At 41.5% G+C, this 130,254-nt stretch overlaps 1 protein-coding gene and 1 pseudogene across 3 annotated transcripts; one reads left to right on the top strand and one right to left on the bottom strand.

Moving 5' to 3' along the window:
- Window positions 1-9,062: 9,062 nt before the first annotated feature.
- On the bottom strand, window positions 9,063-97,393 carry Frmd6 (FERM domain containing 6). 3 transcript variants are annotated; one of them, XM_045154356.1, is made up of 15 exons: window positions 97,279-97,386; window positions 80,587-80,672; window positions 52,039-52,282; window positions 42,807-42,897; window positions 36,467-36,570; window positions 35,438-35,514; window positions 32,282-32,468; window positions 29,197-29,352; window positions 25,475-25,540; window positions 24,563-24,631; window positions 22,550-22,724; window positions 18,826-19,161; window positions 17,837-17,968; window positions 13,750-13,841; window positions 9,063-11,947 (listed from the first exon to the last, which is right to left on the bottom strand). In XM_045154356.1, the coding sequence occupies exons 3-15, from the start codon at window positions 52,135-52,137 to the stop codon at window positions 11,663-11,665; spliced, it is 1,869 nt and encodes a 622-aa protein (XP_045010291.1). In that variant the 5' UTR covers window positions 52,138-52,282; window positions 80,587-80,672; window positions 97,279-97,386; the 3' UTR covers window positions 9,063-11,662. The 3 variants fall into 3 exon arrangements, with proteins under 3 accessions (XP_045010291.1, XP_004649237.1, XP_004649236.1); XM_004649180.2 differs by having other exon boundaries at window positions 36,491-36,570; window positions 97,279-97,337; XM_004649179.2 differs by lacking the exon at window positions 80,587-80,672 and having other exon boundaries at window positions 97,279-97,393.
- Window positions 41,560-42,304, top strand: LOC101595375 (annotated as a pseudogene).
- Window positions 97,394-130,254: the final 32,861 nt, after the last annotated feature.

Raw genomic sequence — 130,254 nt, 5'->3', positions numbered from 1 at the left:
CTCTCCAGATCCAACATTAGCCAGACACACAAAGGTGAGGCAAACACAAGGTCACACATGCCCACTAGGTGGCACATGCATCTCAAGTTTGATTGCAGGGCTGAGGCCCTGATGTGCCAATTCTCTTTCTCTAAAAAAAAAATACTTTTAAAAAATGAATACCCTTAGGATGCCTACTCCCTCTACTTGTCTTCAATACGGTGATTGAAGTCCTAGCTAGAGCAGTACAGCAAGAAGACATTAAGGAGATAAAGATAAGAAAGAAAGAAGTCAAACTATCTCTATTTAAAGATGACATGATTCTGTGCTTAAAAGATCCTGTAGACTTTTGTTTTTGTTTTTCCAGGTAGGGTCTCACTCTAGCTCAGGATGACCTGGAACTCACTATGGAGACTCAGAATGGCCTTGAACTCATGGTTATCCTCCTACCTCTGCCTCCCTAGTGCTAGGATTAGAAGCCTGTGCCACCATGCCCAGCTGATCCTATAGAATTTAATAAACTCTTTCAGAAAGTTTCAGGATATAAAATCAACATACAAAAATCAGTAGCTTTCAGATACACCAATAATGAACTTTCAGCAAAAGAAAAGAGGAAAAATATCCTATTCACAATAGCACCAAAAAATACACAAAGGATCTAGGTATACCCCTAATTGTGGTGGTTTGATTCAGGTGTCCCTAATAAACCTAAGTGTTCTGAATGCTAGGTCCCCAGCTAATGGCACTTTGGGAATGGGAGCCTCCTGGAAGCAATGTATTGTTAGGGGTGGGCTTATGGATGTGATAGCCAGTTTCCCCTTGCCAGAGTTTGGGCATACTTTCTTGCTGCTGTTGTTCACCTGATGGTCAGAAGGTGATGTTCACCCTCTGCCCTCTGCTCATGCCATTTTTCCCTACCATCATGAAGCTTCCCTTGAGTCAGTAAGCCAAAATAAACCCTTTCCTCTCACAAGCTGTTCTTGGTCAGATTTTTTTTTTTTTTTTTTTTTTTGTCAGCAACACAAAGCTAACTGCAACAGTAAAATTGGTACCAGAAGTCGGGCCATTGCTACTAAAAAACTGACTGTGTGGCTTTGGTCTTTTGGAATTGACTTGAAAGTGAAATGTGAAAGGATTTGAAACCTTGGCCTAAGAGGTGCCTTGCAGTGCAAAAGTACAGCTTGATGGACCATTCTGGTCAGAGTTGAAAGACCTGAATGCAGTAAGAACTAATGAGGTATGAGGTATGAGGGTGAGAAAGAGCTTTGTAGGGACTGGGCTAGAAGCAGTTTGCATGAGAAGCTTGCTGTGTTCTGCCTGCCTCTGTGCTGAGAACTTGTGCAGGGTTGCATTACATAGAAATGGACTGATGTGACCAGAAGGATATGTCTCCCCCCCACCCCCTGCAAAAAGGAAAGAAATCTTTGGGCTGAAAATGCTGCCCACTTAGCTGCAATTGTTTGAGCGATTACAACCATTGAGATTGGGCCAGCTGGCCTGCATTGGGACAGCAGGAAAATAGTGTGGACTCTTTTGAAGTAAGGGCCTCAATGCTGAAGGAATGTCTTACTCTTAAAGTTGAATTTATTCCCCCCCCCGCCAGATTAACAAATTGGTAGCCCACCTGGTGCTATGGAGTATAATAAATGCATGAAAGAAAGGGTCATTGAATTTGCAACATGGTTTTGTATTTTGGAAATGACCATGGGGTAGTATAAAGCAGGATTGTTTGGTTACTTGAATGGAGACCTGATGGAGCTGTGAGGATGAACTGTGTATTGCAGTGGCAACCCAATGGAGATGCCAGGAGTATGGGATGGCTGCCAAGGAGAGCTGCTGGCAGCAAATGAAGTTTCCCCAGACTGTGAGTAGCCTAGCTAGAGGGGTGGAATTGGAATGCCTGAGACTTATCACTGGTTAGAATAACCAATCTTGGAGACTTGTCACTGGTTAGAGTTGTCAGCCTTGGAGCTATAGAGTTTGGTGCTTGCCCTGTTTGTTTTAAATCTTGTATTGGTTCAATTTTTCCTTGTTATATCCAATGCCATTTTTTGTAGTGTGAATGTTTATTCTGTGGCATTATTTATTTATTTATTTTTGGTATTACAGCTCAGACCTTGGACTGGGGATGTTTGAACATCATTGGGATTGATAAAAACTATGGGGACTTTTAAAGTTGGACTAAATGCATTACATTTTACCTAATGTATTGTTATAAGTTTATGGGGACCAGGGGTGGAATGTGGTAGTTTGATTCAGGTGTTCCCCATATATGGATGTGTTCTGAATGCTAGGTTCCCAGCTGGTGGCAATTTGGGAATTGGATCCTCCTGGAAATGATGCATTGTTGGGGGTGGGCTTATGGGTATTATAGCCAGTTTCTTCTTGCCAGTGTTTGACATACTGTTTTGCTGCTGTTGTTCACCTGATGTTGGCTGGGAGGTGATTCCACCCTCTGCTCATGCCATTATGGTCCCCTGTCATCATGGAGCTTCCTTAAGTATGTAAGCCAAAATAAACCCTTTCCTCCCACAAGGTGCTCTTGGTTGGGTGTTTTCTGTCAGCAACATGAAACTGACTGCAACACTAACTAAGAAGTAAAAGACCTTGACAATGAAAATTCTAAAACAGTGAAAAAAAGAAAGCAAAGAAGATACTAAATAGTGCAAAGATCTTCCATTTTCTTGGACTGGCAGAATTAATATCATGACTATGGCTATATTACCAAAAGGAAGCTACAGATTCATTGCAATTCTCAACAAAATCTTAATGATGTGGCTTATAGAACTAGAATAATCAGTCCAAGAATTCATAGGAAAACACAAAAGACCCTAAAAAGAAAGAACATAGCTGGTGGTATCACAATAACTGGCCTAAAAAAAATAATTCAGAGGGGTCTCTACCCTCTCCTGACTTCTCATGGGCAAGAGCTTTTGGAACTTTCTCCTTTTCTTTCTCTTAACCTAACAAAGTCTCTTGAAGTCTTAATACAAAACAAAATAAAGTATTACAGAGCTACGGTGACAAAGAGAGCCTAGTGCTGGTCAAAAGCAGACGCACAGACCAATGGAGCAGAATATGGGGCCGACAAATAAGCCCACACAGCTTTGGACACCTAAGGCACTTAATTTCTTTTCTTTCTTTTTTTTACAGTTTTTTTTCTCAATTTTATTAAACATTTTCCATGATTATAAAAAATATCCCATGGTAATACCCCCCTCCTCCCTTTTCCCCTTTGAATTTCCATTCTCCATCACATCCACTCTCCATCTCAATCAGTCTCTCCTCTATTTGGATGCCATGATCTTTCCCTCCTCTTATGATGGTCTTGTGTAGGTAGTGTCAGGCACTATGAGGTCATGGATATTGAGGCCAATTTTTTTTGTCTGGAGGGAGCACGTTGTAAGGAGTCCAACCCTTCCTTTGGCTCTTACATTCTTTCCGCCACCTCTTCCTCATTAGACCCTGAGCCTTGGAAGGTGTGATCAAGATGTTATTTGGTACTCTAGTGACTCCTTTCCAGCACCATGATACCTTCTGAGTTGTCCCAAGGTCACTGCCATCTGAAAAGAGAAGAATCTCTATCCAAAGTGAGAGTAGCATTAATATAAGGGCATGAATATTAAGAGAAGTGCTTACTGGGCAGTTTGATAAGCATAGTATATACACTTATCCAGACATCAGCAGATGTTACAACCCTAGGGCTCATGGACTACCCCTGTTTTAAGTTTTCAGTATCAGGGATGTATGCCCTCCCTTGGAGCAAGCCTCCAGTCCAATTGGAGGCCAGTTGGTTTCCACCATAACAGACGTGCCACTATAGCATCCATTGGCTCATTTGGTCTGGCTGTCCAATTATAAGGCTTGCAGTGTCCACTGTTGAGTATCTTCACTGGTGGTATCTCTTTCTCCCATTGAACTGCATGTAGAATGGCTTCTTCCAGCTTTCTGTCAGCTGGTCTACATGGAGGAGGTTATCAGCTCAGTTCCAGCAGGATTCTTCAGTGGCCTTGCAGCCCAAGTATGTGGAGTCTTCAGCAATAGGGCCTTACCTTCGATTCCTGGTGGGAAACCAAGGGCCTTGGCAATGGCCTATATTGTTTTGGGGGCATCAGGGACCTCCCTGGCCAACATTTCACTGGAAGGTATCCCATCCCTGGCAATGATCTACGGCTCCTGAGTGTTCCATTGTCCAAACTGAAGGATTCCATTTGATTTATTTACATCCTCTCAGATTTTGATTAGCCCTCCCTCCACCTTTCCTTTACTCAACTGTGATCTTCCTACCTCTGCCTCCTGAGTTGCTGGGATTAAAGGTGTACGCCACCACACCTGGCACTGCCATTTCTTACAATACATATGTAGGGGTAAGTGAGAGCTGAGAGAGGCTAAGAGATCACACTTTTTATTTTTTTTATTTTTGTTTTTTGAGGTAGGGTCTCACTCTAGCCCAGGCTGACCTGGAACTCACTATGTAATCTCAGGGTGGCCTCGAACTCACTGTGATCCTCCTACCTCTGCCTCCCAAGTGGTGGGATTAAAGGAGTGTGCCACCATGCCCAGCTCACACTTTTATTTTTTAAATATTCCCAAGTCTTTTTAAAATCTATTTCTTCACTTTTCAATACTCTACTTTTCTCAAAGATTTTTTTCTAGAAGCCCTTAAATTCTGGTAGGATGCAGCTTTCCCTCATCACCTGAGTGAGGACTAACCATTTCAAACCTTTTCCAGCTTTGGCCTTCATACTACTGTGCACTGTGTTTAAACAATGTGATATAGTGATGTTTTTTAGACCTTTTTTGAGATCCTCTGGTAGACCTTATGGTCTTACCCATTGCATGAGCTCTTTTTCCCGTTGCTGTGACAGAGTATGTGACATGAGCAACTTAAGGAAGGAGAGATTTATTTTGGCTCAGGTCTGCTGGCACAGTGGAAGGCTGCTTGCTCTCATTTTGGAGGGTAGGAAAACAGAGAAAGGGGAAACCAATTGGCTTTCTTCCCCCCCGCCTCCTTTTATGCAGTCTGAGAACCCAGCCCATGGGGATGGTGCCACCTATATCCAGGGTGGGTCTTCCCCCTTTAGTTAATCCACTCTGGAGACATCCTTATAGACATACCCAAAGGAACACTTCACTAATGTCCAACTTGTCTATGAATACAGCTAAGCCAGCAATCAAAATTAACCAGTACACTCTTTTTTTGTTGTTGTTGTTCATTTTTTATTTATTTATTTGAGAGCAACAGACACAGGGGGAAAGACAGATAGAGGGAGATAGAGAGAATGGGCGCGCCAGGGCTTCCAGCCTCTGCAAACGAACTCCAGACACGTGCACCCCCTTGTGCATCTGGCTAACGTGGGACCTGGGGAACCGAGCCTTGAACCGGGGTCCTTAGGCTTCACAGGCAAGCGCTTAACCGCTAAGCCATCTCTCCAGCCCTAACCAGTACACTCTTGATATTGACATTGCATTTAAAGGCTTTTAGTACAAGGTCCTAAACATCACTGTGAAACATGGCGCCCTTCTCCTCAACAGCAGTGCGAGGACAGGATCTTCAGAAGACTGGTGGCTCTGCTTCTTGAAGCAGCTCCTAGGTCACCTCTGTGGGTCACAGAGCCTGTGCCATGGTGTCAGAACAGCCTCTGGACTCAGGGCGGGGCTGGGGAGGAGATGAGGAAACAGTCAACAGTCTACACAAAGGTCAAGGATGAGACGCTGGCCTGCTGAGTGCCCCTGTGGACCTCTCTCATAGCCGAGCATGGAAGAAGTATGAGAAGTGAAACCCAGGCACTCTTGGTGCTCAGGCTCTGGCTATCATCTTGTTGCCTGGCCCTGGAGTCACTCTGCCATCCTTGTGTATGGAACTCTCGGACAAAGGCTTACTGACGACCTGGAGAAGTAATCTCTAATAACACCTCCGGGTGAAGCTGGCATTTGTATGGCTGCTTGGGGGAAGTTAGGGATCTGCATTCTCAATGTCAACAAGTTTCGAAGCAATCTTGAAATGTAACTCCTTCCCAACTTGAGAGCTGTCTGTCCTAAGGAAATCCATCTTTTGTAGCAATGACAGAAATAAATATAGAATACCTAACTGGTGAGAATGAACACAAAATGAATAAACTCCCACCCTAAGTAATGAGTTGGTTAATTATAGCTATGCCGTATTTATACACTTAGATTAATCTCTTGAGAATATGTAACTTTGTCGCCTACAATGACTCAGAGCATGTGTACAAGTTTTTTTTTTTTTTTTTTCTTCAGAAGTCTCAATCCTCCATAAACTCAAAATGCATGACTTAAGCATCAAAGGGCTGGATGGATTAGCTGATTTCATTAAACCTCAGTGTGGGGACCAACTTAAATAAAACATCTGAGAAATGATGAGGCAAATAAAACAGTGACAATGACTTAAGATATCTGACTGTACTCTCAACCCCTACCTCATATATAGCCAGAGTCGTCTGCATTTAACACCCTCACCTGTAGACAGTGTCTCCAGATGTTTGTAGTGAGTTTAATGCCTCGCTTGAATTTTGGTCCACACATTCTGACAGCCGCAGTAACAGAAGAAAATATTGCCATTCACACACAGCTGGACACCCTGAAGGCTGATGGCAGTTCCAGAGCAGCAGACTGGCTGGGCCACATTGCTCAGGCTCAGCTATGGGTCAAACAGGCTCAACCCTGAGCAGAGAGCATCATCTGCTGAATTGCCTCAGATGAAACTAAGCAGATGCTCTGGGCTAGGCCCCAGGCTTGCTGTATGCTGTGTTCTTTGAGTCATTACAACGTAATAAGCAGCCAATGTGAGAACCACAATTGCAGACTGGGGAAGTGGCTTTTCAAGGTAGAGTCTCACTATAGCCCAGGCTGACCTGGAATTCACTATGTAGTCTCAGGGTGGCCTTGAACTCACAGCGATCCTCCTACTTCTGCCTCCTAAATGCTGGGATTAAAGGTGTGTGCCACCATGCTGTGCTTGTTTTTTTTGTTGTTTTTTACTTTTAAATATTTGAGAATGACAGAGAGAGAAAGAGACAGAGAGAGACAGAGACAGAGAGAGAGAGAGAGAGAGAGAGAGAGAGAGAGAGAGAGAGAGAGAGGAAGGGAGGGAGAGAGAGGGAGAGAATGGGCGCTCCAGGGCCTCCAGCTACTGCAAACAAACTCCAGACGTGTGTACCCCTTGTGCATCTGTCGAATGTGGTCCTGGGGAATCAAGCCTAGAACCGGGGTCCTTAGCCTTCACAGGCAAGCACTTAACCGGTAAGCCATCTCTCCACCCCTGTGCTTTTTTTTAACATTGAAAATATACATGCAGTTAGATTTCAGCTGATAACCTAGGATGGCTGCTAACTCCTATCTTCCCAGACTGCCAAGCAGAGGAGTATGTATGCCACAAGCTTGTGTGGGGCAGACCTTTGGTTCTGCTTCCTTGGTGCCTTCCGCAGTTCAGACCCTCACCAACTCTTTCGTTTTTTCTTGCTATTCATTCCCAATTTTCTGCACCATTCCCCTTCTTTCTCTCAGCCCCCCTCCCACATGTCTCCTTTCTTTAGTAATTCCTTGTGGTGACAACACTTATCTAGAAAAAAAGTTATCAAAACCCTCATGTGTGTGTGCAAGGACATTCTTGACCACGATAGAATGCTTACTCCAGCCGAGGTCTCCCTCTGGAGGTCCCCGAATGGCCATTGTTATCGCTTTTTTTTTTTTTTTTTTGGACAACTGTTTCCTCATTGTGAAGTTAACAGTGACAACCTTGGATGGTCGTGAGAAGCAAGCATATCAGAGACATGAGTAACCAGAGATTTTCTTCCATTTACCAGACACTGCAACATTCATGAGTAGCAGCACCCTACAACTTTGTTGTTTTTAGTGGAGTCTACCAGCACAGGGCTGCACTCCTGGCTATTCAGTAGGCAGAGACCGGAGTTCAAGATCCGCTAGGACTGCAGAGTGAGTTCAAGGCTAGACTGTCTCGCAAAGTAAAAGGAGGGCTCTGGATATACAGCAGTAGTAGAGTGCTTGCCTAACACGTAGAAGGTCCTAAATTCAAAGTGTGGTTTGCAGAAACAAAGAGAAGGAAAAAAAGGAAGAGGAGGGACAGGGGGGGAAAGCAGCTCTGCTTCCAAATGGCCACGTTCCATTGAAGCTGTGTTTGGGAGCAGCTTTGAAAACCCTCCTCTCTCACCCTACATATCAGACCTAATATATCTATTACCTTAATTTTTTGCAACAGTCCTTTGAATTGCAAGCCCCATTTTATAGCCAAGAGAAGTGGGGCAAAGAGAGGTATGGACCCAAGTTTTGAAAAAATGACCTGGGTTTTGTAGTCTTCTCTCTTCACACGGTTCCTGAGCTCTTTCCTTTCTAACCCTGTGGCCTTCACATTTCCCCCTCGTGAGTGCAACCACTTAAAAGCAACATTCCAATGATGACAGTTCTAAATTGAAGTTATTTTCATTAAAAATATTTTGAGAAGCAGTTCTCTGCTTCACACTAGGAATGCACAGTGGCCGCCACAATCTCATGGACTTTAAGATGCTTAGAACCTTTGTTTTTTCATTTCTAACTTGACAGTAACAATATTTTCTGCCTTATAGGAATATGAAGATTAAAATGAGGGTCAGCACATGAAGTTCTAATACAAGACACACAATGCCTAGCATGCCGAGTATGTATGTGATTGTCACTGTCACCATGAGGGCTCTTTTGCTTGGAATTTTACCAAATGGCATCTTCAGATTGCTTTTAATATATTCCCTTTTGGGACAGAAACACAAAACAAACATATGACACTTTTTAAAAAAAATTTTATTTTTAGTTATTTATTTGACAGCAACAGACAGAGCAAGAGAGAGAGGGAGAGAATGGGTGTGCCAGGGCCTCCAGCCACTGCAAACGAACTCCAGACACATGCACCCCCTTGTGCATCTGGCTAACATAGGTCCTGGAGAATCGAGCCTTGAACCGGGGTCCTTAGGCTTCACAGGCAAGCGCTTAACCGCTAAGCCATCTCTCCAGCCCCCATATGACACTTTTTATATGCTTCCTGCTTGCTTGAAAAGTCCAATAAAAGACACTTTAAAGGCAGAAACAGTTAACTTTATTGACTGCTAATCTTATCATGAAACACCTATAAGAAATAATTACAAAACAATGTAGTTCTTTTTTTTACATACTTTTGGTATCACCCCAATATGACGATCCTTTCACAGAAAGGATTATTTACAGCTTATGCAGATATAAAGCTCTTTGTTGCAAATACAAATGTAGATGGCATGTAGAGGCAGAATACCAAATTGGTATACTTACCAGCCATGGGTATGTAACAAGTGCAGAATACATGAAAGCTTTATACCTTTCTTTTCCTTTATTTTTAAAAACAACTTCCAAATACAAAATGTAGATTATTCAAAGTGGATTTTCATATACATATTTATATATACATATATATACTATTCAGCTGTGAACAGTGGGTCAGAAAGCAAAAATGTTCCTAGCAGGTTTCATGTTTGAAAATCCTCAAGACTGTTTACCAATCCAACTAGAAAGAGGGTGTGCAAAACCACCAGCAATGCTGGCAAAACCCTGAAGAGCAGATTTTTGCTAAAGGCGAGAGAAAATAAACCACAAAGTGTTAACTGTTCAATTCAATAACCTTTGCTTTACCTTTTCAAGAAATGCTAAGGGTTATGGAAACACACTGTGCATTGTGACCTGGATTCCTTGGAGTATGAACTTCACCAGGATTTGCCTCTGAGCATCTATAGGGAATGGAGGATTATTTAATCATTCAGAATAAGAGTCATTAAGTGATCCCTTTGTACTTTTATCCTTTTATACAGATACTTTTATACATTCTGACACCTGAAACTTTGGTTCTTTTAAAAGCATCTGACAAAAGAAAAATAATTTCATGACCATATAACTGCAAAGAACTTATTTTTCCTTCTAAAGTGTCATTTGTAAGTAACTGGACAAGGTCTGTCCATGCTGTGCACAGGAGGGAAGCATGGGGTGGGGCATGCTTGTGGTCACCGTTTGTTTTATAATACTGACTCCCATCCACAGGGAACACTGCTTATGTTCTGCTGTACTCTAAATCTATTTCTTTGTTACTTGAAAACATAATTTTGTACAAAAATATGAGCTTCTTTAGAAAACAATAGTCTTTTAATAAAACCTGGCAGATAGCAAAAATGGTATATCAAAATATGGTAAACAAATGTTGTAAAATACTAAATCATTAAAAACATCTCATAGAAAGACATTGTGCTATGAAGTTCTCTCCTGAAGTGCGAGCAACGTTTTCCCTGTACATCAAAAGGCTGGTAATTCTCCTGATTTGCTTCCATTTCACACCCTAACAGCAGCATGGCAGTCACGGTCTGAACAGTGGCTCTTTCTCATGCACTGACTACTCCCTCTGTCTACTCCAGAATCAACAAAAAGACTTCTCCTGGGCCAGTGTGTGTCAGCCCTGTTGCACTTCAGCATCTTCTGGAAACTTTAAAAGAAAAGGCAGTTTTACCTGGGTCCCACCCATGACAGACTGAATTCATTGGCCTGGGTTGGGACTCAGACTATTCTATTATGCAATCAGGGCTGAGAATCATGGCCAAAGGCACGCGAGGAAAGTCACTCTTAACTCTACATCATCTTTGATTGTCTCTCGGTATTATTCATTCAGTGAAGCACCCTCTACATTAGAGAAATTCTATGTAAGGAAGATAGTCATGGAAGTCAACATGAAGACTCACTAACCTTTAAACATATGTAAGCACAGTCCCAGGTACTTATATATGTAGAACATATACATACAGTTAGGGTATATTGGGCAGACATAAGATAGCATTACCACTACTTGTTCTTCATAATTAAAAAACAACAAAGAAAAATACCACCAAACACAAATACTTTCTAAGACATTACCATTGTTTTAACAAACACCAGTTTTGTAAACTCCACAAAACGTGCTATGTCCAAGCACAAGCGAATCCCAGAACTTGCTGGGAGTGTGATGCAGTGGACATGACGCGGTGGGCATGAAACTTACACAGGCATCCCTGCACAGTCTTCCGGTTATTGCTTCGTTCACTTCTTCTGGATTCAGATGGGCACATCTTTGGCTTGCTAGAACCACATGACTTCAACCACAATGTCAGTGTTCACTTTGGGACAACCTCTGTGAGGCAGTAATGGCTATGTAATAAGCAATGGTATCTCCACTAAAAGAAGAGAGAACCTTCCCTCTCTCCTCCCTCAAACCATGAGCATCTCATGAGGGAGTGGTCAATAGAAAAAAATAAAAAAAAACATTTACAGGCAAACAAGTAAGCTCATCGTATTTTTGTGATTAAAAAAAATGCACCTGAACTAGAAAACAACAAATGAACACACACACCACAGTCCAATACTCTGAAAAAAGCACATTTCCTTCCAAAGGGTCAATAAACATTTGGGCACTTGTCTTCCCGTACATTCTCTGTAGTCCTCTTACTTCTCTGCATAATACTTAAAGTGCAATTGTCCCAAGGCTTTTGTTTCCATCACAAATATTATAAAGAAAGAGCTAAGTCTGAGGTGAAGAAAATATGGCACAAGTTCTATGTGAAGAGCCTAGGACTTCCACGGCCTCCAGCAAGCAGCAGCTGCCCGCAGGGCTGCATGCAGGTGGACTTTATACAACGAACTCGGGGACTTCGTCATGAGTGAGATCCAGAGAAAAGTATTTGCTGGTTCTTTTAACTGGAAAAGCATCTTGGATATTGACACACTGCTGAGCCAAACAGCTGTTGCAGTAGAGGCCTTCTTCGTCCAGTTCATGGCCACACCCAAAGGTGTAACTCTGAGCAGTGTCCTGACACAGACCCGCGATGCGCAGGAAGTCTTTCTGGTACAGTCTGATGTCATCAAGGCTCAGGCTGTGGCGATCAGTGGAAGTCTTTGGTTTTCGACATATGGTCTGCAAAATAAGGGAAGGCTGAGAACACTTCAAAAATATAGACTAAGTGAAAAGGTAACATATATACCCAGAAAAGAGAGATGCTACAAAATGTTAAGTAATCCTTACCCATGGGAAAGTGGCTTTCAGTCAATGCCCTCGGAGCAGTGAACATTCACTGAACATTTCCTATGTGCTGGGGCTGATCTACGTATTCACGTAGACACCATCTAGCCTTCATTCCTAACAGCCCCACTGATACACAAATCCCACAGGAATCCAACTATGCCTAACATTTCAGAAGTCAAGCAACTGCCGTAAGGGAAGGTTATGAAGGTTAAAATACTGGTTTTTCTCACTAGGATATGGCAATTCAATTTGGCAAACTCTTGTGCTAAGCACTGTTAATATTTTAATAAGAAGCAGAAAAACAAACCAATTATTACTCAAGAAACACAGTTTGAAGTAGGCTATTTCAAATAGCCCTAATTCCTAGGTAGAATATAATGTGTTCTTGGTGCTAGAAAGGTCTGGAAGGAAGTACTCTTGATGCTTCTGAACACTCACAAACTCCATACAGAGGTGGTGGTAGATTTCTGCAATTCACTTATTGTCCCAAGTGGTATGGAGAAAATGTCAAGAGGTTAAGAAATGGTTCAGGTAATAGCATGAATATTTAGTGGGTTATTTAAGGAAACATAATAGGCATTCTATCTCTAATTCTGCTGCTTAGCACCACAAAGGACACTTTGAAAAAGAGATCACACTTCAGCTAGACATAGGAGTACTAGCAGAGCAGTTTGCCAGGGTGCTGTGAAACATCTGAGTGACACCCACTGCACAGGGCGCTCCCTTACTCTGACCCAATCGTCCCAGGCCCCAGCAGAATTTCACACATGGAGTCACTTGGGCATTGCCACAAACCCGCAAGTATCCCCCACGCGGTAGTGTGGCATCTGTGGCTCACGAGCCCTGGGATCATCTCTGTTCAGTGATAACACTGGGTGCAGAGCGGGCGTGCTACAGCCAAGCAGACTGACTCTGGAGCTTGGGCTCCCATCAGTCACACCAGACATTCTGCTTTAAGAATTACTTGGGATTTTCAGAAAAATATTAAATAAATGTCACTTTCAAATTATGGCTACTTCAGTGGCAGGCGGGCAGGCAGGCAGACAGGAAGATCAAGTAAAAAAAGGAAGATACAGGTAAGAACTAAGGGGCAAAATGAGCCACATGCTAGAAAAAGAAATAGAAAAAGAAAGGAAGGGAAGGTACACTACACAGAGAGGGCTCAAGAGTGACAAGGGAACGTGTGCTCAGGAAACAGCAGGTGGGATGAGCTGCAAATGAATCTAGATGTTGATGGCATTTTGCAGGATTTTTCTTTATATTTTTTGACATGTTAATAGCTTAACCAGTAATCCACAGGTTGTCAAATGCTCCATTATCCCAACAAGAATCAAGGCCCAACAAAAATCTTATTCTTCCTTGTTGCTTAGGTCAGACAACCATCACTGACTGATACACACGTGCACACACGTGTACCACATTCTCATATCAAAGTTAAAAATCTGAAAAAAAAATCTGAAGACCATGGGCTTCCACCTACGTAGAGTGTACAACAGAGTACACAATTCATCCAAATAAAAAGCAACTCAAATTTAAGTGGAACTAGCAAACAAAATGAAAATAAATTCAGAATAAAATGAGGGGGTATGCATATAGGAAGAATGATCTCCTTGGACTCTTTTTTTTTTCTTTTTGCTCCAGTTATGCTCTAGCATACTCCAGTTTCTTATATTAAAGTTTCAATTCCTCATTACCTGTGGAAGGGAATCAGTACTCTGTCCACGAAGTTTGACAACTGTTTCTGAAGAGCTGGAGGTGGAAGAACCAATTTCTTTTACAATCAACCCTGAAGTAAACAGAGAAAATAGGCAATGACTACTCAAATTATTCATGCCTCCTGCCACATATCTTGATATACATCACTATCAGGAATGACAGTGACTATGAAGGAGAGTCTCGTGGTGACTCCCAGGTGGCTGACAACCAACAGAATGGCATGATCCTCTTGTAGGACAGAGGTTAGTGAGAAAAGGCGAGGCTGGAGTGGAGCAGGAGTTTAGGAGTGAGTTAGACAAAGAGCACAGGTCCCTTTATGGTACCTCAAAGTCTCTCTTCCCTGCCTCACATACCACTGTTTGCCTGTGGAATACTGACTGATATAGCCTTGCAGCTCTGGTTCTATGCGGACGTACATGTGAGGTATGGGGACCCTGGGCCTCTACAGTCAACCAGGCTGGGGCTGGAATCCACCTAAGTCGTTTACTAGCTGCGTTCCTGGCCCAATTACTTAGCCTGCCTGAAACTCACTCTCCTCTTCTTATACGATGGTGCTGATAATCACTAGTGCTTTGATGGTGATGAAACAGCAGAAGCACCTGTCACAGCAGATCCTAATGGGAAGTCAGCAAGATGGAGGCTGCAGGGAGAACTGGACTGGGTCTCTGGGCTCAGCTCAGCACAGCCTCTAATCACCTCAAGGGCCCTGGGATATCCTAATCAATTTTCAGAACCAGAAAACCAGAGCTGATACATTTCCCTGCCAGACTGCAACTTGTGAGTGAAATACTTCTTCAAGAAATGTTTCAGAAGCTAATTTTACCAACAGGAGCTGAATGTGAGAGTGACCTCTGCAAATATTCCTGTCAATAGATGAAGCCAGTGAGTAGGGCAAGCCTTACATGTACAAGGTGTAATGATCATACAGAGGAACCTGGAGTAAGGTAATTTTTATTCTGATACTACAGGTGGCCTGCAGAAATGACTTAATTTTTTTTTTAATATTTGTTTTTATTTACTTGAAGAGTGGGAGGGGAAGAACTGGCACGCTAGGATCTCTAGCCATTGGAAATAAACTCCAGATGCATGTACCACCTTGTGCATCTGGCTTCTGTGGGTCCTGGGGAATTGAGCCTGGGTGCTTTCGTTATCTCCCCAGCCCCAGATATGGTTTCTTATGTTCTACTGTTTAATTCTGTTAATACTGTTAATGTGCTTTGTTCATATGGAGGATTCCATAGTCTGTTCAAGTGAAACATAAAATGTAAGGCCATTCCTGGCTTATGTGTAGGTAGTAGAAGAATAGGAGCTACTCATGCTTGGGGGTGGCCCCACCTGAGAGAGACAGACCTGAGTCTTCTGAACAGCCTTAAACCCCAAAACTCCCATGGGTTGTGCACTGGCTGGCATGTGGTGTGACTGATTCCTCGTGGTTCTGTGGCAAGTGTGCTCTTGGTCCTCATGCCTGTGAACACGCTTCCCAAAGCCCACATCCACCACTGACAAAGCCAGCTCTGAAATTCCTCCCATCACACTCTAGAAAGACAGACAGAGTGGCAGTCCTCACTTGTACTCAGCCTGAGCTCAAGGTTTAAAAAACAATGTTTACTTGATAGAGAAGCTAGAAGACTAGGATGATGCAAGGAAGAAAACAGAAGCGTTCATAAGCCTATTGCACTCAAAGAAATTTTATAAACATTTTTAAATTAAATAATTTTTATATAATTTGTGCTCCCTTCCTTACCTATCTTTCTTATATTATTAAGTACTCTTAATAATCTAACGTAAAGGCTGCTGTGTAACATTCCATTGTATGATTAGAATATAATCTAACCACTGTTCTTTTTTGGCTTTTGCTATTATATATATGTTTTATTAAGCATTAATTTTTACACAAGTACCCTATTTAAAATTATAAAATCCACAGCCTTAAAAAACTGAATACAAACACACAATAAAGAATCGAGCTATCCCTTTCCATGGCATTTGGCATATACAATGTTAGACTACTTTATACAAACTAACACATAGAACTTCCCATGTGTTAATCATGTGCATATCTTTGTGAATTTCTATTTAATACATACTGAAGTTTTTCTATATAGTCTCAGGGTGGCCTCAAACTCACAGTGATCCTCCTACCTCTGCCTCCTGAGTGCTGGGATTAAAGGCCTGCACCACCATGCCCAGCCAAACTCAAGTATTTTTGTAAAGAGCAAATTCAATATGATAAAGCAAATGGGCATGAACAGGCAAGGTGTGGCCTAGGAACACAAAGTAGGTCTAATATCATGAGTCAGTGTAGTTGAGGGAGAAGATTCTCCACAACACAAGTGGGTTGGCTATGTTCTGGGCTGTGCTGGCTGGCTGAGCAAGTAGAATTCTGCAATGAAAGATGCTTCATGCTTCTGCACTAACAGTCAGGATGACAAAGAGTGTTGCTTATATCTGATACATGGTGCCTGACACTCACGAGAGGCACATGATCTTGCTGGGACAAAGACAGGCTACCCTAGCAACAATGAGGCCCGTGGTGATTTGAATGTGGAATGTCCTCTGTGGTCTCATGTGTTTGTGATTTAGGGTCACACTTAAACAGCAGCTGGAGGAGCCTTTGGGAAGTGGAACCTTGCTGGAGGAGGTGTGTCACTGGGCCAGGCTTTGGGGTTTTGCAGCGCAGGCCTGCTCGCCAGTGCTGGCTGGCTTCTACTTTCTGCTTCCTCTGCTGTGTGGAGATGTGAGTCCTGACTGGCTGCCCTTGCCATGCTCTCCCGCCACGATGAAACTCCTCAAAATCCGAGTCAGAGTTCAGCCCTTTCCTTCCATAAGCTGCTCCTGCTCAGGTGTTCTGTCCCAGTGATGAGAAGGGACCTGTCATATGGCAGTACTGGAACAAAGCTGGATGAGAAGCACAAAGCACTTGCACATTATGGGCTCCCTGACGCATATTTTCCTAAAGAACAGAGACTATTTCATGACATGTGACAAAAGCACACAGAGGTGACTAATATTTATTGTTTTTTGTTTTTGGTTTTTTGAGGTAGGGTCTCACTTTGGTCCTGGCTGACCTGGAATTCACTATGTAGTCTCAGGGTGGCCTTGAACTCACAGTGATCCTCCTACCTCTGCCTCCTGAGTGCTGGGATTAAAGGCGTGTGTCACCATGCCCGGCTAGAAGTGACTAACATTTAAAACAAACTTACACTGCTTACTTTCACACTGTAGAAACATGCGTTATAGACTATCACATAAACTTTGAATGGTGTTACCATGATTGTAAATTTTCTGGAAGAATTCATGCAAGTGTGGAGTTTAAGAGTGTCTAAGTCAGCTGGGTGTGGTGGCGCATGCTTTTAGTACTAGCACTCGAGAGGCAGAGGTAGGAGGATCACTGTGAGTTCAAGGCCACCCTGAGACTACATAGTGAATTCCAGGTCAGCCTGGACCAAAGCGAGACTCTACCTTGGAAAGCCAAAAGCACAACACAACACAACACAACACAAAAAACCCAAAAAACACAAACCAAAAACACAGAGTTTCTAAGTCATCCCTGTTTGATATTTCTGCTTGCAGATTCTCTAGTATAATACAGTGGGGAACACAGGCCAAACCTGACTTCTCTTTCTAGCTATGGCGCACTTCTTTAATCCACTGGTTTTTCTCTTGGGTAAAAAGAAAAGGACCATACCAAAGAAAACCGTCTCCAAGGCCCATTCCAGATGTGTTATATAATTATCCAAGTCCATGGTTTAAAATTGTAAGGGAGGAGGTAACGAGACAGGAGGGAGAAAGGGAGGGAGGGAGGAAAGGAAGAAAAACCAACCAGCCAACCCATGACACAGAACCTGTTGTCCATGGCCTGGGCTACATATGGCAATGCCCATTCTGGTGCCCTCCCTCTCTTCATGGAAGACTCTTGGCCCTGTGACCAAGTGTCCTGAAAGGGCTCTTCTTCCAGCCCTGCATCTGGTCTAGAGCCCTCCACCCTCCTATTTTTTGAGGCACCTGCTTGTGGGCCCTGGACAACCAGCTACCTGAGGGGAAGAGCTTACGGTAGGAGCTCACCAGAGTGCCCGTTCAGCTTCCTCGACAGAAGCATGTCCTCTGTGATGTAGATGCACATGTCGGGGCTGACTTCCAGCGACTCTTCGTTCATTGGCTCCAGGTCCCTGGGATCATCCACCAGCATCTCTATTTCTGACAGAGAAAGAAGACATTTAAGAAATAAACTCCTGGGGCAATTCTCAATCCGGTATGACTTGCTCTCTTTTTATGTAGGATTGCTGTGTTACTTACACAGCCTCTCGTGCTATGAACTGATCATCACTTACTTTCTATTCTTTAAGAAAGATGTTCTATGGTTATGCTATGAGGACTGGGGCAAAGCAAGGGCTGCTGACACAGGCCCGGGGAGCAGGGCCTGATGATCCCAGCTTCCCGCAGCAGCTGCCCCAGGGCTGGAGGAATCCTACGGGAGCCAAACATGTTCTGCAATTTTTTTTCTTAACAGAGTCAATGTTTTGCTCTCTAAGCCTGAATGTGATAGCTTTTATGAGAGACAGAAACAAACACAAAGAATGCACACACATGTCCAGTTTAGCTGGCATGGCAGAGATCTACTGCTTTCTTTCAACAGAGCAACTTCCATGCTGCCAGGTGCTTTCTTTCTTTCAGACTCCCTATAGTTCTGGTTGTGTGGGAGTTACTGAAGAAACACTTCATGAATTAACTGAATGTTCCAGATATGAATCATTTTAGGGGAGGAGGGAGAAGTTTGAGATGCCTGTCGCCATAACTTGCCCTCTGCTCTGTGGTCCTAATCACAGCCTCATTTTCTCTGGGAATGGGAAATGCAGACACAAGGGCCGTGACACTAACATCCACTCCATAGCATCAGCCAACGCTGTGGCTGCAAAGGACCTCTCACAGCTGGACACAAGCTGCTGAACCAGGTCACATCTCAAGTCATCCTCCAGACATCTAGTCTTCAGGACCAATATGTGAAAAGCTACAGGGAAAATGGTAGCCAGCCACCCACGGGGCAGAGCTGTTACCGTCATCCTGAGAGTCTTCTTCCAGGCGGTCTTTGCCGCCACTCTCCACGCCGGACGTGTGGGAGCTGCCGTGGCTCGTCATGGAGCTGCAGGTCTTCAGCTTGCGGTGCAGGGCGCTGCCTGAGCAGCTGTCCTCTGGTCCCGGGTCCCGGGGTTTGGTGTCTGCCTCGATGCCCGAGGTGTGGGAGCTGCTGTGGCTCGTGGTAGAATGCCGAGACAGACGCTTATGCTTCACACTGCCCGCACTGCTCCCGCTGGCTCGTGACCGCTTTTCCAGCTGGTCCATGTCAAGGTCCAGGTTGTCGCTAATGTACGATTCCCGGTACTGCTTCTTCTCTGTGCAGGAGAATACGGGTCATCAGCCCACTCACCCCAGAGGGTAGAGAGGCCTGGCTGGCTTAGGGAAACCATCAGGCTGAGATCAAGCGCAGCCTCACATTCTGAATATGGTGACTGGGAAGTGGTGATAACTCAATGGAGCTTGACTTGGGAGAGTAAAAAATGAGCAAGCACCAGCCCAGCAGCCTTGTGGGGGGAGGCGATGATTTAAACTGTCAGACATTAGAGAAGCAGGCTTGCTCAGTGATGTGGCGTGCCACTTTCTGTCTGCACACTGCGAGTGTTCCACAGTAAAAGGAGGTCACTGACGGAACATTTAACAAGTTCTGAAGCACCGTGACAGTACCATGACAGCCACTAATGTTATTTTGGTATTTTGCAAAGCTGTCAGATCACAGAATATCAGATATTCAAAGAATTCAAAAAAAAGTATCTCCACAGATAGGAAACAGTGTTATGGAGGGCTATTTAATAAATACAATTGTGCTCATCACCATTAATTTTATTTGTCCATTTGTTAAATTTGGTTCACTGCTGCTAAACGAAGATTTTCTTTCAGAGATTCTAAAATTTACCTTTTCATTAAGCTAAGGCTGTGAGGCACTGTAACCTGGACACGAGCCATCACTACTGGTTTAATGCTATACTCAGGAGGCCTCTGATTGGTAACAATTTCTCTGGCTTACATCACTGATGTTCTTTAATGCAATAGGTAAGACACTGGAAAGACAGGCATTAGCAAGTCCCTTGCATCAAATACTAAACTAATCGTTACCTAAAGACAGAGAGTTACAACTGAGCTGCAGATGTACTATTTTTGTGTTTTTAGGGAGAAAATTTAAAAGAAATGGTGTAGTTTTCTTGCCTTTTTAAGACCGATGAGAAGGAAATGCCAAAGACTAAGTTAAAAACAGACAGTGCATTTGAGGACTGTTAAGCTAATGTTATTTTAGGCAAGTAACTAATTAGGGTCCCAGGGGCCTGTTAATGGGCATAATTGTCTTGTTTCTTGGCTAAGTGAAAACACTCGCAGCCCTTCTGCTTCTGTCAAGCAGAACCCTGCAGTGCAACCCTAGACAACCCAGATGAAATGGGTGGTGGGAGAGATGCCTCAGCATGCACAAGGCCTCCCCCTCCACCCCCTCACAGATGCCAGTCACCATCGGTGTGCCTATGTTTTTATTCTTTCTGCTTGTAAAAGCCTTGAGACAAGAGTTTTTTATTATTTTGGAAAATACTGCAGTGAATGTGCCCTTCTGCCCTGGGACCCAAGAACATAGTCTAGCTACTGTACAGGGAGTTTCTAATATACAAGGTATGTTTTCCTTCTCTTCTCTACCCTATGAAAGAGTTCTTGTGACCAGCTTTTATTATATTATGTCCAAATTGTACCTTAAACAAGGTGAGTGTGAATGAAATTTAAGACAAACATTCCTCCTTTTCATAAAGCTACTGTCAAGAAAATAGCTTTTCTGGTTAAAGTGACAAAGCCTTTACATGTGGGTGAAAGGATTCATTCCAAAGCTGACTGAGAGAAAGTTGCTTTGAAGCCTTCAGACCTGAAGACATCTCTAAGTAGAAAAAACTCTAAGCATATTTATTTTCTTTGTAAGAAAATAAGAACCCTCCCCAAATCTATCTATACTCTTCCAAACAAAAGATCCAACATATCTCTTTATCATTCCTTCATTCCCTTATTTGCTGTGGTTTGAATGTTTGTTCCCTCCTAAAGTCTTGCTGAAATTTAACTACTGCTGTAACAGTCTTAATCTTTGGGACCTTTAGGAGGTATCGAGGCCATGAGGGTTCTGCCCTTATTCCTGGACTAATGATTATGGGAGTGGGTCTGTTATAATAGGAGGGTGGTCGTTTGGACATAAAATGCTCCCCCATAGGCTCATGTGTCCAAAAACGTGATACTCAGCTTGTGTGCTGTTTGGGAAGGTAGTGGAACTTTTAAGAAGTACAGCCTTGTGTTGCTCAGGGCATGCCTTAAGTGTTATAGCCTGGCTCCCCATCCTGCTGTTTCCTGACTGTGCTAAGGTATGACACAGGCTTCCTGCTCTGTCCTGTCATGATGAAACTGATGTCCTTTCATAAGCTGCTTGTGGTTGGGCATTGTGTGTCAACAATGAGAAGTAACGGACACAAAGAATCTGGCCCCTGTGACCCTCTCTCTCACCTTCTCTTTGTCTTTCTGGATGGTGCCCTGCAGGTCTCTCATCTTGGACTTCACAACATTCTTGACGTATCCCCCAGCCTGTGGTATTTTGTGCTGCACCACAGCAAACCAGACACCTACTCACTTCTGCCCTTAATGTAGTGAGTGTGGCAGTGGATAAAGCTCCGTTAACATGCTCTGTGGTTTTATGTTCAAACTGCAAGGCAGACTCACTAATTATTTTAGGCTCTCCAAGGGAATTTGCAGCCATCCAAATTACTAACATGCGATAGGCTGAAAGTTGATGGGATACATAAAGTTCTCCAAGTGCCATTATGGAATGAATGGGTGAATCTGGCAAATTATGGGCTCTATGCCTAACTAAGGTATAGTTTCTCACAGGCTCCCTTGGTGTTTCTGTCCCAAAGTAAATTCCTCTTAATGTTCATGTCAGCCTAGGGGTGATGTATTTGTTAGACAGTGAGTCATGGTGGGGCAGAAGCTACGGTTCTGTGGCAGTGGAAGCCAGTACACCTGACAGATCCACCCGTTTTTCCCTAGCCAGATGCACAGAGGTAGACAGCAGGGACTGACTGATGTTCTGCTCCTTGAGGAGTTATTGGAGAATCTCCACAAAAGGCCTCCTCTGGATGAGGAGAAGTCAGTCACAAACATCTTTAAGGTTATTTGGTTAGGAGGGGGGGGGTGGGTACATATTCTTTTTCTGCAGGAGAAAGGAGGTCTCAGTTAATACCTATTTAATATACAGATATAGGGCATAAACCTAAATCCTGAGCACCATGTATATACTCCAAGTAGAATCTAAATGGGTTACTTTAAGATTGACTACAGTAGAACTTGGCAAAAGAGTTATGTGACACAGCATTTCGGGGAACTAGAAGTTGTGGTACGTCAAATCCAAGAACTCTAGGTACCACAGTGGAAGACCAAGGGCTAACCATGCGATGGAGACCCTCAGGTTGAAATGTGAGCCCTTTTGCAAAGCCTCTCAATCCAGGGCTGGGGAAACTCTGAGAAGGTGGAGCCAAGTGACTGGTATAACACAGAGACTTAGAGCTGCCGTGGAGGTTGATGGACCTCTGTGCTGCCGTGCCAGTGGAACCGAACTTGGAGTTTGTTCTACAGGGGCTTAAGATCTCTGCTCCGGGCAGCCGCACTCCCCCCGCCCCCACGGGGATCTGCACTGCCCGCCGGCCAGCTCACCTTCGTTCTCCTCCAGCTTGCGGAGGTGGCGCAGGACAGGCTGCAGGTTCATGTAAAGGCGGTGGCTGTTACTCAGAAGCTGCAGGAGGTGGCGGGAACGTGTGGGGCACCCTGTGTAGTACACAAGCTTCCTGGCCGAGGGCAGGCCATCTGGCAAAATCTCAAACTTCTTGCCCTGTGTAGGGAAATCATGAATCCAAATTAAAGAAGAAAATTCAGATATAGCAGTGTCCCCTTCATTTTATTGATTAAGGAAAACTACAGCTTCCAAAATAGACATATAAAGCTCCACTTAGAATTCCCCAAGGGATTAACTATTGCTTTCCTCTTCAGAACTGTCACAGGATAGAGGATCACCAAACATAGGGCAGCATCTATGTAGCCAAGGTGCCCAGGAAGCGGTAACTGTGTGATACAACCAGGATACGCTTGTCTTCTCTGGCTGCTTGGGTGACTGGGTAGGGCCAGCATGACAGGCCCCTCGGATGCAAACCCCACACCCTAACTCGGCAAACAGACAATACATTCTACAAGAGATTGACACACACTTAAATGTTTATTAAACATTTGCTTTACGTGTGGCACAAAAGGGGCTGTGTGCTAGAAAAGAAGCAGTGAACAAAATGAACGAGGACCCTATCCTCATGAGCTATATCCCAGTGGAAAAGTTTGCAAATAAACAAAATAATCACAGTTCATGACAAGTCCTGAGAAAGAAATAAACAAGAGTAATGATAATGAAGAACACAGGACACCTATTACAGAAAACTCTAGCTGGACAAAGGAGGGAGCTGGGAGTGGGAAGGAGAAGGAATGACTAACAGTGGACATAGCAGATCTTCAGGTCTACAGTGAGGGGTATAAACTCCTAAGCTGAACACGAGGTCAGGAAAGGTGCCTCGCGGTGATGTGATGTTATGGATTCTTCCATTTTATGGATGAGTTGAACAGAGTTAGAAAGGCTATCGTAGATAAGAATACCTCAGAGTTGCTACAAAGCAGTGGATGCTTGGGTAGTCCAGATAGGGATGGAATTCACACTGCAGTCTCAGAATAGCCTCAAACTCAAGGTGATCCTTCTACCTCTGCCACACTCCAGCAAGGTGGCTCAGCCCCTATCTACACAGGCCTTCCATCCTGATGAGAGGAAGGAGGGGCTGCACAACCTTAGTTTTAATTTTTGTCTAATTATTTTTGAACAGAACAGAATTACGATATTAGTGACCACCAGATAGATACAATGTCAACTACAAAACAGAGCCTACCACAGTGGACACGGCTGGCAGAGTGGAGATGCGCGAGGAGTCAGGAACTCTCTCATCCTCAAGTCTAAAAGTGAAAGTACTTTTTCTGTTCCCTTCTGTGAACTCCTCCTTATAATGATTAGCCCGGCTTACTAGGAACATCTTTTTACATCACTCTTTTAAAAAATAATTTTATTTATTTTGAGAGAGAAAATCAGAAAGAGGCAGACACAGAATGGGCAGGCCAAGGCCTCCAGCCACTGAAAATGTACTACCGACACATGTACCCCCTTGTGCATTTGGCTTATGTGGGTCCTGGGGAGTTGAATCTGGGCCCTTAGGCTTTGCAGGCAAATGCCTTAACTGCTAAGTCATCTCTCCAGCCCTACATCATTATTCTTCACTCAGGCCAGCCTCCATGGTAAGAGTAACTTACCCTGAGATCATGGCTTCTGTTTTCCTATTCCACTGCTATAGCTCATTTTTCCCAATTTTGAACTCATCTTGTACTTTTCCCACAATAACTTATGGCAATGTGGTAAACAACAAGTTACAATGTAAGATTATTTGATCTTAAGTTCACCATGAGAGAGTAATGACCCAGATAATGAGAATATAAGAAAATAAAGTGTCAACAGCTCCAATTCTTTTTTAGAAAGTGACTTTTGCACCTGACAAAATATTTTAAAAATAAAAACAAAATCCCAAAAGCTCTCAAAAAGGAACAACTCATTATGAGATTACTTTCTTCTAGTTAGTTTAAACTTACCACAAACACCAATTTCCCAACATTTGTCCAAGGGAAATCATAAAGTAACTGTTTCTCCTCTTCAAGGTTCTGTGGAAAGAGTGACAGTGCAAACAGAGTTAACAGGAAATGTGACAGACTCTCAAAATGGCTCTGGTTTCTCTCTTAGAAAACTAAAGCTCAGTAATTAAAATCTGAACACGGTCTCCAGCTCTCTTTGGAGAAGGGCAGACAGTAATTAAAAGATTGGTGATAGGATCCTGCGGCTTCCAGTTCCTGTGTGACTGCATCCACTGACCCTCTGAAGACAATCTTTTTCCCTCTGGCCTATCCCTAAATTTAAATAAAAAGTCCAAAAGACTCAGGCATTCTAGAGATGTGGGAAGGGACTGAGATTTCATAATTGGATACTTTGCCTACATCACAGGTGAGACAATCCACTATATTCCATGCAGAACTATTCTCCCTTCCTGGTAGGTAGCTATGTGATTATCACCATCTCACTTGCAAAAAGGATGAGTTACTACTTATTCATGGGACAAGTTTTCTCTGAAAACTGCACTGGAAATTAAAGCATTTGGCTAAGAGCCATATTAAAATGTCCTTTTTCTTTCCACAGTTCTTAGATACACCAGAGGATGAAACAGAACACTGAAAATCAATGACATGAAATGTTTAGATAGGAACATTCTGTTGTGAGGGGTGGACCAGATCGGATCTTGGGGATCAATGTTTTCTATTCTAGGGGATTCACTATATTGTCAAGGAGCAGGCAGAGTCCCTCAGTCTGTCATCCTACGTCATTCACCTCTGTGCTGACAAACAGGAAGTGAGGACTGAAAAGATCCCTGAGCCAGTGAAGGCACCACACAGGCGGACAACTCAATTAAGACCTGGTTAATAGCAGCTGACACTCTTTTCTCATTCACCAACCTGGAAAATCTGTATTCCCCGCATGGTCAATCCCAGGGTCAGTGAAGCTTCAATTTCCCTTTTATCCTGTAGGAGTAAAAGTTTACAAAAAATCATTTTCTTCTACATCAAACAACTGAGCACCAAAGAAACATTTCAGAATTGGAAAGATTGTAAAATCATTTTGCCAAATCTTTCCATATGAAAACTTTGAGCACATATTAAAACAAGAATGATATAGTCTCTCAAAGTTTTAGTGCTTCATTATGTTATGCATTCTCACTTCTGATATTATCTAAATACTTGTGTTGTTGAAAACTCCAACAGATGAGAGTAATTTTCTTGCCCTTCCATCATTTGCTTCCCCCCTTCCATATTTTGCTTACCCCTTGCTTAGAGATTAGAATCCTGAACTAAATGTCCTTGCCTGAGACACATTAGACTTTAAATGTTTACATTTATGTAAATTTTCCAGTTCCTTAACCCTAACAGCAAAAGCCGAGACAAGTGACCATTTAAGAGACAAGTGACAGTTAAGGCTCTCTCTGATAAAGTCAGAGAAAAGTTACAAAAGCTTTTATGTTCAGTTAGTTTGGAAATACTGATTAAAACAGAAAACATTTATTTATTTGCAAGCACAGAGGACAGAGAGGGAATGGGCACACCAGGGTCTCTAGCCACTGCAATCGAACTCAAGATACATGTGCCACTTTGTACATCTGGCATTATGTGGATACAGAGAAACTGAACCCAGGTCATTAGGCTTTGCAGGCAAGTGCCTTAACTGCTCAGTCATCTCTCTAGCCTGAACACACTGATTTTTAGTTCACTTAATCATTACTTGCCTATATGATACACATTCTACTAGTTACTATAAGCTCTAAAATTTAAACTGCTGTAAGCACAAGGAAGATTTGGGCACATCTTTTAAGGAGTCATGTAATAAGCATACATAAGGCATAATGTTTTAAAATTACTAAGTAACAAATATTTTCATTCCAAAAAAAATCACAAAACAATAGGTGCATATATTCAGAGCCTCGTTAAGTTTAAGGACAGTTTCTCAGAAACACAGAAAGAAAAACTTGTAGAATTTTCTCTCTTGTCTGGCATAAAGAGAAGACATAGCCTATTTCTAACATTTCAATTATTTCTTCCAACTAATCTATTTTTGTCAAGAAAGGCACATGTACTATAAGATTCAGCAGGAGAATCTGATCCACTGCTACACGCATGAGGCTAATCTCCCTTCAAGACTGTCATGATGGCTTTCTGAATCAAGATGATGTCCATAAAGGTGCTAGCACTTCACATAACAGACGTGTTATGGGGTAGGTGCGGGGTAGAAGGGAACAAGACAATTTCTTCCATAATGTTCCCTGTTCTGGCTACCTTTTATCCATTTTATAAGCAGCCCCTAAAATAAGCATTTAATGGTTGCCACATGAATTCTCCAAAGAGTAAAAAAGGACCCATCAGGTAACTATACACCCACTCTAGTTATATTTCTAGAAAATGGCAACAAGCCATTTTCAATGCAATGTAGAAAAATTACACACTAAGCAAATTTAAAAACTTTTTTTGAACAAAGGCAGCAAGTTGAGCGTATCTATTTCACTAAAACATAGTGATTTCTTAATAGGATTCTATAACGTAGCCAGCTTGCCCAGCAAGTAAGGCCAGGAGCAATGATTATTTACTGAGCACTTGCTAATGCTGCAGGTACCCTGCCTCGTTATCCCAGGTTCATCCGGCCTTCATGGCACAACAGATGGCAGAAACATAGTGACAGCTGCCCAGGATCCCCAGGGCATCTGACTGCTATTTCATCCCCAAAGCCAGATTCTGTCCAACTTACCATTTATACTCCTAATACTCTTCAAAACGCAAACTTGACTGTCAAGCTTGTCCCTCATTGGCATTTTCCCACATACAGTGAGGTGTCACAAATGAAATCTCTCTCTTAAAAAAACAATGAGAGTCAGTCCTTTAGGAATTTAATCCAAGAGATCTTTTAAGACCTTCATTATGCCTTTCAAGATGGAGTAGCACAGGCAGTGAGAGAGCCACAGCAGGTACATGTTAGTCCATTACTGAGTTTTTGAACCAGATGGGAAGATTATACCCAGCAATACAATTACACAATTACAACCCCTTCTTCAATGGTTGAGTTATAATCCCACCACAAAGCGTGTGGTAGAGGAAAGTGAAGACGATAACGGTTCACAAACTGAACCTCATGCTTAACATGTAACAAGCACTGTTTTAACCATCCATCGATTCCTTAGTTTGCAGTCTAAAAGGCTGCAGAGTTAAGTAATTTGCCCAAGGTCACACAGTAAGCTGTTGTGGTTGGTTTGAATCTATGGCCCATAGATTTAGGCTTTTTATTTATTTTGGTTTTTCAAGGTAGGGTCTCACTGTAGTCCAGGCTGACCTGGAATTCACTGCGTAGTGTTAGAGTGGCCTTGAACTCATGGAGATCCTCCTACCTCTGCCTCCAGAGTGCTGGGATTAAAGGTGTGTGCCACCATGCCTGGAGATTTAGGCATTTTTGATTAAAATTAAACTTCTACTGAAGTCCCCAGCAGGCAAATCCCTGCTGCAGGTGGTGTGTCACTGGGGGTGGATCTTCAGTCCTAGTCGGTGTGGACAGAGCCAGTTTGAGCTCTGGCTGGTGTCTCTGTGCTTTGGATGCATGCTGGAGTTAGCCAGCTTCTTTTGCCATGATGAACTTCCTCTGGGTTTTTTAAACCTGAAACAAACCCTTTCCTCTCTTAAGCTGCCTCTGGTCAGATGTTTGTTCTAGCAATGCGAGACAACAAAGCCAGGCTGGGACTCAATCCCAGTTAGTAACAACTTCATCTCGCTGGGTTTTCAATCATGTCTTGAATACATAAGTGAGAATTCTATGTTTCTGTCAAGGAAACGGCACTTGTGGGAAGGGGTGAAGAGGAGGAGGTGGGGCTAGTGAGGACAAGAAGATGCTACAGTAGCATGAATGAACACGGCCTCCAATGCTGTTGGATGCCTGACCTCCACCCCAGGATGGAGAGGTGAGCTGGGTGCAGAGGTTAAAGAGGAGAGTGAGTACCTCTGAGCATGGGGAGTGTGCGCATCTGAAGCACACAGATTTTCTCACTGAGGAGCCTGGGGTGAACCCAGGCTCCACCACTTCGTTTTACAGCCTTAATGAGTTATTCAACCCTAAATCTCAAATTCCCTAGCCTATAAAATGAGTATTACAGTTTCTTTCTCATAGAGTAGTGGGGATGGGATTAGGATCAAAATACCTATGTACAAACATCAAACTGTTAATTAAAAAGTTGTAAAATGTGTGCCCAGTAAACACGGCACTCCATCAACATTAGCTGCTGAGTGATGGAGATAATGCTGGTGTGGCTGCACTGCTGAGAGTATTAAATAATATTCACCAAACAAGTCACAAATGTTACTCTCCAAAGTAGAGAACCACACTGAGGGAGGAGAAAAATAACTATTCCACAGATGTTGCAAAATCAGATTTCCCAATTTGTAGCCATCTGTGATCTATTAGAACCATTAACAATAATACTCCATCCTGCTTCTAGGCCAGAGTACCATCTCCTCCCAGATAGACCGGTGATAAGGGCAGTGCGCAAGCAAAGGAGCACATTTCAAACGTGTTATGGAGGAAGGCAGTGCCCAGAGTCCGGGTGGGGAAGGCGCACTTCCCTGCGGTGCCGTCCTCGTGGCTTCCCTACCTTGTACAGCCTGTAGTGATGCACAGCGACATCGTCCAGCCGGACGGCCTCTTTGATGTACTTCAGATGCGCCTCAGAGGCTGTCAGCGCGAACTGGTCTTTGTGCATGTTTGGAATGTGCTTCAGGATGTAATCCTTCCCCCTCTTGGAAACAACCTGTTAGGACACGAAGAGTATGCCATTCAACATTTGCTGAGGATGTCAGACCTCCTGCCGCCCCCAAAACGATGAAAGGGCGAGGAGCTAAAATAAGCCATTGTAAACTGGCAAATTTCCATTAGTAAATACTACTTTTAATCTGTTTTCACTATCTGTTATGTTTCTAGGTAGTAGCAGCCTAGTATTATAAGCTACAACATCCACTTAGCAGAAGCAAAATTTCAAGAAATATGGGGAAAAGTAGGTTCTCTTGGTTTTAGTTATAAGGGAAAAATCCCAAACTTGCATACAATTTCATATACTTCATAGTGTTTACTTGCAAAATGATGGGGACCATGAAACACATGTATGCCAGCCCATCTCTGGCTCTGGTTTCCACCTGACTTCTACAATTACAGCCACAGAGTGGGGGACTCTAAAGGCCCACTGGGGGAAGGCGGGAAATGGACTGGGAGGATGTCTCACACTGCCGGTTCCTGCATGAGAGGCTATTTGAATACTTATGAGGGAACACTTTTACCCCAGCATTTACAGTCATCTGCTGTGGCTTAGACCTTCATCAGACAGAAGTCAGAGCTTTCAGATGTGAAGAGTATATAGTATGCAACAGCTGCAGGCTAGGAGAAAGGTGAAGTAAGCCTTGGCTGACTTTAAGGGTTATAAAATGCAGGCAGAATGATGTAATGTAAGCAAAATAATGATTACAATTATGGGAATTTAAAAATTAGTGAACTTTTCATTTCAAACTGACTATGCCAATCTTTTCAGGTAACAAACACTATTCATAAGGACACCTAAGTGGGCGATTCTGGTGATGCCGAGGATTGAAAATCTTGCACCCTGGGTGCCATGGCACAGTATTTGGAAGCTCTTGAAATGACCAAGAATCAGTATCTATGAGAATGCTATACTGCCATGCAAGCTACACATCCCATGCTTCCTTGTCAACAGCTGAAACAGTAAGTCAATCAAAAACCTAAGGGGCTGTAGAAATGGCTTAGTGTTTATTTAAGACACTTGCCTACAAAGAACCCAACTTTGATTCCCCGGGACCCACATTAGCCAGATGCACAAGGGGGCGCACGCATCTGGAGTTCATTTGCAGCAGCTGGAGGCTCTGGCATGGCCTACTCACTCTCTCAAGTAAAGAAAGAAAAATATTAAAGAAAACAAAAAACTTGAAGCAGATAGACTAGAAATGGCCACAGTCAGGCCTGTTCCTTAGAGCACGTGGAGAAACGCTGTATTTACTATAGCCAAGGAATAAACATCTTAAGACAGAAGAACAGCACTCAGGGCCAGAGCCTTCTTGAGCAACAGAGGCCAAGCACCTAGTGGAGGGATCCCCACGTGGGCAGGCACCCAGTGAAGGGACCTCCACAGGGGCTGATCCCCAGAGTTCAGCAGTGAGCGAGCTGAAAGAGGGGGTGAGGCTTCACATGCTCAAGAACTGTAAGGAGCCTCAGCAGGTGAAACCACACAGCAAGTGTGCAGGCAGATCACTAGCTGGAGGCTGGCAGAGCACAAAGGTCAAGGTGCAGGACAAGCACAGAAGAAGCGGCGGTGTGGGGCGGCTGGGGCCTTATTTTAGACATCTTCTAGGTTGTGCTTGGGAGCCTGGACTTCACACTACAGGTGATAGGGGAGACCCTGAAGGTTTAAATCAGGGGCAGAGTCATCACAGCTAACAACTATGAGTAGCAAGGAGCTATTCCAAACAGTGCTGCTGGGAGCCGGGATCCAGGAAATGGCAGAAACTGATGAAGGGGGGAATGTAGTGAACACTGGGAAAAGCTAACAACAAAATCCAAGATCAAACAGGGTGATAGGCAACAAAGTGGTCACATCAGAGGATGCTACTATGGTTGAATGGGACAGGGAGAAGGCATGGTGACAAAAAGAGCTCATGTGACTCGGGTTTCTGGACAACTGGGCAAATGGCTCTGGTGCTGAGACTAGGAATACAGGGGTAGATTTTGCAGAGGCTAAGGGGAAGGAGGAAGTCTGACTTGGGGCATTCTGAGTTTGAGGCACGTAAGGATGAGCAACTATATCACTGACAGAGGGCAACAAAATAGGCAGCAGGAGGTTGTGAATGCATTGATTCGGATGAAATGTCCCCTTATGTTAATAGCTAAATGTCTAGTGCAACTACAACAAAAAAATCAGGGTAAGTAGAGAAAACTATTAGTAGACTCAGCAGTATAAAGGTCACTGGTGACCTCAGAGGTGGTGCTGTGCACAGACTGAGGGAAAGAGAGCAGATGGAAGAGGCCCGAGGAATCCCTAGAAAGGAAGAAGCAAGGAAAAACAAATACTTCCATCTGCCTTAACTTTCTTCAGCTTTTCTAAGAGAGGCAAGTGAGGTGCTGCTTTGTCAGGGACACGGAGATACCGTGTTCTGAGTGTATGACTGCAGGGGATGAGCCTGAGCAGGGGCCGGGGCCACAACAGAGAGGAGATTCAGTCTGCTTGGAAAGGATGGAAACCCAGCAGTCTAAGGTGTAGGAGGCGAGACCAATGGTACTGGAATGAACTACAACTTCCTTTTGAAGAACAAGGCAGCTCCTCGCCTGGCAGGAAAGGACACCAACGTCAGAGCCACACGTTGATTTAGATCTGTTCTCTTAGCCCAGGAAAGCTGCAAATGCTCTCATCTCTTAAGGAGTAAAAAGTGCAGCATGAGAGACAGTGATGGCCGTGTGCACGGACAGAGGTCTGGCAGGCTAAGCTCCCCTCCCGCACGCAGCAGGGCTGGCCAGGGTGCCTCTTCAGCTGTGAGTAGACAATGCACAAGGTGTCCTGTGTGCCGTGTGTCTTCCCTGTGACACGTGTATTTGGGCATCACGCGCCATTTCACTGGCCCCAGGCCACGTGGGTTCCCATGTCATCGCAGCGCGGATGAGAACCCGGAGAAGATGCGTACCCACGCGGGGAAGTAAGCCTCGGGCTCGAAGTACTTTCCGCAGTGCTTGTTCCTTTTGAAGTTCCCAAGATCAGCCTGCAGGGCAAAGGCCGCCAGCAGGAAGTAGGCCTCTTCGCGGAGCACACACTCCGAGTGCAGGACTTGTTTCCTCAGGTGCCAGTAATAATAGTATCTTGCTGCTCGGTCACTGGGAGAATAAAGGAAAACAGCGTCACATTTTGGTGACACAGGCAGTGGCCTGTAAACAGAACCCCTCTCCTGCTCTGCACCTGGTGGCAGGGGCCTCTGCTTCTGCTCCCTTGCCCTCCTCACTGGGACCTGATCAGGAGGTGGCCACGGTCAGAACTCAACATAGGAATGCCTGGATGGTTAAAATAGCATGGCTTCAACAAGGCTCACAGCATCTGATTCATTCAGAGGAGGGGGGAGTTCTGAAATGCTGCTCTTCAACATGGCGGCCATGTCCAGAGTGAGAATAATCACATTTGAAGCTAGCACAAAGTGTCTGCTCCCAAAGTATTTTGTTGTTGTTGTTGTGTATCATTGTTGCACGCACAGCACAGATGAGACCAGAGCTGCACAATCCTGGCTTTAATGTGCTGATGTTCTTTTTTATTTTTTTTTTTTCTTAGTGGAACACATTAAAATACTCTAAGGCCTTTAAAAAATGTATCTGTTTATATGGCCTTCTGGATGCGGGGGAGGAAGCAACCAATACTGTAGTGCTTTGTTGTATTGTGTTTCTTGATGAATGAACTGAGGCTTTCCTTAACCTGATTTTTGTTTTCTATGAAGTTATTTTATGGAAGGAACGGTTCTCATAGGCACATGTCATGACAATCATAATACTCCCCACAAAAGGAAATGCTCACAGCACACTCAATGCAATCCGCTGAGATCAAAAATAGACAGAGTGGACTGAAGAGATGGCTTATCAGTTAAGATTGCCTGCAAAGCCTGAGGACCCAGGTTTGACTCCCCCCCAGTACCTATTTAAGACAGATGCACAAGGTGTTGTATGCATCTGGAGTTTGTGGTGGCTAGAGACCCCATTCTCTCTCTCTCAAATAAATGAATAAAAATGTTTTGTTTTGTTTTTTTAAATAGATACAGTCTCCATTCCATACAGTAAGAAACAAGTGATGACAACAAAAAACTTGGTCAACATATACATACCCTCCCCCACCAAAACTGAAAATAAGAAATGGTCACAAGCAAAGGGCTGTGTTTATGATCAAGAAAAAAATGCACGAAGAAAACTGTGAAGGTAAATGTGTTTTAGGAGCTTACTGGCTTCATCATGTCAGGTGGAGTGTCACCTGAGGGCCACAGCTCATCAGGGGATGTAATACAAACATATGGTCTACTTTAACCAAGGCCAGGGTTAAAAAATACTTAAAAGTACAGCACTTGGGGCTAGAGATAGGGCTCAGCTATTAAGGCAATTGCCTTCCCTACCTAATGACGAGGGTTCAATTCCCCAGTACCCACATAAAGCTGGATGCGCAAAGTAGTACATGCATTTGGGGTTTGTTTGTAGTGGTTACAGGCCCTGGTGCACCTTTCTCTCTCCCTCCTTGCAAATAACATATTTTTTAAAAAAACAGGACATTTATGTCACCCTCCTTGGGACAGAGTACTTTTCTGGGTGCTTCTTTTTATAATGCTGACCACATGCTGCTCAGGTGGTTTATTATCCCTAGGGGGAAAAGGCAGAAGGAAGGGGTGAATTACCATTCATTTGCCCCAAGGGGTTAATTAGTGCACAAGTAATATATTTTTCTTCTTCCCCAGGCAGGGCATTTTACCACAGCCAGGTAAATTGGATGAAAATTTCATATAAGCTGAGACTAATTAGTGAAGGTTTTTAGCCTTTAAAAACATTTTTTATGGACCAATACTTGTTACTCTTTGGTTTGCATCTGGCAATGATACAGAGAATCTAGAGCTAATTTTCCAAATATTTCTTTTCTCTTTCATATGGAGTTTCCCAAAGTTTAAAAGTACAAGGGAAATGGTTTGTGTTTCATGTATCTGCCAAGAAAGTCACCTCTGAATGTTTCCTAGCACTGAGTCCTATACCAAGGAAGAACTAAGGCTTAAAAAGAGTGAATTCTGAATTGACATCATGAGCACAGCAATGTTCAGGCACCCATTTCTGGAAAAAGAGTCAATGGCCCCCTTATCAAGACACATGCTAGACTACCACAGACTAGCTCCACCGGGCTTGTTCTTAATTTTAAAGCTATTAGTAAGAGCAGAAGCCAGACCCCAAATGTAAAAGGAACAGCAGGCTAGCACAAAGACCATGGACTTTGTAAAAGTGTCTCTGCTTGTATCCCAAGTTTGGAAGAGGATAGAATCCTTTCATTACTCTCTCCTGTGTACGACAGACCCCCACTTGGGGACTAATTGTTAGTGAAAATGTGGAGTAAACAAAATGTGGCTAGGCATAGTGGCACAAGCCTTGAATCCCAGCACTCTGGAGGCAGAGGCAGAAGGATCATGGAGAGTTCAAGACCACCCTAAAACTATGTAGTGAACCCCAAGTCAGCCTACAGTGAGAGCCTTCCTCAAAAAGAGAGAGAGAGAGAGAGAGAGAGAGAGAGAGAGAGAGGGAGGGAGAGAGAGAGATGGAGAGATAGCTTAGTAGTTAAAGCACTTGCCTGTGAAGCCTAAAGACCCAGGTTTGATTCCCCAGGGCTCACGTAAGCCGGATGCACTGTTGTGCATGCACCTGGAATCCATTTGCAGTGGCCAGAGGCCCTGGCACACCTATTCTCACTGTCTGTCTCTCTCAAATAAATACAAATAAAATATTTTTCTAATTAGAAAAAACACCTCCCCACCCCCCCAAAAAAAAAACTGGAAATGTGAGCCAGTGATGTTAACATTTTTAATCACAGTCTACCACTCTCATTTATTTACTCAACAAATATTTATTGAGTACCAAATGTGCTTGCTTTCGGTGCAAAGGATATGTGCATGTACAAAAATGATTAAAGAGGGAGAAAGCCTGCTGCTCTTTTGGAGTTTATATTCTAACAGATGGAAGCAAGCAATCAACACAAGGGACTTAATTGGTAAATATGAGAAAACACGTTACTGGGGCAAGGGGGTGGGGAGCAAAGGTTTAGCATCGTTTTGCCGTCATACCTTATAAGTCTACCGTTCTCCACATAGTACTGCACACGGAAGTGGATAATCATGGGAGGCCCAAACTGGTCGATACCCTAAGACAAAGACACACCAACAAGCTGTTTTGAGTTACTTCAAAAGTGGGTTTCAAAACAACCACATTACCATCATTTGCAAGGCATGCTTAAAACGGAGCGGGGCTTGCTTGTAGTAGATAATTATCCCATGCAGATACCATGCTCGTGTGAAATCAACATGTTACAAATCTAAACAGCAACATCACTCTCCAGATTCTTATTCACAGTAATGCCAATGACAACATAAGGGAAGATAAAAATAAATATCATGGAAACTTCTAGCTGAGATTGGGCTCCTGGCCGAAGCTCTGTCCCCTGTGGTGACCATTTGCTCCTTATTACAAATGTTCTCTTGTTCCCCAGACATTCCACATACCAAATCCTAATATGCTGTTTGTTTACTTAGACATACAGGTCCCTTATTCTACAGCTGGCTTAGGAGCAGCTTTCTAATGTACCCCAAAAGTCTTCAGGACAAACTGTAGGCTCTGGGATGAGACTGGTAATTTCTTTCCTTCCTTACTGCATAAACTCCCCGTAACTAGTTTCCCACACAAATGAACTGATGTTTACTAAATCAAAACAGCAGTCCAACAAAACAACAAAGGACCAAGTGCAAGCACAGTAAAAACAGATCAAAATTACTAGAAACTTCTAAAACAAGTTTTGACAACACAGCCATAGGAGAAAAGCAAATCATCTTTTTTTCATGCTTTTCACTTCAAAGCATTACCCCAAGATTACTAAAACGTTATTACTCAATATTACTTTACAGACATCTGGAATCTATCATGTTATGCTGTAAGCCATTCACACTTGATTAATAGGACATGTCTGAACTTATATTTCATTTCCTTTTTTCATCATCTACTGGGTAAATTATTGCTTAAGATTTTTTCTTATGTGTGACATCTAAAATAAACACTTGTTAAAAGAATGAAAATAATTTTGCGCATAAATGTAATCTCACCCAAGTGACTTCGTATTGTCGTACCTTGCTGGCCTCTTTTTTCCATTCTTTTGGACAATACTTATAAAGCTTTTGCGACAGCTCCATATATACATGCTCATTATCTGTGAATCAAAAAAAAAAAAAAAAAGGAGATAGGAGGCTAAAGAAGAGTTATTTTTAACAAAAATAAATACTCAAAGAAAAAATTTCAAAAAACAAAGCCTCAAGATTTATGAATGTTACCTTAGTTTACATACCACCTAAAAAACTCAACAAAACACTAAAAAATCCCAGGTTCTGTGGGTGGGATGGTAAGGAGATCCTGAATTATTCTATTTCTCTGACACAGGACTCAAGACAACTGAAACATATTAAAGGCAATGTTATTTTCTAACTCTTACTTCTTGGTTTCTAGGATTCTTATAAGGTAGTCTAACTTCCAACCCTGTGGGTGTCCATCTTAGAAAAGTTGTTTTTTTGTTGTTTAGCTCATAGAAGACTGTTCTCAAAGGTGCAAAATACTGATGTGGCAGAAGTGCCATCATAAATTCACTGTCAGAAATTAGAAAACATTTTAGGGCTGGAGAGATGGCTTAATGGTTAAGGCATTTGCCTACAAAGCCAAAGGCCCAGGTTCGATTCCCCAGGACCCACAGAAGCCAGATACATAAGGTAGTACAAGTGTCTAGAGTTCATTTGCAGTGGCTGGAGACCATGGCATGTCCATTCTCTCTATCTGCCTCTCTCTGTCTCCCTCTCAAATAAAAATTTTAAAAAATGAAAGAAAAGAAATTAGAAAACACTGATCATAGATAATTTGCAAATGAGGCATCTGACACTCCACCATTCTTCACAAAGTACAGCTTGCCCACATTCTAAGCCATTATTAGTACTGCCACTGGGACCTATCTTGTGGGAAGAGAAGAATCTTATGAAAACAAGCATTACTACCAAAATGTTCCTTCAAAAGCTGGGCATGGTGGCATATGCCTTTAATCCCAGTGCTCAGGAGGCAGAGGTAGGAGGATTGCTATGAGTTCAAGGCCACCCTGAGACTACATAGTGAATTCTAGGTTGGTCTGGGGTAGTGCAAGATCCTACCTTGAAAAACCAAAATAAATAAAATTAAATTAAAAAGTTCCTTCAAGGGATGGATGGTATGCTCACAACTGTGCAGGAATAGGACCACTAAAACTTATGTAAACAATGATTTGATCATATGAAAACAGGCCAGTAAAAACACAACACTTTTTCCTAATAAGACTTTTTATAAATATTTTTTATGTGAGTGTAAGAGAGAGAGGGGGGGGTGGGAGAAAGAGACTTGGAGCACCAGGGCCTCCAGCCACGGCAATCCTAACTCCAGATGCATGTGCCATCTTATGTATATATGAGACCTGGCAAGCTTGCATCACTTTGTGTGTCTGGTTTACGTGGGATCTGGAGAGTCAAACATAGGTCCGTAGGCTTTGCAGGCAAGGGCTTTAATTGGTAAGCCACCTCTCTAGCCAGAGAACCTTTTAAAAGACATAAACTTCACAATAGAAGACTTTAGCATTCCTATCTTATACAAAAAGTATAAACAGACCCCGCCCCAACAACTCGTTTTTTCCTATCATCACTAAAGTACATCTTTTAGACATGCTACATAAAACTTTCAGATGTGGGGAGGGCACCTTGATCATCCCAGGAAGAAGCAAGTTGGCTGTATGTCAACTCTTGGGCTCAATTGGGAAAATGCCACGATCTATAAGAATAAAGCTACTTGGGTCATTTAGTCCTCAAGTTTCAATGAAAGGGATATTTAAAAAAAAAAAGTGGGGGCTGGATAGATGGCTTAGCAGTTAAGCGCTTGCCTGTGAAGCCTAAGGACCCCGGTTCGAGGCTCGGTTCCCCAGGTCCCACGTTAGCCAGATGCACAAGGGGGCGCACGCGTCTGGAGTTCGTTTGCAGAGGCTGGAGGCCCTGGCGCGCCCATTCTCTCTCTCCCTCTATCTGTCTTTCTCTCTGTGTCTATCGCTCTCAAATAAATAAATAAATAAAAATAAAAAAAAATAAAAAAAAAGGTCTCAAAGACAAAAAAGAGGATGCTACTTAAGTCCAGTTGTCAGGTCAGCAAACAATGTCTCTTCTCTCTTATTTTTACTGATTAAACATGAAATGAACAAGACTAGTCAAGCTTCCTGACAAATCTGATGTTTGGTTTGAGTCCCTGTCTGAACCAGCAACCTAATGACCAGAAGTGACACTGCTCACCAGAGCAGCACAAGCTTTATACCATTCCCACCACCTGGCAGTGTAACCAGAGCTTTCTGGTCTAAAATTTCTGGAGCTTCTGGAGAGCTGATCCCATGGAAGTTCCTGGAGGCCCAAGAGGACATGAATGGTCTGTACCCCTTCTCTCTACCTCACCCTAGGGCCTCTTCCTCTGTATCCCCTATGATATCCTTCACAGACTCAAACATGATGGAACAAATAAGCCAGGTTTTTCACTGTTGGAGAAAGAAGTTGTAAGTAACAGAAAGAGGAAGGGCTAGATAGAATGAAACTGTGAAATTGGATTAGACTTGAAAGTGTTAATATGGGCTCATGAATATTATGAAAAATATGTGGAGAAACATGTGACCAAAGTTAACATCACCAGTAAAAAGATCAAAAGCTATCATGTGTCTCCTGATACTGTATACAGAGAAGGGCACCACATCATTTATCTGATAATCCTGCCCACAACATGCATAACCTATATTAATCACGAGGAGACATCAAACAAACACAAATTAAAGGCCATTTCACAGAGTAACTTGGCTGTACTCTTTAAAAATATCAAGGTTAGCCAGACATGGTGGTGCACACTTTTAATCCCAGCACTTTGGAGGCAGAGGTAGGAGGATTGCCATAAATTTGAGGCCACCCTGAGACTACATAGTGAGTTCCAGGTCAGCCTGAGCTAGAGTGACATCCTACCTCGAAAAAACATATATATAAATACAAGATCATAAAAGAACAATCAAGACTGAAGAATGGTTATATAATAAAGATGAACCAAATACAACTAAATGCAACATTGTCTTAGGCTTTCTTTGCCTATAATGAGTATAAGACCCAGTGCCAAAACTAAAGGCCACTTAGCATCACAGCAGTGTTAATTTTTTTTTTTTTACTTCTAGTATTCACACCACCGGTATATATAAGAAGGTCCTCATTTCTAGGAAATCTACTCTGAAGTTTATAGAGCTGGAGAGTCCGATCATGAATGGGAGGAGCAAATGCAGCTCAATGTGAATATCTGAGGAATCTAAGTGAAGAGCATATGGAGATTCTTTTAGTATTCTTACAATATCCCTGTAGGCTTGAAATTACTTCAAAAAATTTTAGAATTGTGATGACATAAGATTCTTAGTATTTAAAGAGTATTAGAGAAGAGTATTGAATAGCTACATTTTAAAATATATTTCCAGTAGTCCAGAATTTATATCCTTTGCAATTATCCTACTTAAAATGAGAATCCTAGACACCAACCTAACAATGTGTGAGACATTGCAGGGAAGTAGAACTATTCTGCACACTGCAATGGGGCAGGCATGCTGCACATTTGTTCAAAGGCACAGGATATAGAGTAAACATCAGGAGTGACCCCAATGCAAACTATGGGATCTGCGAGATAATAACGTGTCAGGATAGATTCATCAATTATAACACTATGTGGCTGGAGCTGGGTGCTGACAGTGGAGGAAGTTGTGCATGTGTGTGTCAGGTGGGTGGGGGGAATGACACGGCAACTCTACACTTCCTATTCAACTGTGCTGGGAATTCAAAACCACTCTCATACAACAAAACTTACATTAAACTTCTCAAGCACACACATACCTGTAAAGCTGGTGGAGTAGTAGTTTCTATTTGATACATTGAAAAAAAAAAAAACAAAAAAAAAACCTGGCAAGGAGAGACGTCAGGCGGCATGTCCAAAAGCATGCAGCTTGTTAGTGGTAGAACCAGAATTAGAACCAGGTTGTCCAAGTCTTGTTCCAATGTTCTTTCACCACACAATGATTTCTTCTTTAAACAGGGTATCCTACAAACTCTTATTTTGAAATCTAAGGAAGCTATAAACTGGTTTTCTTTGACTAACTTGTTGAACCACAGAGATCAAGAGTCCGGCTGTAGTAAGTAAGAAGGGTAGCTTCAGTGTAGCATACTGGGACTCACTTAGAATCGGCAAGGCATCTTATTACTCCTAGACCCTCCCTTGAAAGATGACTGAGGTCTGAACAAACACAAGCATGGAGCTTAGCCTTTGTGTTTTTATTGCTTTGACTGCCACAGGAAGAAACTGACAGCAAATGGATGATTCATAGGCCCTGCTGTGTCCCTGTTCCATGCTCTGCTCCCCTGCCCCCAGCCAGGCAACTGAACACAGTTCACATTTTGGAAGAGACTTGGTTTATCTACTGATCACAATATACTGTTTAACTTAGCAGACGTAAATGTTTTATAGTACTGACCATATCCTTAAGATATCTTAAGCTTTTAAATTGAAGCCAAATCTAGTAATAGAGAGTTATGTACGATCAAATTTGAAGTATATCAAGTAAGTTATTTTGAAAAGATAAGCCAAGAAATGAAAAGTTCTGAGGACATAAAAAAACTAAATGAGATATATTTCTAATTTCCATATACAATTTGAAAAACAGACAGCTTATACCAATTGGTTGCAGACAAGTCTAGCTCCAATGGGAGAAGAAAGCTTATATGGAATTCTGTACTTGCAAGTTTCTCCCTCCACATAAAGAACAGAAGGAGAAATGACTCTATATTCCCAAGTCACTTAGTCTGACTGGAAAAGGGCAAAGAAGGAAAAATGGAACATAAGATTCAATTAACAGATCACTGTTACAATGTTAATAGCAAGAGAACTTGAATAGAGGAAAGTCAGTTTTACTATATTCAAAATTCTTGTAATGCTGAAAATAATTGTAATTGATAGCAATGTAAATTTTAATAATAAATTACAAAAATATCTAGGATACTTTACTTTTGACTACAGCTGATCCCTAAATGCAAGGGAACCAAAAAAATAAAATCAAGCTTGTTCCTCTTTTCCGGTTGGAACCATGGAGGGTGCCAAAGAGAAGAAAAAGAAGGTCCCTGCTGTGGCAGAAACTCTTAAGAAAAAGCAAAGGAATTTTGCAGAGTTGAAGGTGAAACGCCTGAGGAAGTTGTTTTCCCATCGAAGGGCAAGGAGGAAGCTTATCTATGAAAAGGCTAAGCACTACCACGAGGACTACAGGCAGATGTACAGAACCGAGATCCGCATGGCCAGGACGGCCAGGAAAGCTGGAAACTTCTATGTACCTGCAGGACCCAAACTAGTCGTCAGAATCAGAGGTATCAATGGCATGAGCCCAAAGGTCCGCAAAGTGCTGCAGCTTCTTTGCCTTCGCCAGATTTTCAACGGCACCTTTGTAAAGCTCAAAAGCTTCCATTAACATGCTGGGGATTGTGGAGCCATATATTGCATGGGGCTACCCAAACCTGAAGTCAGTAAATGAGCTAATCTACAAGGGTGGCTATGGCAAAATCGGTAAGAAGCGAATTGCTTTGACAGATAACGCTCTGCTCGATCTCTTGGTAAATACGCATCATCTGCATGGAAGATCTGATTCATGAGATCTATACTGTGGGGAAACACTTCAAGGAAGCAAATAACTTCCTGTGGCCCTTAAAGCTGTTCTCTCCACGAGGTGGAGTGAAGAAAAAGACAACCCACTTTGTGGAAGGTGGAGATGCTGGCAACAGAGAAGACCAGATCAATAGGCTTATTAGAAGAATGAACTAAGGTATCTACCACAGTATTTTTGTACTCTGGTCAGTTAGTAAACATTGGCTGCTGTCAAATTGAAAAAAAAAAAAGAAAAAACAAGCTTGGTTTATTAAAACAAAAAAGAACAAACACATAAAATCTAGATCCCTAAGAAGGAATAACTTTAACTTTGAACGACAACAAATACAGTATCTCACATCCTAAACCTTATAAAAACCACATAGTAACTGATATTAAATGAATGCTAGAGGGCTGGAGAGATGAATTAGCTTGTATAGCCTAAGGACCCAGGTTTAATTTCCCCATACCCACATAAGCCAGATACACAAGGTGGTGTACATGTCTGGGGTTCATTTGCAGTGGCTAGAGGCTCTGGCACACCCATACTCTGCTTCCTTTTCTCTCCCAAATATTAGAATAAAAATTTGGTTATCTTATGGGTGTTTTGGCAATCACAGTTTAACAACATGCCTAATTTAAGCTTTAAAATAGAATTCCTTTGGGGCTAAATGCAGCAGAGATGGGGCTAAGACTTACTTTGTATAACACTGAGTCCAAAAAGGTGACAATCCTTTAACCTGAGCAGGTCACACACCTGGACCAGCAACTGGTGACACAGAATTTTAACCTATACAGAAAAAAAAAAAGACAACTTGAAATAATAATAGTAGTAAGGCATCTTAATGCTGTAAACATGCACTAGACAGGACACACTGACACGCTGGCTTATGGAAATCACTGGAACCTGTGGCTGTGTTTCAACAATGATTATCACAGTATCAATTTTTACAATATGATAATAAAGTACCAATACAGGCTTGTACTCATAAGTCTTATGGCACATGAAACAAGTTCTTAAGTCCTGGTGTATGAAAAATGAGTATTTTAGAAAGTGACTTGGAACAGTCTACTCAGGCTACCAAAAATATTTAGTTATTAAGTATGTTTTCCTTCCTTTTAAAATTTCCTATTTGGTAAAATTTTATATATAGTGTTTCATCATGATTAAATTTTTTTAAATTTTAAATTAGCATTTACAACATTAGGTTTCTATGTGGAATTTTCAGTTTTTGTTGTTGATCCTCTTATCTTCAACCCTACCCTCCTGACCCAGCCTGCACCCTTACCCTCCAAGCCTCCTTTACACTTTAATGTCACACGTGTTCTATTGCCCCTCTTTATTAACACCTTGTTTCCCATTCTAGTGGTCTCTCTTAGTTTCACAGTCTACATCTACACTCATCCCTACTTATATACATATGACATATGTATGAACATTGAAAGATTTGATCCACATATGAAAGAAAGCATGTGATCTTTAATTTTTGAGCCTGGGTCACCTCGCTTAATAAATATTCTAATTCTATTAATTTTCCTGAAAATTTCATCATCTCATTTTTCTTTGCAGCTGAATAATGTTCCATTGTGTATATACACCATGTTTTCATTATGCATCTTTTGATAGACATCTAGGCTGGTTTTATTTTCTTGCTATTATGGATAAAAAGCAACATGATGTGCAAGAATGTCTGTAATAGCCTATGGAGTCCTTAGGTATATGCCAAGGACTGGTATAGCTGGTTTGCATGATGGATCTATGTTTACTTTCTGGAGAAACTTCCATACTGATTTCCACAAGGGCTTTGCACTCCACTAGCGGTGGATGAGGATTCCTCTTTCCTCACCAACATTTGTTGTCACTTGTACTCTTGATAATAGCCATGCTGACTGGGGTGAGATGGAACCTTGGATTAGTTTTAAATTACATTTCCCAGATCAATATGATGTTTTCATAATATACACATTATAGACTGGATTTGCCAACTTAATTAAAAATATATTATCTCATATACATACCATTTTTAATTCATGGTGAGAACACGTAAAATCTACTCTCAGCAAATTTCAAGTATACAATGTCATTTTGTATAACCAATTTCTTGAACTTATCCCTCCTGGGTAGCTGAAACTTTTCTTTCTTTGGCAACACCTCTCCAGTCTATGCCCATCTCAGGCTCTGACATACCTCCCACTCTCTGCTTCTATGAGGTAGACTTTAAGACTCCATATAAATGAGATCATGAAGTATTTGTATTTCTATGTCTAGCTTATATTCTTTAATACAGTACCCTCCAGATTTATCCACATTGTTGCAAATGACAAGATTTCTGTCTTTATGTGGAGGAATAGTATTCCACTGTCACACTTTCTTTACCCATTAGGCACTAATGGACACAGGTGTTTATTTGACTGTAATGCACAATGCCACAAGGAACATGGAATAGCAGGTGTTCCTTCAACACAAGGACATTATTTTCTGTGGATATGCACCCAGGAGAGGAGGAGCTAGACTACAAGGTAATTTTGTGTGTAATTTTTTGAGGAACTTCATACCACTTTCTACAATGCTCACACTAATTTACGTTCCAACAAAAGACTACAGAGTTCCTTTTCTCTACGTCCTCAGCAACCTAGTTAGCAGTTTTCTTTTTGATGACAGTTTTTCTAACAGGTGTGAGGAGTATGTCACTGTGGTTTTAATTTACATTTTCTTGGTTCTTACTGAGGCTAAGCACTTTTTTGTATGCCTGTTGGTCATTTGTCATACGTTTCATTGTGGATCTATTTAGGGTACCTTTTCAAGAAGTCTTATTTATTTTATTTGTAAAAATTATTTATATTCACATGTATGTGGGGGGGGTGGGACATGCATGCAAGGGCCTCTTGCCACTGCAAATGATCCCCCCCCCCCATGCTTTCATTACCTTTTGTATCTAGTTTACATGGCTGGCTTGGGAACTGAACCCCACCAGCAGGCTTTTTGTATTGAGGTGCTGTTAACTTCTGAGTCATCTTCACCCCACCATGACCCCCTTTTCTATTTTTTGAGGGAGAGTATTACTGTACCCTAGGTTGACTTGGAATTCACTTTGTAGGCCAGGTTTGCTTTCAGCTCATGGTGATCCTCCGGCCTCAGTCTCCTGCGTGAGTGCTAGGATTAAAGGTTTGAGTCACCATGACCAGCTGGAAGGTTTCTTCAGAATGATGTTAACAATATACTCATACATGGCAGAAGATGGTCTGCCTAGCTTTTTATTTTCTTTAATCAGTCACTGCTACTGCTTAACATCCTTTTCCTTTTCTAAGTCCTACTATAATTCACTATTTGGAACTCTGGGGATTAGTTATCCTGAGATAGAAAGTTAGATTTGGTGTGTTATGAATGAAGTCAGGCTCCCCAAGTGCAGAGGTTCTACTGAGCCTACCTCACCTTATTTAGAACCACTCACGTGGGTCAGAGAAGGGACTGACTTTCAGAGACCACCCAGCTTAATTCTTTTATTTCATAGAAATAGAAAACTGCTTAGACTCATGAAGCTACTAATAGCAAAGGCAACACCTCACAACTCCTTGTGAGTTATAGTCTACCATGAAATATGTTAAACTTTGCACATGTTTGCATTTTCAGCTGCACATATTACATGCAGCATTTCCCCTTTAATAGAGACTGTCTTTCATCATTTCTAGATATTGTCTTTTGTATCCTTTCTACAATGATGATAGCAATTACAATTTTAATTACTATAAATTCTAAATTAGTTACCTCTGAGGTAATGATTTTATATAACATCTTAATATGGAACTAAGATTAAGAAAATGTCAAAATCCTTCATGAACTGGAGATAATTCTAGCTATTGGATGATGGACAGCTTTAATGTTCTTTCCATACTCATTATTAACTAGCAGACAACCGAAGCAACTCACCCACTAGAAAGAGCATGAAAGGTCTCATTTGTGCACACCTCCTCTCTGTTCCACTAGAGCTTCCAACCCCTTTCCAGAGCACTCCAATTTATAAATGTGTCCCCCAGCAACCTGGGAACCATGTATCAAGGCAAGCCCACCAGCATTGGGAGGCCACATTTGCTGGTGGGAAATCATTATCACACAGTATGAGCTGGATCTGGGATCTCTGATTTGGGTCCTACTGGACTCATAGTTCACTGGCTCTAACACTGGACTTGAACTCTATATTGCCATAAGTGTGCTGTACAAGTAAGTTTGAACAGACAGAGCAAGAGGGAAGAGGAGAAAGCATCCAATTTATACACAGCTCCTAAGTTGAACTAAACACTACAAATTTGAAACTTAAAATGGCACAATGTTCTACTGCACTTTTAACCCTGATCATGATGGTGTTTAATCCTCAGTTTGAGATGGATATATAGCAATCAGGATAAAATGTAACAAATACTTAAAATTCCAAATCATAAGCTAAAGACATATAAAATAGATTATGTTGTGACTTGTGTGATTCTTGATCAAATAATGCAGTACATTTCTTCCAGAGAGCTTATATAATTATTGTTGTCCCACTAGTTTAAATCAAGTATCTGGGGTCTACTGAAAAGCTCCTTTAACAATCACCAAGTATATATGGTGCTCTTCTTTAAAAACTGTAATTAAATAAGAATGTGCCTCTAAAGTGCTGCCTGCTATGAAAACAGCCTTGAGTTTTCTGGGTCTAGTATGAGTCTTTACAGCTACCTTTCAGCAGATTGTGAATACATTCAACTTCTTTTTTTTTTTTTTTAAATTTATTTATTTCAGAGCAACAGACACAGAGAGAAAGACAGATAGAGGGAGAGAGAGAGAATGGGCGCGCCAGGGCTTCCAGCCTCTGCAAACAAACTCCAGACGCGTGCGCCCTCTTGTGCATCTGGCTAACGTGGGACCTGGGGAACCGAGCCTTGAACCGGGGTCCTTAGGCTTCACAGGCAAGCGCTTAACCACTAAGCCATCTCTCCAGCCCTACATTCAACTTCTTTAATCTTCAGCAGCAATGGGAACTCTAAAAAGAGCTATATAGTATGAGGTGTTAAGAATGAGTCAAAGCTTTATTTTTAGATGGAACTTTTCAATTAAAATATCATTTGATCCTAAGTGTGTCAATGATTTGTTACTGGGCTATGTTTAAGAAATTTTCTGGAAAGAAAGAACCTGAGCAAAGATGTAAAGGTGTTATAAGCTCTGGGCCATGAGTTCTCTCACATTTACTATGATCTATTTTCCAAGGTCCCATATTTTATATTTGCCTGATGCTTAAGAGTATTTAGACTAGCACCTATCATACAATTCCTGGAGAACCGGAAATGACAAAAATATTCACTCCACATGGAGAAAGGCAACATGCTACCAGTTATACCTCTGAGGATACAAACTTCCTTTAAAAAAAGGGGGGGGGGCTGCTAGAGAAATGGCTTAGCAGTTAAGGTACTTGCCTGCTAAGCCAAGGGACCTAGGTTTGTTTCCCCAGTACCCATGTAATCCATATGCACAAGGGGGTACACATGTTTGGATGTGCAGCGGCCAAAGCCCCACTATGCCCATTCTCTCTCTCTCTACCTGCCTATCATCCCTCACTCTGTCTATCACTCAAATAAAAATAAAAAATATTTTAAAAAGAAAGAGTAGGGGGGTATGTGGGAAAAAAAAAAAAGAGATTCCTGCTGAAATAGTTTTTCTACAATTAATTTGCTATACCCAAACTCAGCAAACATCCACCACCACTTTCTGTTCTGGAGAAAAGGGTCCCTGGCAACCTGACATCGTTTTTCTAATGTGGGCAGGCTTCCATGCTACATAACCCTGACCTTCTTGGAGTTACAGGGCTTGCAGGAGAGGGGTATGGGCTCGGTAAAAGAGTCTCCAGGCCCTGCAGTAGGAAAGTGTATAGGCTTTCATGGTGCCAAGACTTACTGTCTTGGTTTTGGTGACAGAGCATGTTGATGAAGTGAACAGTTTCACTAGGAAACAGACAGCGCTGAGCTAGTACCGGAAGGACTCACTGAGCACTCTGCGGAGCAGACAGGGCACAAAGTGCTTTGTGCACATGGGAGCTCTGAAACCTCCAATGTTCCTGTGGGAGCCGTTAAGAAGAGCCATCTTCACATATGGGAAACCAAACCAAAAACCAGCAGCAACAATCCAACATGCCCCAAAGTGCAAAATAAGTGGTGGACTGGGGACTTCAGGCCAGGTCCCTGTGGCTGTAAAACCATCCTTAGTTGTTCAGTAGTCCATGATTGTATTCCCAACCGCCTCAGAGAGACTATGGTATGTACTCATTTTATAAAAAAGGGGGAATTGGGACTGGAGTGATGGTTCAAAGGTTGAGGGGCTTGTCTGCAAAGCCTGATGAACTGGGTTCGACTCCTCAGCACGCACATAAAGCCAGATGCACAAAGTGGCACATGTGTCTGGAGTTTGTTTGCAGCCTCTAGAAGTCCTGACATGCCCTTCTCCCTCTCTCCCCCCTTGAAATAAAGAAATTTTAAAAGGGGGAATTACAGAAGTATGTGCTTTATTTATGCCTAGTGATTAAAATACAGGTAGAATAACCCTTACCTGAAATACTTGGAATCACAAGTGTTTTGTATTTCTTTCCTCCTTCCTTCCTTCCTTTTTATTTATTTTGGTATTTTGAGGTATGGTTTCCCTCTGCCCAGGCTGACCTGGAATTCACTATGTGGTCTCAGGCTGGCCTCAAACTCAACTCATAGTGATCCTCCTAACACTGCCTTCTGAGTGCTGGGATTAAAGGTGTGTGCCACCACACCCAGGCCTTTTTTCTTTTTTTAATATTGGCACAGATTTCACTAGTTACACATGTCTAAGTGAAACTTTCAAAAATGCAAATTTTTAGGGCATCTTAGACCATGTTCCTTTGGATGAGGGATACTTAACCTGTCACAGCAGCAGTAGCTATCTCTGTATTGGAAATTATACTGTATGTTAATCCTGAATCCTCATAATCACTCCGCAACAGAAAGACCATTCCCATTTCATAGATAAGGTTAGGACTGAGGGAGGCTTCAACATTCTAAAAGGCATTCCCAAATGGGATTTTAATTCAGGTCCATTTTAAGTCCATCCATATCTTTTCACTACCATACTGCTCCTCAACTATTCTTGGTGAAGAAAAGCACTATCAGTTGAATATCTATCATGTATCAGGTCATTGAGCAAGTTGCTTTTACAAGAGGAAAAAGTGCACTTAAACAACTCAGCCAAAGTTCATAAGCTTAGCAAACTGTAGAGCTAAAATATGTATAGTCTTAACATTCCTTCACAGTGGAGTTGATAATCCTGTCACCATCACTAGTAACAACAGTTACTTCACGAGTATGTGTCAGGTGCTGTCACAGGCCTTAGCCTCTGCACCATCCCCTAAAATGCAACTCTAGAGCACTGAAGAAACTAGGTGGTGCTGGGCCACAAATCTGCAGCCTCTGCTCAGGAACCTTCTTGACAAAGACACCTGTGTCTCCAAGTGTGATGCCCAGTGAGCTGAGTATTTACCAAGCCTTGCCCCAAAAATTCTAGTGCAACTGTCACATTTTAAAGACCCAAATCCGCATAGTAGCACAAACATGTAGTTTCTTTTTTAAAAATGAGTAATTCAAAGCATAGCATTAAGGTATTTTTTTTCTTAATTCCATAACAGTACAATTAAATGCAATAAAAAGCATGAAAGTTGATAGTAGGAAGAACATCTGAAAATGCTAGGCATGATACTGATGACCAGGAAACTGCTTGGCCACCTTTCTCAGTCTGTTCTCCAAAATTAACTCCCTCAGCTGAAACTCTAGTGCCCGTTCTTTTTTTTGCAAATTGCGGTCACTTCTTTGTACTCCTAAGTCCTATTAGTATGATTTGCACACACATGAACACACATACATACTTCACTGGAAAAAAGGGAATACCTTTTATATATATCTACAAGAGACTTCAAACAGCATATTTAAATAGTGGAATTATATTCTCATTTCAATTTATTTTTCGGCAGCCTACTCTGAAGTGTTTCCAATTTTCATTAGATTTTAAAAATCAAGCGCTGAGAAAATAATGGTCTATCACTTTGCACATCCAAAAACAATTTCAAGTACCCTAAGCTGAGATGTTGCTCATTATTAGAAACTGTGCCCAGGAGATGATACAATCCATCTGACAGGCAGGTTTGATGCTCACCCAAGCCTAATGAACAAGAACAAGGTTACACAAGTACATTGAGAAGCTATTGACAATTAGAACCTTTCCCAATCTGAACTTTTAATGAATCTATTTAAATGCCATATGTATTCAGCACAATACTTAGAACTATCCCTTTATATAGTGATTGCATTCAAAATATAGTAGCACACAGGGGATGAGGTGAGGGACTGATTCAAGACTTTGCAATTGAGGCTATATTTCCTTAATTCCATTTAGATGCAATAAAATAAAAGAAAGCATACAAAAATCAATAGTAGAGAAAGAGTTTGAAAAATGCCAAGTATGATACTGACTACCATAAAACTGCTTGACAACTTCTAGCAAAGGTACTCATTGCTACACCCCGTGCTTCACATTCCACTTGCGTATACACATAGCAAAGTAGCTGTGTGTATAGGGGCATGCATCAAAAATGTTCATAGTAGCCGGGCGTGGTGGTGCATGCCTTTAATCCCAGCACTTGGAAGGCAGAGGTAGGGGGATTGCTGTGGCTTGAGGACACCCTGGACTACATAGTGAATTCCAGGTCAGCCTGGGCTAGAGTGAGACCCTACCTTGAAAAAGCAAAAAAAAAAAAAAAAAAAAAAGATGTTCATAGCAGTTGTAGTCGTAAAAGTCCAAAAGCTTAAAATGACTCAACAGCCATCAATAATGGTAAAGCATGTCATAGTTCTGGGATATTACCCAATGATGAAAAAGCAATGATTACCATCACAGGTAGTGGCACAGGTGAATTATACAAGCCAAATGTTGAGTAAAATAAGTTAGAACAAGAGAACATTATCATTTTAGCAGCAGGCAGGTGAGAAACGAGAAAAGTCTTCTCTGGACAAAATAGCCATCACTCTTCAGTTGATGACCAGGAAGAGTCACCACTGGGGTAGAGGAAACCTCTCTGCAGCTGGGTTGTAGCAATAAGGATGGACACAGCAACAAACACTCACTGAGCTGTTCATTCACTATTTCTATCCTGTGCACTATGTGAACTGACTTTACTTTTTCAAAGTTAAAAAAAAAAAACAAACAAACAGTATTATGTTCCTCTGTGTCCAGGTTAATTAAGCAAGCTGGCTCTGTACCCATGCACTGTAAGCAACAGCTCAGTGCCCAAATGCACACACCCAGTCCTTGAAATGGTTAAATTCAAGCTACTAATAAAACAACTTTGAGGGCTGGAGAGATGGCTTAAAGTTAAGGTGCTTGCTGGCAAAGCCACAGGATCCAGGTTCGATTCCCCTGTACCCATGTAAACCAGATGCACAAGGTGGCACGTGTGTCTGGAGCTTGTTTGCAGTGCTAGAAGCCACGGTGCATCCATTCTCTCTTCTATGCCTCTCTTAAATAAATAAATAAATAAAATATTTTAAAAAGCAACTTTGATATGCATGAGAAATCTAACAACTCATTTTATTCATTTGAATGACAGCTCTGAATACTTCAAATCTAAACTGATACACTCTAATAAAAACTGTATTTAATAAAAAGTTTAAAAATACAATCAAGCTACCAAAATTCTATTTTTACCCTGAGCAAAGAAGAGCCTGTTGAAACCATAAGGCAAGTCTGTGATTATGTAGTCTATGTCACACCCTATTTCTTATTAGCATTGGTTTTGTTCTGTAACACTTTCATCCTGAATCAAGGCATAATCTGGACATGATCCCTGGGGAGGGCAACATGGCATTTCCACATTTCTAAAGTGAATCTACTCACATTTATGATGATGTTCAGAGACTCATCGTTGGGAAGGAAAATACACACACTCCGTCGGTCTTGCATGACTCTGTTGTTATGGAAGTTCAGTTTGTTCATCGTGTTGTGGGCTCTCCAGTGGTCAGGCTGGGCTCTGATTCCTCAGCAACTGCTCAGGTTCCCAGCACTCCAAAGCCAAACTCTCCTCCTCATCATATACCCAGAGGGAGGGGCACTGTGGTATTCCACTATGTAGGTTTCATAGCTGAAAAAGAAGTCCAAAGGGGCACCCGTGAATAAAGGGGTGAGGTTGGTGAGGACAGAGACGGGTAGGTGAGCAGTGTACAACTGCTTGTGTGGAAACAAGGACCATGCATGTCAAGCCAGGGCTGCCAACCTTAGGACATGAGGATGCACTGAAATGCATTTGGCCCACCAACAGTCATCTGACAGTCATTAATAATAAAGCCAATGAGAATCACCTACATTCAAGGAAGGACCATGTACTATGAGCCCATGGAGACAGGATCCCACATTAGAGGAGTTTCCAGCTTCACATGGGAAATGACTTAGGAAAGACTAGAGCCCTTTCTTCCATTACTATCAAAATCTTAGAGCACATTCTTCCTATAATCACTGTGGTCTTCCACTCCACCTGCTGGCTCTACCAAAGGAAGCCAGGGTGGTTTGAATATCAGAACATCCACAGGATACACAGTCATCAATTTCTCTTGGCAGTTGCCATGGTTCCCAAGCCCTCCTTACTTGTAGCTAGTTTTTTAAGTACTACTTTCTCCTGAGTCTCTAGCCTGCTGATGCACATTTAATTCTATTAAGTATTTCTCCAACCACTTAATACACAGAAATATGACTATTACCAAACCAGGTTTGTATATAAAAGAACTGTGAATGGGCATCTCTCATATCTAGTCAGTTTACTAAAGAGTTTTTCTTTTTTTTTAAACATCTGGGTTTGTTTTTTTTTTAAATTTATTTATTTATTTATTTGAGAGCGACAGACACAGAAAGACAGATAGAGGGAGAGAGAGAGAATGGGCGCGCCAGGGCTTCCAGCCTCTGCAAACGAACTCCAGACGCGTGCGCCCCCTTGTGCATCTGGCTAACGTGGGACCTGGGGAACCGAGCCTCAAACCGGGGTCCTTAGACTTCACAGGCAAGCACTTAACCGCTAAGCCATCTCTCCAGCCCCATCTGGTGTTTTTTTTTTTTTTTTAAAGATACTAGACACAAAGAGAGTAAAAGAAAGAATGAGAATGGGCAAGCCAGGGCCTTCAGCCACTGCAAACCAACTCCAGACACATGTGCCACCATGTGCATCTGGCTTATATGGGACCTGGAGGATTGAACTTGGGTCCTTAGGCGTTGCAAACAGGCACCTTAACCGCTAAACCATCTCTCTAGCCCACATCTCAGGTTTTGACGTATATACTATTTGGCCTGCAAGTAATGAAAATGTTATCGCTAGCTTCAACACTCACACCTGTCATTTCTGTTTCATGTCTCCTTGCACTGGTGAGACTGCACAGGGTAATTCTGAAGCAGGGGTGTCCTACTCTGAAGGAACGCTTCATACACTATTGCTAGCAGGACATTATTCAGTCATTGTGTTAAGGCTGGCTGTCTCTCATATCATCAATATTTACATTATTCCTTTACAGCTATATTTGTAGGATGTAAGAGTTTCTAAGAATAGGAAATTGTTTCACCAGGCAAAGACTATATAGTTTCCCCAGAAACAGTATAAATCAATGCATAAATGAGATCAGATCTTGGCCTAAATGTTAGTTTCAGCAGGACAGGAGAGAATGTATTCTTATACGAGGAGGGAATACAATCTAGTATTTCCTTTTAATTTATAAAGAAAATACCATCTTTAAGAGTGTCACTGAAAACTAAAAACAGATGGTAATCGTACACATGGCATTTCCATCTTGGAAGGTGATCTAGGGCCCACTTGGACATTCTACCTTACTTAAAGGAGAATTGCTTCCGGTTGGAACCAGAGCAATCACCCTCCCCAGAGTACATAGTCAACCCATGTGCTTTGGAACCACACACTAACTCTACCCTAAACCCAACCACTCCTTTACAAAGTGAAATCCTAGCACTTGGAAGGCAGAAGCTAGACTGCTACAAGTTTAAGGCCAGAATGAATTACATTAGTTAGTTCCAGGCCAGTCAATGATACACAGCAAAATGCTTTCTTTTAAATAAAGAATAATAAATAAGTAATAAAATCTGTAAAACAGGTCCAATTTGTGTACTACGAGCGTTTTCCTAGATGATGGTACACTAGGAGTAAAAAAGTTTGCAAAGCCGTGTTTCTTATTTATGCCCTCTCTTAATTCAGGAAGGATCAAAAATTCTGAGAAGTCTTGCAAGCAGTTTCCTTAAATCTAATTCAGGTTTCTCTTACTTTTACCTGAGCATAGAATACTTTTTTCTCCCAGCACTTGGGAGGCAGAGGTAGGTGGATCTCCTTGAGTTCGAGGCCACCCTAAGATTACAAAGTGAATTCCAGGTCAGCCTGGGCTGGAATGAGACCCTACCTCAAAAAACAACAACAACAACAAAACCCACAAAACAAAAAGAAATACAGTATTTTTGTTTTTCGAAAATAGGGTCTTATTCTAGCTCAGGCTAACCTGGAATTCACAATGTAGTCTCAGGGTGGCCCCAAACTCATGGCATTCCTCCTACCTCTGCCTCCCAAGTGCTGGAATTAAAGGTATGCGCCACCACGCCTGGCAGAAATGCAGTTTTAAAATAACTCCTTGTCATACTACAATCCATTGCCAAAGTTTTCCCTATGTGCTGGTATACTTTACCACTTAGCCCTCCTCTTGATCATATAAATGATAAGTTGTGAGTAAATGTGTCTTAAATGAAACCCATAAATGATATTAATCTAATTTTTTACTTAAATCTACACTTCAACCTGAGCCCTATGATTTTCCACATACTTAATTAAAGCAGGGTATTTCTACTGACCTGTTTTCTTGAATTTAAAAGATCAACTAGGAAAAAAAAAATCTTCTGAGGTTTGGGATGTTTCAAGAGCTTCATTAAAATAACAGTTTCTATTTTGTTGTCAAATATGTCCCATAACAGAAGTCTGGAAGAGGATTACTGCAGCAAATCTACCAAAAGCCGAGTCTGGAAGAACCAGTGCTGTCCCGCCGCTGAGCTTTCCACTTTGAGGGTGGCAAACCCAAAGCGTTACACTGACAGAGGATTAATTCTTCACTTTATCCAAGACAGCATTAAAGCTGATCAAAAGCTTTCACTAAAACAAGGGGAGGGAAACCATTGTTCATACATACCAGCATAAAATTTAACCTTAAGTTGGGCAGTCTTGGGGGAAACAACTGGACTAAATTTGTTATCAGTATCAACTGGAAATCAGCGCTTAGCCACTGGCTACTTGTTCTGTGCTGAGCTGGGTCCCAACTCAGCCCAAGGAAGACACATTTTCTACTCCAGTGTAACACTCTTCTGTCTAACAGTTTTAGGATACATAAGCTATGGACAAACCAAGGTGCAATAAAGCAATGACAAAAACAGTATGTTAATAGTGATCAAACCCCACACTGCCACTTTTATTAATTCTTATGCATACATATATATGTGTGTATGTATGTGTGTGTATGCGTGTATGTGTGTGTGTATATATATGCATGTATGTATGTATGTGTGTGTATACACACACACACACACATATGGTGTATATATAACATAAATTGAATTTTCACACACACAATACAGTTTGTTTCAGTGGAGGCCAAAAGGATTCTTTCTTTGGTTCGAGGTAATCTCACTCTAGCCCAGGCTGACCTGGCACTCACTCTACAGTTACAGGCTGGCTTCAAATGCATGGCCATGGTCTAGTTTTCTGTACAGTTGGAGCTCTGTTATATATTCCAGCCCTGGAACTGCTCAACATACCTTGCTACCTGGACGGTCTGTGCTCCTTAAACCATGAGCCAGAACCCTCCCCTCCCTTTAGTTGCTCTGTCAGGTACTTTTTCACAGTGCTGAGAAAAGAAACTGATCCTATACTATTGCTATCTGAGGCCAATAGTCTTTATAGGGGGAGGGGAGTCCTGTGCATGGGGCATGTGCAGCAATGGTCCTGGCCTTGACTCACTGAATGCCAGGAACCCTTCCTGCCACCATGACAACCCACAGGCTCTATATACACTGCCAACCTTTGCCTCAGGAGCAAAATTACCTAGAGTTAAGAACCAATGTTCTACATGTTTCCACAGAGAATCATCACTTTTTGCCATTTAGCTATATTTAAAAAAAATATTTTATATATGTATGCATGTATGTATTTTTTACAGAGAGAGAAAATGGGTGCATCAGGGCCTCTAGTCATTGCAAATGAACTCCAGATGCAAAAGCCACCTGGTGGATGTGGCTTTATGGGGGCACTTGGGTATAGAACCTGGGGTCCTCAGGCTTCAGAGGCAAGTGCCTTAACTGCTAAGCCATCTCTCCAGTACTCAGCTATTTCATTTTAGAGGTTTTTTTTAAAATTTTATTTATTTATTTATTTGAGAGTGACAGACACAGAGAAAGACAGATAGAGAGAGAGAATGGGCGTGCCAGGGCTTCCAGCCTCTGCAAACGAACTCCAGATGCATGCGCCCCCTTGTGCATCTGGCTAACGTGGGACCTGGGGAACCGAGCCTCGAACCAGGGTCCTTAGGCTTCACAGGCAAGCGCTTAACCGCTAAGCCATCTCTCCAGCCCCATTTTAGAGTTTTTTAAAAAATTATTTATTTGCAAGTAGAGAGAGATGAGAGAGAGAGAGAAAGAGAGAGAAAGAGTGAGACTGAGAGAGAATGGACACACCAGGGCCTCCAGCCACCACAACCTAACTCCAGAAATGCGCCACTTTGTACATCAGGCTTCATGTAGGTACTGGGAAATTGAACCTGGATTGTGAGGCTGTGCAGGCAAGTGCCTTAACTGCTGAGCCATCCAGCCCCACCTAGGCATTTAAAATTTTATTTATTTATTTATTTATTTGAGGGGCGGGGGAGAGAGAGAGAAGCAGATAGAGAGAATGGGCATGCCAGGGCCTCTAGCCACTGCAAACGAACTCCAGATACATGCACCACTGGCTTATGTGGGTACTGGGGAAGTGAACCTGGGGTCCTTAGGCTTTGCAGGCTAGTGCCTTAACCCCTGAGCCATTTCTCCAGCCTCCATCCAGCTATTTTTTAAGTAATAACATAAATCTAACTAAATATTTATTTTTAAAATAAAAGTTAGTGATTGAACTCTGGCCTGAATCGTAAGTCAAATGTATGAACTTCTATAAGTGTGTAGCTGTGGTTCTGGAAGAGCTTCAAGCTCAACCTTCTTACAAGGTGCTTTAGTGTGGGACACCGCCAAGCATACACATGTCTATTACTATGCTCCTGAGGAGTCCCGTATTTTGATACCAGTACCTGAAACTATGAAAAGTTATTTGGACACAAATCATACCCCACCTTCAGTGTACCAGTATGTTCTATCTCAGAAGGTCACTTGCTTCTAAGAGGCATTTGGTAACCACAGAATTAGTGTTGTTCATTTGGGGAATAAGTAATTTGAATGCTTTCTGCTTTGTGGCCAGTTTTTTTTCAGTGACTGTTTCATCAAAGAAAGTGGCAGCCATTATTAAGCATTGTAAGTCAAATGCTCAGTAAAGAACACCAGCTCTTTGTGGCAGCCTTAAAGCACTGGGGAAAGGTCAAGAGCATCTTCCCTGGGGTAGGTCTTCCAGAGCCTGGAGGAACATGGATTAGCACAGATTTAGCCTCCCTAGTCAGACAAACCTAGATCCCATTGTAGATTCCACAATACCAGCTGTGTGATTGTGAACAAGTTACCTAGCTCTGAGACTGATTCTTACTCTGTACAATCCATAATCTTGGCCTCCTAAGATTATTGGGAAAATTCAATGAGATAATGAGTGCAAACTATTGGGTATCAAGCTGTTTGGGTGAGAAGGTTTTTCCCTGGATAACAGCCATGAGTTTCCAGGAATTGAGAAGCAGCACCTATGCTGGAGCCCCACAGTAATTCATAGCCACTGAGTTGTAGATCTTACAGCCAGATAGAGCACTGGGCTAAATTTTGGGAGCTTACTTTGGGAGGGGGAAAGTAAGTGAATTACTGGCTATAAATTGGACACTGACATTGTTTTTGGTCATTACGCTTGGAAATTTTCTGTATGGAAAAAGGGAATGTGTGTATGGGTATGCAAGATCAAATGTGTGATGGTAGACCAAGGAATAGAAGGTGGAGAATGTCTTCTTTCTTGTGCTTGGCACCATCTTCCCTCTCCCATTCCAGATGTTTCTCATATGATATTCTCTATCCTAAATGAGTGGAGAAGTGATGTAGGCTGAGGATGTGACTCAGTGCTGGGCAAACCCCATTTTTCAACATATAAGCTAAGCAGAGCCATAATTCCTCTATGAAGTCTGTTATACAAATATTGGGATGGACTGTTTGTGAGAATAGCATGAGACTAGAGCTTTTGGCCACCATCTCTGATGCCACGTGGTAAGGGTTTTTCCTGAGAAGGGACACCAAGAAAGAATGCTGAGTGTATCTGCTGCTTCTAGTTGTACCAGAAGCCAGAAACCACACACAGGAATTCCCACATGGTGAGCCAGCAAAATCTCTCCTAATCTATTTCTACCTCTTAAAACTGAGAATGTCATCTCTAATACAGTCCACCCAACAAACTGAAAGATTATCTGGTTCATTCATTCACCAGATGTTTACTATCTCTGGCTGTATAGCAACACGCATATTTGTTTTACTCAATGGCATTGTTTAGAGCAGGTATGGTGGTACATGCCTTTAATGCCAGCACTTGGGAGGCAGAGATAAGAGGATCACCTTGAATTTCAGGCTACTCTGAGACTACATAGTGAATTCCAGGTCAGTCTGGGCTAGAGCCAGACCTTATCTAGAAAAAAACAGAAAAAAATAAAATAAAATAAAATAAAAAACAAGACAACAAAAACAACAACAACAAAAGGAACATTGTTCTGCTTTATATTTTCTACCCTAACACAAAGGGAATAGTCTTCAGGCTTCTTAAAGAATATTCATGGAGAAAACCTAGGGGGTGAGGAGTGGGGTCCTGAGTAGCTAAACGCTTGAATGCGTCAGGTGGTTCAGACACTACCATTTTTAAGAACACGAAATACAAATAATTTAGAAAATGATGCATAAATTCACTTAAGGTAAACAAAGAATACTGGGAAATTAATTATAAGAGTAATTTCACAAAGAAATAGTTCATTTGAGTATTAAATGTGTGGGTGACTTCAACCATGTATTATTAAAGACTAGTATGTTTTTTCAGAATCATGCTGAATGTGTTTTTATTCTATTGTCTGTTGGTAATAAATTACAGTAGCTGTTTAAAAAAATATATCCTTTCTCGGGCTGGAGAGCTGGCTTAGCTGTTAAGGCGGTTGCCTGCAAAGCCAAAGGACCCTAGTTCAATTCCCCAGGACCCACATTAGATAGATGCACAAGGGGGCGCATGTGGCTGGAGGCCCCCCCATTCTCTTTCCCTTTCTCTGTCAAATAATAAATAAATAAATAAATAAATAAAAGTAGTTTTTAAAATCCTTTCTCTGCAAACAAAGTAAATGAAAAGCATAGTTGATACAAAATTTGGAGATTGAGCAGTTAACAGTATAAGCATAGCAATTTTGGTAAAAACAACATTCATTTGGGACCTATTTTATAACATCTATGATCGGAAAGCCATTATAGTAGATTAAGTGCAACCTCATAGAGGATATGATTGCAACATTATTGCACTGCAAGTGACTTCCCATGTCTCTTAAAATGCAGGCTAGTTGTAGAATTGGGAGGTAAAATCTGGAGAGAGGGAACTGAGCTATAAATGGAACAATGTGGCCATTGCTTGGACACTTATACCTGTCTCTGGGCAAGTTCCTATTTCTTCGTACCTGTTCCTAACACCTTTAACAAGAGATTGTGGAGAAGATTATTAAATGGGTTACTTATCATGTGAAGCACTTAGTACACAGTATGTACTATATATTACCAAGGAACATAACTGGCTTCATATCATGACAGGCATCACTTTATGGTAATAAATAGTAGTAGCCTTATCTATTTTGTCAGTTATCCTATCCTGAGATCTGAAAGAATTTTTCCCTATTGGGAGCTCACAGATTAGCTCTTTCATATTTTGTTTCATTTTATTTATTTATTTATTTTGAGACAGGGTCTCACTGCATAGCCTAGGCTAGCCTTGAACCTGTGATCCTCCTTACTCAGCATCCCAAGTGCTGGAATTACAGATATGTGCTACCATGCCTAATGATTATTTCACTTTTTTATTTAACCAGTAATATTTGCTATAACTTAGGGTTAGTAATGGAAATTACAATGAACGTGGATTTTAAAATTTATTTATTTATTTATTTGAGAGCAACAGACACAGAGAAAAAGACAGATAGAGGAAGAGAGAGAGAATGGGCGTGCCAGGGCTTCCAGCCTCTGCAAACGAACTCCAGACGCGTGTGCCCCCTTGTGCATCTGGCTAACGTGGGACCTGGGGAACTGAGCCTCGAACTGGGGTCCTTAGGCTTCACAGGCAAGCACTTAACCACTAAGCCATCTCTCCAGCCCTAACGTGGGTTTTAAATGGTTCCAGAAAACAATTAAGTGGCAAATCCTTGACTATAGAAACCAGAGAGAATACAAAAAAGAAGCAGAGAGTTTTCTACTGCAGTAGGAGAAAGACCAGTGAAATCAACATACTGTCTGTGAATCACTACAGCCATATGGCTTTGTCTGCAGAAAGAGTCATGAAGATGTTCAAATCTTTTGGCTCAACAATCCCACCTCTGGGGAAATAATTTGATCAAAGAACACTACACTTCTGTGTGGCATCCATCAAAATGAAGACTCAAAGGGAAAAATCAACAACAACAACAAAAAAAAATAGTCTAACAATAACAATGTATTAGGAAGTTATGGTGTACCAGAAATACTGTCATAAAAACATTTGTTACACACACTCCCTTCAAACCACAAATGTCCATGACAGCCAAAATGTACCTTTACTTTTACTGCCTTTTTTAAAACATAGAACTAGCAAGAATAAACCAAACACCTGAATCAATGAGTGATCAAAAGCACCTCAGTTACTTGCTGGAGGATTACTAGATGAATATTCCGTATGTGAAATTCTTAAGACTTTACGACTTGAATACGCCTAAACTGAAAGTTCAAAATCTGAAACTTCAAAATCTGAAATTTTGAGTGCCATGTTGGGGTTGACCCCAGAGCATTTTCAATGACTGATTTTCATACTGGGAATGTTGTTCAACCTGGGTGTTTTTCTCTCAAGCCACTTCTAATTTCTGGCCCTTATAAAGTACATAATTTCTCTGAAGAGTCAAAATTAGCACAGGGTAACAACAGAAAATAATACAATTATGTCCTAGTTAAATGCAAAGCGAGGTGGTGAAACAAAGACTGTGGGATTTGAGAGGAGGATGAGGAAAGGGAGAAAGGCCTTTTGGGAAAGCCTTCCCTCGGGATGCAACTTTATGATGTGACTCTGAGAAGAATTGCCAGGAGCAAGCGAGTGAGCGTGGGAAGTCACACAGATGAAGGTATGGTGGAGGCTTAGGCCCTGCAGAGGGCCCCATGTTTTATTGTCCTGTGATTTAGGATATTTTCTTCCCCACCTAGTGAGGGAGGCTCCTGAGGAGGAGACTCTCAGTATTGATCACTTCAAATTCATTCTGCCCTAACTTTACCAACCTCCCTCTCTAGCTTTGACAAAGGTTTTGAGACCTATGAAAGCTATGTTGACTCCTACTCCCAAGTTTTGCCCTTGTCCCCTCACTTTCTGTTAGGATCACACTCACTTTATTTACTTGAGAACAAACAACGCTAACGATAATCTTGGTACTTGGGGAAATGATAGCACTTTTCTGACACTAACTATTGAAAACATTCACCTCTAGAGCAGCATTGTTCTCAAGGGTCATGAGCATAATTCTCTTATTCCACTGTATTAGAAGGGCTTCATTCCTGAAATCCATAAAAGAAGTTGGAGGATCTTTCAACACTTCTTGAAGTCTGACAGAAATAGTGTGTTTGTGCTTGATCATATCCCCAGGAAAAAAAAAAAAATTAAAATATCACTCACTTAAATAGCACTCATTCCATTTTTACTACTTATCTTGAAAACACTCTTAATTTTCCCTGCCAAAGTAAAAAATGAAAACAAATGACCTAATTTGTTTTGATAGCAATCTTTCCAAGCACGAAGACTGAGGTAGGTGGGGGAACAAAGGATAACAAAAGTCACCAATATTTGAAAGGCTGAGAAAGATTTACTTGCTAAACATTTAAAGATTGTAATTAGGGGCTGGAGCGATGGCTTAGCAGTTAAGGCATTTGTCTGCAAAGTCAAAGGACCTTGGTTCAATTCCCTAGGACCCACATAAGCAAGACGCACAAGGTGGCGCATGTGTCTGGAGTTCGTTTGCAGTGGCTGGAGGCCCTGGCGTGCCCACTTTCTCTCTTTCAAATAAAATAAATAGGGCTAGAGAGATGGCTTAGCAGTTAAAATGCATGCCTGTGAAGCCTAAAGACCCAGGTTCGATTCTCCAGGTCCCACATAAGCCAGATGCACATGGTGACGTATGCACCTGGAGTTCGTTTGCAAGTGGCTAGAGGCACGGCGTGCCCATTCTCACACTCACTGTTTCTCTCCCTCTCTCTGTCTTGAATAAATAAATAAAAATAAAATCTTAAAAAAATAAATACAAGAAATAAAAATTGTAATTAAAACACACTCTCTTCTGTGTAGACCATACTTTTAATGACTTTCTCTTCCATTATGTATCCCTGACATGCCCTCTGGCACTATCTCCCTTCATCCTTTTGAAAGATGAGTCATCCATCAGCATGGCAACACCAGAAGTGGAGCCACCCAGTGGGGAAAATTTTTGGTGGGCCTGGGCTTTCCCTGTCTGGGCCGTCAAGCGGCCTAATTGGTCCTGGGGCTCTTCACTGCATTTGTAGGCATCCACCAACCAGAGGGGCTGTTTGTGACAGCCCCTCAGATTCCAGCTTGGGAACCAGAAGCAAACTGCTTGTGTTCTGATGCGGGACCTGTTGCTGCCTCCGAGACCCACTGGAGCCACGCTCGGTGTCCACACTTGCTCCAGCCTCAGAGGAAGTCCGCAGCCCCTGCTCTAGCTCTGAAGGGACTTGGGTTCCTGGCCCCTACTTCTACCACCTAGTCTTGCTTGGTAGCTTCGAGCTGGAACGCTTCATGGCAGACCCTTTGTTACCCCACCACCACAGGGTTCAGAGCCCCCACTTTTCCTTTCCCAGCGTGTTCCTGTGTGTGTTCACCCCTGGCTGCTGCTTCACTCTTCTGTGTGCTTCATTCCATTTGGGTAGACCAGACTAGGGACCCGGGATAATGCCGGCATCATCTTCCATGTGTCGGTTTCCAACTCCTGTTTTTAGTTACTTCATTTCCTTGTGGTTTCCACATCATGCCCTCATACTTCTCATGCTTATGGATCATGATCTTTCTTTTGCCTGGAATATCCTTCCTTGCATACTGTCCCATCCCACCCACCGCAAAGAGAATAAAAAATCTTCTGGATCCCTGGAAGACACAGTCTGCAAAGTCCAGCTCCACAGCCCAAAGCAGATGGGAGCTGTTCCTTCTCCCTGTGGAATTTTTAAAAAAAATATTTATTTATTTATTTGAGAAAGAAAGAGGCAGGGAAAGGGAGAAGGGGCGTGCCAGGGCCTCCGGCCACTGCAAACAAACTCCAGATGCATGTGCCAACCTTGTACATCTGCCTTATGCAGGTCCCAGAGAGTGGACCTGGGATCCTTTCTTTGGCTTTGCAGGCAAACGCCTTAACTGCTTGGCCATCTCTCCAGCTCCTCTCCATGGAATCTTTAATCTTCTCCAGGACAAGTTTTCCCACACCTTCACCACACTAACTCCTGAAGTAGTACTGGCTCCAAATTAACACTTATTTTCCAGAAAAGAACATAAATTCCTTAGTAATTAAGATTATGTTTCTTAAGACATCTTTTCAAGCCAGGTGTGGTAGCTGATGTCTGTTATCCCAATACTGGAGAGGGAGAGGCAAGAGGATGGTTGAGTGTTTGAGGCCAGCCTGGGCTATATAGTGAGTTTCAGACCTGCCTGGCCAAGACTAGAGTTAAAAACGAAAGAAAAACAGGTAAACAAGCAAACTTTTTCTCTCCCCATTGGAAGTAAGTATTGGTCATAGCTGTTGAGCATCCCCAACACTATTGACAAAATGTCTGGAAAAGTCTCCATGTGCCAACTTAAGCCAAGTATGAGAAGATAAACATATAAAAAGACATACTAGTTGGGATACCCTCGGTCACAGGTGCAAAAAAAATATTCACTTGAAACTTGGCCTCTTGAGCTGATGAGGTACCATTGTATGATTCTGCCAGAATGTACTAAATAACCAACCGTTTTTTACTTGCTGGATGAACATGGACAAGACCCATCACTTCTCTCTCATGTCTGTAAACTGAACATAATTATGGTAGATACTTTTGGAGTAGTGTAAGCTATAAGGTAAACACCACATACATGTACGTGACAGGATTTATAAAGCTAAAGCAAGCCTAGTAGTGTGCTAAGTGGTCTCCCGTGTGGTTTGATGAGGGGGGACCACACAATGCCAGCCAGGATCTAGCTTCTTCCTGACACCTTAATTAACTCCACCCAAAGGCTGGCATCTCTCAGAGGGACTAAATCAACCAGAATGAGGCAGTACGCAAAATGCTAACACTCACCTGATTCAATGTCTTAGGTGCCACAGTCCCATCAGTGAGCAGGAATGAGCCTACCTCTAGATATGGAGGTGGAATCAACTCCCTGAAGTAAAAAACTCCAAAACCAGGTACCATGTGAAGCTGAAGGATTAGGGTGAGGCTAGACAGACGTCAACAAGAACAAAAGCAATAGGAAAATTCAAGAATTTTAAACCAGAGAAACTTTTATTTTCAAAGCCATCTGTGTTCAAAAGTCGTATCAGGTTTAGCAATGAGGCACAAAAATTCCTTTCAACCAAGATGAATTTCTAGCATGACATCGCCAACAAAAAGTGCTGTTCTCAGGGAAAATCCTAGACTCAGAAGCATCTGCTTCTAATTTCCACAAAGAAATCTTTGGTTCCTTCATTCAGGGGACTACAGCCAATTCCCTCTGACACAGGAATTAGTTTTCTAGATAAGAATTTGCTGTAGAATTTACGTTATCTAGTAGCAGAACTATATGAATTTTTAACATTAACTATACTCATTTTTCTCCGAAGATACTCTTACATGGAGAGAAGTAATGCCCTTAAGAAAGACTGAATGACACATCTGAGAAGTTGCTAGCTCTCTAGGGACACTGCATAAAAATTTTCCATATCATTAGACAGCTCCTAACTACCACCACCACAAAATACAAACTGGAAACATGTAAGTCCTCTGACAACAGAATAAATAAAATACAGTATATTAAAACTGTTCAGCAGTGGAGGTTAATGACTACAGCTACAAATGAGCAAATACAAATCCCAAATGATGCTGAACAAATACCAAGTAGCAGAAGATACATATATTCTAGTTCAATGAGTAGCAGGTTGAAAACAAAAAAGCTCAGAGCGGGAGGGAGACAAGACGACAAAGAACAGCAGAGATGACTGATTTCAATACTGTAGTATTGGCACTGGCTGAAGGCCTGGTGTAGTGGTAGTATTCAGAAACAGGCAAGGAGCTCCCAGGGTTCCAAAGAAATATTCTTCCTAAGTAATTAATTGGTAATCAATATAATGATGTCTTTTAAATGCATATAAACATTTTAAACACTTTTCTATGAGTACATTTCACAATTTGAGAAAGTAAAATAAATCAGAGGTATTGATGTTAAAAATGCTATGAAGACCCACACACTGGTGTTTAAAAATTTGAAAGATAATACAACGTAGGTCAAGTTTACCATTCTGCTGTAACTGCTGGCCATATTTCCCAAGGTGATCCATTGAGGGCTTTATGGAAAGTTTAACAGTCACATTCTAAAATGTTATATTATTTCAGGGCTGGAGAGATGGCTTAGTGGTTAAGGTGCTTGTCTGTAAAGCCTAAGGACCCAGGTTTGATTCCCCAGTACCCACATAAAGCCAAGATGCAAAAGGTGGTGCATGCGTCTGGAGTTTGTGTGCAATGGATAGAGGGCCAATTCTCTCTCACTATCTGGGAGCGCCCCCCTCTCTCAACTAAGTAAAATATTCAAAACATAAAATATTATTCATACACTACACAACTGTTTCCATGCTTTGAAACAGGTTTAAAAAAAAACCTGACACCCAAGAAGAAACACCTGAACAATAAATATGACCCCAGCTGCTTTGGGGCCTTACCTGTGCCTTTTCCTTGTAGGATTTTTCTTCTCTAATTTCTGTTTAAAAGCTCTAATGGATATGAAATAACTTCATCTCTTTTCAGAAACTGCATGATTTATATATCTAAATAGGAAGTTTAAAAATATTTGAAAGTGATTAAATTATATCAAACATACCCAAATGTTAATAAGGCATGCATTTTAACCTGATATAGTTACAGAGTTATATGGGAACTTTTATGATGCCAGGAAAAAAAAGCAGACTCTGAGATAGAGATCCACCTTTATCCTTACACACATAAATTATGGAGCTGACATCACACTGCTACCCAGACACACCTAAGTAAGTAGCACTTGCCACAGCCTCTGTGCACACATGTAACATACATGGCACACACACACACACACAGTCTATACACATGCAGAGTGGCACAAAGTACTGCTCATGGGGCCACACACCCTTACAATAAAAGATCAAAAGCACAAAATACAGCCTTCAAAGTAAAATGTTCCTCTGAACATTAACAAAGCTTTCTATTGCTATGAAAAGTCCTATTTTACACCCCCTTGGGCGTTTTCCTTTGAATATGTAAGTAGGAGGCAAAATTGTCACATATGGAGACAGAACTCTGATTTAGGGCTTGAAAAGCACGTAAGAGGAATGATAAAAGTGTTTGTTTATATCTCTGACTTCTATCGTACAGTCTCACAAAATACTATTGTCACTGTATTGCCGGGACGCCCTACCCAATACATTAAAAGATGCTTCTACCCTGGAACACTGTAGATAACTGGTGGCCTACCACCCCTGATTCCCTAAAGTGAAATCTTACCACTATCCAGTCTGTTCTGAGAAAACTTGGGGGCTTGTGCCACTCTGAGACAGTTAGGGAGCTGTAGGGAAAAATCACAGGAAGTCAGGGCTGGACCCTTGTGCTTTTCCCAGTAGAGTTTTCACCCTGAGTTTCCTCCCTTACCCATCACCCAGTGCTTATTCCACTTACTTCTGGAAGGTCACTACCACAAATCTGCTGGTCACCAGTGTGAAATGTCATTTTCAAGTGGTACTTACCTATGGATTAACAGGCTATTTTCCTCATGCCAATTCATGGGCCTTATTTCTAGAACTCTCTCCTCAAGCATGGTTTTGAAATAAGATACAGACCAAGGGAAACCATTGCTAACCATTTCTTCTAAAGGGAACCGAAATAAAAGCTACACAGTGACCCTCTGGGCCCTCTAGTATAGTAAGTTGACAAAGCCCAATGATGAGTCACAAACAGCCCAGTCAAGTCACCTCCATCTGACCCAGAGCTGTTCATTGGATTTTCTGGTTATGTGATGTGCGTCCCCTCCACACTGCCAAGAGGGAGCATTCTTTGTTATAGTAATCACTCACGAATGCTGTAAGAGACTTAAAAGTCTGGCTCTTAAAGGGTGTGGAGGAAGGAAATAAAAATTACACCTTACTCTACACACCAACCCAGTTAATCTTCCATGAAAAAGGAACCATACCTCAACCTTGAAGGTTATAGTTTAAAAAAAAAAAAAAAGTCCTAAGTGTAACAAAAACCAGAAACCATCCTACCTCTGCCCAGTACTTTTCTTTCCCAGGCCATAATCATACTGGAAAGGTAACTGAGATGACCCAGGGACTCATCCTGGAAAAACCAGATGGACAGCCTGTCGAAGGTCAGCTGTCACTAATGGCAGACCACTGCTTACCATACCAGTGGTGCAGGGTTAGCCCTATTACTGCCTCAATAATACCCAGGACAAGCCTGTCTACTGCCAGCAACTGCCTTGGAACGGGGTGATCCCCCAGCTACAGGCAAATCCATTCAAGTGTTTTACAAAAGAGTACTCATTAAGGATGAGATACAGCTCTGGTGTAGCTTATGGGTTCCACACACAGCACTGGTACACTGTAACAGGAGTCTATTTGGCTTCATGACCTTCATATAAAGAAAAAGGAATGAATACTGTATTCACCTTAATAATGAACTTTCTACAACAGAAAGATGAATGAGAATTCTCCTTTCTCACATAAAAGATTTGAAAAGTGTATGTTATTTGGTGGCTTTTCACCTTCAACACAGGTATCAACAATCAGACGATGAAATCCTGAAACCTCCCCTGAGGAATCTTTCAAAAGACTCTCCCACTTAAATGATATCTATGCAGTATTTGGCAATTTCTTCCTCTGAGTGTAAGAGATGGGATCGTTTCCCAGGCTGTCATGCACAGTAAATGGGAGAGATGTCTGAGCTCTGTGATATACAGGTGAATGAATAAAACCATTAGGAGCAGATTCTGATAGTATAAAATCACTCATTTCAGTAACTTGTCAACTGTACAGTATGGTCTAGGTAAGCCAAAAACAAACTTAGCAAGTGGAACCAGATATCAAAACCAATGTAAGCACCATGTTCTACATAAAATCATGCAAAAACAAACATACAAGTCCAGCAACAACAATAAAACCAAAATCCTCAGCTTTTTTTCTCTCTACATCTTCCCAAATATTTCTTCCTGTTTCAAGGGTTAAAAAATAATAACAGCAGTATGTGGTGGTGCACACCTTTAATCCCAGTATTCAGGAGGTAGAGGTAGAAGGAAAACCGTGAGTTCGAGGCCACCCTGAGACTCCATAATGAATTTTAGGTCAGCCTGGGCTAGAGTGAGACCCTACCTTGAAAAAACAAATAATAATAATAACAACAACCACACCCTGCCATATCCAGGAATTTCTAGTTACCGCCAATTTTTCAGAGTCAGAGATGAGAAGGCCAAGGTTAGAGTTGGAGAAGCAGAGGGAGATAAGACAGCACTGACCACCAAAGTGGAAGGAGCAGTAGAATGAGATTCCAGGATCTACAGAGAGGGGCCCACAAATCTCTGGCAACTACTGCTTTGAGTCTATATGCAAACTTCCCCAGAGCTGGAACTCCAGAGAGCAGCAGGCCGGATCGCTCCCAGAGCCTGGGACCTTACTCTGAAAGACATCACTCTGATACAGTAGGTAAAAGAGCCCTGGTCTGAAGGATACACCTGGAATACTAATAAAGCTTAAAAGCAAATCTTGACATAATCAAATTGTAGATTACCTACATGTGAGTAGTCCAAACTCAAAATCCAGCAACCAGTAATAGGAATACTATTTAAAAAAAATTTTTTTTTTGCTTATTTTTATTTATTGAGAGCGAGAGAGAAAGAGGCAAGGGGGGAGGAGGGGAAGAAAGGGCACGCCAGAGTCTCCAGTCACTACAAATGAACTCCAGATATGTGAGGCCCCTTGTGCATCTGGCTAACATGGGTCCTGGGGAATCAAGCTTCAAACCAGGGTCCTTAACCACTAAGCCATCTCTCCAGCTCAGTAATATTATTTAAAGTTGATAAATTCAGTAACAGAGATGAAATGGTCAGATCTTTTGAGAGATGCAAATTACCAGAGCTCATTCAAGAAATAGATTATCTGAGTATCCCTCTATCTATTAAGTGATTAAATTTTTAGAAAAATCTGACAAAAACATTCCAGGCCCAGATATCTTCACTTTAGTTCTATCAATGTTTAAAGGGGGGGGGGGGGACATAATTCTACATAAAATTTTCCAGAAAATTAAAGAGAATTATTTCCCAATTATTTTTATGGGGCCAGCATTTCCCCAAAGCAGGGGTCATTATAAGAAAACAAACAAGCAAGCAAGCAACCAGGGCTAAGGAGATGGCTCAACAGTTAAAAGTACTTGATTATAAAGTCTGGCAGCCAGAGTTCAATTCCCCAGTACTCACCTGAAGTCAGGTGCACAAACCTGTCTTAAGTTTGCAGTGGCAAGAGGCCCTGGCACCCATTCTCTCCCACTCCCTTCTGTCTTCTCTCCCCCTTTTTATCTACCTCTGTTTGTGAATATAAACAAAAACTTAAATGAAAACAGAAGACCAGTATCTCTCACAAACACCCTTACCAAGATAGCAAATCCTGGCATGTTGAATTAAACAATACATAAAGGATAAAGCTGATGAGTAATTTGAGCTTATCCCAAAAATGCAGTTACTTTTTTGCATGTGTGAAGGCCAGGACAAGTTGATTCGAAATTAATTAAGACAATTTTAAAAAGTTCAAGGACTTAGTACCAATTTATATAATTCTTATGAAGGGTAGAATGATCAACACCATGTAACGCTGTCCTCAGAATAGACACATAAGTCAGTGTATCAGGATAAAGACCAGAAATATCCAATAGAATAAGGAGTTCATAGCCTATACATAAAAATTATGAATATGGATCTAATTTAAAAGCTAAACTTTTATAATGTACAGAAAACATCTAGGAGTTTTTGTCACTTTAGTTTTCTTTGGACACCACAAAAAGATGGCAGGAAGGGAGACAGGGAAAAGAAAGTAAAGGACAGGACTGCCTCTTGAAAGTCAGTTTAAAGGAATACACATCTGTAAAATAGTGGCACACAGCCCGTGTGGGTAACCAATTGTTCTATGATTGCACATGAGCTCTGCTCAGAGGGGAGAACTGGAAAGAAGTCATATCCCATGGACAGGAAGCTTAAGAGACTCCAGAGAAAAGCTCCCTCTGCTCTCTGGATCATAAGAGCGAGCACACACACCAATGCCTCTCGTCACTACACAGACCCCCTTTAATCCAAGCTGTTCTCACTCTTGGTTGGAGAATCTGTTTTATTTTAACAGATGCAGAAACAACTGAGGATATCCAAGATCCATAACATGACAAGAAAAGATAGCCCACCACGAGACATCCCACATCTAACACATTAGCTGGGCCAGGAAACACTGCAGAGGAAGACGCAACATGAATACTGTGCTAACCCCAAAACTAGCACACCAGAGATGGCAACACGTAATGTAGCCAATCAAAGCTCATCAAAGCAGAGAGCCCAGGAGCCACAGAAAACTCAACATTAAATCAATCTGCTAACAGGCCTGCCATCACTCAGAGAGCATGATGAAGAGTAGGTGGGAAGAATGTAAGAGCTAGAGTGGGTAGGGGACATACTGAGACACACTACCCCCACAAAATGAGGCCTTCATGAGCCCAGAGTGAATACCAAGAACCCCACAGCCTGCAGGGAAAGGGGATTTAGAGTTTAACCTTTTATAAAATTAAAATTAAATTGATAAATATACAAGTATTATTTGGGACTATGGCTGCCAAAATGTATTTCTCCATGAGAGTGAAACAAATATGATGGAGTATGCCAGGAGTCATGTTTAATTTACTGGATTTATAATTAAAAACCCATTAAGTTTATTTCATCATTTTTATTGCTTTGTGACTTGAGCTTGTTTCTTATCTCCAAAGAAGGCATGATAATAACAGCAGCAATGTGCTGCACTGAAAGACCAAATGAGATGAGTTGATGAATGTGTACAAGTGTATCTTCTGGAAAAAGAAATCTTCAGACTGGGAAAATACTTGAAAATTATATCTGCTTAAAGACTTCAGTTTTGAATTCATAAATGGCTTTTATAATATATATTTTAAAAAAGACAAGTCTGGAGAGATGGCTTAGTGGTTAAGGTACTTGGTTGTGAAGCCAAAGGACCTCGGGTTCTATTCCCCAGGACCCACTTAAGCCAGATGCACAAGGTGGCACATGCATCTGGAGGTCATTTGCAGTGGCTAGAAGCCCTGGTATGCCCATTCTCTCTCTCTTTTTCTACCTCTTTCCCTCTCTCAAATAAATAAATAAAAATAAATAAAAATTTTAAAAAGACAACTACTCCTAAAAATATGGTCAAAAAATCCCAAATCACAAACTGGATGTGGTGGTGCATGCCTTTAATCCCAGGACTTAGGAGGAAGAGGTAGGAGGAATGTCGTGAGTTCGAGGCCACCCTGAGACTACACAGTGAATTCCAGGTCGGCCTGGGCTATGGCAAGACCTTACCTCAGAAAAAAAACCACCACCAAGAAAAAAAAAAAACCCCAAGTCACTTCATCAAAGAGGATGTACAAATGGCAACTAAACACTTGACATGATGCTCAGCATTACCCGTCACTAGGAAAGCAGGCCTTGCAAGCACTGTGCTGAGGTACTGTTACGTAGCCACAAACTTGAGAGACTGATGACACCACGTTTTAATAAGAATTTGCAGTATTGCTCATGGGATTCTCAATGTCACAAGCCACTAGGAAATAATTAGACCGTTTTCTACAAAGTTAAGCAGTCATTTACCATGTAACTCAAAAGTAAAAAATGCAGATGTTCATAGTTACTTGCTTTCTAATAGCTCCAAATTGGAAACAACCCAAATATCCTTCAACAGCAGGTGAATGAATAAGCTAATTGTGCAACTGAATACTTTCCAACACCACAAAAGAAACTAGGGTATGTGCGACTAAATGGATGAGTCCAAAATATTGTAAGAAAAAAATGACCCATATCCTACATGAACACAGTCACAAAAATACATCCTGAACCTTGGTATATCCAAAATACACTGTGTTAAGTGATAGAAGCCAGATACAAAAGAAAGGCAAAGAGGAGGTAGGAGAGGAAGGTAGAGGATGAACTAAAAAGGGGCTGCAGTACACATTTTCACTTGAAAAAAAATTCTGTATTTTGATTATGATGTTGATTACATGAACACATTTACTAAAACTCACTAATTAGCCATTTAAATTTGGGAATGTTATTTTTATTGCATATAATGTGCCATTGGCAAGTTAATTATTTAAAGTGACTACATGTTCATTAAAGTACTTGCATGTTAAGTAACACTGTATTATTACCTCAAACCTTTTGATACATGTGAAGCAGGGTATAGATGAAATAATACAACACAAAATTTGCTAAATTGACTAAAACCATGGCTTCAGAAAGCTTAAACATTTAGCTTACAATTAAAATGTAGGAAGTTGAGGGGGGGGGGGCACACACCTTTAATCCCAGCACTCAGGAAGCAGAGGTAAGAGGATTGCCATGAGTTCAAGGCCACCTAGACTACAAAGTGATTTCCAGGTCAGCCTGAGACCCTACCTCGAAAAAGAAAAAAAAAAAAAAAAAGAAAGAAAAATGTAGGAAGTCATGATGACACTAAAAAATGTTAAGGTGCATTGAAAAAGCAACAGTTGGCCTTTTATGTTTACCGAAGTTATCACCTAGCAAAAATCAGTACTAGAGTGATTAAAAATAACATGTGAGGGGCTGGAGAGATGGCTTAGCGGTTAAGGCACTTGCCTGCAAAGCCAAAGGACCCAGGTTCGATTCCCCAGAACCCACGTTAAGCCAGACGCACAAGGTGGCACATGTGTCTAGAGTTTGTTTGCAATGGCTGAAAGCCCTGGCATGCCCATTCTCTCTCATAAATAAAAATAAAATATTACAAAAAACAGATTCCTCTTCTTATTTTGTCCCAAACTAGCTCCTTAGCTCATCTGAGAAAGTTCTGTTTGATCCACTGGTCTTCAAGTTCTTCAGCTGTGAAAAACTCAACTCATTTCTAACTACACTTAATGTCTAATGCTCAAATTTGTAATTGCAATTATTTCAAAACACCTTTTTTGTTTTTTGTCTTTGTTTTTGTTTTTTGAGGCAGGGTCTCACTCTAGCCCAGGCTGACCTGTAATTCACTCTGTACTCAGGGCGGCCTTGAACTCATGGTGATCCTCCTACCTCTGCCTCCCAAGTGCTGAGATTAAAGGTGTGCACCACCATGCCTGGCTCAAAGCACTTTTAATTTCTAACCAGTTCTATAAGTTAACAAAGGATTTTCAAGGTAACAGATGCTCTGAACAAAGGATTGATAAAGTTTTATACACAGCTTTGCTCTCTGCAGATAAAGTACAATGATTTGGAATTTTGTCATTATTATGGAAAGCAGAAAATATCTGAAAAGATCTTCTCTAGGTTCGGCAAAATCAGCATGAGCTAAATAAAGTGAGGTGATGGTATCTGGCAGAACTGACTTTAAAAGATATCAAAAAAGAAAGGCTGAATGCTGGAGGGATGGCTTAGCAGTTAAGGCTTTTCCTGCAAAGCCCAAGGACCCAGGTTCAATTCCCCAGGACCCATGTTAGCCAGATGCAAGGGGGTGCACCATGTCTGGAGTTCGTTTGCAGTGGATGGAGGCCCTGGTGCACCCATTTTCTCTCTCTCTCTCTCTCTCTCTCTCTCTTCCTCTTTCTCTTTCAAATAAATGGTGAATAAATAAATAAAAAATATTTTTTTAAAAAAAGAGAGAGAGGCTGAGGCAGGAGGATTGTGGCCAGCACGGTCAATGCAGGGGTTCTAGGCCAGCCAGGATATATAGTGAAAACCTGTCTCATAAAAAAAGCACTGGAAGAATAAAAGTTGGCACTATATACTGTGATGAGATAAATGCACAGGCCTTGAAGTTCAAAAAGCACTGCAGGCTGGCCTTTCCACTAACCACTACTGAGGGTGAAGGTGTGGAATCATTTAATCCCTTCTGGAAAACAGAAACGACCACTTTGAAGGTCAAATAAAAAAATAACCAAGCTGGGTGTGGTGACACACACCATTCCAGCACTTGGGAAGCAGAGGAAGGAAGATCCCAGTGAGGCCAGCCTGAGACTATATAGTGAATTCCAGGTCAGGCTAGACTAGAAAGAGACCCTACCTCAATTAAAAAAAAAAAAAAAAGTTCCATATTATAATACCAGAAAATCTAGTGAAATGAGATCTTCAACTTCCTCTAACTTTTAAGGGAGAAAAAGTAAACAAATCATGATTCTTAGTTTTCACTGGATAATCTAGTAAGTGCTTGGCACCCTGACTTACAGAGGCTTCTTGGGTGAAATACTACGTTTCAGAATCCCCCTCCTATAACCTGCAGTCCAGGTTAAGGAACCATGCTATAGGCTGGCACAGAAACACAGTAATAATTTCTACATTCTTCTTTATTTTTTTTGACACCTAACAGTTGTCAAAGAACATCTGGGTAACTGTGGTATGAACCTGAAGTTTATCTATATCACATTTATAAAACATTTGCAAATGTCACCTCATCTTAGCAATATATTCCATTACCTAACAGTACTTTGAGATCCATGGGCAATACTCAATTCTATGAAGAGAATTTTTATTCATACTCTATGATTTTACTACATTTAACAAAAATACTTCATTAATTATAGATATAGTAACAACTTCTTTTGTATTTTAGCATCACAGCGAATTGAAATCACCATTTGGAATGATTCTTATAATTAAACATTTAATAATCAGCATATAAAGAAATTTTCCTATATGAACATAATCAATGACATCATGATTTGAGAAAAATATTTCATTTTATAGTGATGATCTTCTAGTAGTCTTCATAATTCAGTTTTTATATTCTTTGGAAGACTTAGTATGTCTTACTCTTAAGGAGTTATGCATTTGTGTCAAGATTTGATGGTGAGCACATGGGTTTTCACAAATATACTCTTTAGTTGTGTTGGTTTTTTTATGACTCAAACTCCTGATTACGGAAGGTTTAAATTTGCAATGCTACTTACAAAATAACTTTATTAATATTCTTAGGAGGGAAAAATGCCATATAGTCAAATGAAATTGTGTTACTTATTAACTAGGAGTAGGTTTCTATACTAGGGGGAGAATGTATCTGATTCTAGTTACTTTTCTTCTTGCTCTTTGATCCTAGAGAGGCCCTATGCAGAGATTTTTTTCATGCAACAACAGAGGAAACAATGGATCAGATACAGCAGAAGTTATCACAGGGGAGCGTGTGGAAGTAACAAGCAGCCAGGGAAGAGGAAACCACAGGCCTAAGGAGGTCAAGGCCGCTACAGAGAAGGTGGCAGGCACAGCCAGCATAAGATTTATTTAGGAACAATCCTAACCTTTTTGTCTTTTGTCGTTCTTATCTGAAAGGGAAGCACACCACTACTAAACTCTTAAATCAGAAAATGTGGGACTTCCAGTTAAGATGGCGGCGTAGGTACCACGCCAAAGAAGCCTGGGGGGGAAAAAGACCAAAAAACCTCAGCAAAATACACACTTTTACTAAAAAGTGAGGTGTATAGGAAACTGAAGCGGCAGCGGAGAAGTAGGAGAGATCCAGAGCATCCAGAGCCCGCACAGGCCGGCAAAAGCGGCCCCGGCAGCTCCGCCAACCGCAGCGGCGGCGGGGCGCACCAGAAAGCCGCCAGGCTCGACTCCAGCCGCAGGAAAAGCCAGGTGCGGGATTTTCCCCTCACACCGCGCTCTCCGCAACTCGGGAAACGCGAAAGGAGAGCGGCAGTGAGCAGCGGAGGAGCAGACCGCGAGGTAGACGAACACGTGGAGCAGCGAGTGAACCAGAGCAGCTGCGGCTCCCTCCCCTCCCCCACTGCCTGAGCCCAGCTCCAGCGAACAGAGCAGCGGCCCGGGACCTGGCCACGCCAACTTGAGCTGACAGCGGGACCCAAGCAGGAGCAGAGTTCGGCAGCAACATCAGCAGCTCCGGAACCGGCACCAGCAGCCCCAGCAGCAGCAGACCCAGGAGCGTCAGCAGTGGGGGACCCAGGAGCGGCAACAACAGCAGACCCAGAAGCAGCAGCAGTTCCAGCAGCGGGGGTGCTGATCTGCAGGGCCACAGTTGCCAGGCTTGGTTTGCCCCACAGGAAAAGCCAGTGCCCAGAAATCAGAACAGCAGCCCTACGACCCAGGCAGCAACTTGACTGAAACCAAAATCATCCAAGGTTTGCACCAGGGAAGGGTCTCACTTGGTCCCAAGCTGACTGGGATCCCTCAACAGACCAGAAATCTTAACCTCTGTGTTGATAGAGGATCTGGTTGTTATAATAACTACTCAGGCATACATACTTGGGGCTGTTTTTGACTGAATGGGTACAGCGTTTAGTTACCTTTTAGAATCTACCGGTGTTTTATTCCACTCAGCCTACTTGAATACTCCCATAGCAGGGAAACTCAACCCCTAGGAGCACCTTTGTAGATACTCTCAGTCTTAAGAGCCACATCTAACACCTTAAGCTCCTACCCTGAAAATATATAACATCAAATCAATTGATACAGCTAAGAATACCCAGCTAGCTAGAAAATCCAAGCATTAACTTAATCCAAGATGCAAAAATATATACATTATAACACAAGAAACACTAAAAAGCAAGACGATATAAATCCACCTAAAAATATTAATGCATCAGAAATGACCTCCAGTGAGAACGAGTTAGAGGAAATGCCTGAAAAAGATTTCAAAAGAATGATTGTAAATATGTTCAAAGAAGTCAGAGAACAAATCAAAGGAGTCAAAGAGGAACTTAAAGAGGAAATCAAAGGAATCAAAGAAGATACAGGACACCAATTTCATGAAATAAAGAAGGCAATACAAGACATAAATAAGGAAATAGAAATAATAAAGAAAAACCAGTCAGAATTACTAGCAATTAAGAACACAGTTAATGAAATAAAAAACTCTGTACAAAATCTCACTTTAGAATGGATGAAGGAGAGGACAGAATATCTAAGCTAGAAGACCAGGTGGCAGATCTAATACAGGCCAACAAAGAGAAAGACAAACTTATAGAAAAGTATGAGTGGGAATTTCAATATATTCGGGACACTATGAAAAGATCAAATATTAGAATTCATGGCAAAGTAGAAGGAGAAGAATTTCACTCAAAAGGCATAGTAGGTGTCTTCAACAAAATCATAGAAGAAAATTTCCCCCAAATTGGGAAAGAGGTGCCAATACAGATAGATACAGGAAGCCTTTAGAACCCCAGCCAGACAAAACCTGGAAAGAACCTCTCCTCGCCATATTATAATAAAACTTCCAAACACACACACCAAAGAAAAAATATTGAAAGCAGTTAGAGAGAAAAATCAAGTTACCTACAAAAGTAAGCCCATCAGGATTACAGCAGATTATTCAACACAAACTTTTAAAGCCAGAAGGGCTTGGGGTGATATATTCCAAGTTCTGAAAGATAACAACTGTCAACCAAGGTTACTTTATCCTGCAAAGTTATCCATTCAAATAGACGGAGAAATAAGGATATTCCATGACAAAAGCAGGTTAAAGGAGTATTTGAAGACAAAACCAGCTCTACAGAAAATACTTGATAGAATCCTCCATGCTGAAGAAAAGGAAAAGCACTCATATAAGGAACCTAGAAAAAACAAGCAATACTCAAATACTAATTAACAGAAGAGAGCACAGGTAGAACCAGAACCACAAAAAAAAAAAAAAAAGGCAAACATAAATACACACCTTTCAATAATATCTCTTAATATCAACGGCCTCAATGCCCCAACGAAAAGACATAGATTTGCAGACTGGATTAAAAAGCAGGATCCTACAATTTGTTGTCTCCAAGAAACTCACCTTTCTACAAAGGATAGACATTACCTTAGGGTGAAAGGTTGGAACACGGTGTTTCAAGCAAATGGGCCTAGAAAACAAGCAGGGGTTGCTATCCTAATATCGGACAGGGTAGACTTTACTCCAAGGTTAGTCAAGAAAGGAAGGTAACTTTATATAGATTAAGGGCACACTCCAACAGGAGGACATTACAATCCTAAACATTTATGCACCTAACATGGGGGCTCCCAAATTCGTCAAACAAAGAAAATGTGGCATCCATTCTTATTTAATTCCTAAGCCTTAGGATCAAGCATACCAATCAAACAATCAGGGACCCAATGGAGTTAAAATCACTTCCTCATGGGCCAAAGGTCACCACAAGCATGAGGACAGCATCAGTATTAGGAAAGGAGGCAAAATCCCCAGTGATGGATAAATGAGCATTTCCAGTAGGTTCTGCTTGGTTGGGCTGTGGTGAACCCTAGGAGAGCAGAGGTAATCTGCATATACTGTACCTTCAATAGGTTCAGAAAACTTGGTGGGCTGGAGAGGTGACTTAGCAGTTAAATTGTTTGCCTGCAAAGCCACAGGAACTAGGTTCAATTCCCCAGGACCCACATAAGCCAGATGCACAAGTTAGAGGGCGCATGCATCTGAAGTTCATTTACAATGGCTGGTAGCCCTGGCATGTCCATTCTCTCTCTATGTGGCCCCTCTCTGTAATAAATAAATAATTAAAAAAAAAAAAAAAACTCTTGGTGTAAAGTGGGAGTGGGGGAACTCTCTCTGTTGGAGACTGAGAATACCTCATACCAATGCATTTAAAAAACAGATCTGGCTTTCTTGCATTTTGTCTACTGCTGCAAGGTATAGGTAATTTTTAAAACTGAAGCTCTATTTAGGACTTTTTAAGGAACAAGCTGTATGCACATCACCATTTGGAGAAGTTCTATTTTACTTATATGTTAAAGCTTAACATAGGCCAAAAATTGGCTTTGGTAAAAGCATGATGGGGCCAGACGCCTTTAATACCAGCACTCCAGAGGCAGAGGTAAGAGGATTGCCGTGAGTTCGAGGCCACCCTGAGAATACAGAGTGAATTCCAGGGCAGCCTGGGCTAGAATGAAACTCTACCTCAAAAAACAAAACAAACAACAACAACAACAAAAACCATAATGGGTTTTAGTTGTTTATATCCTCCCTGAGTTAGCAGGTCACACCTGATTTGCTAGAGTGTAAATCCAAAAGACAGTAGACGTACCTTACCTGTCACAGCAAATAAAGGTTTAATCCTGCTGGGTTTAGACAAAGAGCCAGGAGTGTTCTGGGTGGCATGGAAAGATTCAGAGGTAGAGCAGGAGCCACTAAATGTCTTCGAGTCACTCACTGTCTACCTGTGAAGCTAGGACACACCTTTCTAACACAGCATCATTCTGCCATGGTGCCAGAAAAGACATGAGGCAGTGTGTCTGACATGTGGCAGTCTATCCAGCCAGAACACAAGCACTGGAGATCACTAGCCAGCTCACTCAAGCCCTCAGATAAATGTCACAGCCTTTACCAGTCCTGGGCAATTTAAAATATTATTTCAAAGTCTATTCAACAGAAAACAGATTAAACAGATTATGCATTGAAGTGTTAATTTAGGTCTGTATCTATGATACAATGATACAAAGTTCCAGAAAACATACTGGTCAAGCACCTGGAGCCTAGTTAAAGAAAGCATAAGGTACCAATTAAAGAATATTTCATATTATACCTTAGGTAACTTCCTGTAACTTTCTCTGATAGGTTTTACTCTTCTGAAATTCATGAATATTTCTCTTTTAATGTTTCTCTAGGCACCTGTAAAAGCAAATACAAATAATTTAATAAGTTATAAATTAGCTAAATGTCCTTTTTCAGAGATTTACAATGAATGTGGGCTCAGAAAATGAATACTAAAGATTAGATTCTATTTTTAAAGATTTAATTAAAATTCACTTTAAATTCTAGACACTTGACATTTCTTGAAAACTATCCCCTAGTTTGATTTCCTTAAATTTATTTAATATCATATTTAAAAACTTGAGTTTATTTGGATTAAAACTTCCTGAACTGAGTTCATGTTTCAGAATCTCCTCTGGTAATTATAAGTAACTTGAATTTCTTGCCAGGTATTTCAACATGGCACTACTGCAGCTGACCGTTGTTTCAATGTGATACTAAACTAGGCAAAAAAAGAAATTAAATTTTTCATTATATTTAGATGTATTTGGTTAAGTATATAATTCCATTTTCTTCAGAAACAAAAAGTAGGTTAAATAATTCTGACTACTGTGATAGAATATAGGCGACCACAAAATCCCACTTTATTTTCTGGCTCATATGTGCCATTAATTCTATAGTTGAGTTTTTTTTTTTTTTCCCCCTAACATGTTCCATATTATTTTATTCAAAGAACTGATAGGAAACTATTAATATTTTTCAGCTATGAGCTTTAAAACAATAAATAAAAATGATATCCACTTTTGATTTGGGGCAAGTAAATTTACTTTTATGTTATATTTTTGAAAGCAATGAGAAAAGACCCTATTGTAAATACTTTTGATATAATTAATAGATTCAGAAAATAAAAATCATTTTCCAAGTCAGCTATGCCTTAAATTTCCAGTCTAATTGCTTTTTTGTATTTACTTATCAAAACAGTTCAACTCAGCTAGGTGTGATGGTGCATGTCGTTAATCCCAGCACTTGGGAGGCAGAGGTAGGAGGATCACTGTGAGTTCAAGACCACCCTGAAACTACATAGTGAATTCCATGTCGGCCTGAGCTAGAGTGAAACCCTACCTTGAAACAACTAAAAATAAAATAAACAGTTCAACACCAGTACCAAACAAATTGTAGAGCTATAAATTTTAATTTTCTTAACTTGATTGTCACATTGACTGTAGCCAATGTCAAATTCTTTGGAAAACTGTTTTTCCTTAAAAAAAAAAAAAAAAAAAAACACAAAAAAACAAAACTCATACCCAGCCCTTCCTCCAGTTTTAAAAAATACTTTTATTTTTGCCTGGAGAAATGGCTCACCAATTAAAGGCTCTTGTTTGCAAAAGCCTGACTGCCTAGGTTCAATTTCCCAGATGCACAAAATGGCTCACACATCTGGAGTTCATTTGTAGCATCAAGCATTCCTGATATACCCATTCTCATTGTCTTTTCTCTCTCTCTACTTGAAAATAATAAATAAAAATATTTTTAGAAATGGTTTTATTTGCCTGGAAAAATGGCTTGGCATTAAAGACACTTGATTACAAAGCCTGCCAACCTGGGTTCAATTCCCCAGTGCCTTCATAAAGTGGGCACTAGATTTTCTTTACAGCAGCAAGAGCCTCTGATGTGCCCATTAATTCTCTCTCCCCTCCCTTTCTCCCCCCTTTCCTTCCTTCGCTTCTCTGCCCTATCTCTCCTTCCCTTTCTCCCTCCATCCTTCTCTCTTTTCCCTCAAAAATAAGTAAAATAAAAATATACTTATGAGGCTGTAGAAGATGGCTTAGCGGTTAAGGAATTTGCCTGCAAAGCCAAGGACCCTGGTTTGATTCCCCAGGACCCATGTAAGCCAGATGCATGCACAAAGAGGGGCATGTATCTGGAGTTCGTTTGCAGTGGCTGGAGGCCTGGTGTACCCATTCTCTCTCTCTCTTAAATAAATGAATAAAATTTATTAAAAACATATACATATATATATGTATAAGAAAGAGTGTGCATGAACACACCAGGGTCTCGTACCACGGCAAACAAACTGCAGATATATACACCATGTTGTGCATCTAGCTTTACATAGAGTAGAGAGTAGAAAGCAGGCAGGCAGGCTTTGCAAGGAGGTGCCTTTAACTGCTGAGCCATCTTCCCAGCTCTTTGCCCCAGTTTAAGGAATTATTTTGCTATAGAAATTACCTCTTCATTTATTTTACTTTAAAATTTTCACATTCAGGCTATTTAAAAATGACTACAGAACAGAAGAAAAAGGAATTCAAAATTTACTCCCTAGTTTAGCCTCTAACCCCAGGCTCTGCAGAGTTCCTTGTAACAAGGTTTTGTAGAACCCTACTTCTTCACAGTAATTATAAAAAACATTATGTACTCCATTATTTAAAATCTACATTTTTAGCTACAAGATAAAAGCTTCAAGAGGGGGTGCGCTAATGAACACATTATTTGCTAAGTGAATGAAAAACTCAATACATTTACAACAGTGTTAATCATTAGGAAGAAGCATATCCAAATAATAAAATGGTAAGCAGTAATCTTACTGTAAATTTCACCTATTTATGTAATAAAGCCAGTATACTGACAATAAATACTTAGTGAATGAACAGATGGATAATAAAAATGCTACTACTACAAAGAAATGACATGGCATATTCAGAAAGTACAATTCGGGGTTAGGGAAATGGCTCAGCCGCTCACAGAGCTTGCTGTGCGGGCATGAAGGCATGAGTTCAATTCCCAGCACCCATGTCAAAAGCCAGGCATACACCTATGACACTCCCAGCCCCACACTGAGTGGGCAGAGACAGAAGAATCACTGGGGCTCACTGGTTAGCCAGTCTGACTGGAAAATAAAGTAGCTCCAGGTTCAGTGAGAGACTCCATCTCAAGGGAATAAGGGGGAAGGGCAATAGAGGAAAATACCCAACATCCTCCTCTGGCCTCCGCATTCATGAGCACGGAGCTCATACATTTATGCACGCACGCACACACACACACATACACACACAATGCAAGCACAATTTGAGGAAGGAAATTTTTATCTAAGATTTTGTTATTTTCTAGTTCTTTTAGCATCATTATAATCATATATTTCTACTGGAAACTGCATCGAAGCAACAGTTATCTAGTAAATCTAAAAAAGATTCCCTAGGTACTAGTAAATAAGCTGTGCAGAAACATGCTGTGTTTTTAGAGAGCTAGGAAATATGTATATATATATATAGAGAGATGCCAGCACAAAGTAGCATGCACTGGATTTCACTTATGTGAGGCAGCAATCCAGACCCCACATTGTGGAGGGAGAAGCCTGAGGAGACAGAACGGATCCTTTGTGTTTATGTGTTAGGGCGAAGGAGAGCACACTGTGATTGGACTTTATGAACTCTGGCGATACTGGGGAAATAAGTATGGACAACACACAGACAGCAAAACGCATGGCCTACAGGAGCAGTCTGTAGTGCAGCGAGGAGAAAGAAACCCACCAGCCACTTGGTGTGGGTCCTGGGGGCCACAGGGGCTCTGCTGGCACCTATGGGGACACACCATGTAAGGGGGAAACCATCATATTGTGTCAACAGATCACTGCCAGACTTTCTGATTTTTCAGGATAAGGTATAAAATTCATTTTTAAAAAATTTTTATTTATTTATTTGAGAGTGACAGACACAGGGAGAAAGACAGATAGAGGGAGGGAGAGAGAGAATGGGCACACCAGGGCTTCCAGCCTCTGCAAACGAACTCCAGACGCGTGCGCCCCCTTGTGCATCTGGCTAACGTGGGACCTGGGGAACCGAGCCTCGCACCGGGGTCCTTAGGCTTCACAGGCGAGCACTTAACTGCTATGCCATCTCTCCAGCCCAAAATTCATTTTTTTTAAGTATCAAAATTCTTGAGTTTTGATAGTTGGCAAATCAAAGTGTTAAAAGCTAAAACATGTCTGCAGCCAATCCTGCTGGTGGGCCCTAAGTTTGGAACTCAAGTTTGGCATGATGCATGACAGGCTAAGAAATCTGGGCTGCAAACTCTAGTCAGTGACTTAAGAGACTTAAGTTTCAAAGTTCTATGCTCTCCAGTATCCATCATATAAAACACTGTACTGCCAAATTATTTCACATTGGCCTTGTGGATTTCTCTTTTACAAGTCAATTATATCCATTTAATTGACTGCAGAGTGACTTACACATTTCAGCTGGAAAAACATAAAACGTGATACTAATAAAACAGTGTTGACAGCAGCACCTAAGAGAACGCTGACACGGCACGGTACGCTCACACCACAGCCCACTAGAAACAGTAAGAACCAGTGGAGCTGCACGTCTCTAAAAGCATGCTCTATAATCCACGGCAAATGAAGAGCCCTTGTCCTTTCCAGGGTTTTCCCATAATTAGTGACTTTCTAAAGAATCTTTTATTACCAAACAACACTCAAATAAATGAAACAAACTTTTAATTCCACCAATCACTCTAAGCTTTTAACTCTCCAAAAACAATACTTAAGACATTCAAAGCCTATGTTAGTGGTTTAATAAGCTTACAGACTGAAAAGATAATTTGGATTAGGACCTGTTGATGATTTCAATGACAGTATTACAGAGAGTTATGATTATAATTCAAAGGTAATCCTAGGAAGAGAAAATTCTTGGTGCATAATTATGATATAAAACTATGAAAAATGTTTAATCACATGCATTGAAACAATATTCATGAGGAAAGAAAAACCATCAATGTAGAATAAAAGAAGTACTAGGGCTGGAGGGATGGATGGCTTAGCAGTTAAGGCATTTGTCTACAAAAAAAAAAAAAGCCAAAGGACCCAGGTTCAATTCCCCAGGACCCACGTTAGCCAGATGCACAAGGGGGCATCCGTGTCTGGAGTTCATTTGCAGTAGCTGGAGGCCCTGGCGCCCATTCTCTCTTTCTCCCCCTTTTTGTCAAATAAATAAATAAATTAATTAATTAATTAAATATTTTAAAAGAAGTACTAAAGAAGAAAGTTTTTCATTATTTAATTTGTCCCAGCCCTTGAGGACCCCTAATCCAACCCATACACTCTATCAGTGATTACTTCCAGGCAGGTGGGCATTGAGCACTGCAGAGAAAGAAGCTATCTCAAAGAGCTCTGCCCTCTCTCTCTAAAGCCACTGAGAAGCCGAATTAAACACATCTTCACTACAGGCAAAAGAAAAAAGCCCTAATACAAAGTGTGAGTGGCTTCAGAATACAACCCTAACCCTAACCAAAGACATTCAATTCAGAATTTTAAAACTGCATTAGAATGGATTTTCTATTTCAAAATAGAGACTACAATCTGTATCCCAGAATCCTACCATATAACCAGGTGAAAGCTCAAGTACTCATTCCCATCAGAGTCTGCTGAAGGCCCTTGTGGCCCCAACATTCTCATTTCTGAAACCCCACCCCTTATTAAGATGTTCATACATCCCCTATTAAATGTTTGTAAGAAAATGAACTGCAAGTAAAAGTTATTTTTCACAAACTTTTCCTTCTATTATGAGCCTCACCAATCTGGTCTCTGTCCCCACCCCTCCGCCAACATAGTTCTTGGCATGGTCTGGAATACTAGAATCCATCAAGTAGCTCTCTCCACCCTCACCTGGCTTCACCTCTCAGCAACATGTGACACCACTACCTCCCTTTCTTTTCTTGGGTACATATTCTCTACTTGACTTCAGGAATATTCTGCTAACTTTTCTCTTTTCCTTCTGGTTGCTTCTTCTAAACTCAACCTCTCAACAAAGCATCCCAAGATTGAGCCAATCCATCATCACAGCTAGAAAAACCACCTAATGTTCACCTGTCCCCATGGGGTGGGTCAACAGTATTATTAATGCTATCACTCAAGGAAACATTTAATTGGGCCTACTCTGTTGGAAGTGCAAAAATTTTCTTTGGCTCGAAATGTTTTCTCATGTTTGTGGGATTTCTTCTCTTTTTCAACTATATATTATATTCATCCATCCCAAGTTTTGCTTCATGGGCCTTTCTCTGTCTACAACACACATCCTTCAATTTATCTCACCCAAATTATGTAAGCAATTTCCAAGTTTCTATCTCCAACCTGAACCCTTTCCCTAAACTCCAGATTCTAACAACTTCCCCAATGTCTCCAATTGGATGTCAAACACCACATGTTCAAAACAACTCCTGGGCATCTTGCCCATTTCAGTCACTGACAACTTCATAATTAAAAAAACTGCGTTGGTATTACCCTGACTATCTGATATCTCTCACACTGCTCAGCTGGTCAGCAAATCCTACTGGCTCTATGCTATAGATTCCTGTTTATTTCTCTCTACCTCTTCCTCTGCTATGGACATCTCTGGCAAGAGGTGCTAACTGGACTATCTGTGTCCACCCTGGACCATGCCTTAATTTTCCATTCTCAACTCAGCAGCCAGTGATTCTCCCAAAACACAGTCAAAGCACCTTCCCAGCCTGCTCAAAACTCATCAATGGCTCCTAACTCACTGACAGTAAAAGCCAAAATCCTTCCAATGGTGCAGGCAGGCCTTACCAGGTGTCAAAACTATCTGACCTCCCTTACATTTCTCCTGGCCTTGTGTGTTCCACAGGTGGCCTTCTCACACCAAGCACATTCCACCAGAGGCCATCCCTGGTCCCTCAGCTGGAAAATACTCTTTGTCAAGAAATGTCTGTATAGCTCATGACCTCTAAGCCTACTGTGACCACACTGCCAATGATCCCTGATTTAGGATTTTATGATTTTCTTGTGGTGGGATTTGTATGCATTCATTAACTAGACATAATGTTTCAAATCTGACTGTGTGTGTGCATGTGTGTGTGTATGTGTTCAAGTACATGTTCAGGTGGGCAGGTGTGCATGTGTGCAAGCAGGTATGTGTATGCATGGGCAGAGGCCAAATGTCAACCCTGGGTGTCTTTCCTAAGAAACACTGACCATTTCTTTTGAGACAGTATCTTTTATTGGTCTGGAGTTCACCAATAGACTGGCTGGCCAGAAAACTCCATGGATCCATAAGCGTTGGGATTACACATGTGTACCACCACATTAAGGTCTTTTTAAAAAATTTTTTTGTTTATTTTTATTTATTTGAAAGGGATGGAGAGAGAGAGAAAGAGGCAGATAAAGAGAGAGACAGAACGGGCACACCAGGCCTCCTCTGCCACTGCAAACGAACTTCAGACACATGCGCCCCCTTGTGCATCTGGCTAAGGTGGGTCCGGTCCTGGAGAATCGAGCCTTGAACCAGGGTCCTTAGGCTTCACAGGCAAGCATTTAACCGCTAAGCCATCTCTCCAGCCCAGGTTTTTTTTTTTTTTTAATGTCAGTTCCAGAGAATAAATGTAGGTCCTCAGGCTTGCAAGGCAAGCACTTTGCCAACTTAGCCCCCAAATCATGACTTCTGATCTTTTCCAGTGCAACACTCTCTGGAGATGCTGAGCAGAAGCAGTGAGCTGCCGCTCTCAGCTAGCCCCGATTATGAAGAGACACACTGCACACTCCTGTGCACTGTGCTATCTCTGCTATTCATAGGTTAGGTGCATCAAGCGCATTTTGGATTCACCTATTCTCAACTTGAAATTGGCTTACTGTGACCTAAGCTCATCCTACGAGGGCTGCACTTACCTGTATGCCAAAGGGTAATGTCCCTGCCTCCCAGACCAGCACTCCTCCTGTCCTCTAGTCTATTCTCCCCCCCCACACACACTATTGTACTTACTACCTTCTAAACATAGTAAAATCTCCTTTGTTTTATTTATGGTCTGTCTCCTAGTAGACTGCAAGAACCATGAAGGCAGAGGTCTTTTATTTAGCTCACATATACATCTCTGCAGCCTAGAACACAACATGGCATATGCTGGTGTGCACTGTACTGAACATACAACTGGATTTAAACATGTAATGATTTCTGTTTCACAGTCTTCTTCTAATCCTTGAGACTTTTCCTGGTCCCTGGACATTTCTCTTGTCCCTGGAAAAGTCTCTGATGACAAACCTCAGCCTGGCTTCACTACCCAACACAATTCCAGTACCCCAGGGAAGCCAGAGACATCCAACAATTAGCTGTCCTTGATTTGGCTAGCTTAAATGGGGGCTCAGTGTAACATCTGAAATTGATTACCTGAAAACATTTAATACTTTCCCTTGCATATTTATTTCATCTCCCATGACATGAAATACTCTGGCAGTAATTGCACAAAGTATTCAGCATAGTCCTGAATAGTGCATAAAGTCACAAAATCTAGTTTCTGATGAGCTTAGTGTATACTTTTAAAGTGTTAATTTTACCAAAGTTGGAGACTTTACACACAGTGCACATAGCAGGGAGCAGGTCAACTGGGGTAACTAACTCCCCCTTTGAAGAGTAAGAATGATATAGCATGATTCATCAGAGTATCATGAACCTATCACTGAGCTTGTAATTACGCTGTTTAGATGTAAATGTATCTTCCCAATGTGCTGAAGTCAAGTTCCCTTTTCTTAAATGCTCCCTTTGAAACTTTCAGACTATTAATTTCCTTTCAAATGAACATTCCAATGTATTTTCCAATAAATGGTTTCAAAATCTTAAACTTTGGGTCAATAACAAAATCCTTAGGGGTTTGCCTCATGTTACATAAATTAAGCCAACGGGGACTGAGGAATAAACAACTGTCTCATACCAACAGCAGTGGCACTTTTTTTAAAGGACTCTTGGGAACCACTGCTGGGAATATGAGAAGACACAGGCCATTGGTACTGTTTAGGTTTAAATGTACTTTACTCAACATTAATCACCATAAAGAGAGTTTTTTAATCTGCAGATTTGCTTTTTAGCATCTGGAGAAAAAACAATTAGAAGAGAATTAGGAAAAATAAGTCCATCAATTAGTGATTAGTGGGACAGGCCAGCTGTTCGTGGAGCAGGAACACAAAACTAGGTTTTGTTGTCTGGTTAGTGCCATCAAGAAACAAACTATAAAATGAACTGATGTTGAACAAAGGTTGAGAGACTCCTAAGAAAACTACAAATCTTTCTATACTATGCATAGTTTCTTTTAATCTAAACAGTAATAGCTAACATTACATGACTGCATGGTTTCAAATGTACCATTCGATCTAAGGAGCTTCACAACCCTATGAGATGTTTCATACTATTATTTTTCATCATTTTGCAAGTGATGAGAAAGAGGTCCAGAGTCCAAGTACTTCTCCCAAGGTTACACAATGGAGACTAACAAAGCCTGGATACAAGGGACTGATTTCAAATACACCCAAGAGAACCTAAGTCAGGATACTATAGAGATACCCACATACCCATGCTTAGAGCAGCCCTGCTTACAATGGCCAAGTCCATAACTGGCCCAGGTGTATATCAACAGATGAATGGGTAAAGAAAAGGCAGCATATATATACAGTGGAGTTTATTCAGCCATAAATAACAATGAAATCATGTCACTGGTAGGAAAATAGATGGAGCTAGAGAGTACATTAAGTAATATAAGCCAGCATAAGGATAAATATTTTATGTTTGATCTCATACGTGGGGCCTACATTTCATATACATATGTGAAATGAAGGTAAAAGCAAGACTATCAGGATAAAGGGGGAAAGAGGAGACGGGAAGTGCATAGGAAACATGTGATCAAAGCATGTGATATGATTGAATGAAAATATCCTTATGCAATTCCTCATTTTGTACAATGAATATCCACCAATTAAAAAAAATCTATAGGCTGGAGAAATGGCTTAGCTGTTAAGGCATTTGCCTGCAAAGCCTAATGACTGGAGTTCAATTCCTCAGTGCCCATGTGAAGTCAGATGCACAAAGTAGTACATGCATCTGGAGTTTGTTTGCAGTGGCTAGACACCCTGGTGCATCCATTCTTCCTCCCTCTCTTTTTCTCTCTTCTTGTAAATGAGTAATTTTTTTTTTTAAGGACAAGGAAAATAAACTCCTTGCCATTCTACTTTCCTGCCTCTCTTCTATGCCATTTTCAAAATACAACTCTCTTCTCTCTCTGGAAATTTCTCTGAGCAATGTGATCCATGGTCAGCATATTGAAAGTTTTCTAACATTACACATGAAAAAAATTATGCTGCTGAAAGTATTTCATTCAAGCAGGGTATATTTACAACATATTTATAAAATTTCTGTTGTTTTACTTTTTTTCACCTTTTTAATGAGACTGAACTGAAATGCTAAGCTTTTTCTTGAACCATGAACATGTCTTTAGGGAAACATGAAAGAAAATATCAGTATCCTTTGTAAGCACTTTGTTTTATCTATTAAATTTCACAGTGAAATCATAACCCCATGTTTCACGTTAAATGGCTCCTGGACAGTGAAGCACCTTCAGCATCAGAATTTCATGGCTGTTTTTGGTAAAGACTGGATGTTTCTGGGGATATTTAAGATAAGATAACTTGATGTGGGAGATGAAGATACAGAGGGAAGAGGGACTGGAGACTGGAGGAAAACATAAATGCAACATTCCATTGATGAATTACTCTGAAATTTTTTAGACAGGGTCTAAAAAAATTCTTTTTGAGTCCAGCTTAGATCAATTATGGATCAATAAAACAACAGATCAACAGGGTTCTCAAGGGTACCTGCTCAACTGCAACAGCCAGAAGTCTCACTGGCAACCTCTAGACATGAAGGAGAGAGGGAGAAAGGGGCACAGAGTGGTCTGAGGGCTGAGTATGGAGGGCAGAGGTGGGGAAGGTGGGAGGAAGTGAAATTCTGCCTCACAAGGCTACAGATAAGTTTTTCTGGATGGATCTGGGTCCCTTATAGTCACAGAACACCATGGAATGAAATCAGGCATGGGCATTTGTCCTGCACATCAGTGGCCTTCCAGTGGGCTCATTGCTTTGATGACAACTGGCTCCGAGTGGAGCACTGAGCTCAAGACAGGGTAAAACCTGCACTTCTCCAGCAGTACCTGGACTAGCACAGCTGCCAGGAGTTTCCACTGGGTCGTTACCATTATGTTACATGAAGCAGGAGTCTCTTTACCTATCAAGGACTCCACCTCCTTGATAGGCTTTCTGAGATGTCACCTATGGCTCCCTCTCGGTCCTCAATGCTTGGCTGAAACCTGATCTAGTAGTATACATATTCCCAAATTCTATCCTTAAAACACTAGGATTGTGTGGGCAAAGTTGCACCACTGGAACGTCTGTGATAATGGTGTTTTTTATTTTTATTTTTTTTTACCTCTTGCATCCTAGTTTTTGAAATTGTTTTTTAATTTTTATTTATTTGAGAGCAACAGAGAGAGAAAGAATGAGGGAGAGAGAGAGGGAGAGAATGGGCACACCAGGGCCTCCAGCCACTGCAAACGAATTCCAGATGTGTGCGCCCCCTTGTGCATCTGGCTAACGTGGGTCCTGGGGAATCAAGCCTCGAACCGGGGTCCTTAGGCTTCACAGGCAAGCGCTTAACCGCTAAGCCATCTCTCCAGCCCTATTTTTGTTGTTTTTAATTGTAAGGCTATACTTTCATTTCAACTCCAAAGTTGAAAATTTTTAAATTTAAAATTTAATTTTTTTTAGTTTTCATTTTCTTAGAGCCATCACAAGGTTACTTGTCACATATAAGCTCCACAGTACTCAAATTACCACTAACAGAAGGAATAAACTGGACATATTCAGACACAAAAGTGAGCTACTACCTACATTTATTAATACATTTTCTATCTGATTACATTTAGATGAGGTACAAGAACAGATTCAAGCTAACATCAGAAGTCAGAATAGTGGTCACTCTTAGGTCAGGGATTACCACTAAAAAGAGGTTTCAGGGTCTAGTGATGTTCACTTCTTGATTTGGATGCTGGGTACCGAACGGGATCACTTTGTGCTGTGTGCTTCTGATTTGGGCATTGTTTTGGTTGTGAATCATAATTCAGTAACAGGCTCAAAGAAAGAAAGCAACAAGGACCCAAAGCCGGGTATGGGGGGTGCTAATGCTGAAACTGCACAGCACAAGTGCTGCTTCCTGAGGGGGCTAGAGAAAATTAATCACATTTCACTTCATGTGACCAGATAGCCAGCTGAAAAACTCAGTGAGAAACTTCAACATATTTCCCAAAGTCTTCATCCTCAATTTGCTTTCTTTTTATGAAATAAACTTCCTCTCTTAGATAAAACCGTGGCTCTAAATTAATATAAACCACTGCTTTATATAAAGTGTAACATTGTTGAAAATAGCCCAGCACCACCTATGTAGAATACTAAGTGTCTGAACAAACCTTCTGGGTCAGAATAACCCCAGTCTCAGGTCCTTAAGGTAATCGCTTGGGTAATGACAGAATGCCTACCTAGTTTCTTGCTGTACAGATTGAACTCAGCTACAAAAGGCCATGAAGACTGGGAAAGACATTCAAGAAAATGCTGAGCTAGAGAGACACTTCCTCCAAGGGAGCTCCAGGTAAACATGGCCTTCTGCTTCAGACTATATTAGTTCACGTGTCATTTGTCATGGCACATCTTTCTCTTTTGGAAGTAGCATCCTGACAGCCGGCTGTCAGATCAGTGGTTTCTTTCCCCATTCTTAAATGTTCTGTAACCTCTCTTTGATCAGTATGGTATACACCATGTGATTGCTCCATCACATGTAGGTAAGAGTAGCCAGATACTAACTTACATCAGAAGTAATCACAACACTTAAATCATGGAAGGTAATTAGATGTACAGATTGCCTGTCTTTACCCAAAACTATGAAACTATGTCAGACATTACTGCTGAAGAACCCCTTGGTTCTCACATTTATCTAGTGGGCATTAGTAGTTTCCCCAAATAGTGGGGGACTGAGTAAATATTTGTAGAATCATTAGTGCTTACACAAAAGATGTTCTCAGAAAAATGTGAAGTAGTTGGGGTAGGCGGCAGGTAATAAGCATCTAATCTCCACACATTATTTAACAAACTAGTGAATCAACACTAAGGCAGGCAAGGTTTCCAGGTTCCCAAGACAAATATCAATTAACAGCCCTACTCTAGGCTGCACACAGCCTTATAGGTAATTTCATTCTGAGCTTTTCATCTGTTATGCTCAGCTAAAAAGGCATTGCTCTTTAATTTCTACTTTCACATTGAAAGTGCTCCCTACTTCAGCCTTGATTTTAATTACTTATTCTTCTAGTTTAGATTCTCCAGTTTTCTACTTCCTCTCAAAATATCCCTTTACCTCCTTTCTACTTATTTTTATAGGCCCCCAAAGCCTCTTCCCCAGGATAATGTGCAACTTAAAAAGCCCTCTCAACTATCCTCTACATCAAAGTTTAACTACAGAAGCCAGCAATACCATGTTTCCTGCCTGGGGTTAGGGAAGATACATTTTAAATTTTCACCACTCATAAAGTTCCTTCACAAAATCTTTCCTATTCCCCTCCCTGTTTTGTACATAACCACAATGTTAAAAAAAAACTTCCAAAATGTGTAATTACATAATTATATAGACTTCCTAAAAATACATAATTGTAAATGAGCAACAAGTACCCATCATAACTCTGGGATTCGGAGTACAGGTGTGTGCGTATGTGTATAAAAGTATGAAACGCTGTGGCTTTGTTGTTCCTAGTTGGGAGGAAGAAGGGGGTAGGGGGTTGCGAACAGTCTTACAAGAATCCATTGCCACAGCTGGATCTTATGGAAGACTGGATAAACACCTAAAACTTCCTTTTCCTTAAAAAGAGAAAGTCAGACTTACATAAATAAAAGCCAAAGTCTCCATGTTTTTGCATTCAACACTAAATGGCCTCCTCTTATTTTCACACTATGAGCGAGACTTGTACCAAACTGGAACATTTATGAGTTTCTGTTGATGAAATAAATTAACCATTTCTGCATATATGCTGAAACGTCTTATTCTTTAGAAAGTTAATATTAAAGTGACTTTGGACAAAGCCCATGAAATTTGGTCAATTCAGCAAGCTACCTGAGGGGTAATTTGTGAATGCCATCTGGGATCCAGGCAGTCTCATCAACAAAGGGAAACTTGTTGAGATCATCCAAATCTAAAACCCGCATACATTTTTACATCTGGACTGAATTAATCTTTTCTTGGTACTGGCTTTCATGTAATAAAATAATTGTTTGCAGGTTTTATTTTTTTTAAGTAGAGCTTTAGAAATCAAAATGTGTAACCTTGGAGTTGAAAGTACAAACAATTCCTTTATCAAAAAGTTAGTGGTGAGACAGGACTGATTTAACACTAAACTCTAAACCTGACAGCTCAGTCAGAAACAATCCTGTTTGAAACTTGCATTCCAAACATCTGCCACAAAAGGCTACACAGCCTATTATGTCATAGGTTCTGAAAGCCAAAAGCTTTATAAGCATAGTTAAATGTGGAAACGATGTCCACAAACTAGAAAAAAGGTCTACAGCAGCCCCAACTTCAGCCAGCCTAGTTGAATGACAGGTTTTAAAGAACTTGCAGGCATAAACTATTATCCTGAACATTAACATTTTGCTTTAAAAAAAGAAAAGCAGTACCTTTTGTGGCCCCTATTGTTTTCCTGGAGAGCCAGAGCTATCTTAAATTTGCATATTAAAATGGTGGACTTGAAGCTGGTGAAAAGGAAGAGGTGGAAAACAGAGAAAAATTTCCTGTCCCTTAACAATGTTTTGAGTACTGCAAGAACTGCTGATGAGCGTGGCCTATCAGTGTCCCATCACAGGGAATGGGTGTGTGTGTGTGGGGGGGGGGGTAATTCGTTCATATTACAGTCAGTCGCCTTTGAAGAGAAGATATCCTGTAAATCACATGACATGAGATATCCCCTGTGGGACCCTTTTCATCTAATAATCCTACCAAAGGTCCACTTTACTATGAAATATGAAGCCAGTATGTTTACAAACACACGGAGAAAGCATTCAAATGTCAGCCACCTCGGACTGTAGAGGCTTTTCATTTTTAACATAAAACTGTCATTTCTCAAAACCACACCCAAGGAAAATGATTAGGTGTTAGAAGTTTTATACTACAAAGGACACCAGCAAAGGCATCTGTTTTCCTGCCTGTTTCTGGTCTCCTCCCCTCCCCCACTCTCCATCCTGCAGAGACCATTTGTAGGTCTTGGTTGTTAAAACTTTCAACAGCAGTCTCATGATACTTCAGATTCTGAAAAGCTTCTTGGCTTTTCACAATGCTGGTCCTAAATAAATGTATGCACTGTATGCACTACTCTTCAGAAGGAAACCCAAAAGTTCGTGTTCTGTCTGTCTGTCTCTCTCTCTCTCTCTCTCTAACAAGCCTTTTTAATGACAGATGTAGTGCTGGAAATTTTTCCCCACAAAGTTTTGATGCTGTGAAATATCAACTCCCTGAAATCACAGAAAGGAAATGACTTACATTCTTGGAAAATGAAGCCACTAGCAGCTTTCTCCAACAGCATTTTCGAATCCCCAAACTACACCCTGTGGCAACTGGGAGTATTTCGTACAAGAACTAAATTTAAGTAGATGCTTAGGAAACCACTAAACAAAGATCGCCGGGTCCCAAAGAAAAGAAGGAATCAGAATCATGCGTGGGAAATGCAGCAAGAGACACTTTCCCTCCGCATTCAGAGTGCTGGAAAGCACAGACGCTTGAAGTCAAAGGCAACCTGCATTCCCTTGCTTAAGTTTTCTTTCCCCGCCGTGGGCAGTGCACAGCTCCCGAGGTTAATGCTGGCAAAACAGATCTGCTGCTAAAAAGAATAAAAAACCAAAACGGTGTAGGTAAAGGGGGCGAACGAGCTCGTGTGTCTTGGGACACGAGCCACACAACTGCATGGTTTGAAATCCTGCCATCTCTCATTTCAACTTTAAAAGATGCTTGTTTGACAGCTTTCCATCCATCCCTGCGGGTAAGAAAACGCCCCCATGAGGCATCTCAGGACTCAGGTGTTGTTGAAATCCTGGTGGACTTCACCTGGGTGGACTCCAGCTGTCCATGCCTGACAAGGCCTGGCCCGCCCTCCAAAAGGGAAGGCCGGTGGTGGTGGTCTTTCCCTGGCGCAGAAGGTTCTTCCAGAAACCCAAATTCTACAAGCCGGGATCCCACCCACCCCCGTCCGACTGCCTCCTGACGGACCGCCGAGCTCCAGCATCCCGGACCCAGCACTTGGGGGACCGGCGAGGCTGAGGCTCCGCAGGGGTCCCTTCCAAAAGCCAGGCTGCCCGGCCTGGGCGCACAACAGGCGACACCGCGCGGCCCTCAAGAAAGAGCCTCAAGTGCAGGTTCCGGCGGCCAGGCAGACTCGGGGCGCGACAGGCGGGCGCCCCCAGAGCCCCGTCATCCGGGCAGCCTCGCGAGCGGTGAGCCCCGGCACGGCTCACCGAGCGAGCCCAGGGGCGCAGCCAGCCCCGGGACGGGCCTCCCGCCCTCGCCGCAGAGGCGGCCCCCGAGCTCCGCGCGCCTCCCCCGCGGCCGTGCTCGGCTGCCCCGGGGCACCCATCCTCCCTCCCCGGCGTGGGCGAGCTCCGACACGCGGAGAGGCGACACGCGTCGAGCCCGCCCGGTGCTCGATGTCCCAGAACCAAGGGAACCAGAAGAAAGACGCCCGTCCAGACGAGGGCACTGCCTTCGCTCGAACTCGCGACTTCCAGAAAGCCCGAGGAAACCGGCCGGCAGAGGGCACAGCGGCGGACGGGGTGCGGCACAGGAGGAACCCCCCCCCCCCCAGTTCCTCACCGCGCCGCCCCAGCTCCAGCTCTTACCTCGACAAAGTGGCGAGCTCCGGGAGTCCGACTTTCCTCCAGCTCACACGGCGTCTTCCAGCCGGCCCGAGACTCGCTGCTCTCAGCGCCTCGGCCAGGGCCAGACTTGCGGCCCAGCCGCCCCGCCCACGCCTCCAGGCCCCGCCCACGCCATGCAGACTCCGCCCCTTCCATAAGCCCCGCCTCAGGGCCCCGCCCCGTCCTATCCTGAGGCATCGCCTTCAAGCCCCGCCCCGTCCCATGCCGAGGCCCCGCCCCGAGGTGGCCGCGGAGCCTGAGCGGCCGCACGTGGAGATCTGCCGGCCCGCCCCGCCCCGCCCCGCCCCGGACCCAACCAAGCGTCCTGAGGAGGGGTGAGGAGATTGGGGCACGGGAGGAAACGCGTCTGTCTCCGGGTCCTGGGGAGTTAGGCGAGCCTCAGGTGGAGAGTCCTGGCATGGAGCTTGGCTGGATATGCCTGACCTCGTGTGGCAGAGTCGGGGACGCGAGGGGACACGGCCGGCTCTCCCCCACTTCGGGACAAGTGGACCTTTCCGCCGCGCGGCCCGGGCTCCCTTCTTTCCCCCCGGGACGCTCCCACCCCTTCTGAGAAGGGTTGTCCCGGGGCGGCTGTTTGGCTTGAGCTTGAGCGTAAAGAATCCGTACAAGTACGGGTGGCCACTCCGGGTGGAGGCGGTCCTTCTGTCCCGCACCCTCCGCGCTCTTACAGGTTTTATGCCGGACGGGGTAGGGGGCGCCGCGGAAGCCACGTCCTCCCGGCCTCCTCGGCCTCTTAGCTTCTTCCTTTGACCCTCCTGATTGTGGCCTGCGGGCCGGCGAGTGATGCACTGGGCAGTGGATGGTGGTTTGTTTTCTTTTGACGTGTTGGGGCGGGGGTGTTTTTCATTATTCGCTCTGAGGATAGAGCCAGTGGATGGAGGTTTGCCACTTTTAGTTGTGGTCTGCGCCCACCCAGATTTGTGGCTGGGGACTTCAGGCTTTGGGGCAGAGACCTGGCACCCAGACTTGCCAGTCACTGAGCTCCAACCTCCTGTAGGTCCTCCATTAACTTTGTTGCTCCAGTGAGGGGAGTCTGTATGTCTGGCTTTGCCAGTTGGATGAGAAGACTTGAGAGTAAATACCAGCCAACATCTGCTCTCAACACCAGCCAGCTTTGAAATTGCCCTCTCCTTTTGATCCAAGCATAAATATGTAAAGCTCGTTGTTACTGGTTGAACATGTGCCCCATACGTGTGCCTTGTTTGAATGTCCAAAGAAATTCAGTTTGGGGTTCATTACTGTTGAAACTTAATTTGGAAGACGTTTACGTTTTGGAGGCCATAACATTAAAGCTGATTATTAGGAACTGTGACCTTTCTGACTTTCATCTTTTCACTAATGATAATACCATTAGTATTATAAATAGAGCTTATTTCTTGCACCGCTGAGCAGTTCTAGGGAAATTACACATAGAGTTTAAAGTTGTGACTCCATTGTGGGAAGCTAAACAAGACCTAGGTTTCAGTGACTGTCTTTCAGTTAATTAATATACCAAAACCACTGGTTAACAGCAGTTGATCAAACATGGATATTTAAAAGCAGATTAGAGCCGGGCGTTCGAGGGCACCCTGAGACTGCATAGTGAATTCCAGGTCATCCTGAAATAGAGTGCGAGACCTTACCTCGAAAAACCAAAAAAAAAGAGCCTTTTTCTCATTTTTATAAATAATCAGAAAGAGTGCATATTGAATACTAGTAGGTAAGAAATTAATTTGATGTGTAATGAGATAAACCAGCATTTCAAGTGTATTAATAAGTGAGATAAGTGAGAAATACATTACTATCCCAAAAACTTCCTAAATCTAATTTGTTCACAGGTTTCATGCATCAAAACCTAACAGAAGTAAGGCATGATGGTACACATCTTTAATCCCAACACTCAGAAGCAGAGGTAGGAGAATCACTTTAAGTTCAAGGTCGGTCTGCAACTGCAAAACCAGCCTGGGCTACAGTGAGATCTTATCTATCAACACACACACACACACACACACACACACACACACACACAAAACAACAACAACAAAAACCTAGCAATTAAAAAAGAACATGTTAAGATTGTGAAACATTAACAAAATTCCAAAAGGATTAATTTGGAAAAAATCCACCATCTATTAAAAATACAGAAGGAGCCAAAGAAGTATGAGTTTCTTATCACAGCATATTTTTTTGTTTTGTCATTACAATAAGGAATAAAATTCTGTAAATAATTTGAAGTTATACCTTAATCATTTTGATTTGGGGTTGCAATTTTTTTTTTTTCTTTTGAGGTAGGGTTTCACTCTAGCCCAGGCTGACCTGGAATTAACTGTGTAGTATCAAGGCTGGTCTTGAACTCACTACGATATTTCTACCTCTGCCTCCCAAGTGCTGGAATTAAAGGAGTGCACCTCCATGACCAGCTGGGTTGCAATTTTATTCTCACTGGTACCATGAGATGTTTTCCTAATAAGGGATACCCCACCAGTGAAGCATGTTGAGCATCTTAAGTTAGTACTTTTTCAGTTTTTTAAATACCAAATAGCATATTTTTGTTTTGTTCTTCTTAGGAGAAAGGCATTCATTCCATGGATGTATTGAATGCTCCCATACACAGGGTTAGCTCTGGGGTTCAAAGGTAAAAACAGTCCTGAATCTCAGGAGAAGAGCTAGGCAGGAGGAATAGTGAGAAGGTGTAGGGCCTTCAAGGAGGTCCTGGGACTGAGATGGCAAGTAAACAGATCCTCAAACATGTCAGCATATTGGGATCTGAATGACCTAGTGACTTTCAAAAACTAGTGGTACCATTGTTCTAGGTATGGAATATGACCTGGGCTTTGGAATGTTTTTAGGTTTGTGTGGGGGAGGGGGGGTTAGAGAGAGTCTATGGGACTGGATCTTGCTATGTAGTCCTGGCTGGCCTCAAATCTGTGGTAATTCTTTTCTGTATCCTGTGTGCTAAGATTATCTGTGTGTGCAGTTGCATCCAGCTCAGGATTTATGCATTTTGATGTAAGGAACACAAATATATAGAAAACCCAGAAAGCACAGTATTTTAAATAGCTTTCCAAAACATGTGCTTAAAATTGGATTTATTGTGTAAAATTAGAGTGTGGTACAATTAACTGTGAATTTTTCTATGTTGTGTCTGCTATAATAAGCATTCCCTTACCAGTACTTTCCAGGCACCAGGATAATATATGGACCATTAAAATTAGATCAATATATTAGAAGGAAACTTTTGGTTTTTTTTATCTGTTATATAATTCAAGTTTTGGCAGACTTGGAGTATATTTTATGGTTGAAATATAAGTTCTAGTCTAAAAAAGAAGTTAGGAATTTGACATACTGTCTTTTAAAGAATACTTTTCCAAAATTATACATGATTCATTATGGCTGAAATCATCATAAAGAAATTGGATTCATTTGTCTTCTTGATAATTACTGAGATTCATTTTTAAAGCAAAGTAAAATGTACTTTAAACAAAACTAAGTCCACTAAGGGTTTAAATGTCCATGTAGTTGATAAAAGACAAATAGGGCTGGAGAGATGGCTTAGTGGTTAAGGTGCTTGCCTGTAAAGCCTAACAACCCAAGTTTAGTTCCCCAGTACCCACATTCAGTTCCCCAGTACCCACATGTCTGGAGTTCATTTCCAGAAGGTGGAGGCCCTGGCATGCTCATTCTCTAAAGGGCTGGAGAGATGGCTTAGCAGTTAAAGCGTTTGCCTGTGAAGCCTAAGGACCCAGGTTTGAGTCCCCAGAACACATGTAAGCCAGATGCACAAGGTGGTACATGCATCTGGAGTTGTTTGCAGTGGCTAGAGGTCCTGGAATGCCCATTCTCTCTCACTCTCTCCCTGTCATAAATAAATAAAAATAAATATTTTTAAAAAGACAAAATAGTTGCACATAGAAACAGCATCGTGATGTCTTCATGGCTTTTACTCACATTTAAAATGCCCTTTTTGGGCTGGAGAGATGGCTTAGCAGTTAAGTGCCTGCCTGTGAAACCTAAGGACCCCGGTTTGAGGCTCAACTCCCCAGGACCCACTTAAGCCAAATGCACAAAGGGGCACATGCATCTGGAGTTCATTTGCAGTGGCTGGAGGCCCCGGCATGCCCATTATCTCTCTCACTCTCTCTTCCTCTCTCCCTCTCTGCCTCTTTTTCTGTCTGTCACTCTCAAATAAATAAATAAAAGCAAAAAATAAAATAAAATGCCCTTTTCACTGTCAGTCAGCTTTTTACTGTGTTCTGTAAAATTTAAAAAAAAAAAAAAAAAAAAAACACTTGAAGGGATTTGAATGCCCTGGTCAGGAAAGTTCATGATCAGCCATTGATCTAATTACTGTACACCTGATCAGGGATTCCAGTGCAGATAGTCTGGAATATGATAGGCAATAACATACTCTGAAGTGAAGCTGTGCAACAACTCGACAACTCCCCCTCAGCCAGGTAATCATAACTAAGCAACCCATATTAAATGCAATAATTACATAAGACTGTCAGCACTCCTTATAAGGTATGGTTAATGTGACATGATCTTGCCCAACTGTAGGGTGTAGGTATTCTGAGAACATTTAAGTAGGCTAGGTATTTCAAATCCATTCTCAACAAGATATTTCCAAATAGCAGTGGGTTTATCGGGTCAGAACCTCATTATAAGTCAAGGAACATGTAATATTATTTTGCAGAAGCAGTACAGCCAAATGTTATGTGGTGGTTTTAATGTGAAATGTCTCTCATTGATTCCTGTGTTTGTGATTGAGCTTCATACTTGATCCCCAGCTGGTAGAATCTGGGAGGCAGAGCCTTGTTGGAGGAGGTGTGTCACTGGGGACGGGCCTTGGGATTGGGAGTTTATAATCCATCCCACCCCCCTTGCCAGTGCTAGTGAGCTCACTTGCTGCTTCAGTCCTACTTATGTGACAAGATGTGACACCACTGGCCATCTGCTCTTGCCATGCTTTCTCCATCATGAAGAAACTTCCCCTTGAGGGCTGGACAGATGGCTTAGCAGTTAAGGTGCTTGCCTGCGAAGCCTAAGAATTCAGGTTCAATTTTCTAGTACCCACATACAATGCACAAGGTGGTGCATGTGTCTAGAGTTCTTTGCAATAGCTAGAGACCCTGGTGCACCCATTCTCAATCTCTCTCTACTCCCCCCCCCCTTTCTCCCCGCTCAAAAAAATAAATTTCCCCTTGAAAAAAGTAATTTCCCCTTGAAACTGTAAGCTGGAAATAAGTCCTTTCCTTCCATAAGATGCTTCTGGTTGGGTGTTTTGTTCTAGCAATGAGAAGATCACTTCTGCAGGTTAGTATTTATCAATCAATCTAGTTCAAAATGATTTACCCAATGTAGAGACAAAATTGAAAAATAATTTCATTACTATCCTCCTGCCTCAGCCTCCCAAGTGCTAGAATTATGTGTCACTGTGTTATGCTGTGCTCATCAGCACTTGAGAAAATCTTTAATAGCAGGACAATGCAATTATTGAGAGACTGGTTTTATACAACATACAAGTTTACAGGTAATATATTCTATTATGGTTTATTTTTGTCATACACATCATATTCCAGTTGCTGGGGGAAAAGATACTTTAATACTCAAGATGTTAGAGATTTCATAGATAAGGTATACAGGGCCTGGTCTATCTAGCCGTTCATTCTTGCAAAGGTGCTCATTATGCAAGGTAAGATGATCAGGCCTAGAAAACCACCCTGAGGTCTCTGAGTCGGAAGGCAAAGTAGCAGAGGCTGAAGGGACACACTGCCAACTCAAATGAAACCTGTGAAAATGGCATTACTACCTTTGGGATAAGGCTTCACATTATACACCTGATGTCTAAGGATAGATGGAAAAGTTCTGTCACAGAAAAAATGTCTAGCAGAGAGTAGATTTCCTACAGCATGAAACTTACTAATATATGGCAATGGGTCTTAAAGGACCAACGCAGTTTTTTGTTTGTTTGTTTGTTTAGCTCTGTTTCTTGATTACACTCTAAAAAACAGAAAACAGACCAGATGGGGGACAAGTCCCTCTGGAGACAGATGAGAGACAAGCAAACAGGAGTCTGCCAACATACAAGTTCCCCAGCCTTATTTATGTCTTAGGCACATCCTGTCTTGATCTGAGACAGTGTTATAGAAGGCATCACTTTAAGACACAAATGATACATTGTGCGTATCATGGGCCACTGAACTTTTCTTCAGTGTTTATGACATCTTACCAATTTGTGTCTGCAACTACTGAGAAGAACTGTGGGAAATGGGAACATTCATCTTTCAGAAAATAGGTTTCCAGCCTAGCTAATACTAGCTTTCCAGAGAATACCAGCAATAGTCCTACTTGCTCAAAGGCCTTATGAAAGTTGCCCATCCTCTTTGAACTTAGTTACCTTGAGGAGACTGTAAGCATTACAATCTGCTCTTTAACTTCGCTTTCATTGCTTAAGAAAGAATGATGCAGTAGGTACAAATATGATATCCTTGCTCAGGAAATTCACTGAAACTAAATGACTGTTGTTGAGGGCTCCAAAAAAATAACCTGATGCCCAGGAATTTGGTTATAGAACAAGGCCCTGATTACTTATACCTACTAGTCAGGTGAAAACAGAAAAAAATATGTATGACATCATTAGATTCTCTCCTTTCTTCACCTGTGAATTAGAAACAAAACTAATATTCTTCTTCATTTTGGCTATGACCCCAAATGCCAAATAAAGTCTTCTATAGGCAAAATAATAGGTTTTCCTTTCTTTTCTTTTTCAAGACTAGCTATAGCAATCAGCTTCTCATTGCTGGGATAAATTACCTGACCAGGAGCAGCTTATGCAAGAAAAGGCTTATTTCAAGCTTACAGTTTCAAAGGGAAGCCTCACCAGAGAGAAGAAAAGCATGACAGTTGGCTCACAACTTTACATGTCCATGGGAGAGACAGTGGTCTAAGCAAGCTACTTGTGAACACCTAGTAGATGAGACTAATAACCCCAAGGTCATCCCCAGCAACACTTCCTCCAGTGAGGCTCCACCCCCCAGAGGTTCCACCAGCTGGGCACTAAGAAGGGGGCTTGCTCATAAACACTGGAAGCTATGGGGGATATTTTATATGTAAATTTATATAAAAATATTAAAAATTTTACATGCAAAACATATATGTTATATCACATTCACTTATCAAATCATTCTGTTAGCCTATACCATTTTTATGCTCTTGTTCTTATGGAGTTTGAATTAGGAATTATGAATTGGGAAATGATTCCCAAAGAAACAGATCCAGATTATAGTTTTGACAAATAAGAGGAAAAATACTGCTTTTGAAGGTAAGATCTTTTAGCATATACAGGGGGCAGTGTGTGGGCTATGAACTTCTTAAGTATTTTTTTTAAAGATACTAGATATTTGTGATTTACATATAAAACAATGCAAGCCATGTTGTTTCTTTCCTATCTTTGTTCTTTTGAGACCAAGTTTTATGTAGTACAACCTGGCTTTGAACTTCCTATGTAGCAGAAGCTGGCCTTGAACTCCTGATCTCCCTGCTTCCACCTTCCAAATGCTATGATTACAGGTGTGTACCACCACACCTAACTTCTAAGTAGTTTCTTGAACCCAAAAATAGAATTAATGATTTTCTGTTCTGCCAGTAACCTATACTAGGTAGGGATTTTGCCATTATCTTAATGTATAATAGAGATGTCTATGTATTCTACGATAATTTCCAAGACAGTATAAACCTATACAAATCTAAATGAAGTATTAATGGTCACATTCACTAAGTTTTTCATAGCACTTCACCATCTGGAATTATTTGTGAGTGTGTTTATCTCTTCTCTTAAAGTTTAAGCTTCATGTGAGCACAGGTCTCATCTGACTGCTGTGGCTCTAGCCTCTAGAACATACCTGGCCCATATTCATTGAATGAATCCCATAAATCATGTGGAGGGAGGAAGATGAAGAGAGGGAAGAAGGATGAATAAGTTTATGTGTACAACTGGATGTTGAGGGTGTGGTAGAGAGCAGAGAGGCATACTAAGATGAGAACATAAAAGGCTCAAATTAGCATTTTTTGAGATGATTATCAGGCAAATATCCCAGGGATTCATAGAAAAGATCCCCTCTGGGAATTGTTGATTGGTATGAAAGGGATGTCTTCTATCAGCCAGTTCACTTAATATTTATGTTTTTAAGTTCTATGATGATCAATATTCTGCTTCAAGTGATATTCCTTATTATAGATATTATTTCTATCTCCAGCCTTCCCTCTGTTTTTAACTACCTGCCCTACAGCTCTTCCAGATATTCTGATATTTGTTAAAAGGAATAGTTAGAAATGATTGAATTCCTTGCCAACAGAACATGCGGAGGAGCTGCCCTTAGGTTAGGATGATGGGTCCAGTGGGGAGGAATGAGTGGCCTTGCTTCTACTTGCTTAGCGACCCCCACCTTTGTGTGAAGTTTCACTGGACTGTGTTAACAGGAGTGATATCACTGCCAAGCCCTTGTTGGAAACTATTCCATCCATAATGTCCTTCCTTCTACCTCTCCCCACTGACCTGGCAGTCCTCAAGTCCCTTCCAGGGCTCTTCGTTTAGTAACTGATTTTTGGCTTCACTTCTTTCCTTTTCAGTTTAATCCCTTGGTAGTCTTATATCCCAAGCCTCTTGACCTTCTAATCCAGCTTTCTTAACAACTTCAAAACTCAGGTCAACTCAACCATTGCTTTTCTTGCATTTTGCTAAAGTCACAGAGGAAGCCTAAAGAAAGTCAAATAAACGAGCTGCTTAGTCAGTCATGTCACCAAGACAACAGTTCCGCCAGTGTCCCCACAGATGCTTGATCAACTTTATATTCATTCCTGCTTGGCTCACATTCTTATTACCACAATGTCAATTCAGATGTTTCTAGCTAATATCAGTCTCTCCTTATTCTTTCCGCCCTCCTTCCCCTTTTTCCTCTCGCCCCACCAAGGGCCTATTGCATATCAGGCACTCTACTGCTGAACAACATCCCCAGCTGAGTTTATAGTTCTCTTCAGATCCATCTTTTCACTCCAGAGTTCAGCCCAGCCCAGCCTTTCTCTCTGCTGGTCAGTCACCAAAGAAGTTTATAAATGTGGCCTTGTTGAGTCCTCACCACAGTTCTCTGAGTGAAATCCTGGTTTACAGATGCCAAAGATTTTTTTTTTTAAGGATTTTTATTTATTTGATTATTTGAGAGTGACAGAGAGAGAAAGAGGCAGATAGAGTGAGAGAGAGAATGGGCACGCCAGGGCCTCCAGCCACTGCAAACGAACTCCAGACGCAAGCGCCCCCTTGTGCATCTGGCTAACATGGGACCTGGGGAACCGAGCCTCGAACCGGGGTCCATAGGCTTCACAGGCAAGCGCTTAACCGCTATGCCATCTCTCCAGCCCCAAAGATTTTATAGAAAATAGCAAATCTGTATCGAAGCTGATCAGGCATTTTCTTGCAGGACCAGCATCCTTTCTGACTGTGGTCTTGACTGTACCTTTCCCTTAGGCCATTCTCCCCAGACTCTTCTCAGTCAGTCCCCTCCTACCTAAGCTGCCTGTCTCAAGTTCCCTTCGCACTGCCAGGCCCTTTTCCATCATGTGCTTGCTGACTCATTACTAGATATTAATTGGTAGGGATTTAGGAACATGGTATATAATCACCCATCCTGTACCTTTACATTCGAGTTATTTCTCTTAAATGTTCAACATCTCATCATCTCCTAGATCCATCCTTTCACCTATGAAACTATTCCTCCATTCCTCTACTGCCTTATTTCTTTGAGACAAAGTCTGTCATGGAACCTGCAGCTCACAGTATTTTTTGGTTTGCCAGAAGTGGGGAGCCCCAGAGATTCTCTTGTCTCTTACCCCTCAGGACTGGGGTTATAGACATAAACAGCCATGCCTGGTGTTTTATGTGGGTGCTGGAGCTTGAATTCAGGTCCTAATACTTGCACAGCAAGTAGTCTTTCCTGCTGAGCCATCTCTCCAGCTTCCACAATGTGTGCTTCAAACAGTCACTGTTCAATACATAAAATGCAACTTTATTTTCATGTATTTTGACACAGGGCTTTGCACATGCTCAGCAAGCACTCTACCACTGAGCTAGGTTCCCCAGCCCTTTAAATTTTGAAATGATGATTAGGGGCTATCAAAAATTGTTTAGAGTCAGGCGTGGTGGTGCATGCCTTTAATCCCAGCACTCTGGAGGCAGAGGTAGGAGGATCACCATGAGTTCGAGGCCACCCTGAGAATACAGAGTGAATTCCAGGTTAGTCTGGGCTAGAGTGAGACCCTACCTTGAAAAACAAAACAAAAAAAAAATGTTTAGAGATGGAGAGAGGGCTCATAAATTAAAGGAGCTTGCAAGCAAGCTCTGAAGACATGGATTCAATTTCCTAGCACCCATGTAAAGCCATATGTACAGAGTGGCACTTGTGTCTGGAGTTCGTTTGCAGTGGCAGGGGGTCCTGGCACACCAATTCTCACTCCCTATCAAGTAAATACTTAAATATAGCTGTCTACATAAGTTATATTTACCACATTCATATTGGCAATGCCCTTGTCTCTGTAACATTTATGATAAAGAATATAATTGTCATATATTCAAATATATTGATGTCCTTAAGAAAGCAAAGCCCAAGAATAGGTATAAAAAGTAGAACAAGTTACCCAATTGATATATTATCCAATTCCCACTTAGACTTATTTGCTGATTTCCTTCAGGCAATTGTTTTCAAACATGATAATATATCTGTGTCACTTAAAACTTGGTGATAAGCTGAGAATCTTGAATTAACAACAATAGGGGCTAGAGAAATGGCTTAGTGGTTAAGGCAGTTAGGACCCAGGTTCAATTCCCCAGTACCCATGTAAGCCAGATGCACATGGTAATGCATACATCTGGAGTTTGTTTGCATTGGCTAAAGGCCCTGGCATGCTCCTTCTCTCCCTTCATCTCTCAAATAAATAAACTGTAAGAAATTAAAAAATAACAGCAACAAACTTCAGATGTTCCTGTCATCTATTCATGAGCACATGAGCAGTTGTCCTCTTGAGTCTGATGTTAAAGCAAGTTTTAAATTAAAAGTCATGATTTTGAATGAAAAAGTCAAGATTTTGAAATGCTCAGTTTGAAGCCCAAAAATGCCTCAGGCATTATAACTCCACCACCTCCTTCCAGTGAATAAAAACATGTGGGAATGGAGAAACAAGCTAAGATGTGATTAGTAATCTTTTTATCACATTAAGGGCATTGACGTAAGTGTATCAATTCAAATTAGGGAAGGGTTGTCTATTTTTAATTCCTGTGATGTGGATAGAAGTAAATTGATTATTAATTTGGTCAATAAGAAGCTATTCAACTAAAGATAAAGCAATGGAACCTACCACTGTCTTAGTGAATAATGTAATTGCATCTAGTCCCCAGAAATTGCTACATCAATCTAATTATGTATGAGTGAATCATAGTCTTAATTAACGTTTCCAAAAATATGCTGAAGGACAGCTCTGAGAAAATAGAATTGTAGACTGAACAGGACAGAGGAGCATCCTGGTTCTACTACTTATTCCATAGCTTTGCTCTGTTGATGCTGACTGATGAGCAGCCACCTATTTCAGATAGATAGATGGTAGAAAGATAGATAGATAGATAGATAGATAGATAAATTTATTTCATCTCTGACCTGTTTGGGGCTTTGGAAGGAGATACTTTGTAGATAAATACAAGATGGTACAGGGATAGACAGTTTTTTTCAGTGGATGAAAAGGTTAAGGGTGCTGTCCAGGAATGCAGTGCATCCAATAGTAATGACAGTGGGTTGCTTAGGATTACTTACTGTATCTTAGGTACTGGGCTGTTTCCTGTCCCATTTAATCATAACAGCAACTCTATGATGCCATCATAATTTCTGTTTTACAAATAGGGAAGTGGGACACAGAAGTTATCTGAAGTTGAATAACTCATTAATATTTGAGTTTCCAAATAATTTGAAAAGTAAAAAGTCCTGGAAGAATAGAAACACCTAATTAAAAAATTATTTATTTATTTGCATGAGAGAGAATGAATGAATGAATGAATGAATGAATGAATGAATGAATGAATGAATATGGGAGTGTCAGGGTCTGTTGTTACTGCAAATGAACACCAGTAGCATGTCCTAATTTGTGCATCAAACTCAGGCCTCAGGCTTTGTAAACAAGCACCTTTAACCCCTTGGCCATCTCCCCAGCTTGAAACACCTTTTTTTGAGATAAGTTCTAGGTTTTTAGCCCAGGCTGATCTGGAATTTACTATGTAGTCTCAGGCTGCCCTTGAGCCCACAATGATTCTCCTGCTTCTGCCTCCCAAGTGTTGGGATTAAAGACATGTGCCACCATGCCTGACTGGAACACCTAATTTTAATTAAGAAAAACAAATAAATAAACTGACTCTGAGCTGTCCACTTTCTTGTCAAGTGTCAGGTTTGGGGGCAGCAAGCTGTGTATCAGAATGCAGGTATGCACCCATTCAAAGTGATTCAGACCCAGATATACACATGGAATGGAAGGGCTGGGGACAAAAACCCCTCAGCCCATTTCCAGTGGTGAAACTATTCAAGAATAATTGTTAAGAATCACCGGAGGTCATTTGGCAAGGAGTCCACAGGGCAGTGCTTAATGGTGCTGCTTCTACTGGCACAGCCCAAGCTTGCCTGTGTCTTAAAGGGATCAGATTAAAGGAAACATCCAGACTCATTTAAATTGCCACGCCCTCCTGCATTCTCTTTGCCACTCAGCTTTTGTACTTGCATGTGAACATACACATAGTATAAAGAAGAACGCTTGTAAAGGAGAAAGTTGGACAGTTCAGATGGCTGGTGGGAAACAGTCCCTGGAGTCCTCAGTGCCTTTAGTCACTGTGGTATTGGGTTTCATTGCTGGAGCCACTGCTGTAAAATCCAGCATGTGACAAGAGCCTCCTGTGTCAGCTGTGGCTTCCAGAGAAGTGGCCCAGGGATGAGCATCTTCAGCAGGAATGCAAGCAATGCAGAGCCACCCTTGTCTGGAAGCTTCCGTCTGAACTAGTGGTTGGAATGAGATATTCTTCCCTACGGCCGTGGGTACCCTGCTCTCTTAGCCCATTCCAGTCATTACCCATGAAATGAACTCCGTAAACTTTCTACTTCTTGAAGATTGCTCTGCTTCCCTTAGCTTCTAGGAGAACTCATAAGTAAATGCCCTCAACTTTCAAGGACAGGCAACTATTCAAATCTGTGGAAAATTTGGGAAAGATGAGTTAAATGGCAATAACTTTGAAGAAACTTAGTTGGATTTATGGATTACATTCATGCAAATGTAAAGACTTCATCTTGTGAATTTAATCTCTATTCTATTTATTCTTGCTTTGAAATGAAATCCCTTTGCTTCTGTGACTTATGCTAATTAAACAGATGAACATGTTTTCCTTCTCTATTTCCTTTAATTTGCCTCTAGATGCACTTGGAGGTCTGTGGTGCCAAACTGTTGCTAATTGTCATGCTCTGTGCTGATAACATGCCCTTTGCTTGAGCTCAGCCACTATTTCTAGGCAGTGTTATCACTCTTCTTGTTCTTCAAAAATACACTTATATATTTAGCAAAACTATGTTCCTAAAATAAAGGAGTGACATATGACACATATTTGACATCATTCATTTACCTATTAAAGGGATACAGCAATTACAGAGTTAAATCAGTATTTAAAAGATTTCAATATACTTGCTTTTATTTAGAATGTTTATTATTTCCTTTAAATAGAAAGTATATTCATACACGTAGAAATGCTAGCCAATTATCTTGACTGAAAATGAAATTATACTTTTAAATGTGAAATATCATTATTAAAGTATATATGATTGGAAGATGGTTGGCACTTATTTTCCCATACAGTTTCTTTCTCAGTTCTGTTGGGTAAGGGGATCTCTACTATTTACCTTTAGAGTGCACAAACGACGTAAGGCAGGAGCACCCAGAAGGAGTACTTTGACCTAACACTGAGAAACATTCTGGGGTCACGTCCTACAATCTGGATTTTTATCCTCAAATTGGACCTTACCTATTGTTGATGGTATTTTATAGTCTTTAAGCCACAGGCATCTCTTACATGACTCACCAAAACAGGAGGAAAGTCTTTCTAAGCCATCTTCAGTACATCAGCATTTCATGTGGTTACTTCCCTGTTAGAAACCTAATGGGCAGTGACACCTAGCCAGATAGTCAACTTTAGGCAAAGTTGATGAGCTGACCTAAGCTGATGGCAAAGAGAACTGGGCCTTCAGGGGTGGGGCAGGCAAGAGCAGTCAACTGTGACTTCCACATGCCTTTCACACTGCAGGATGGGAACACAAACAGGTCAACATGGAAAACTTGGTCCATCCCAAAGGGAACAGATTTTGTTGTTTTTATTTTTATTTATTTATTTATTTATTTATTTATTTATTTATTTATTTATTTATTTTTTGAGATTGGGCCTCAATGTAGCCCATTCCTCAAAATCACTAAGAATACACCACACAAGCCAGCCTAGAGGAACAGTTTTTACTGTGGTTTTAGCAGAAACATAACATCTTAAAAAATAAAGGGAGGCCTGGAGAGATGGCTTAATGATTAATGCGCTTGCCTACAAAGCCATAGGACTCAGGCTCAATTCTCCAGGACCCATATAAGCCAGATGCACAAATTGGTGCATGCTTCTAAAGTACATTTTCAGTGACTAGAGGCCCTGACGTGCCTATTCTCTCTCTCTTTCATGAGTAAAATAATTTTTTAAATAAACATAATATGGCAAAGATCAATACAAGATGCTTTATTGAGTGATTGTGTATTAGGTCCTCAAGTACTTTGCAAGTATCTTTCATTTAGGTCTTATGCCTCCCAACAAACCCACAAAGCAGCAAGTACTTATAAGTTTAATAATTGTTTTAAAAAGTGAGATAATTGAGGCACTTCCTGTATTCTAAAACAAGATTCAGACTGCAGAGAATAGGTTCTCTAATGCTAAACTATGCTGCCTCATGATAAAAACCTTAAAATACTTTTAAAGATATGAACATTTAACATTGTTTTTCTAAAATGCATGTTAAAAAATTGGACAACCAGGAACATTTAATGATATGTCAAGGATTTTGTTTGCCATTGCCTAGGTTCTTGTAATCCATAATGGCATTGTGTCCCAGAACATGGTGAACCCAGATTGCCTGCACAGTCCTAGCAGCAAAACTGAGCCAATACTTGGTACAGGTCAGAATTCTCTAGAAAAATGATCAGAAAATTGACTCTCTAGTTTAGAGCTAGGAGGAGACAGTAGATAATTTGACATTCTCATTTTATAGATTAAAAAAAAGTTGGCAGTCGGAGCGATTCAGTGACTTCACAAATTATGAACATGTAGGTAGTGTCAGAGCCAGGACCCAAGCCTGCTGTTCTTGAGTCATTTTTTTTCAGTTACGCTAAACTTATAAATCCACATTCATAAGAGGATTCAGCTTTGTTTTCTGGTGTTAAAAAAAAAAGCTCAGGTAAAGAAAAATGAAGTTACGAGATTTGCAGAAAAATGGATGGATCTGGAAAGGATTATACTAAGTGAGGTAACCCAGGCCCAGAAAGCCAAGCGCCACATGTTCTCCTTCATATTTGGATCCTAGCTACAGATGATTGGGCTTCTGTGTGAGAAGGAAAATACTCAGTAGTAGAGGCCAGTAAGTTTAAAAGGAGATATAAAGGGAAGAGAAAGGAAGGGAGGAGGGTACTTAATAGGTTGGTATTGTATATATGTAAGTACAATGATTGAGATGTGGAGGTAATATGATGGAGAATGGAATGTCAAAGGGGAAAGTGTGTGGGGGGGTATTACCATGGGATTTTTTTTATAATCATGGAAAATGTTAATAAAAATTAAATTATAAAAACAAATAAATAAAAATCTCAAAGCTAATATCAATGTATTTTAGTAAAATTTATCTAAACTTTTTGGCCTTTGTTTTTAGGAAAAGTTTAAAAAATGGTAAATGAAATGTGTTTGGATTTCTCAACAGCTTTTGAATTTCATGACTTTAACATTTCCTACTGAAGGAGCCAAGCTCAGCAATTTAATTTTCTTGGGCTAACAGCTTTGATTAAAGCCTTCACCATGATAAATAATTGGTTTGGGGAGTAGGGGGATAGAGATAATTCAGAGATATGATAAACATCCATTCATTTATCCAAAAAGAGATGTATTGCATGCCTAATATGTTTGGGACACTGTGCTAGACAGGTCATGCAAACATGATTATACCACAGTTCTTTCCCCTGAGAAATAATGTCTCCCTTTCTTCTTTTTTAACAAAGGAATTGGTATATTTATTCTTGCTGGTCTTAAATTAGGTTGATGTCTCTGAAGAACTTAAGAGGACTATGTATGGTATGCCACATGACTTTAGGTGGCAACACACAGGCACTTTAAAGAAAAGAGTTATGCATTATTTCTTTGTGTGAAAATGGGGCTGTATATTCAATGTAGCTATATATTTATTTCCAATTGGAAAAACCAAGGTAACTCACAAGTATATATTAAATGGCTCTGATGGCCTAGCTCACAGCTGATGACTCTGGTGGTGCACTTTTATGCAGACTGTGTGAATTGCAGGCAGATGCTTAAGCTTGTTGCCCCGCACCCCACCCCCCCTTGTCATATTGGGAATTGAACCCATGACCTCACAAGTGCTAGGCAATTGTTCTTCCATTGAATTGTATCTCTATACCACTTTCTCAGCATTTCTGCTACAGCATTTCACAAGTACGTTGATACAGATTTTTGAAAGTACAGATAATATGAATTAATAGTATGGATTCCACATGTGCTAAATTCCTGTGCCTACCACTGCATTCATATATATAAACAAAAGAATTTAAAAGGCACAACAAAATGTTACTTCTGAAAGTTGATAGTCATTCCTATATCAACTATACTGTATTACCTGATTATGCTAATCCTTAAATAGTTCCATTCTCTCTAATGCATCTATTTTCAGGTACACATACTAAAAATTAATTAGGGCTATTATTGCTATCATTTGATTTAGGGTGTTTTGCATATAAAACACAATATTGTTTTTATTTATAATTTTATTGTTTCCTTCTAATTATGGCAAATAATTATTCACTGTCTCATTTTTAGTTCAAAGATGTGCAACTGTGTTTGTATTACAAACAGCAAACAAACCAGAACAAATCAGTAGTACCAGACTATGTTAAATGTGGTTGTTTAGTGAACTGGTTGCTCTTTGAGGTAGTATCTGTAACTTCATGCTGTACACCTGGGCAATAAGTAGAAAACTTTGTTACGTTATAGCTAATTCATACATTTACATCACCCTATGGGCTCTTGAAAACCAAGGCAGAGGCTGTGGTGGCCAGATAAGGTATAAAGACTAAAACAGGACATAGGCAGCCTACATCTCAGCTTTCCCCACCCTAGTAGCACATGTTCCAGAGGGAGAGCTGGAGCTAATTGGCCAGCCTAATCTCCAGAGAATTTGGTTGCTTAGATTTCAGGCCAATAAATCCACACTTAAGAGAAATTCATCATGAAAAAAACTGAAACCAATATAGAAGTATTTTTTTAAATCTATGTAACCTGTTACTTATTTAATTAGTAATATTTGCTTTTTATATTTTGTAAATTATTTTAAAGCAAATTCTAGGCATTACAATGCTTCATATACTTGAGTATGCCTCTCTTGAAAAGTGACATTTTAAGCTGGGCATGGTGGCTCACGCCTTTTAATCCCAGCACTTGGGAGGCAGAGGTAGGAGGATCACCATGAATTCAAGGATACCCTGAGACTCCACAGTGAATTCCATGTCAGCCTGGGCTAGAGTGAAACCCTACCTCCAAAAAAAAAAAGTGACATTTAATTATAAACTAGATACCATTATCAGAATACTAATATTAATTCATTCACATCCAAAGTTTCCTTGTCTCTAAAATGTCTTCATTGAGTTGAGTAATTGGAATCCAGCCCCAGGTATTTAGTTATCATGTAAGTTAGGTGTTTTGTTTGTTTGTTTGTTTTCTCAAGGCAGGGTCTTGCTCAAGCCCAGGATGACCTGGAATTCACTGTGTAGTCTCAGGCTGGCCTTGAACTCATAGTGATCCTCCTACCTCTACCTCCCAAGAACTGGGATTAGAGACATGTGCCACCATACCAGGCTAGTTTTGTTTTTTAATGAAGAATTTGTTCCTTCACCTGAAACCATTTGCCATTTACTGTAACCAGCTTGGCCCTCCAGGCTCCTTGAAGGCAAGGGAGGGACCATGAACACAGTGTTTGTCAGGATATATTGCTCTATGACCAGACTAATAGCTCTTTGGAGCTGTTAGATCACGTGGAGATGAGGTGGAAAGGGCAGTCTGGATATGAGAACTCTAAAAAGACAGGAAACTATACTTCTGTACATTTTCTCTACCATCTTTTCTGCAAATGCTTTACAAAATGCTTCTAAGATTAAAAGATTTCCTTTTTGAGCAGTTCAGGAAGTAATTCACATAGTATCTTCTTTCTAGAGGCTCACAGTAAACATTTAATGCATTGAAAATTCTCACCCAACAAAGAAATTTACTCAGTACTTTCCAAACTTACTTGATTATGGAATTGGGGCCCCATGCCCGACACAGATCACCTGTTAATATGAAAAATAATTTGTGTGCCTGTGTGTGTGTTGTGTGTGTGTGTGCAAGCATGTGCACGAATGTGTGTTCATGTATGTTCAGATGCACACATGCATGTGGAAGCTAGAGGACAATCTTGGGTGTCATTTCTTGTAGGTGCCATCTAGTTTTTCGTTTTTTTTAAACAAGGTCTCTCATTAGCCTGAGGTTTACCAAGTAGTGAATTCCAGGGATCTACCTGTCTCCACCTCCTCCCAGTGCTTGAATTACAAGTGTGTATCACCCTGCCAGCTTTTCTCACATGTGTTCTGGGAATAGAACACAAGTATTCATGTTTGTAAGGCAAGTCTTTCACCAACTGAGCTGTTTCTCCCCCCATCTCCTGTTACTGCTTTTACTAAATGTACCAATAAAAATCGGTTCTGCATTACACTTTAAAGTATTTTTTACTAGTTCCCCTCACCCTTAGGCCTTGGGTGTTAACTGCTATTTTCATTTACATTATAAGCTCAGTGCTATTAAGTACCCAAGATGAGCCAAGTAACAAGCTGATATCTGAGTTAGGATTTAGTTTAAAGCCTTAAAGTTTGAAGACTTAATTGGTAAGAATCCAAATGATCCCCAATTACCAGAATTTGTATTGGCTGTAATAAAAAATTCACTTTGTAGTATATTATTCATATTCTCATCTTCTGTCACCTTGTCTCATGTTCCCAAACTAGGGATGAGCAGCCCCTTTCTTGATTTATAAGGACTAGGGGAGCCAGTGAAAGTAGACTTCTTACAGATAATGTATTACTTTTTCCTCCCACAGAATGATAAAAACATAAATCAAATGCTCTTAAAGACAGATTGAAGGGATACTCACTGTGGAATCTGTAAATGAGACTTCTCCCAGAAAGTACCCTGCAACTAGTACATTGTACCACTCCTCCATATACACTGAAGCCACCATGCAGAGATGCCAGGTGGTAGTGGGTGGCAATGACATCAGAAAAAATTCCTCTAACCCAAGGGAAGCAAAACTATTACTCAAAAATGTACCAGTTTAATTCAGGAACGTCTCAGTTTCTCACCTTGGGTGGTAAAAATGTCTGTGGATTTTCTCTGCTCTAACCAGGCAACTAAGAATGAACAATCTTTTCTTAGCTGGGAGAAAATTAAAATGCCTTTCCAGTAAGCAGGAATCCCATTCCTCCACATTCCTCCCAAAACTGCCAGTTTCATTCTTAGTCCCCAGGGTTTGAGTTCTGCAGCACGCATGGCACCCGAGGGCGCAAATGAGAAGCAGCCCTGTGCCACATGTACTGCTGGCTGTATAATGGAGGGATGACAATTGGCAGTTGAAAAGCTCATAGTTGGAGTTTCGCACTAGTTGATATTTACGTTTGCTTTCCATTAAAATTTCCCTGATCATTAAAATATTCCTCCTTTGTTCTCAGCATAGTGAAATAAAAGCCAGCTTGGAACTAGATGGTGTGGGCTTGAGTTTCAGCTTTATTCTCTGTTCTGTGTGACCTTTTATGATTTACCTAACCTCTCTGCACCTGTGAAATGGTGACTATTAAGCTGTTTCAAGGACTATGAATTGCATGACATAAAAAATATGGATAAGCTTGTTTCATATCCAGCATGTGGGCCATTATAAAACACTGAGCTTCTGACTTGCTTTCTTCTCATGTATTCCTTATACCCAGTCCCATCATCCTAAGAAGAAAAATCAAGAACAAACAACGTCCTTGATTCTGGTTATTTCTTTGAAATGACATCATGGGGGGGGGGGTGTGCTGGAGAGATGGCTTAGCGGTTAAGGTGCTTGCCTGTGAAGTCTAATGACTCAGGTTTGATTTCTCAGTACCCATGGTGCATTCATGTGGAGTCTGTTTGCAGTGGCTAGAGGCCCTGGTGCACCCATTCCCTCTCTCTCCCTCCCTCTTTCTTGGTCTCTAAAAAATAAATAAACACATATATGAAATACATCATAAGTTATGAGAGGCTTATCTTAAAAAGGCTCTACATCAGTTTTTGAGAGCAGAGGAGGTGTGGCATAGAGAAGCAACTGCCCAGTTGGCTGGAGGAGGAGCCGGCCTGTTAGCATTCTGCCCCTACACCTGCTCAGAAGTGCTAGGTTTCCCCCCCCATTTATTCTAATTACTTGACTAAGCTTACTTGTACAGACTTTTCAACTTGAACAGATTCAAGTTGTTGGGTGACTGCTTGTCACTGCAGGACGTTTCCGATTCTACAGAGCAGGTATCATCACAAAGACAGTAGGTCATGCTGGCAGGATGTGAGGCAGCTGGAACCTCATACAAGGCTGGTGGGAATATGAAATAGTTTTCATTCTAAAAGCAAGGTGGCAGTTTCTTTAAAAAGCTGACTATGCCATGTGGTAGCATATCACCCAACAGTTTTGCTCTTGGGAATCACCCAAGAGAAATGAAAAACTGAGACTTATTTGGGAGATGCTGGAATTGTTCTCAAATTGGATTGTGGTAATGACTCTACAATTCTAAAAAGTAACTAGGAGGTCGCTAAACTAAACATTTAAAATAGGTAAAAAATGATTGTATATCATATACCTCATTATTCCAAATATTTTATGGTTATATAATTTACAGCATGATTTTCTTCTCCTTATCAAAAATAACATTCAGAGGTAGTAGAGACTATCACAGTCCACTTGTATTCTTGGACACAGGCACACTTCTGTTTTTCAGTTCTAGCATTGACTATTCAATGACTGGAGGAGGTAATAACTCCGATGCTACAGCTTTTAAATTGGGGAAGGAATATGGCCTTGAGCAGAGCTGAGAAGCAAGCTGGTCAGTAGCAGAGCCAAAAAATAGAGGGAGCAGGGAGAAAGAGAGCGGGCCAGAAGCTACTTCTGTTCTCCAACATCAGCAATGGAAATGGAAGGGCGCCCACATGGCCTGCTTTTTTGAGAACCATCATCCAACATGCCCATCTGCCACTTCCTGTTTTTGCCCCATAGCCTCTCTCTGTGCTCCCTTCTCCTACTTCTAATCTGTCTTGATTTATGATTGCCTTGAGCCAGTGCTTCTTCACCTGTGGGTCTGTCAGTCACCTGTGTGTAAGAGTGTCTTCTCTGGCTATACCTTCAAATGTGGCTTAATCACTATGTGCCAAATATCAAGTCAAGGAAAATCCTGACTTCCAATCATCATTTTTCACTCACTTATGAAGTCTTTCTTGGTCTTATTCACAAACCTAAACTAAGATTATTACTTTGTAATGGGCATTACAGAAGGAAATAGATGTGACTTAGAAGCCCAGAGAATAGTGAAGTCTTAGCTGGCTCAAGACTTGCCAATTTAATATTGCCTCCTTGGGCTGGAGAGATGGCTTAGTGGTTAAGCACTTGCCTATGAAGCCTAAGGACCCCAGTACGGGGCTCGATTCTCCACGACCCACGTTAGCCTGATGCACAAGGGGGCACATGCATCTGGAGTTCATTTGCAGTGGCTGGAAGCCCTGGTGCGCCCATTCTCTCTCTCTCTATCTGCCTCTTTCTCTCTGCCATTCTCAAATAAATAAATAAAAATGATCAAAAAATAATATTGCCTCCTTTTCAACTTCATTTAGTCCCTATATTTCCAAATGAGACTCTTAAGAGAGGTGAAGCACTGGGTCGTACAAATAGATATATACTTATAATACTGATAGGTATAGTTCTTTATATTTTATTTTTCCCATGCTGGGGATCAAACCCAGGGCTTTGCACCTGTGAGACAAATGCTCTGCCACTGAGCTACATCCCCATCAGATGGGGGCAGTTCTAAAGGTATTTGAAAAATAATCAGAACATGTATGAGTCAACTGTTAGCTTAGTTGTCATACAGTGTTTGCTCAAAGTAAAGTTACTTCAAACCTACTTAAAATTGAAAAGGTCCTCACAGGCTTGTCTGCCAATTAAATAACTAGGATTTTTAAAAAATATATTTTATTTATTTATTTTGAGAGAGATAGAAAGAGACAGAAAGAGAGGGAGAGAGAGGAAGAGAGAATAGGCCCACTAGGACCTCTAGCCACTGCAAACGAATTCTAGAATGCATGTGCCACCTTGTGCATCTGGCTTATGTGGGTCCTGGGGAATCAAACCTTGGTCCTAGGCTTCTCAGTCAAATGCCTTAACTGCTAACCCATCTCTCCAGCCCTAAATAGGCTTTTGAATCATATGAGAGTTGTACTATAAGAAACTCACAGGACTTTGGAAATTCTGCATGATAATTATTGAGCAGTTGATACATTCCTGGCACTTTACTCAGTCTTCGTAGTGACTCTATAAGGTAGGTACTATAATTATCCCATTACATAGATGAGAAACATAAGACACAAAAAGGTTCTCTGCTTCGAGTTACAGTTAACCAGGCTTCCAGCCCTGGTCTTTCTGATTCCAGAGCCAGTTATCTTTAGTCACCATACTATGCATCTAAACAATCCTCATCGTAATAAGTGTCTTACCCTCATCATTACAAATAGGAAGGCCATGAGGGGACAAGGGCATGTGACCCCTAGCTGAAGCATAGACAGGAAGAGGGCCCCTTGTAGTTGCCTGTAATGTCCTGCTCTGTCCCCAGAGCTTCATAAATTCTTACCAGGTTAGTAGACTTTCTTAAACAAGCCCCCTTTCTTTTATAGGGTACTCACCTGTGTCCTCATTACAGGTCTTCCTGGCAGCTGGAACACTTCAGACTCTTCATTTACTAGAAATAACTGGTTCAACTGAAAAGGAAAGGACGATTTGTGTTTAGGGGGACTGGGTAATTAGATCTGATTAAGAAGCAGCTTTGTTTGGTTTACATTAGATTCAAAGATTTTGGCATCAGTCCCACTGAAGAAAGACAAAAAGGATTATAGATCAAGAACATCACATAATTCATCTATGCATATATTTTGAGTAACTGAAACTAGTTATTTGACTCAAGGTAAATCGTTATATGTCAAATTCCTTTAAGCTCCCCCTTTGGTACATTTTAGAATTGTTTGTCTTAATCGGACATTAAATCAGAGTAGAAGAGAAGAATGACAAATCCTGAGAACGAGTGAGCAATTTGCACAGCAAAATGCCTCATAGCCTTTCATTATGAAGATGTGGCTGGCACTGTGTTTACTGCGGAAAACCCAGTACTGATCTTAATGATGACCAGAAAGTCACACAGTTAAGCCTGCAACACACTGTAACCTCTTCTGTTCTCCATTCCATATTCTTTTTCTTTATGTCACATGAGTTCAATCATTTTTATTTTCTCTGAACAAGAAATATCTTGGGGTGGCAAGATGATATTTCAGCAGTAAAACTCATTTGCTTGAAAAGCCTGCTGGCCTGAGTTCAGTTCTTAAGTACCCACATAAAGCCAGAGGCACATCGTGGCACATGTGTCTGGTATTTGTTTGCAGCAGCAAGAGGCCCTGGCATGCCAATTCTCTCTTTCTCATCAAAAAATAAAAATCTTTTAAAAAATGAAATGTCCTTTACCCCAGCACTCAGGTGGCAGAGGTAGGAGGAATATTGTGAGTCTGAAGCCAGTCTTGGATTACAGAGTGAGTGCCAGGTGAAGCTTGGGCTAGAGTGAGACCCTATCTCAAAAATAATTTAAAAAACCTAAGGGCTAGAATTCGATTCCCTAGTACCCACGTAAAGTCAGATGCACAGGGTGGCATATGCATCTGGAGTTCTTTGCAGTGGCTAGAGGCCCTGATGCACCTATTCTCTCACTTCCCTCCATCTCTTTCTCTCTTAAATAAATAAATAAATAAAATATATATTTTTAAAAAATGATCAGGGGAATTCCAACAGAACTATGGGACAAATATTGGCTTACAAATAATAGAATTTCTGGGCTCTGCTTATAGTTTTGTTTCATTTATTCTTTCAGAAGCAAATACTAGAATTTATTAAAGCTCTTCTGAATTAGTTTGAAACTAAGAAAAATATATAACCATCTTACCCCTACCACTATCACAGAAAAACTCAGAATCCTGATTTGAACTTCCGCTTCCTCATGCTATGCTGTAGACACTTGGCAGCAATGACTGCTTTCAAATCATGATGATGTTGCTCTTTTATTCTAACAGGACTGATGATATTAAACTGTCCTAATCGTTTTCAAGCTGGACAATGTAACTTTTTATTACCATTGCAATCTTTTGTCCTGCTACCTGGAGCATTTGAAAGCTTTCCAGAGTATTTAACTGCAAGTTTTAAATGTGTACAAAATTGGGCTGAACCACTGTTTATGTTAATTTTAAGAAGGCAAGCTAGCCTTCTACATCATTTTCCCCAACCTCCCTCAGCTCCAATTTGGACTTAAAAATTTCATTTTACTAACCTGTGGAGCATAAAAGATTTGAAGCTGATGGTTAGCTATCTCAGCACTGAGGTTCAGAAGGGCAAGTGAAAACCATCCCCATGGGCTTCTGGGGCGCCTCTGAAGCAGCTGCAGATGATAATGTGGTCCACCGGCCCAGCAGAGCCTGGCACAGTTCATTCCATGGAAGACAGAGTCACAGAATATGCACTATTGCACAATAGAATAGAACACTCGTATCCTGTTGCTTCTCTACTTATCTCACTTGTAGGAAGGCAACCAATGAAGTCAGGAATGAAAGGGGGAGAAAGTTCACAAATTCAAAGGTCTAGTTTACTCTTCTGTGTTCTTCAGTCTCCCAGACCCTTGGAATTTCCTCTGGATAGCATCACCCACATGGTATTCCCTGGAAGGACTACAGTTTGGGAAACAGCAGAACAAGGCTGACAGGAAATACTCTGAATCTAATACCAGAGCCACCAAACCACAGTTCTTGCCTTTAAAAAAAATTATTATTATTTATTTATTAGAGAGAGAGAGAGAATGGGCATGACAGGGCCTGTAGCCACTGCAAATGAACTCCAAAATGCATGCGCCACAATGTGCATCTGGCTAGCGTGGGACCTGGAGAATCAAACCTGGGTCTTTAGGCTTCACAGGCAAGTGCCTTAACTGCTAAGCCTCCTCTCCAGCTCAATTCTTGCCTTTTAAAGTGCCATATATTGTCACCTTGCTTTCATCTATCTATTCATTTATCCAACATTTCTTGTACATCTTCCCTAATCCGAGCAAACACTGTCTTTATGTTCAGATTGCTCATTGTCTAGTCAAAAGAGATGGGAAAGTCAGTCAGACTTCACTGCGGTAGGGCCTGAGAACCAGGAGCTCAGGCTGCAGAGAGGGCAGAAAAGCATTCAGGAAGCAGTGGTACCTGAAAAAACTGAAGCATGATGGGGAGCCTCCCAGGTTGGAAAGATTTAGAGGCTTTTGGATGGGAGAAAATCCAGAGGCGGGAAAATGTGAGACAGTGCACGTGACCTAGGCAAAAGCTAGGAAAGGTGAGAGAGCTGGAAGAAGGTCAAGTGATCTGTATACCTCCAGCTTTCACAGCGACGAACTAGGGGTCGACTTCTCACCATCCAATGTAGTTGTGTGGCCATGGAGAATTGAGGAACCTCTATTAAATGCCATTTCCTTGATTACCAGTGAGGAAATGTGAATGTAGACTGGTTCAAAATGTCTAAGCCTTCAGAGGCAGAGACTCTACAGTTTGACAGTCTCTTTTCATGTCCTACTAGGACCAGGAGCACCTCCATGATCATTTTTATTTTGTTTGCTTTCATCTCCATCTATTTCTTCCTCACAGACCATATACCTAAGGTATGCCCTTAATGTATATCCATTCCAGTCAACTTTAAAATGTGATCTGATGCACAAGAATAATCCTAGCATTTGGGAGTTCAAAGCCAGCCTGGGATACATAGCAAGACCATGTCTCAATAAATATGTAAATAAATAAATAACATGATTTCCCCTTTTTGGGTAGCTGTTATTTTCATCATTCATTCAAGAAAACAGTGGTTCTTATATTACATGACAAAGCTACAAGATGAGTCAGTACAGAGAAAGGATTAGATTGAAGGGTTTTCAAAAGTTGATTTGGAACAAATACTTGGAGTTCTATGAATTAGAGAAAATTTTCTCTGTGAGCCCTGAGATGAGTTGTGTGTAGGATGTCTGGCCAGGGACTGATCCCAAGTAAAGCCCCAAGCAGGGAGTAACCCAAGCAGTGTGTACTGTGAACGGGCTTGGTACTCCCAAGCATTGAGGAAACCATCCATTTGTTTCTCCATTTCTTCCTGTAACCAAGGGCCTGGAGCCAGAACTATTGCATTGTTTTCTTATTCATCGATGGCTCTCTGCTACAGCTTGGAGATCTGCTGTCTCCTCTGGTGCTGCCCGCCTTTAGTGGTCATTATTTCTTGGCTTAACTATTATAAATGTAGTACAATGAGAAATTATCTGCTTCCCATCCTGTTGGGATGCTGCTGACTCCGCTCCCTTATGCAGAATACCCCACCTAAGTAGGTATCCATTCCTAGTTGTGGAACCTGAAACTTACACAATTTTGGTGGCAGGGAGGAGTGATTATGATTATTATTATTTTTGAGGTAGGATCTCACTGTAGCCCAAGCTGACCTAGAACTCACTCTGTAGCCCTGGCTGGCCTGGAACTCCACACCCATCTTTAAGAAAAATAAATTCGTATACAAGATGAAATACAAAATGAATGATTACTTAGAACAAGGAAAGAAATCAATCAGCCTTGGAGATTTGGGACTTTACCCAAAAGCTTTTTAAAATTTATTATTATTACTATTATTTCTAATTTATTTTTTATTTTTATTTATTTATTTGAGAGCAACAGACAGACAGAGAGAATGGGCACACCAGTGCCTCCAGCCACTGCAGATGAACTCCAGATGCATGCGCCCCCTTGTGCATGTGGCTAATGTGGGTCCTGGGGAATCGAGCCTCAAACCGGGGTCCTTAGGCTTCACAGGCAAGTGCTTAAGGGCTAAGCTATCTCTCCAGCCCCCAAATTCTCTTTAGATGAGTTACCAGCAATGCTCCCATGGGAGTACTTTCTGAATGCAGCCACTCCACACCTACAGTGCTCCAGCCTACCACTACCACTGCATGGCTCACGGAGCCCTCACAGGGAGCAGGTGAAGGGTCCCAAGCTACCTCTATCGGCTTCACCATTTGCCCAGATTTGGCACCACCCACAAAAGTTGAGGGCGAGTGGCTTGGTTGGAATTTCTGGCTTACTAGAACAGCTTCAGGTGGTACTTGTTAGTTTTGGCTAATGAGTCCCGCGGCATTCTAACAAGCAGTCCTGGTTTGCAGGCCACATGATACGGTCACACTATTTGTACTGGTCCCTTCTGTGACCACATGAGCTTGGCCCAGACGGGAAGCCTTCAATTCTAACTTTTGCACTTCTGCTGGCTTTCTGCCCCAGCTGTGCCTAGCAGAAATGAGTCCCAACCTTCAAGTGTGTGTATGTTTATGTGTGGGTGGGTGGGTGGGGGGTGATCACATTGACCTACTTTCAGTGTGTGTGTAGTTAAAAGACACTATTTCAGTGTTACATAAATTTAAAGTTTTTTTTTTTTTTTAAACTAGTCATCTCTGTGGACACCTTCTTTCACTTAGGGATTCTAGACATAGTAAGGAACGGCATCTAGCCCTTCGAGTTATCCCTCTGTTGTATCTTCATGGAGCTCTGCCCACCTGCAGGGTGGAGCAGCCAGACATTCAGGTCTCTTAAGATCATCCGGGTGCCTGTTCTTTGGGTTAAACGTTCCGTTTGGATGTGTTGTGCAGCGAAGGAAGTGGATCTGGGCAATTACTTGGCCTTGCAGGGTCACACAATAGCAATTCCTCATTGCTAGAGAAAGGCAGACAGGAGGACAGCAAGGTGGACAACCTGTGGCCTCATGCAAAGCTGGGCCAGTGAGGATGGCAGGCAGTTCCACTGTGGGTGTGTAAGCTATGCATCCAGCTTCATGCTCACAGCCTCTGAGTCACCCCAATAATCAAGTTTATTTTCCCTGTCAGAGTCGCATGCGGTGCAGAAGTAACTTCAAAAAGTTAAGGCTTAAAAGGCAGTTTCTTCTGAATGCTGATTTGAGCACTTAACCAGTGGCATGGTTAAATGCCACACTGTGTTTAAAGTAATTATACTGCAGTCCTTGGAATGTGGTGATGTGAAAGAAAACCCAATGGCAGCAAACAAAGTGGGATCCATCAGCGAACCCTGGCGGGTCAGCTGGCCTGTGGATGTTGCTTCCTCAAGTTACTGTTTCCTGCCCAGGAACTGTCTCTGGGGACATCATAACTCAAAGACAAGTGTGGGCACACTGCTCAGCTCTCTAAGACTGGTGCCAACTTGCAACCCACCACGTGTCTGCAACATGTCTTGGGGACCTACAGTTACTCACACTCCATGTGTGGAGCCCTTGAAAGACAGAGCAGTCCCGTCATAGCCCTAGCGACCTGAGTCTGGCCATTGTCCTGTCTTGACAGGTCTGGCAGTGGTAGGGCTGTCACTATTCAAGCCAAAGAAATCCCAGCAGAAAAAGGCTCATGAAGAAGGCAGGTGTTCTCAAGGAGGACAATATCCTTAGGAGTCAAGAAACAATGGTTGTGGGTTGCAAATTTCAGGAGTCTTTTCTTAAGGGCCTCGTGAAATATGTGAGTGGTAGCCTTCCTTCCTTCTAAGTAGAAGGACCAAGGACGAATCAGACTTTGCTCACTTGAGACACACTTGGGAATCAGACCTTTCTCAGAGAAAGGGACTCAGTCGTCGCCTGTGTGCCCTTCATCTTGGCACCCAACCCTCACCTGTGTGCCAAATCACTCGAAGTTCTCTTATGGTCTGGGCAGAATTATTTCCTTTTATCCTCACAGACTTTCTTCATAAGTTACTGCTGGCATCTGTATTTGTGCTAATTAGCTTCCCTTGATGGATTTATTTCATCCAGTTGTAAAATTTAGAGAGGTTCCCAGGCCAATTTAAGAGTAGAATGCACAGAAATCAGGTTTGGATGACCTCCACAGAGCAAGTCAGGCCAATTCCCATGGGGTTCAAGCACTTCATTCCCAGAGAGAAGAACTAAAGTCATTGAAGGATGGCCCAGGAAGAAATCTCGCCTAGACCATTTAGTTCACTGGCCTCATTTTAAAAATGAGGGACTTGGGTCTCATAAAGGTGAGTAACTTGTCTTATCACACAGCCATTTGCTGGTCAGTGCTGAAAGTGAAGAGAATAGGTGACACCATTTCCTATAGGAGAAATGTTGTTATCTATGATAAAGTGCATAGTTGTCATAAGGAAAGGTCTTAAATTCATTTTTCCTTTCACGTTCCAACATTTTTGTGGGGGTGGGATGTTGACATAGGGTCTCACTCTAGCTCAGGCTGACCTGGAATTCACTATGTAGTTTCAGGGTGGCCTTGAACTCATGGTGATCCTCCTATCTCTGCCTCCCAAGTACTAGGATTAAAGGCATGTGCTGCCACACCTGGCATCCAACTTTTTTTTTTTTAAATGAGTAGTACTAAACTAAAGAAAAGGTATTTCAGATATTGAAAAAAATATACGAAGTAGCTGATGTGATTTTTGTAGAGCAGGTGCTAGGATATAGGAAGCTCCCCAAACACCTGGATGGATCTGAGCCCTAGGTTTCAATCATACCTTGTCTACTAAATATAAACCTATATGCTCTAAGTGTGTGTATGGGGGGGGGCAGATCTTGAATCTCCATCTGTCTATATCACTTTAAGAGTAGGAAGGGGTGGATCTGTGAAGTGGTGAAGGCAGAGAGTTAGTTTTGTGGGGCACTGGGAAGAAATCTTTCTTGCCACACTTATGACTGTTCTTCCAAGTGGCATTTCTTTTCTTTATGATTTATTAAATTTACTATAAGGAAATCCAGGATCCTTTCTGTCCCTCCACCTTTCTTCTTCTCTCCCCTCCACTCTCTTCCCTTCCCTTTCTGTCCCCTCTGCCTCCTTTTCTTTCATTGTCTTCCCCCACTTACCTCTCTTTTTTGTCCTTCCTAGTCTCTCTGTTCCCCTTCCTCCTCTTCTTCCTCTTCCTCTCTCAGTTTCTCCCTTTTCTCTCCCCTTCTTCCTTCTCCTGTATACCTCAAAGCTACCTCAAAGTCCAGCTTTTTGATTTAGTAAATAACTGTTTACAGTAAATGTATAAGGGATACATATTAGCTGTTCAAATGGACTCAGAGAATGTAATTATTACTCTCAAAGATACCCTCACAATTGTGAAACTTATATTTCTTAAAATATTAGTCATACTAATATATTTTATTATTATAGCATATCATGTATAATTTTGTACATTATATAGATATGTAACATTTATTTCTCTAATATGTAATGCCTCACTTCTCCCAGAGACTCTAGATTCCATGTAGTATGTATGTTCTGACTCAAGGCGGGCTTATAATGACTGTTCAATAAATTTGTGTGGATCATTAATATCATGCATTTGAATATTACATGTTTTCATACATAACTGTCCTAATACCATTAAATTCATCTACATATTTACCAGATGATTTTAACCCCTCTTTTTCAAATACTAAAGTAAGTTTAATCAAGAATAGGAAGTTAGGGAGAGTGGGGAAATGGCTTATGGTTACAGCATTTGCCTGTGAAGCCTAAGGACCTGGATTCTATTCCCCAGGATGCACGTAAGCCAGATGCACAAGGGGGCACATGTGTCTGGAGTTCATGTGCAGTGTGGCTTGAGGCCCTGGCATGCCCATTCTCTCTCTCTATCTGTCTCTTTTTCATAAATAAATAAATAAAATTAATAAAAAAGAACATGAAGTTAGGAAAGATGATTTAAGTTCTTCAAATTCAGAGCTACCTAATACACTGGAAATACTTTTTTAAATTTTTATTTATTTATTTGAGAGCGACAGACAGAGAGAGAGGCAGAGGGAGAGAAAGAGAGAGAGAGAGAGAGAGAGAGAGAATGGGCGCGCCAGGGCCTCCAGCCTCTGCAAACGAACTCCAGACACATGCGCCCCCTTGTGCATCTGGCTAACGTGGGTCCTGGGGAATCAAGCCTTGAACTGTGGTCCTTAGGCTTCACAGGCAAGCGCTTAATTGCTAAGCCATCTCTCCAGCCCTGGACATATTAATAATAACAATTAACATTTATTGCTCTGTTAGTTTTTCAATTTACTTTATTTATTTGAAAGCAGAGAGCGACAGAGAGAAGAGAGACACACTTTAAATGAACTCCAGATGCACACGCCACTTTTTGCATCTGGCTTTACATGGGCTCTAGGGAATTGAACCCAGGTTATTAGGCTTTGTAGGCAAATGTCTTAACTTCTGGCCATCTCTCCAGCCCAGCTCTGTTATTTTTGGTAATATATTGTAACTAATATGGGAGTTATAATATTTATGGAGTATACTATAGTATTCCAGTATAAGTGTACAGTATGAAGTAATCAGGGCAGGGTAACTGACGTATGTGTCATCTTAGACATATATTTCTAAAATCACATCCTTGTTTGGGGAAATATTCAATTTTCTGTTAATAGTGTTGTCCTGTTATGTACCAGGATTTTTCCAATTATAGTAACTAACCCTTCAACGACCTCATGAGATAGGTATAGAAACCTCTTTCACAGATACAGAAGTTGGAGGAACAAAGAGGTTAGATAGCTAACCCAAGGTCTCAAGCACACGTGCATGCATGTGCACACACACACACACACACACACAGAGGTACATGTTGTGTTAAATATATTTCACATTATAATGCACACTTGTATTGAGTATCTCACTGAAGTGCAGTTGTGACACACTGGCCTTTATGCAGTCAGGCTTTCCATACTGAGCAATCCTCCAGGTAGAAGAATGATTTCTGTTTCCTCCTCATCTTCTTTCTCTTTTTTCTCTCTCCATCTTCCGTCCCTGCTCTTCCTCCCTTTCCTTCTCTTCTCTTCCATCCATCTGCCTGCTGTTCAGCAGTGAAATTTCTGATGCAGCCACTTTTCTGCCAGGCTATCATATATAAGGTCAGTGTTCCCACATTCCAAAGGTAGGTCAAAATATGTGTGGAGAGCAAGGAATTCTGCCAGAACAATGACTCACTGTGTGCAAGGAACATGGTTCAATAGGAGGTCACTGTTTTACCAAGAGCAGTGCGCCTGTCCCCAGGAATGCAAGGGGGCTACCCAGACCACTCCTAAGATGTGAGAAACACTTCCCACAACACATGGGAAAGCTGTACCCATCATAAGCAGATCCAGCCATTTTACTTCATGAGCATAAAAGGTGATTTCCAAAAAGGGGTGGGGATGAAATGCAGTTCCTGACATTGTAATCCCAAAC

This window comes from Jaculus jaculus, chromosome 7 (genome assembly GCF_020740685.1).
Source record: "Jaculus jaculus isolate mJacJac1 chromosome 7, mJacJac1.mat.Y.cur, whole genome shotgun sequence".
Classification (NCBI taxonomy): Eukaryota; Metazoa; Chordata; class Mammalia; order Rodentia; family Dipodidae; genus Jaculus; species Jaculus jaculus.
The sequence above is the reverse complement of the archived record's forward strand: the minus strand, read 5'-3'. Positions and strand labels throughout refer to the sequence as shown.

Coding starts and splice junctions, on each gene's coding strand:
- Frmd6 (XM_004649179.2), bottom strand. CDS start 52,137: ATGAACAAACTGAACTTCCATAACAACAGAGTCATGCAAGACCGACGG. Junction 35,515..36,466: donor GACAATACGAAGTCACTTGG/GTGAGATTACAT, acceptor TCTTTGTCTTAG/GGTATCGACCAGTTTGGGCC. Junction 32,469..35,437: donor GAGAACGGTAGACTTATAAG/GTATGACGGCAA, acceptor TTATTCTCCCAG/TGACCGAGCAGCAAGATACT.